Raw genomic sequence first — 143,227 nt, 5'->3', positions numbered from 1 at the left:
GGGCTCCCCGTTCCTGCGGCCGCCCTCAGCCTCAGCCGGCGGCGGCAGCGCGGGCGGGCCCCAGCGCCGCCTCCGAGCGGGCAGCGCCGCCCCCGGCCCCTTCCCGCCGGCGCTGGGCTCCCGGCGGCCGCCTTCCGCCGCCCGCGGGCCAGCGGCAGCAGCGGCAGCAGCGGCGGCAGCGGCGGCGGCTCACCTGGGGCGGGCGGGACGCCCCGCGCAGCGGCTCCATGGCGACCGCGGCGGTGGAGCCGGTCTACGGGCTCTCGGAGGACGAGGTGGGTCGGGGCGGCGGCGTGTGCCGGGGGGGGGCCCGCCCGCCGCGGGGTAACGGGCGCCGTTCGCCGCCCCCCCCCCCCCCCCCCCGTGGGCCGTGAGCGCGGAGGGGAGGCCGGGGAGCCGGCCCCGGCGGGCAGCCCCCGCCGCCGGGCGAAGGTCGAGGGTCGGTCCGGGAGCCCGCCCCGCCCCGCGGGGCTCCGCGCCCCCGCCCGGACGCAGCCGCGGGCGGGGAGACGTGGCGGGCGGCGGGTCGGCGCCCGAGCGGGGCGGCCCGGCAGGTGCGGCCGCTTGTGAGGGGCCGGGGGCGGCCGGAGCCCCCCCGCCCGCTCCGCTCCGCGGCCTGGCTGCCGGGCGGGCCCGGGCGCGTCGCCGCGGGGGCGGGGAGCGGGTCCGGCGGGGTCCCGGGCCGTGCCCCGTCCCCGCCGCCGCCGCCCCTCGCCCCGCCCGCGCCTCGGCGGGGGCCGGTGGCGAACAAAGAGCCGGGGCCGGCGACGGGGATGCCGTCGGTGGGAGGCTCTGCCGGTGTCCCGGGAGCGGGCCGGGCGCCCCGCGTCACCCCCCGGCCGGTGCCCGGTGCGGGCGGGGGTGGGTCGGGCAGGAGGAGGCTCATCGCCGCGCTCCGGCCCCTCTCTCCTGCGGAACCGTGCCCGGCGCTCGCAAACGAAATACGCATAAGCAGGGCCGTCCGCGTTATCTTAGGCGGGCGATAAGAATCGCAGTCGGTGCCGGTTTTATTCCGTAGCCTCGGCGAGGTGCTGCGTCCCAGCAGGCAGAGTCACGCAGCGGCGGCGAAGGGACAGCCTGTGTCACGGCGGCTTGGGTGCATCAGCTGTTAGTGTCGGGCACCTTGCTGGCCTGGCTTGTGTTTTTACAGGAGTGGATAATAATAATAATAATAGTAACAACAATATTACACCCGGGTTCACGGGCTGTCTGTCAGTCTTTTTGTGGTACGGGAGAAACTGGCGTAAAACAACTGTTCCGGCTGTAGATGCTGCCAGACAATTCTATTACCTATTGCATTTGAGCGGCACCAAACGTAGATGACTGCACCATTTCCTTCCAGTTGGAAAGGAGGTTCTTTGGCTGTGGTGGGTGTTTTTATGCGGGGGGAGGGCGAGTCCTGCCATTGTTGGTGCGTGAGGCTATGAAATGCTGTGTGTGTGTGAAGGTAGGGGAGAGGGGAGCACACTGCGAGAGCCTCGGGGCTTCGGGGAGCGAGAACAACAGCCAGGGGAATCTTTTCCCCCCGGGGTGGTTTCCCCAAGCCTTGCCGTGAGGGCAGGGCCGGCTGACGGCCAGCGGGGCTGCGGGAGCCCCCGGGCAGCGGGAACGCTTCTGCCTCGCCGTCCCTTGGGGTGACCCAGGTGACGGTGACCCCCCTGCTCCTGGGGTGCCGGTGTGGGCTGGGGGCGTAGCTGGGCTGGTGGGGCTGGCCATCCCAGTGCTGGCACCCCAAAACGCTGGATTGGGGGCGATTGAGTGCTTTGACGGATTTGGGTGGGTTGGCACGTGTGATCTGTGAGGGAAGGGAAACCTGGGAGCCACCCTGGCGAGTCCCGGGGAGGTGGCTGGGAACACAGTCCGGGAGCCCGGCTGCTGCCTTTTTTGTTGTGTGTGTACTCGGTGGTATCTTTTGTCCCTGCCTCCTTCCTCGACATACGCTGGGACTCGCACGGAATGTTAAAGAGGGGCGAAAGCACGGAGGAACGCTCTGGACGGGGGAGCGGAGCTGCAGGCGGGGCGACTCGGCTGGACCCCCGGCTCCGGGCTGGAGGGGGTCTCGGGGAGCCAGGGCGGGCGCTGCGACGGCGTTCACCTCCCCGGCCTGCTCCAGGGTGGGCACGGCGGTCTGGGTAAGGAGAGGTGTCCATCGCTCGCCTCCCTGGGTAAAGGCAAGCTGTTTGCAAAAGAACCGGTTGGAAGAGCAAGCCTTTGGTCTCTCCATGGTGGTCCCACGTCACGGAGGCGGCGATGACTGCAGTCGCCCCACCTGTGAGGAACAGCAAAACCCGTTCTTTGTTTCCTGTATCACTGTGGATGGTGCTGGACCAGGGTGGCCATTGTCTGAAGACACGACAGGAGACCGCGAGTGGAAATGGGGTGGAAGGAAGAGGAGAAAGGGGCCGGGTGAGGAAGGTCAGGATGGGCACGGAGCAGCCCCCGGGCGGTGTTCCTGTACACCAACAGCCCAAACCGCTGTCGAGCCTGCGGTGAACGTCTGGGCAGAGGAGAACAGAGGAGGAGGAGAGTCTCCCGGGGAAGGCGGCGGTAAGTCAGCTCCGTGGCAGGTCCGTCTCTGGCGGTGGAGGAGGACAGGGATGTTTGCAGCGGGGCTGCACGCTGGTTTGGCAGATAATGGCTTCCCACTGGTGCTGGCTCAGCCTCCGCTCCTCGCTTTGTTTTGAAAAGCAAAATACTCTACTCTGGAGAGGCCGAATCACCTATCTGGGCATATTTAGGCTGTTCGTTTTCCTTTGTCCCTACCTCAGTTTGAAGCAGTTTGCGGTTCTGCGGTGCACTTTGTGTTTTGCGTAGGGCTGTAAGCAGGCCCACCCGTCCGTCGCATGCGCTGGCTGGGAGAAGCAGTTATTTAAACGTAAGCTGGACTTGCTTAATGGCTTCCCAGAAAGACAGCGGTATCTCTTGCAAATAATTAAGCATAGGCTTAACTTCTGCTTGCACGGTAGATGTACGTGTTGGTAGGCCTACTTCTTGTCTTAAATTAAGCGTATGCTTAAGTGTTTGCAGAGTTTGTGCCTCCATTAGTCTCTGTAAATAGCTGTAATTCTCAGTGGGTACCTTCAATCTGGACATCTGTTCCTGTTTCAGTGGAATGCTCTGACAGGCGGGAAGGCACTGGGTAGTTTAGGGACTTACTGAGTCACGATGACAAACCCACCGTCGCGTTTAGCCCCCGACAGACTGCATCTTTCTTCAAGTGGCGTTTTGGTAAATCTGCCTCTTTGTAAATATGAGCTATAAAAAAAAAAAGTTTACATTAATCTATTGGTTAAAATTGGCCGTAGATGGAATTGGTTTCCGGTGAGTTTCTCACTGTGAGGGCGACTGTGGCGCTGGGGCAGGTTGCCCGGGGAGGCGGTGGAGTCTCCGTCCTTGGAGCCGTTCAGGAGCCATCTGGACGTGGTCCTGGGCAACCGGCTCTCGCTGGAGCAGGGGCTGGGCCAGATGACAGTCTGTCAGCCAGTCTGGGATGCTGTGAAATAATATTTACATAGTCTACTGGAAGCTTCGGTGCAATCTTTAAATAGCAGTATAATTAAAAACTTGTAGCTGAAAGCGTGTTGGGACGTGGAGCCCTCCTAAGGAAGCTGCGTGCCCGTTGCACACGTTGGTATTTGACAGCTGTGCATTAGTTGCTCTGCTGTGTAACAGTGACGGGTCTTCAGCGCTGGCCTGGGCAGCAGGACCGGGACCACCAGCCCAAGGGATGGAAGTGATTTCCTCCAGCGTTTGCTTCTTTAGGGCCTTCCTGAACCATTGAATGCATCACGATGCTTGATTTTTAGGAATTACTGGAGTAATCTCATAAACTTAATCCACTTTTTAGTCATTTTTTTTTACCCTGCAAGAAGGCAGGCAGTAACACGTCCCTTGGAGAAGCACATCTCATTCATTTCAGTTTGGGTTTCCAGAGAGCCATGGAATCGAACGCGGCCCAAACTAAAGAGAGGTTTCCATGAGTATTCCCTTCGCCTTACTCAGTGTGCTTGGGTGGAAGAAAAACGTGCAGCTTCTTGTATCTCATTTGCTTGAATAAATAATGTGTCTTTGGAAAAAGATCCTTGAAGAAAGGAGTATCTCTTTATATTTCAAAATACAGGCCAGAAAGAGGTTCGTATGTGGAGCAGCTCTCTCCAATTCCAGCATTCTTCTCTTTCCAAGTTCTGTTCAACTTCCATGACTTGTGATTGAATAAACTGAAATTACAAGCTTCCTCCTGAGATGACATTTTGTCATGCGTTAGAAATTGTCAAGAAGGAGCTTATGTTCATGAAAATGTCTTGATGCATGAGATATAATTGCATGTGCCTTAAAATAAATAGTTCTGGATGTAGTTACTGCAGCTTAACCTTTTTTTCTCATCTCGATTCTTGGGTAGCACGCTGGGCAGAGCGTTGCGTGTGAGAAATGAATCCTGAAGGATTTCAGGACCTGGGATGCCCTGTGTCACGCTGCCTTTAACGAGACACTTCTGGTAAATACAAGCAAAGCCAGCTTTTGGGTGTGCTGGGAATGGTACCTGCGGATGGGATGAATTCCTGCAAAGCCGAGGCTTATCTATAGTTCATCTAACATCAGGGGGAGGAATAAAAATAAGATTTGCCACAACGGTGTCATGGCGAAGTACAGCTTGGGCCGTGAGGTGACAAAGAGCATGGCTGCAACACAGTGGATGAACTGCCTCGGCCTGTGCAGACCCTTTCAAAAGGAGGTGTATGGGAACCTGGCTTTTCTCCCGGGTTTTCGTCTTCCTGCCGGGTTTGGTGCTCTGGAACAGTCCCCCTCCAGTCTCGTTCTCCCTACTTGAATGTGATGTTGATGAAGTTGTTCTGTGTGTGTCGTGGTGTGGTCCATGAGATGGGCTGCCAAGGCCCCAGGAGGAACACGTATCGCCCTGCTCGCCGAGCCGCTTGATTTGTTACTGAGGAAAAAGGCTTCCATTTTTCCTCCCCCAGCTGACTCAGGGGTGTCGTAGTGGAGCTCAGTGTTGGGTTTCTCTACTTTGCATCTTAAGCAAACCGTAAATTAGTGAAATAAGCCCGATGGTGAGTTGTTGGGGGGAAGCATCTGAGTTCTAGGTGGTTGCAGTTAGGTTCAAGGTAACGTTTCCTGGTACGTTGCCTCCATGGTGAAGCTGTCTCTGGCAGCTCACCCTCCTGCGTTGCCGTTGGGCGGCTGGAGGTTTTCAGAGCCCGGCTGTTCCCACAGGGACAGGCTCTACCAAGGGGCTCTTCGGCCACATCCCCTCATCGTACTGGCTTGGGGAACAGCGGCACTGGAAGAGCCTTGGATGGATGGATGATGGACGGCCACCTTTCAGAGGGCACGGGCATCGCCACAGGCGCTGTGCCAAGGAGCGGTTGGTGGACAGTGGGGGTTCCTTGGGGAGGGCTGCAAGGAGGGCAAGGGGCCAAGCGGCGTGGGACCACCCTGCCTCCGTGCACCCTGCTCTGTATCCACTGCTGCCCGTGAGAGGCTTTTCTGTAGGAAAACCAGGAGATCCTGAGAAGAGACACGTTTCATGAACAACGCCGTGAACAGCCTCTATAAGAAGAGGTCTGTTGTTTCTGCGGTGAATCCTCTCCTGCGTTAAAAGCACAGCTCATGGAGCGTGCGCAGGGGCCTCCCTTGGTCACAGCAGTGACACGGTGTCCTGGTAATAAGCAATTCAGAATAGTAACTTTTTTATTGACTTTTTAAATGGAAAAAAAAAAAAAAATCTGGATTGGTTTTATAGATTCTAAGTGCATTGGCTTCCCGGGGATAGCATGTAAAACTTTAAATGGTGATTAAAAAGTCCAGATAAGGAAGCATTTCATAAATGAAAGGGCTTGCATGTCTACTTGTTGAGGCGTAGTTACAAAATTAATAGGCTGTGGTTCTCAGTAGGTCAATACCTTTTTATAAAAGCTTGCATTTTAAACCTGCTTTTAATGTTAGCAACGTATTTTGGCCACTGACACTAAGTAAATTCTAGTTTTAAATTAAAAGTAACGTAATGACATTTACGGTGGTTTATATTAAAATGTGGGTCTTGGGGAGCGATGAAATTCTATTTTTCTACATACGCCCATCCAGGGAGAGCTCTGTCTGTCCTCCCCCCTGCGCTCTGGTAAAGCGAGCGGGGGTTTTATGGTCGGGTATCTTACGGGGATGCTGCTGCAGGTGGTTCGGCCGTCCCTGTCCTTGCTGCCGGACACCGCTCCTGGGGAAGGGACCACAAGCGTCTCCCCGGGTTCAATGTTTTTGAGATCCGTGTTGTGGGCTGGCCATGGGAGGGCACTGTGTAGTGGTAAATGTAAACCCAAGGTTATCCTCTGTTTCTGCACAGATCCCGTTTTCCTGGGAAGCAAACATGGACCGTGAGCCCCTCGCCTGTGGAGCAAAGCCCTCCTGCTGCCGCAGCAGCCTTCCCAGCACGGGGACACGGCTTCTGGGGAGTTACGCTCGATGGAGCTCTGATGGCGTGGCTTGTTTGGGAAATATAACCAGGCATGATAGGAGTGCCAAGTGAGCTTACCTTTCTGCAGGGAATAAACTGAACTGACTAACCTAGTGGCCTTCTATGATGAAGTGACTAGGTCAGTAGACAAGGGGCGACCTATGGATGTGATCTATCTGGACTTCTGTAAGGCCTTTGACACAGTTCCTCACAACATTCTACTTGCCAAATTGGGGGGATACGGATTTGATGGGTGGACGGTTCGGTGGATAAGGAATTGGCTGAATGGTCGCACCCAGAGGGTGGTACTCAATGGCTTTAAGTCCAGATGGAGAGCAGTGACTAGTGGTGTCCCTCAAGGGTCCGTCCTGGGACCAGTACTGTTTAACATTTTTATCAAAGACATAGACAGAGGGATTGAGAGCACCATCAGCAAGTTTGCAGATGACACCAAGCTGTGTGGTGTTGTCGATACACCGGAGGGACAGGATGTCATTCAGAGGGACCTGGACAGGCTGGAGAGGTGGGCCCAGATGAACCTCATGAGGTTCAACAAAAGCAAGTGCAGGATTCTGCACCTGGGAAGAAACAATCCTCAGTATAAATACAGACTGGGGGATGAGGTATTAGAAAGCAGCCCTGAGGAAAGGGACTTGGGGGTGCTGATGGACGAGAAGCTGGACATGAGCTGGCAATGTGCACTCGCAGCCCAGAAGGCCAATCCCATCCTGGGCTGCATCAAAAGAAGTGTTGCCAGCAGATCCAGAGAGGTGATTCTGCCACTTTGCTCTGCTCTGGTGAGACCTCACCTGGAGTACTGTGTGCAGGTCTGGAGCCCTCAATATAGAAAGGACATGGACCTGATGGAGCGGGTCCAGAGGAGGGCCACCAAAATGATCAGGGGGCTGGAGCACCTCTCCTATGAGGACAGACTGAGGGAGCTGGGGTTGTTCAGCCTGGAGAAAAGGAGGCTCCGGGGAGACCTCATAGCGGCCTTCCAGTACCTGAGGGGGCCTACAGGAAGGCTGGGGAGGGTCTGTTTACAAAGGCCTGCAGTGACAGGACGAGGGGCAATGGTTTGAAGTTGGAGAAGGGGAGATTTAGATTGGATATTAGGAAAAAATTCTTTACCATGAGGGTGGTGGAACACTGGAACGGGTTGCCCAGGGAGGTGGTTGAGGCCCCTTCCCTTGAGATATTCAAGGTGAAGCTCGACGAGGCCCTGGGCAACCTGGTCTAGTTGGGGGTGTCCCTGCTGACTGCGGGGAGGTCGGACTAGATGACCTTTGGAGGTCCCTTCCGGCCTGGACCAATCTACGAATCTATGAATCTATGAATGTCTTAGGTGTTACGGGAAGAAAGGGCGCACCTCTGCAGGTTCCAGGCTGGACCTGCATCTTCAGCCAACCGAGAGGTTCAACGGGTTATAATATTTATCCTTTCTAAACCCAGTACAGCTCATGATGCGAGGCGGGCTGTCCCCAGGGGCTCTGTAGGATCCCGAGGCCACATCGGGGGCTGTGGGACTGGGTGCTGTTACCTCTGTCTGTGTCACCCCCGTGGGTGACGCTGCGCGGGCCCAAGGAAGCATCTGCTGGGGGGCTCCGCCGGTGCCGGTGTGGGAAGGGCCGGTTTGGCAGCTGGCGGATTTCAGCTGAATCAGGCCAAACAGACAGCCTGGCGGTCCCCCGGGATTATTTTGGGCCGAGACCTCTTGCTTAATTAAACTCATATAAACTGGGACTTCCCTGGGAGAGCGGGAAGCCTCCGAATAGCAGGGAGGGGTGGGTCGGCTGCCGGCCCGGCTCGGTGGGGAGCCGCAGGCGCGACAGCGACGCGCAGCAGCAGCTCTGTCGGTTTTGGTGTGGGTGAACAGAGAAAGTCTCAGCATCGTAAATTTCTTCCTCTTTCGCTTTCATTCCCGCTTCCTCTGAAATGCCCGTTTCCATTGTGTTGAACGGCGAGCGTTGCTGCAGCAGCGGCAGAAGGGGCTACACTCTGCCCCCGTGTAGCCGGAGCCCGCGCGCGGCCCGGTGAGCGCTGTTGCTCTGGCTGCGCCGGGTAAGAGCGCAGCGGCAGGTTGGGCGACTTCTCGGACTTGAAAGGAACGTGGCTTTACTGCCGGCGCGCTCAGCTCCGCGCTCGAGCTGCTGCCATTGCGTTGTTAAAACCTGCCCGGGTTCTGCCTTCCGCCGGGGCTGGGGCTGGAGCTCGCAGAAGGGCTCGACCCGCTGCCCTGCCGGCGTTTCCCAGCTTCAGCTGCTCCCTGCCCCCTCCCATAAAGAAGGAAGTAAAACAAAACCTCGGGAAAGAGATTGTTTTCTGCAAAGAAGCAGCAATTTACGAGTAATTCATTTTAAAATAAGAGATGCGGTTAAAGGGCACAGGCCCGGCAGCTAACTATAGTTAAAATAGCTTGAAAAAAACCACCAACAACAACCCAACCTAAACCCCAACAAAACAAATCCAGAAACTTGGATTCTTGGATTCTTGAAATGCGTTGTGAAATGTCTGTCCTCCAGATGATGCCTCGGCTGGGCAGCAGACTCAGTGTGTACGTTTCTAATTGTTCGTTCTTTCCTCCCGCCGTTCTTTTAACCTTGATCCCTGTGCTCTGGCAGGATGTGGATATTTGTCAGAATCCCGATTTCTAGGAGTTGGGAACTTTGCCCGTCACAAAGGGAATAGCCACGACTGTGAGAACGCTGGCGGGACGTGAGGAATAGCTCCGCGGATGAGTTGTGCCTTGCAGCTGAGCCGTAGTGCCTTGCTTTTGTGCCCAGCTGCACGGGCTGGGGTTGCGTTAGCGGGGCCGCGCTAACTCAAGGCAGGTTTTCTTTTTTTACCAGGGTTTATCTGCTGGAAAAGGGCAGGATGGTTCAGAACGGTGCACTGTCAGGCTGTCCTCTCCTTTGGCAGTTCCCAGCCTTGAATAGTCCTGCCTGGAGGGTGGAAGTATGGTAATATAATCTGTGCTTTTCTGTGTTTGTTTTCAACTGAAAGCAGTTCAAAGTCTAACTCTCCTTACGCATCTCTATGCTGTGATCACACTGCGCTGATTTTGGAGAGATGGGAGTGATGAGTAACGCTCAGCAGAAGGTGTCCTGGGGTGACGTCCTCGTCAACTGTCCATCTGGTGACTGGTGTGGCGGGGAAAAGCTCTGCTTCTGGCCTCCCCCCGGTGCGAGTGGGCGCGAGGTCCTGAGCCGTGGTGGGTGTCCATACACACGTGAGGGCTCATCACAGCTGGAAGGGTGCTCTGCTCTTCCCTGCCCCTGCCGGGCGGGTACGGGTTGTCTTTCAGGTCTCTGGGGGATGAAGCGGCATCTTATCTTGCAAGAATGAAGTGCTCTGGAAGATAAACTAACAGCAGGGAAGAAGTTTTTTTGGGTTAGGTTGGAGGGAGGAGAGCCAAAGGAATGTGTTTGGGTTTGTGCTCTGCGTGCAGTCCTCCTCCTCCTCTGTTTATCCAGCTCCTCTGATGAGAGAGAATGTCAGGTCTCCTTCATGCCACGGAGTAACTTACGTAGACTGTCATCAACTTCTGAAATAAGTCAACAAAAGTATTTAACTTTTTAATCATTGAGAAATTACAATAGGGACATTGCTTCACAATCTCAGTATTTTATTTTTTTTCTGCTGAACGCCAGCCAGGCTTCTTTTTTTCCTGGCTTTTGGTATTTCCATGTGAAATCTTGCTTCATCTCTGCTGCTAAATGAAAGCAGAGACATTTCACTCAAACTTTTTTGTCTGTTTGAACAAACTTAATAAATGAGCATCTCTTTTTTTCCAAAAAAATCCCTTGGCTGATATTTTCACCAGCCCTCCTTATGGCCGGCAAGTGATAAGGCATTCTGGCCAGTGTGTAATGGAAGCCATAGCCTTGCAGTCATCAGGTCCTGGGTCTGCTGTGTCCCACAAGAAATAATCGTAATAAAAGATCTGAATGAAAATGAATGACTTTCTATTACAAACAGATTGCCTCGCTTTCTTGGCTTTGAATTCAGACATACAGATTCGGTCTCTGGAAGGTCCTTGAGTCTGACGTCCCTGGAAGCTGGGGGTTAATACCATTTTGATGTTGCCAGGTTTTTGTCTGTATCTTACTCTCTTTAGTGTTTGCTTTTGGTTGGTATAGGAAGGCATTTGCTGGCCCAGCTGGACCTTTGGCTGGTGTGTATACGCCTGTGAGTTAAAGGGGCTTGTGGGGTGACCTTGGATGGGCTCCTGGGTCGGTGAAGCAGAGCGGGATTCACTGGGCAGATTTAGGTGGGGATCGCTGGAAAGCTGCTGTTGTTGCCTGAATGTTGGGAACGCCTCAGAGCTTTGGAGTGTGTGTTGCACCTCTTGAAAGGGTTTGGATGTGTGGCCTTTAGGGTCATGGAGATCATCATCTCTGATCTCAGCTGACATGGTGCCTCTAGCAAATCCTGGAGTGTCACTCAGGTATGCTACTAAATATGAAATGATTTTTAAAGCCTTTCAGTCCTCACATGATTGTCAGATGGCAAAGGCTGAAGGTGTTAGAAGAGCTAATTCCCTGCTGTGGGGAGGAATTGGTGGAGGGGAGGTGGCCAGGCGGTCCCAGCACACGAGCTCTGTGCTGAGGGGAGGAGGATAAAGTCTCCCCAGGTTCTTGTGTGGAAGAGAAGTGTCAGGTTTTGTGGTGGGAAGGAGGAGGCCAGGCTGAGGCCATTGGAGATGGAGACAGCCCAGGCACCTGGAAATGAGGCTGAAAAGAGGTCCTTTAGCCCAGATTATTAAAATGAACTGAAATCTGGATTTCTGGGTTGGTGTAATGCTGTGGCTACCTCATTACCCTGGTTCCCTCCTCCTGGGGAGGCTGGGGAAGGCACAGCTGGGTGGGCTGAGGACCTTCAGCTGATGGTCATCTGCTGCCACCTGCGAGTCGTTACCTGTGGGCAGTGCCCCAGTGCCACCTTGTTTAGCAGAGGGAGTGGAGGCTGTGTCTGTTGGGTGATGGCTTCTGGAGCAGCCGCTATGGATCTGGTGGATTTGCACTGCTGAAAGGCAGGTCCTGCTTTCTTGGGTACATCTCGGGACCTTCTGTGAACCAGTACAAATGGCTAGTTTGCAGGCAGCTGCCTGCCCCTTTGCTGGGCTGTTGAATTGCTGGAGAGGCGATGGGAGTCAGAGGTATGTGGCAGGAGGGTGGTGGTGGTGGAGGTGTGTGAAGAAGTGAGGGCAGGACATCTACTGTTTGGTGGCCGTGAGCTATCAAGTTGGGCGTCTGGGTCTCGTGAATCCAAAGCTTTGGCTGGAATCCTGACCCTGGTGAAATCTGTGGTGAGTCTGTCTAAAACCAGCTCATCTGTAGCCTTCTGGGAATGATAAATGGATGAACTCCCCAGCAAACAAGTGGAGAAAATAAAGGTCTCTTGAGTTTGCCTGCGATGATGTTTGTGGTGATGGGAGTTGTGAGAGGGACACATGGTGTGTGGACACAACCATGCATCTGTGCTTTCCGCTTATGCTAATTTAGCCTTATTAACAAAGCAGCAGAAATGGTGCTTTTGAAAGAGCAAGGGGCAGCGTACTCGCTTAACCTCTGCTCTTAGGGAGGTGATGTTGTATGTGTTGTAAAATATTGGCTTATAGCTATATTGCTTATAGCTATTGAGCCAAAAGAACTTGAATATACTCAGCTTTGGACAAGTCTTGCTTTAGTGAACTGAATGATAGCCGCAGATTGAGTGGAATATTTCAGCAATTTCACTTTATAGCTGTGGTAATGTTGTAATTGTTTGAAATCTCAGTATTACCGGGCTCTCCTCCCTGGCTTTGTATGTGCTTTTTTCCCCCTCTCTTTCTTAAAATGCAGTCTCAGTGCTAGTGTTAACACGCGGACGTGTCAGTAGGTAGACACCTGAGGAGATGGTAAACCCTTGTGTGCCCGAGAAGGTGTGTGCTGTGGTGGGGGAGCTGCTTCACCCCTTACGGTACCTGTCCTGGGGAAGGACTCTCTATTGCTGCCTCTGACTCTCAAACATTCAAAGTACTATGTACCTACAGCCTTTGGGGTGGTTTTCCGGTTACTTATAATCTTTCTTATTGGAATGCCAAAAATTAAGTATTGTGTTTGTATTTTTAAGAGGTACATTGGTACTATACATCGGATTGTTCTGAGCAGGGAATTCTACCATTTTTAATGGCTACAAATATATTTAAACTAGGCACAGCCTAGGTGTTGTGGAGGTACAGTTACTTATCTAAACTTGTGGAAACTTCTTGAATCCCATCAAGTTACTGACTGAATGGTATAATCTGCCTTATGGTTAGGAGACGTTCACCAGCTATGACAAAAATGGTTGCTCTTAAGATGCGATTTGGTTTTGGTACATCCAAGGAGCTGAATTAACATCTCATTGCAGCCGGAGCGGGCAGGCTGGATGGCTTTGCCTCCCCCTTCCTTGGCTCCAGCTGTGATTCCCCCCACCCTTTGTGCCGGCACTCTGCCGATAGCCAGGTGTGTTGGTACGGGTTAGCCAGAAGGGGTTAGAAATAAATCACAGTTCAGGACAGGTCTGGTTTCTGCTGTCCTGGTGAGTTCCTTTCGCTTGGATGCAGTTGTGCGGTCCCGCGGCTGTCTCGGGTAAGCGGTGGAGGCCAGTGGTTGGATGGGTGGGAGAAAGACCTTTATTTTCATCCTTGCTCTCTGTTTTGCTTCGGTTCCATCTGGTCAAGTCTTATCACTTAATATTTTATTCCTCATTTCCAGTGTCTGTAGAAGAAACTTAATTCCTGGAGGTCAGGCAGGAGATAACGAGCACAACACTAGAAGTTCACGTGCGAGTTCAGCCCGGGTTTTGGGTGAATAATGCCTACTCCCACAGCCTTGGCCTGAGGAGGCACTTCTCGTTTCCGTTCCTTGCACAAAGGAGCTTTGCGGTTTGGTGATCCTTTGTGGGGAAGGCTGGTCTCAAGGGTGCTGTGACACACCTCTGTCCTGACAGTGTCCCTCACAGTGACTCACCGGTACTCCCCGTTGGAGCAGAGGCCTATTAGACAGCAGAGTGAGTGGGATGAGTCGTGTTTCCTGTCTTCTCCCTTGGTAGTACCTCCCAGGCTTACCCCGCAGGAGGGCTTGCTTCTGCTGTATTGTCATCTCCTGGGCTAGATCTGCTGCTGGTTCTCGCCCACAGTTCTGGTGCTCATCTTCTCTAGCAGTAATGGTTGGTTAGAGGCTTGTAGGAGATGAGTCCAAGAGCATTCTCATTAAAAACTAGATGTCCTGGGGTATCAGCAGCCTGAGACTACCGCAGGTGTTTCTCCTTCCTCTGAAGCTTCTTTGTGGTTGTGCCCATCACCGGCTGTTTAACGAACAGTAGTCTTTGCTGTGCTGTGTCGTTGTGGCTTCACTGAAGTCTTGATGAGTAGGAGGTACAACATACATTGTGCCCCAATTCTTTTCTGACTCTGATATCAAAGAAATGTGCTCTGTTAACTTCATGGGGTGCTAACTTCAGCAAGACCACGTTTTACCTGCCACGTGTCTCTATAGTTGTAGTTTCTCTCTTAGAGCGTGTTTTTTCTACTTTTCAGAGTTTATTGTATTCTAGATTTATTGTGTGCCTGGGTTTATCTTACTGATTAGGAGGTGGCTTTGGGCTGACTAATGACTTGATGATTTTGTGAGTGCTTTCTGAGGGTAGGAGCTGTGACAGCCGTGTTCAGCACAGTGACCGTTTGCTCAAAAGGAACGGGTGGAGGGGTTTGTTTGATGTGTTGGGCTGCCTGGCCTGGCTGGCTGTGTGCCCACACGAGCGAGCCAGCGGGGCACCGGTGGCGTGTCAGGATCCAGGTGGGCGCTCAAATGTGACCTCGGATGCATGGATGCTCGCTAGTGACCTGGGCAGAGACAGAAGTGGGCATAACCTGGCCACCAGGAAGGCTGGGCTAAAGGTCTGAAAACCAGATGTAAAGGTGGGGGCCAGTAGTGTTTCAAAACAGCCTCGAATAGAAATAATGGGCAGTTAACTTGAATGGATCTTCTCTTTCTTTTTAAGGTAACACAATATTATTTTTTTTTCCTTTTTTTTTTTTTTTTTTTTTTTTTTTTACAAAGAGGATTATCCTGATGGTGCTGTCCTGTTGCCTCTTTTATCCAAAAGGCACCTTCTCCTTCTGTGGCCTAACAAGCAGGATAAAGAAGCTCTCTCGTTTTCCTCCCCTGCTTTGAGGATGTGATTTCCTCGGTACCCGATTCAGTGAGAGGCCCGGCTGCACCCCCGAGCGTGGTGGCTCTGCCTTTGTGGAACCCCAAGAAGGGGAAGAGGTGGGAGCAGCGAGGAGGGTCCAGCAGATCTCCTGTCCTGATGGTGCTGGGTTTGCCTGGTCCAGCCAGGGTTAGAGCTGCCACTTCCGGGGACATCCTGCAGTTGAACCAGAGGTTGGGTGACATGAAGCCGCACAGTCAGGTTCTGTTTTTGTCTTACTAGTTTCTATTGTAGTTTAAAAGTCAAATGTTGTAAAACAGACTACTGCTAAGCGGTTACGAGCTGGGTGTGGATGACCTGCAAGGTCATTAGTCACCATATGCCAGCGAGGTCCTGGGAGAGCCACTTCTGGGAGCCCTCAGAGCCATGGGTCCTTCGTAACCCGTAACCAGCAGCCTCCAAGTCCTCCCAGTAAAGTTTGTAGCTAATGCATTTTCAGGTCTTGTGGAGATCTGATACCGTGTGCCTACCTGTGTCACTTGTTCCTTAGGATGTTGTCCAAACTTTGGCTTGGAACTGGTGCATATTTTAAAGCATTTCCGTCATTGTCATTGGAGTGACCGACATTGTTATTACAGAAATGCCTCTGACGCTTGCATGAATTGATTTAGCAAACTTTTTTATTGTTCTCTCATCCTGCTGACACTAGGAAAATTCACCTTTAATCCGTTGTGCTGCTGTCATGGAGTCTGATTTTTTGTTTTAAGCCTGGTCGGTTCAGTTCTGAACGGCTCGTATGCGTTTGTTTCCCTTCATTTCACTCCGGTGAGGGACAATTAGAGGTAACCAGGCACAGGTGACCATAACCTGTTGGGAGTGTGTGCCGTGCCCCACAACCACTGGCGAGCTGTCCTGGCCGCCCTGCCAGGGATGGAGGTTTTGTTTCAGATTCCTAAAACTTGCACCAGAAGCAGAGCCGTCAGCCCATGTGGCCAACCCCAGCGAGAGGGGGCTCAGAGGTGAAGGGGGCGCCCCAGCCTGGGCCTTGTGCGGGGTCTCAGAGCTGGCTGAGACCCCCTGGGGCTGGGGCTGCCCGCGCCAGGGCTACGGCCTCCGGCAAAGGGGACGAAGGGCGCTGCGGCGTGTCCCTGGGCCGGCTGGAGCACACATGCCCATAGTGTTTGATAAGGCAGGAATGCACCGCCGCAGCGCTCTGTGTCATTGCGAGCGTTGCCATGGAAACTGGAATTTTAGCCCCGGCTGGTTTCGGTGTGTTTGCCGCTCGGCATCCCGATGTTTATCGGGGACGCAGGCCCGCGGCCTGGGGTGGCAGGCCGGGCCCGGCGGACATGGGGGCTGCCTCCGCGCCGGTGCTGCAGGGTGCCGGCTGTGCCGTGGCTCCCCTCGGCGGTCAGACCCTCCGCAGGTGTGTCCCAGGGCTGGCCTTGCTGTCCGAGGCACCTTCTCCTGGCTTCTCCCCTGGTGTGGGCTGTCCCGCCATGGGCCGTGCTGGCCCCCAGGCCTGGTCGTGGCCCGTGGCTGGGCCGCAGCGAGGCAGAGCCCACGGGGACCCCCGGCCCGAGCCCCCTCTGTGGCTGAGCAGGAGACGGACCGTGGGGACAAGACCCCGTTATGGGGAACGCGTGCTGTGGTTTGGTTGTGTTCACTGTAAGGGTTACACCTTTGAAAATCCAGCGCCTCTGCCTGGAAGAAGCTGTACGCAGCTCTTATCTGGCTTCCCGAGTTGTTCTGGCCCTGGCACTCACCTGACTCCTGTGTTTGCCTAGCAACAGCTGCTTTTTTTTTTTTTTTTTTTTTTTTTTCATTTTGAGGCTCTTTCGGGTTTTCTTCCTGCTGGGTGTCATGGTCTCCTCTCGCCGCCCGTTAGGCGGTCGGGCTCTCCCGCCCCGCGCCGATGGTGTCGGTGTTCAACACCGAGCTACAACCGGCAGCTGGGCAGGGCGCCTGTCTGGCTGCACTGGTACGGACTGGTGTGTGGCAATGGTGCAGCAATTGACCTTTGGATTTCACCTCTGGTCTCTGGGTGCAGGCTGTGCTCTTTATGCCTCCTCACATCAAGGGGTTGTGCATCGCTCTCTTCTGAAGAGGTTCAGGCCCTTCTCCACTGTTCAACTGTCCATTAGTGTTGTGCAAGTCACTGGTCTGATGTAGCTTAGACTGAAACATACTTCCCCTTTTACTGGCACTAAAGAGGTTTTTCTCTTTGGACAAGAGTCTCCCAGTCAGATGGGAAGATGTGGCTGTTGGCAAGTGGAAGCACTATGAGATCCCCTTAGAAAAGCCTTTTCACAGAGAGAGTCCTCCCCCACCCCAATATTCCATAAAGGCTTGAAATACCTGAAAGGTGCATGAGAGGCAGGAGGTGTGTGAGAGCACAGCACAGGTGGTCTATTGATTTATTGTTATCTTTTACAATTTCTGACCACGCTTGCGGGTTTTAGGGTAGGCCGGATGAAGAAAGAATAGCACGGCCATATCGTATTGGAGACCCAAAAATGTTGAGAGAAGGTAGCACTTCACTGCTGACGGATGCAGAAATGTTTAGATGTTCCCCTCAGAAAAGAGTAGTAAATGAAGTTGTGGGCTTTGCACGCCAGTGAAACAGCCTGCTGGCTTGGCCAGCACTCTTAAAGAATATTAAACAAAAATGACCCTTTTTCATTCAAGCAATGACTCGGGAGGGAATGCTGGTGAGATTCTGCCATTTGTTTCCCCTGACTTACACTCCAGCGGCGGTGCTTCTGGCCGTGCTGCTGCCGGGCTGGGGTATGCTCTGGTTGGAAAATTACTGAGCTAAAAAGCTGCCGTGTTTCTTCCTCTGAGATGATCAGAATGAAACAAGATGAAGTTGTTGCAAAAGGCTGAAGGCTTAGTGATTAATGTTAATTTCTTGCTCCCGTTACTGCCTTGCATCTCTGGCAACCTGCCTATTGTGCTGTGCCTTTTTTCTGTTGTAGTCATCTTCCCATCCCTCGGCGTTACTCCTTACATGGGAGGAACTTGTACTTTTCCTCTCGCACTGTTTTCTCCTGGCTGCTCGTTCTGCCGTTCCCTGCAGCATCGCTCCGAGGGCACCGGCTTGACTAGATAACGAAGGTTTGCCTTTTGCTTTGGGTTAGTTTTTTTCCTCGCTGTGAAAATGCTTAGGGATAAAGAATAAATACCTCTGAGTGATACCTGCTTCACAGAGCTGTTACTTGGCAGTCTCTCTCTCTCTAGGCCAGTGATTTTCAGGTTTCCCCTGGTAGCGAAGCCTCCCTCGGTGAAACAGGCTGTGGCTTGTGCCACACAAGCTGCTGTCTTTTCCCTGCCCAGGGCTGGGACTGCTCCCGTTATCCCCGCAGCCCGTGCTGGGAAGCAAGGCCGGGTTCAGCAGATACTGGGCAGTCCTGGATGCAGGCTGGTTCCTTGGGTCAGGAATCACTGCCAAGGACCTGCAGACCACCACCGGAGAAGATGGCTCCACTGAAGCTGCTACCTTCTTCTTCCGCCTGTTTCCCTGATGATGGGGGTTTAAGCAAATTCCTCACACAGGGGAAAAGCCTGGGACTGGTTGCCAGAATAACCCCCGAGACTGGTTACCAGCATAACCACCGCCTCTTCTGAGCAACCACCTACCCCAGGCCCCACTGTCACCAGGCAGCCGTGACCCCCAGACCAACAGGGGTTAGGCTAAAAACTACACCACCCCACCCTCCTTTTTTTTGATTGCTTGTGAGTAATTGTTGAGGAAGCGATTTGGGAAGGTGTAATTGTAGCAAAACATAGTTGGAACAAAGTTTTCCTCGCCCCAAGGTGTGAGGGCAACCCCTGCGTAATGCCCTCACCCCTGCAGCCCAATAGCTCCCTTTGTTTGCAATCACAGAATTAGCTTGTAGCGTGCTTTAACTGTATGCCCTTAAAAACACTACTGAAAAAAATACTATATTAAAAACATCACACAAAACCCCCTAAATTCGAATACTGGTTTTTTTCTCAGAAACTTAAAACCCCCAACATTGGATTGAGGGTTGCAGGTTTTTGAACAAGCGAGGCTCACCCATTCACAAAGCACTTATTTTGTATTCAGCAAACCTTCCAAACCATTTTCTTCCCCTTCCGTGTAGCACGTGTGTACCGCAGCTTCCTACCCAGCAGCAGGAGGATAAAGTGATGGCAGCGCAGGGTCACGTTGAGTTGATTGATCTGATTTGACCCCTTCCCTTCTGCCTGCTGCAGCGACCAGGAGCAGCAAAGCCGGTCAGTTTGGTGAATTGAACAGGCAGACGAGGAATGTCTTGTGGGGTTGTGTTTCTGTCACATCGACCTGATGGCCACACTTACCCTGTCTGTCTGAGCCGTGGGTCAGGTGCAGGGAAGGCATTGAGAGTGCTGTGGTGGTGGAGGGGACAGGCGCTCTTTGGGGGTGACTGCAGCTGGGCTTCATCCAGTGAAATACAGCGTGGTCATTCCCAGTCCACTGCGTCTGAGATGCCTTTTCTGGTTTTGATGTGTTAAAGCTTCCTTTTTGCTTATAAACTGTTGATACCTGTGCAGGTTAGCTTAGGGGTCTGACAGTCTATTTGATCTCTTGGGAAAGGCATACTGAGCTCAAGTCACTTTCATTTGAGGAGACGTGTCTTCACCAGTCCCTCTGTGTCGCTTCAGCAGATTATCCATGGGACTCTCGTGAATGAACGCGCAGGGGGAAATGCTGCATCTTCTCTTGTTCGCAGAGTTAATTTGTCTTCAGAAATGTTGCCTGCAAAAAACAACTTCTGCTAAGTTTCTTCGTGATGCTTTGTGGGGGTTTTAGGAAAAAGCCAGAAGTTTGACAAAATGTTCAGATACTTTCCCTAACAGAATTTTCTTGGCAATTGCTTGTGGGTTGTACATGTTGTTTATGGGAGATCTTGCGTGCAGAGAGAACGTGGTTGTAAGTTTTAAGTGCTGACTGATGTTCCCTGTGGCACGTGGGAGGAGAGGAGAGCCCAGAAGATGTTAACACACTTGGACATAGTGGTGCCATTTGTGTTCTCCCCACCAAGTCCTCTGAACCAGTGAGACTGCTGCTGCTTTTGAGATGATTTTTGTTGTCTGGGTGATGTTCAGCTGGGAAGGGGAAGTTCCCTGGATTGTGTAGCAGTTCTGAGAAGTTTGGTGGTGGTTTTTTTTTTTTTTTTTTCCTTTTTGCACCAAACTTTCTGCTTGCCAAATAAAATCTCAGCACAGCCACTCTCCTTCTTACTTAGTGTTTGGTGATTTAACACAGTCCATCTAAAGTCTTGACAAACACAGTGCCTTGCCCTGGCATTGCGCACTTGTACTGCCTGAGCGTTGTTTTAGGAAACTTCTTACATTGTGGTCCTTCGCGATGGCATCTCTGACCATACTGCAGCTTTATTCCCTTACTGGTGGCCCTGGTTCTCATCTAAGGCTATGGCAGTGTGGTTTTGCGGGTAACTTCTGTGTTTCCTGAGTTTTGGGGTTCCTTTGGGCAACAACTTAAAGCTGCTTTTAGTTAGGATTGACAAGTGTGGCGGGGGTGAGCGGAGGTACGGGGGGGTGTGTATTATTTTGTTTGTCCCCCAGCGCTGCTGGTGCCTGTCAGCTTCACCTGACTCTTTTTGCCGACCAATTCAGCACTTTTCATAGCATCATAGGTTCCTTACCAGCAGTTGCGTTTTCTGGAGCTGTTACCTGATCCTCTGGGCAGATTTTGCTATATTTGATATAAACAACTGCAATATGAAGTTGTGTATAGGCCAAGTAGTATTACATGAAATGCCTAAGGGTAGGTATTGTTTTTAAACTCCCGACGTATACAGAAGCTATGCCTGTTAAAGGGAGCAGTTCTGTGTGCAGTTGGATTTTGGTATCGCTGCAGCAGCTCCTACCTGCTTTTCTCCCTTTGCTTTGTGTGGCCACAGTAATAGCTTAGCAGCAAAACTGGACTTTCTGTAGATTGTCTTTGTTATTTCTGAAAGGGGCCGTAACTTCATTTCAACCTGCCTGGAGGAAACTGACTTTGTTTTCAGACTCCATCTGTTAATTTGTATTCTCCCAAGAGCTTTTCGCTGCTGTACTTCATTCACCGTAATACTCATTTGTTGTCTTGGGGAAAAAAAATAAATAATCCCGTCCTTGATTCTCGATGTTCCTGACTGAGCTCTCTAGAAGTAAAAGCCTTGATGGTGGTAGAAGGTAGAAATTACCCTTCCCAAACAGCTCTCTGTGTTACTCCCCATCCTGCCGCGCCGGCCAGTTCCTGCTCTACTGGGAGAGGTGTCTTGTGCTTTGGGACTAGGCGCAAGATTAATCTAAAACTCTTATGTCTAAAATGATGAGTGAAGATGTGGTTAAGAAAATGGCTTGTATTTGTTATCACAGGCTGCCCAGTTAGATACAGCTAGAGAAACTGATATGAAACTCCAAATCTTGGAAACTTCATACAGGTTGGGTAATTTTGGGAGTGCAAGCAGCAGTGGGGAAGAAATGATTGCTTCTACCAGCCTGTTCCTGACCCTGGATGGCTTTGCTGACACCGTGGAAGGTGAGGTAGAAGCTGTTTGGTTGCCTTGTAGCTTGGCGAGGAGATTTTGAATTGCTCTGCCCTCTGCTCCCTTCTTTTTCTGTTTCTTCCAAGAACACGCATCTGCGCTTCTCTGGGACCAGGTCCTGCTCCAAGATGATGAATGACTGACCTTATTGCAGATCTTCTGCAATACATTGATTCTGAATGTGGCTTTTGTTCGGCCACATTTGGCATCCAGAATGCCTGGCAGAACACAAAGTCCACCCTTTGTTTTGGATAATGAGCGTTGAATATTTTAATGAGCGTTTCTTAGTCTAGTCAGTGTCAAGTACCATTTTGGGAACAAGCGACTGAGCTAACCTCTCAGCTTCGTCCAGCAGCAAGCCATTTATTTATAGGACTGCACAAATTCTTAAGGAGTTCCCTATGAGCAATTAATGCAATTAAAAAAAACAAACCCAAAACACCAAACCCAAAGCAAACAACACACCAAACCTCCCAAGACCAGAAGAACCCCAAGCCTTCCACCCTCAGTATGTGTGCAGATATTATTTACATAAAACAAAAAAGTTCTTGGTGTCACTGTATGCTTTCTGCTTTTTTTTTTTTTAATATGGGTCTTTTTTACAATGTGAAAAAGAAGAGCATATTTTATTAAAGGAAGAAAAAATATTCCTTAGGTATTCCCAGCATTTCCATGGTACAGATGCAGCTGCCAGTGTGTTCTGGTTGCCCCCGGAGCGAGGGCATTGCTCACCGCTCTGCACGCTGAACATAACACTGTGAACCCACGCTAAAGATCTTACGGACAAGCGAATGCTGACACAGCTCTGCAGTTATGTAACTTCATTTTTAAAAACCACAGTAAGCCATTTTTTAAGTGTTTTAACAAGTATTTTTCGTCCAAGCAGAAGTACTGTGGTTTTTACCCAATCCTGTTGATTTGCTGGTGATGAACTGACTGTGATGGATTCTTTTGACTGTGTACATTAACTCAGGTGTGCCTTCGGCCTGTTTTGAGCAGTGATCATATGTCTTCTAATTAGGAAGAAAGACAGTAACTACTTTTCTGCCTCCTGAAAAGCATCTTAAATGCACGTATGCGTAGGAAATAACTTTTGTAGCTAAATTGCTTTAAATTTAGTCTCCTGCATTGGTCGTGTTCTTGTTAATTATTTCTTTTAAGGTACAGCTATTTTTCACCATAGCTTAACTTTTGTCCATGTCTTTGGCTGTTGATACCATACCCTTGTAGGTCAGGGACACACTGGAGAAGGGAAGGGTTGGACTCCATTGTGGGATTTGCTGCCCTTCCAGCCAGGAGGGTCTGTGTGTGCTCAACACAACTTCCCAAACCTAAGCAGTCTAAGCCCGAGTTGGAAACTGCACGGATTTCTTAGGCTTTTACGAGACACTGTAGTTCTCAACTGTAAGAGCTCACTAGCCTTAGAGTAGACATTTAAATGACAAATACTCTTAGCGAGCAAAAAAAAAATAAATAAAAAATTCAAAGGGCTGCCGCATTGTTAAAGCGAGTAGGAAAGAAAAGGAGGGAAAGGGGTGGAACAGAGTGTGTGGGTGTGTTGGGAACGGCAGGCGCAGGACCAGGACGCGAAGCCTGAGCACTAGACATCGATGGTGAGAGCAGGTCCCTTCTCCATCAGCTTGGCTGGGCACTGGTTTGAGGAGTGGGATTTTCCCCCCCCAATCCAGGCAGAGGCTGGGACAGGAGCGATTCATCCCCAAAATGTAGAAATCCCTGGGGAGCAGGGCTGATGGTTGGGTGTGCCTTATGGGAAAAGAAGTGCAGCTGGAGGGATGACTTGATGTTGTTTTTAAAAAGAAAGAAACTCGCTCAAGATGAAGAAGGGAGGCCGAAGGAGCGAGCTGCTGGGGTGACTGACAGCAGCCCTCATTGAAATGTTAATGTCTTTGACAGGGCTTCTTCACCAGGGAAGACTGGAAACTCGTACAGTAACATTAATTATTAACTCCGGTTGAGAGCTGGAAGATCTAATTTCATTTCTGGTTGGATAATAGGATGATTCATGCAAGAAAACGAATTGTGTCAGAAAACGGAGTCTTTCTCTGAAAATTGACGTTCCTGATTTCTGCTCTGAGCTGAAGTTTACCGCGGTTGAGCTATTACAAGAGTTAAAGACAAAGTGAGCCTTGCCCTCTGCTGAAGTGGTGTTAGGTCTTGGGAGTGACCTGGCAGTGACCAAGACTTACTCTAGTCTGGAAACGCGCTTGATGCTGCAGCACCTCAGCCTTGGAAATGCTGTAAGAAGCTCTGCTTTTAGAGGCATTTAAGGTGCTAAGAGTCTCACTGGCGTTTTCCTGGCAGTTCCTGCGGTTTTCCCTGCTATCAAGGCTTTTTCAGCAAAGCCTGTTAAATGGTTCGTCCTGTTCCTCACCTGCCCCGCGGTCACTCTCCAGCTGTGACAGCCAGTGGTGGCACTTGGTCGCTGGCTCCGTGCTCTCCAACAGCTCCCTGGGGCTGTTGGGTGAGAAGTGAGACTCCAAACCCCACTATTGTTGGGTTACGGCTTTATCAAGTGCCTCTTCTGTCATCAGACAGGGCGGCCGCAATAAGGCTGACTGGTTATAGTCCGAAATCATTAAATATCTACTAGGAACATAGATTGTGGTTACGTAAACGTGCTCCTGTGATCAGCTGGCAACTAGCTGGGCTGCTGGAATGAAGTACAGTTAAACCTCCCACACGTGATACTCGGATCTTCTTTTGCATGTTTCAGAACTGGTGAAAGGTTCAGTAGGTGATTGAAACTTGCATCTCTTGGGGAAACAAAAGAAGAAAAGAAATCTAAGCTGGTGACCAACAGCACCCTGGTGAATGTACATCTTCTGTGCATGAAACTGCAAAATGGCAAGTTTTTTAGTTATCTGCAGGCACTTGCTGGGTTTTTCACTAAGGAGGCGTGACTATCAGTCTATGACATGACAACGATCGACGCTGGCTTTTTTTTGATCACAGCTGTCAATGTCCTCAGGGATTAAATAAAGAAGATAACAGAATTTTCATACAAGTGGCTTTAAACAAAGGATGTCTAGAATATCCTGCGTGCGCAGGAAGCACTTGCTGCGCTGCAACATAAATATCTTGAAGTTTGGTCTATCAGAACACGTGTATGAAACCAGCATCTCTTTGAAAGTGGAAGTATCTCCTCGGAGGGGGGACACCCTGGTGACTCGCCTCTTGCCTGGTTTGCAGCAAACTGGCTGGATCCTGGCTCCGTGTGCAATTAACAGCCTGTCACTTGTGCCACGCTGAGAGAGCTGCTGTCCAGGACCATCGAGCAAGCTATCCTGGGAAGTGATAGAAGCTTTAAAGTCGCATTGTGAAGCGTGTGAAATGGCAGGGACAAAATGCAGGTTGCAAATGAGCATAAGCGAGATAAGAGTGTCATTTTCTTCTGAGGCTTGTTGGTTTTCCTGCTTAGCGATTCAATAGTTCGTTCTTAAGAACATCTAAAATTAACTGCTGCCCATTGCGGAGGCTCTTAAGGAAGATCTTTGAAATGCGTTGGTCGGAGCTTTAGTCCCCCTTCTCTTGACACCTGGTGATCTCCAGCGCTGGTTATTGCTCGCGGCTGAGTTTCTGAGCACCCTGGTGTGAAGGAAAGCCCCGAGTCCCTTCTCTCCAGCCGGACACCGCGGCACTGCCACCTCGGTTCTGCTGCCCCCAGAGGTGCTCGGGACAGCGCTCCTCGTTAGCTCAGCCTTGTTAATTGCCGGTCAGGATGAGAGGCTGAAGTGGGGCCGCAGGTGCCGGTCTGCACTGTCAATCCCACTGAGGCTGCTGCTGAGCTGGGGGGGTGTGCGCGTTGGTTGTGTCGCCTTTACAGAAACGGAGCGGAGCTCGAGTTTTATTCTACTGAGCGTCTTCCTTCTTTTCTAGAAAAGGAACAACTGATCATTAGAAAGTGGATTTATTTCCTCTGTGAGGGAGGAAAATCCATCTCTAAAGGATGCTCTTCTCGTACTGCCTTTCTGCAGTGGAAAACCGCATATAAGCTGTTGAAATACAGGCTCATGATCTTCAGACCCAGTGAATGAAAAACAAACAAACAAAAAACCCGACAACAAACAAAACCCTACAAACCAAACCCAGCCCCGCCTGTGTGTCTAACAAATCTGTAACACAATTCATAAACAAACAAAGCATCTTCTTTGGACTGGTAAAATAACATTCCCGTTTCTGAACTGTTATTTTGTTGCAGTCGGGTTTGTTTTGCAAACAAAATGCTGAAGTCTAGTCAAATACAAAAATAATTCAAGTTTTGGTCACAGAAAACAAGATACCCACGTGTAAACGAAGAAATGTGTGTAATTCCTTGGATTTTTGTCTGTATAATGAAGTCACACTGGTTCTGGTTAATCCTAGGACCCGATGGCTTGTGACTGTGCAGAGCTGGTCAGGGTGTCCCCCCCGGCTCGGCCCTGCCCTGCGAGTGGGGCATCAGGAACACTCCCTCTGTTTGCCCTTGTTTAAATCCCTCCTGAGATGCTCCGGGAGTTTCTGTTGCTGTGGTACATCCCAAGACGGTCATTCCAATGTCTAATAGCTGGTTACAGAAGAATCATGCTGAGGGTTTCGGAGTTTTTTCTGGACGTAAAGGCAGCAATATTTGCGAAGGCTGAAACAGACCTTATTCTTACTGCGTGGTTTTCCTCCAGTGGTTTGCAATAAAGAAATCTTCCCAAATTCACCACTCTGGTGACGGTCAGTGTGGCTGTAATCCTCGGAACAGCGGCAGCAGTAGCGAGGTGCTGATACCGTGAACATTTACATGCAGTTTAACCAGTTAGCAGCAGAGTCGGTAGGAGGTGCTTTGGGCCGGTGCTGCTCCGGGCCGTGCTGAAAGCTCGTGCAGACGCCCAGCATCGCCGAGCGTGGGCCCGGGTGAGCCGGAGCGGTGCCTTCCCCCAGCAGCGTTGGTCTGTGCGCGAGTGCCCTTTGCAGCGCCACGTCTGTCCCCTCGGAGCCTGGCACTTGTCATTGCCTGCAAATACAGCCTCAGCTCCGTGTTTTCCTCCCTGCCTGCTTCCTAACCACGGTGGTTTGAACCTGCTCTCCTGCCTGCCTCATTCCTAACCGCAATGGAAGCTGGTTTTCAGGGAATTCTGTTTTTATCTGTTTCCAAGTCATTTGTAGTAGTACTATTATTTAAATCTGAAAACACTTTGTGTTTGAAGACCTTTGTTGCCCGGGTCTAATTCGCTATTTGTCAGCAAACTTTTGAGATGGAGATGGTAGAAACTGGGAGGGGAGGCTGGTACCCCAGAGGGTTGCTCTGCTGCTGGGAGGGACCCAGACGGGCTGGAGAAAGGGGCTGGCAGGAACCTCCTGAGGTTCAACAAAGGGAAATGTATGTCCTGCACCTGGGCAGGAATAACCCAGGAACAGCCCACGCGCCAGGAGAGGGTGGGCCTGACACAGGAAAAATTAAGTGGGTTGTATTAAGTGGAGTTCAAATCTTTCACTTCGAAAGAGTTTGCATTTTAACGGCCTGGTGGATTTCATCATATCAAAAACACCAAGATGGTTAGTGTTTAAAAAAAATATGAACGTTGAAGTGTATCAGAGGTTGGCGTAGTGAAAAGTAAAAACCGAATTGTCGTGCTAGAAAAGATGCTTTGAAAACAAGTCTATTGCGTCCTTCTGTGACTTCTTCCTGCAGGCTCTTCGTTGGGAATTCAGTCCGTTCTTCATTATTGGCTAAAATTGTTAGACCTTCACTGGGGAATTGGATTTTTTGTGTTTCTCTTTTGACTAATAAGTTTTGAAGTACTGCTCTCTTTTGTGTGCTGGAGAGTAATAGATCTGTCCGGACATTGACCCGAGGATAATGAATATCTGAAATTAAACAGCTGGCCTTGCTTCTCTCTGGTTGGCAAAGCTCTTACCAGTGTCAGGGCCAGTGTAACGCAATCACCCGACACGTAAAAACGTTGTTCCTTTATTTTATGGTAGTTCATGCTCAAAGGGCTGCTTTTGCGTGCCAGAAAGTTACGTATTTGTTTAAATAAAACTTGAGGTTTTAATGAATCAGTTGAGTTTCTGTATCCTCTAAGGGAAGGAAAAGAAGTTACTGTCAGATTTTCCTTTATGGATTTTCCATTTAAACTTGCAGTAGATTTTCAGTTTGGATACAGATGATCTTGGAGCTGGTCTCTGGTGCACCATCAGGGTTGGGTGGGTGGGTTGTTGGGGTTTTTTTTTCCCTTTTAAAACTAAAACTAAGTCAATCAGGAGAGTCACTTTCAGGTCACAGGCTTCTGCGAATGCACCAGTAACTTTTAGTCAAAGCTTTGTTAATATTTTTAATAGCAACATGTACCAAATGCTTTTCCTGTTTCTTTGCTCCTACCAAAGATTATACACCTCTCGTGGCTTGTCCAGGGAAAAGCAGATTGAGGGTTCCTTCAGAAAGAGAATTTCCTACACCATAAATCTGTGACGTGTACAAATGATTCAGCAAATATACCCTCCTTTCTCATGCTACACTGGGTTTTTTCCTTCCTTTGAGATGCTTGCGCAAAACGGTGCTAAATTAAGCAGATGTGAGTGATCATTGTGCTTTTTATGGGAAACGTGTTGGTATTGCAAGCTTCCCAGGGGTAGTCCCTCGTCTCCTACGAATGAGAGGAGGAGGTGTTTAGACCAGTGTCAGCCTGTTGAGATGGAAAAGCCAAGAAGATGGAAATCCGAGTAACCACTGGGTCAGAGCCCAGGACGGGCGCAAGCAAAGGGACACCAGGGGGTGAGTGGTCACAGCCCCTTTGCGGGGTCGTGTCCCCCCGCTCTGTGCTCGGAAGCTCAGAGCCATCCAAAGGGAGTGAGTCCAATGAACTAACCTGACTTACTGTGACTGTCACCGACTGCTGTCAGCTGGAGGGGGAGATGGCAACCTCTGGCAGTGTTAAATACTGGGAAGAAGGCTGTTGGATAAGAATTGTTTTCTTTACTGGCACAGCTGGATCCAGAAAACATCTGTGCACAGCCTGCAGGAGGCTGCTGGGGAGTTCAGTAAATCAGGTTGTGCAGAAAACAACGGGTCGGTTAGATGAGTTCCTTTAGTGAGTGATATAAATAGGGCTAAATGTTAAGTAAGGAGAATAAAGTCTTGTGCAGGATGGCGAGTGCATTAATTTAAAGTTCTTCTGCATTCTCTTAGGTATTTCGACAGAGCCCAGGTGACCTGGTTCAACACGCTTGCTACGGTTGCTCAAGTCTATCTAGCTGCGTGGGCTTCAGCTGATTTTTATAAAAATAGATCACAATTCACCTGGAACACTTACTTTTTTTTTAAAATGTGCAGTAAAAATAACTCATAAGCAATTTTTCATGAGGTCAGTACTGTGATTGGAGCCTGTCTCTTAATCGTGCGCTCTCAGCGTTGGAGTGGGAGTTCTGGGGTTCCCAGCCCCGTCTGATACGTGGGTTCCTGTGCTCTCCATGCACCACTCCTGGTGGATGGGTTTTTAACTTGCTCACTTCAGTGCTGTCTGCCCTGCTCGTCCACAGGCACGAGCACCGCCAGGGTATGTCCCTCTAAGACAACCTCGTGCCTTTCTGAAATTCTACCTGGTGGTTTTTTTCCCCCCAACAAAATTTAAACAAAATAACGTGTTGTTTTTTAAAATACGTTGCATCATGCAAGGAGGGTTGAGAATTCTGCAGGGAAGAAAGGGCACAATTTGTTCTGGTGTCGGACTTCGCAAGGGGAGTGCGGTCAGCTCTTGAAGGGAGGAAGGTCTGAACTGGGCTCCCAGGTTGGTCGTGGTGATTTACCTGCAATGACATTTTAATTTCCGTGCCCAAGCCAGAGAAGTGGGTGGTTGTGACCCAGTCACCTCTACTCTGTGTTTGTTTCCCTGTGCTGAGCGTCGCAGAGCGGAGATGCGGTTCGTACCCTTGGTGCCCGTTCTTGTTTCCATTGCAGAGCTGAGATTTTATCGAAGGCTGTTTGCAAAATTGCCACTGACAAATTTCAAGATTATTAAGATATCGCAGGAATTGTACTGAGGCTTATCACGTTCTGTTGCTGCGGCCGGCAGAAAATCGCCATAGTGTCCCCAGAGGCTGAGTTCTTCACTTTGGGCGCCTCTCTTCTCCCCGTGTCTCCAGAAAGAAAACCAGCTTCTCCCTGCTCCCGCTGCCCGCGCTGTTGGAGATAACAGTTTCTGTTGACTGGCTTCCCTGCTTGGCTCGTGGCCTTTCTTCCAAACCGTGGTCACTTTTGTGTTGTTTTGCTGTTTTTCTTTTGACTGTCTGCAGAGACTTTAACTTGAAAGCAGAGCGTTTCTGGCTCGGGGCGCAGGTGGGGTGTCCCACCCCAGTTCTCCCTCCTGGGCTGCCCTCCCCTTGTTGGTGTTGGCAGGTCCCTGTCTGTCAGAGGAGAGGATTATCTGACTTGGCAACGCTCGGTGTGAGACGTGGATGTGGTTTAGCTTCCTAGAGGGTGGGTTGGTTTAATCCTCTCTGCCTAGTGATAGGGGTTAGTGGTGATTTTTGTCAGTGTTAAGTCAGTGGTTGGACTCGATGAAAGGTCTCTTCCAACCCAGGCAATTCTGTGATTCTATGAATCCACCAACAAATCAAAGTAGGAATTGGCACGACCCTTCTGTGATCTCGCTTTTCTTCTGCCCTCTCAGTTGCTAGGAGGTGTGGGATTGCCTACCATTGTTAGGCTGGCCATAGACAACACTTCTCTTTTTTTTTTAAGGAGGTGTCAAATATTCTGGTTTGTTTTGAAGCTGGAATGCTGGTTGATTTTTCACAATAACGGGGAGAATTAAAGAGCAGTTTGTCTGGGTGACTGTGTTTTTATTACGTCCGGCACAGCAGGGGCTCTGTGCGTGTTGTGTCATTCAGGATAACAGAGGTTCCAGCAGTTAAAACATTGGGTTAAAGTTTTGTTGTCTTTTCCACCCTGATGTGTTTTGCAACCAAAACGTTGAGTTAAAGATCTGTTGTCTTTTCTGTTTTGTTATGTTTTGCAAACTTTCAGGTATAATAAACCAGAGATGAGGTGCTCAGTGGATGAAACCGGGTTCACAGAGTCCCTGCGTGCAGGTAACTTTCCAGTGTGATCTGGTTTCCCTCCTTCCAGTCAGTGGAAATTTACCTTGCCGACGCCTATCTTGGTTTGGAATCAAAAATGTCTCTACACAGGGAGAAGGAAAAAAAACCCCACAAACTCCAAAACAAAAACCAACCCAACACTCCCCCGCCGCGGTTCAGGTTAAGCTTTCTCCAGGTGAAACCCTAGATTGCTGTCCTTTCCCCCGGTTGCCCTGGTGAGGGACGTTGATTGCCTCCCTCAGCCAAGCCTGCGCGGTGGCCGGTGGCGGCAGCGGTGCCTCGCGGCGCTCCCGGGGACGTGCCAGCTCCGGACCGGGGGGCTCAGCCCGGGGTGAGTGAGGCTTCGGTGACTGCGGGCGGTGGGGTGTCTGGGTGCGCTCCCACTGCTCGGGGTCCCCCACGCAGGCACGAGGAAGGCTGGCTGGGGTGTCGCGCGACTCGGGAAACATGAAAGGGAATTTGTCCGTCTTGAGGGACTTGGCTCACGGGTGGGTTTATGCACCTTTTATAGGGTAGTTGCGGAAGAACGTGTTGAATGTTTAATCTTCTCTGGTCTGCACGGCATCCGGCTTGCGTTGATCCAAGCGTTGTGCCTCTCACACCTGTCTGTTGGTTTAAAAAAGCCAGGTTTCTCATTTTATACCCATATCGATAGTTATTTCAGTGCACGCTCTAAACGTACCACGGGATTTTCCATCCTATAGAAGCTGACGCCTACAGCTTTCCTTCTTACACCGGGCAGTGGCTTGCTGTGGGTTTCTTTTTACGTGTTTATTTAGAACATACGGATGTGTATTCCAATAGTTGCTCCTGTCGGCTTTTGTAGCCCGGCTGTTTTGCTTTAGCAGCTGGGGACTGTGCCACCTCTCCTGGACCGTCCCTCGGAGGGGCAAAGCGGAGGGGTGGCCTTTCATCCTCGCCGGTGGGGGACAAGCACCCAGCTCAGGGCACTGAGTTCTGCCCACATTCTTCCCCTGTCGCTGCCATAGCTCTTCCCTGAACTTCCCGGCTCCAGGATATTTTGTTAATCCAAGGGCAGGAGGAATTTTTAATAAATTTTCTTTATGTGAATACTTTATTAAGTTTTAGAAATTACTTTGCTCTTCAGAGCACCTGGAGAAAGTAAACATGTCGCTCATTTAAAAATTAATTAAAAAATGTGAATCATGCATATAAATATACGCACAAAAGTAAACACATCTGTATCCCGTCATCTGTTTTCTGAGGTGAATTGGGGTCTGTTCCTTCTCGGTGAAATCCGGTCCTTGCTGCATGACTGGCTTTGGGTTTCATAGCTGGGTTCCACCTGAATCGGCCATGTCTTCTACAACAGCAATGTGAATTGCAGATGAGAAAACAGAATGTGTGTAAAGGTTATCCTTCAGCAAAGAAGAGAACTATGTGACCTCTGACATTTTTCGGGGAGGCAAGAATACATAAACTGCACGTTAATGATTGGACAAAGCGGGAGCCGGTACGAAGGGGCTGAGCGGTGGAGCTGGCCGTTAATGCCTAACCGAGGGGTTTATGGCCCCCTGCCGCAGTGGGTGAGGTGGGGTAAGGTTAGCGGGGCATAAATGGCTGTGACAAGTGAGGCTTCATAAACGTTAGCGTTTTACTGCTTAACAGCCCGCCAGCAGCCGCCTCCCCAGCGCGCACCCATACCCCCGGCTTTCCAGCAGCAGCGGTGCGACATTTCTGTAATCCAAGTGCTCTGAACAACATAACTTTTTAAAATTCTGAGACTTGTTCTGGTTGTCGCGGCCAAAACCCGGTGGAAGGTGGACTTGCCCTTGGTGAAGCCATGCTGGCTGTCACCAGTCATCTCCTTATTTCCCATATGCCTTAGCAGCGATTCCAGGAGGATCTGCTCCACCATCCTGCTGGGCACAGAGGTGAGACTGACCGGCCTGTAGTTCCCCGGGTCTTCCTTTGTTCCCTTTTTGAAAATGGGGTTACATTTCCCCTTTTCCGGTCAGCGGGAACTTCACCAGACTGCCACAACTTCTCCAGTAGAATAGAAAGCGGGTTAGCAACTTCATCCGCCAGCTCCCTCAGGACCCGTGGATGGATCTCATCAGGTCCATGGACTTGCGTATCTTCAGGTTCCTTAGATGGTCTCGTACTTGATCTTCTCCTACAGTGGGCAGTGTGTCTTGCAGAACATGAATTAGGGATCTTCCTGTAGCTGGACTTCATCCTGCTCTGTAATTTATTTTTTTTAAATTTTTTTTTTTATTCAATTAATACACAGAGGTGATTTTAACGCACAAATAAAATGCCACTCTAGCAAAGTTGATGTTGGACTTCGTGGGAAGAAATCTGAGTAGCTTTGATAATGTAGTGACTGCCAGAAATCCCGCTTCCCGTCCCTCTTTCCTTATTATTACAGCTTCTTGTCCTCCAGTTCTCCTTCAGTAAGGTCAGAATAGTCTGACCCATTTCTGATGGGTTTTTTCTGTGCTGTCTTCTCTTAATGAAGGAATTTTCTTGATCGCCATTTGCAAGTTCATTGCCTTTTGTCTATTCAAACCACTCTGGAAGAGCAAGCACGTTGTATTGACATTAACAGCTTGAAAAAAGTTAACATACCAAAAAATTCAGTATCCACTACCATAGCACCATTGAAATTTCCCATAGTGTTTTGTTCAGCTGTCCTGTAAGCTTCAGGCTCTTCTGGGAAGGAATCCCACTTTCTTAATTAGAAACTCCTTGGGACAGTGCGAAGGGCTGCTGGAAAGAACACCGACAAAGGCATTTTCAGAAAGGATTTAAATCCTCACGCTCTTGTTTGGCAGCAGCTCCCTACGGCAGGACGGGTGTCAGGATGGACCTCGCCCTGCAGACAGGTTCAATGAGACCTTTGTTTTTCTTTCTCTGAAGTCATCTGTTTGTGACTCCTTCCAGAGGAATGGCATTAGACCGGACAGGTACGGCTTTGCTTCTGGGGAGTTTCTGACCTTCCTAATAATCTCAAAAATCTCAGCTGCAGCTAACAAATCTGTGCCTGGCTCCTAGCTATCGAAAGCAAATAGAGTAGGTGTAGTATGGCCATGCCAGGAGAAACCTGGGGGAAAACGCTATTGTTTTCTGAGCAAGCTTCAAGGAACGGAGTCTCAAATTACTGTAACTGAATCTTGTATCTTGCAGGTCTGGGAGGCTTATCAGGGCAGAAACAGGTATCAGTGATACAGGTGACTGCAGAACCTGTTTCTGTAGGATCCTTTCCAGATTTCATTTGGGTGGCCTCTTTGTGCAGCAAAAATTAGCTGGTCAAACAGGGTGAAAAAAAAAATAAAGTGAAAAATACCCTTTCTACTGATGTTCCTCAGGAGCTTAACACAGTGGAGTGATAAACTGAGCGTCGGGTTGATGCCCTAGTGATAGGCAGCCTCGGGAATTGCCGTGTGTCACTGGAAGTTGTTTTTGAGCTCTGTATATACCCAGGTGGTGAGACAGGTTTAGAAAATGTAATTTTAAGGATTTATTTTTAATCTTGCACCCTTTTTTTAAACTGCAGACATTTCTCTGATCAAGAGGCATTAGCATTATTGGACAGAAATGTTGTATTTTCCCTTGTGTTTGAAGAGACAGCTTTAGAGTTGAAGCAGAATGAATTTGGGGGGAGTATGGATCCTTGAGGATTTGAAACGGCCCTGCTCAGCAAATTGTCATCTCCTTTTATTACTATTATTGTTAAATTACTATTACCATTACATTATTGCTATTATCTACCATTATTGTGCTTTTACGTAACTCTTTAGCAGCTCTGACTGGAGTTGGATGCTTTTCACGTTTGGATTCAGGATATTCTTCAGCAGATAAAGCGTATGCCTCCTTCCAAGAGATTTTTCTTTTCAAAATCCCACCCAGGAGAGACTCCCGCTCTCTAAAGGCTGGGAGTTCACCCACAGCTTAACCTCTTGCCAACAGCTGATCTTCAAAATGAATTGCAGAATGAACATTAAACCCGTTTTCTTTTTCTGTTAACAGGAGGAGTCTCGTATCCTCAGGGTAAAGGTGGTTTCTGGCATTGATCTGGCGAAAAAAGACATCTTCGGAGCCAGGTGGGTGTTCTGCATTGACCGTTGTGTGGCTTTAAACAGAACAAACTTCGCAGAGCAGAGATGCTGTATAATTGGTTGTTCATTAACGTGACGAGAGGTCCTGTTACTCAGTTACAGCCAGTGCAAGTTAGGGGCAGTGCTGGCGAGAGCCCCCAACTCGGTAGCTAGGCTCTGAATTGCCATGGTCTCAGACAGATCCAGGTGCCACTGTTGCAGTTCCTAAGGGTGGCACCTTGGAATCTAGAATACCTCAAGTTGGAGGGAACCCATAAGGATCAGCGTGAGAAAGGCAATGAAAGCATTTTCTCCTGTCCGGCCTGTGCCAGGAGAAGGCAGCAGTACGTGCTGGTGTGGAAGAGGTGTTCTGAGAGGACTGCGCTGGCTCGGTGCTCTCCTGTTAGGCCAGGGCAAGCCCGGGTTTTCATCCCGCTTGAGCCTCAAAACACTGTGAGTTTCAAACTGGGGACCTGAGAAGGAAAAGAGAAGGTTTTGGAGGGAATAACACGGTTCTTCCTATGGTTGCTTCCCTGTTCGTCTGTGTATCAAGAGATGGGGCAAACAGAGCATGGTTTGCACTGGTCTTTGGCCAAAATAACAATTGTCAAACGAGAAAACTGGTTCTAAATGGTCTAATGGAAAGATACAGATCCAGTCACTTTGTGTGTTCTCAAGTCTTTTGTTTTGAAAGAGTTAGTCACAGCTGTAGGAATAGCTTTTCTCCAAGTCTGGGCTTGCTGTGCAATGACTTAAAGAATCAAATCCCCTAGTTACTGGGGAGAAGCTGGTTCTGAAGCCACAACGAACCGGAAATCATTACATTTTTTCCCAAAGATTAATTCAGGTTTGACATTCTTGTTACCTCAAGCCTAAGTGTGAGGAAATCCTTTACTGTAAATGCTCTAATCTACTTAGAAATTTTTTTATCAGTTTGAAATTAGTGGTATCCAATTTAGCTTTTATTGAAATGACTAATTTCTTAATGTATAAATGAGCCTCCTTGTGGATTTTCCTGTATTTCATTAAAGATGCTTACAAACTGTTCATTAGCTTGCATATCTAGCTTGAAACTACCTGAAAGCAGCAATTCAAAGTTTAATCAACTTTAATGTGTTTCTTGTGAAATTTGCAACAAACGTTCCTTCGGTAGCTGTGTGCGGAATATGGTAAGACAAAGCTGCTTTTCTTTCCCCAAAATTTGCTGTTTTGAAGAACAGCTTTTGATGCTGCCCGTCAGCAGCAAAAGCAGCAGCTCGTTTGTAGATGTAGTGGGACACCTAACGCTTGCTGAAGAGCTCCAGTACTGTTACTGGTGTCACTGGGCCGCACCGGAGGGGTCCTACCACTTGCTTGAGATGCTGCAGTACCAAAATAGAGCAGGGGCAAATTCTAGAGAAGAGCTGGGGCAAAGGCACATAGAAAACAAGATTCCTATTGTAAATACTAATCCTAGAATTGCCATGTTTATCTGCTAACTTGGCTTTTTCTAGATCTTGTTTAATTTGGCCTTTTCACACAATTATAGATTTCTTTGATTACTTGATATATTTAATTGGCTGGATTTTGTTTCTGCGGTGTTTCCAGAGCTTTAACTTTTACCACTTCTTTGGAAAAAAGCAAAACTAGTGGTTGGAATATTGAATCTGCTCATTTAAGAGGAACTTTATATAACTCTTGAAGTGCGCGGCAACTTTACAGAAGTAATCCGAGAGAAGTGAGAATCTTTTTAGTGTTCATTTGATGTGTTAAAGGATACACCGGAAGCTTTACAGCTGAATCCCCGCATTGGAGTATCTCCTTCGGCCATACTTCTCATAGAACTTTTGTTAATATTTAAGATGTGTTCAAAAGAACGCCTAAAATTTGCTTCGGAATTGATTAATCGTAAAAATAGTTTTAACTTCATGCATTTTGAAAGATAAAAGGTAAGTGACATTTGAACTGAGGCCTATTGATGTGGCCCTTAAATATTTAAGTAAATTGGTCTGGAGTCAGTAGGATTTCCATGAAACCAGAGAGTTCAAGCATATCCCCAACTTAGGCTTTTAACTTTTACTAAAGAGCTGTTTAAAACAAAGTTGAGACTCACAGCATCATATATTATAAACTTAGTGAAATGCTTGAATTGCTGTGTTGGCAAGCTTTCAGAAAGCTTTCTTTTTTGGCTAAAGTTCCAATTTAATTTTTCCGTTTGTTTTGGGGGGCCTTGCCAACCTTGCTGAGGGACTAACATTTCGTGCTGCCTGAACCTCCAGCGTGAGTTCAGTTCCTACAGGTAGTGTCAGTCTGACAAAGCTGTCGAGTGTCAGTCTGACATAGCGTTGGGGAATGGCTGCCCGTGAGCAGCTCTGCTGAGGATCAGCATGGAGTAGGTGACTAAATTCTCATTTGGGACGATGGAGGAGGAACATCTAATGTTTGACCTAAGCAAGAGGATAAGGAAAATTAATCCTTGTCCTTTAAAAAGGCCGGGGCTGCACTGGGTGTTTGCCGCCACCATAGCAAAAAGAAAAGAAGTCGTCAGCACCCAAAACCACAACAGCACGGCCTGAGGATTTTCATACACTTGGAGTATCCTGCACACCATGAAACATGAGGATTTCTGCACGTCGTTCCAAACCGGCACTTCTGGATTATGATCAAATACGTTTGGGGGGGGGGGTGTCTCTTTTCAGAAATTAAATTGAGTGTTGAGGACAAATTCCTGGTCTCTGTAATGTCCTTTTTGGGAGAAAGAAGGTCAAGTGACTGCTAAATGTTTTAGATAGTTACACGCTTTAGAATGAGTTAATCTAAAATCATTTGGAAGCAGGTTAGAATTGCAGAGGTAGGGCCCCGGCAGCTGCCGAGCCTCTGGGTGGTGGAGTCACTGCGGGCTCAGTGCTGGGCTGCACAGCAAGTGACCGTGTAACGGTGGAAGATTAACTACGAGGCACACACTGTGTTTTGCTCCGCAGTGGGTTTTCCCTACCGCTTGTAATCAATTTTACCATTATACAGCACTGCCTGTAGGCTTGCCGAGTCCGAAAGCCGTTTCTTGCCTGGTTAGACCCAGGGAAGGTCTCTTGCCAGCGCAGAGCATGAGAAACCAGCATTTTCCTTCTGAAGACTGCAACTATAAAGAAAACTCAGCACTTCTGATTTTCCTTTTTTGAAGTTCCTTTTGGCCTCTGAAATCGTTTCAATAGTAACTAATGATATATGAGTTCAGAAATGCATAGAATTATGATTACAGGACACAAAGTATATTAGAATATAGAATGAAATACAAGCTCTGAGCAACCGAGGAGATGGTTAAACAGGATGAGGTCCATCTGCGTGGTTTCAGCTGAGGTGGACGTCAGGGGCTGGTGGGTTTGGGTGTAGGTGGGGTTTATAACCTGTTTGACGTTCTGCCCTGTACAGTCACACGCCTTTGATAGGTACTGATGGCTGATAGGTACTGCAGGCTGGAGCTTTGGGAATTTAGTGCTAGCTTTGCATGCGGAACTCTGAAAGGCACGTTACAGTCTCGTTGCTGCCTAGTGCATTGGCACCATCTGACATAAACTGTACTAGAATATATACAGTATTATTTTACATTTATTTCCTTTTCATTGCCTCTCAACTTTTTGAATGTAATGTCTTAATGAATTCAGCTAGTATTTGTGTTCTCGTATGTAATTAGGTAATGCAAATTATAATGTAATTAATCTTAGTTGGGCAACATACTGGAAAAAAGTTATTATTTATTACTGTTTTGCTTTTACTCACATATTTGGAATGATGCTGTGAGTATCACGGTAGCTGAGGCTGCTCAGTGCAAGTCACTCCACGTGAATGCAGTCACTGCCTAGAGAACCTTGGAATATAAAATGGCATTTCCCCTCCTGAATCTCTTTACGTATTACTGAAATCAAAATAGAAGGACTTCTCTAGTGACTTTGCTGAGCAGGCTCTGCCTCAGTGGACAAGTTTGTGTCTTTCCCCAAAGGTACGTCCTGCGTGGGCTTGGGGTTTTGATTGGTTTTGTTTTTCCACTTTTAAAAAATATAAATAAGCAAAATCCAGCACTTGTGAAGGTAGCGGAGGGATGGCCATTGGGGTATTTGGCACAGTGGGGACACACTTCTTAGGAATATAGTTTCTGCATATACACACCAATGCACTCACAAGTAGAAAAGGTGAATGCGTATGTATAAATGAGAAGAAAATGTCTTCTGGTTATTATTGGTTGTGTGAAATAAGACCCTATGGTGGGGATATTCTTATTTAAACTTATGGTTTTGGAAAGACCGAAGGGATTGTGTCTAAGTAAACAGGTATATCTGATGGAATTTCTTCATTGCTGCTTTTGCCTTCTAAATCATGAAGTAAGTGGAAATTGTGGCTGTCAGGAAGTTGAAAAAGGTAAAGTGCTTTCCAGTTAAAATTGCGGGTGTTTCTCGTTAGGGGGAAGCTACACCCCAACTGAGACGATCGCTTACGGGGGTTGCCTCTGGGGTTATTGCTTTTACCTGCTCTCTTCTGAAAACCCGGCAGCCACGACGCGGGCAGCTTTTCCAATCTGCTCTCCTGGGCCCGGGATGGGTGGCTCAGTGGGAGTGCTGGGGTGCTGGGTCACACAGGCTCCTGGTGGCATCTGAAATCACCCTGTGGGCCCCTGTGGAGAGCAAGGCTCTTCCAAATGGGGCTGGATTCCCTAATTCCTGTGTATTCTGTTACTGGACATCGGCAATGGGAGGAGAGCACACGTGACTGTGAATATGCCTTGCGGATGACAAAGACAGCAGATGTTTATCTTCTAGCTATTCCTTTAAGTCCACTATCACTGTTTCTACACCAATTCGAGTTAGGGCATACCCTGTTTGAGCTAACAGAAAAATTCTGGTGACAGCTGTACCCCTGGAACTATGCCCCCTAGCGAGTGCGCTGCCTTGGGACTGGGCTTTAGAAACAGCCTGTTCTCCTCCTACTGCTAGCTCCTTTGTCCAGCGCAGACACGTTAATTGAAGTGAGTGTCACTCAGAAATTCACCAAACATTTTTCTGTTTCCTTTAAAATTATTTACTGCATGTAAAAATAGACAAAACTCAAACTCTTAATGGATTTTTTTTGTGTGGTGGGCCTAACGAAATGGATTTTGACATCAGCCATCAGTCAAAAATCGTAGCCGGTAAAGTGTTACATTAGCTAGATTCATAGAAGCCATTCTTGGGGAAATGTGTCAGTGGTGCAAAGTGGCACATACGCCAGCGTGAAGTCTGCCATTATCCTGGCTCGGGAAGCTGCTGGAGGTGGAGCAAAACGAGAGTTCTGCATCCCAAACCTCTCAAAGGACCGAATTCAACAAAGCCACTTGCCCAGATGGCAGTTGCTCAAGTAGGAGAGAGTTCATACTGTGGCTCTTTTTCCTTTTTCTAGTTGGGGAAAAAAAAAAAACAGTCTAGAAAACCACTTTTCTGCTGGTTTTAAGGCTTTGAGAAATGGAATATTCAAAGCAATACAAACGTTCCACTTTCTGAGATTTGAGCAATGCCATTGAAGAGAGCCTTTGCTCTTACCAGAGTGGTCTGCTTGCTCCCACCCCTGCTTTGTGCCAGCCGTAGCTATGGAATTTTCTCATTTGCCATCACTTGCTGGGTTTCGAGGGACCGTTGGGCAATCCGAGTTGAAATTCACTAGAAAATCTTGATGTGTTACGGTACTTCAACAAAAATCAGGACCAAATAAGACTTTTTGTTCTTGCAGACTTGAATGAGTGCTCTAGTAGGCACTGGGATGAAACCATGATGAGTTCCTATCACTGCTGTCTTTACTGTTCTTTAGATGATGAATGATTCAATGCATGGCAGTTAATTACAGTACTGCATCGGAGGGGGGACGTTTGCTGGCAATATATTCTAAGTGACAACTCGCAATGAAAAAATGAAGGTTTTTCTAGTATAGTAGAAATGAATATATTATTTACAGAGTTAGGGGGAAGGGAAAGAAACCAATTGGGAGCTTCATTAAGTCTAAACCTGGCTGTACTTCAGAAGGCAAAGGAGTAAAAGAAAAAAACACGGTTCAGAAGCTGACAGTAAGATGGTGAGGATGTCCCGGAGAAAGCAGGCTCCCCGTGGAGCACCGTGACTGAGCCGTCAGCTCCGGGTCGCTCTGGGGAGCTGGCACCAGAGGGCACCAGAGAATTTCCTCAGCGAGGTACCACAAGCTGGTACTTTGATGGATTTTGTGGAAATTAGTCTTTCATGTTTTTCACCAAAATCAGCAGGGTTTTATCCATTTATACATACTATGTTCTTCAGGAGGCACTGGGTATGTATTTCAGTAGCCGTAAATGGAGAAATACTGCTTAGCGGAGTATGTGGTCTTGCTAATGGGTAAGAGGACTTAGTAATAATTCCTGAGCTTTATAATGTTACAGTGAAAAATAATTTTAATCAGGTAATTGCTCACTAGAAAGGTTTCTGTGTATGGATGCAAAAATTTAAAATATTTCTTGTTATTTGAAAAAGGAATTGTCTGTATTCGGCCCCTCATTTTTCCCACCAGCCTGCTGTCTGCTGGGACCCACTGTTCACCTCAGTCTGATCTTCATAAAAGGTAAAGAGGCACGTGAACAAAATCTTCTAAGGAGAACCTTTTGCTCTTAAGTATTTGAGGCAGAATGTGTGTCTTTCTTCCTCTTCTACTAATCACTTTAAATCATTAAGCAGAATGGATTGAAATGTTCCGCAGCTTCTACTTTTTATATATTTTAATTTTTCCTCCTAAACTTAGTAATGTTTCGTATCTTAGAGTTGAAAGATTGTCCATGTCTGACAGTTTCCCAGGATGCATGGTATATTTATTTCTACTTCATTAGAACTAATCAACAGCCCCAGCATTATTGTATTGTTTCTCCTCTGACAAATGAATATACATCTTGCTGCTCTGCTCAGCAGTGTGAGCCTGTAACTGCGTTTTCATCTTGCAGTTGTGGAACGCATACAGCAGCTGTAGGCAGTATTTTACTCCAGAAGTACAGCTGCTTACCTATGGTTGCAAGGGCGATGCTAGAACAGCTGTCTGTAGACTTGGAGAAGCTTTCTTCTGTGGAGCTTTTCCTTTGTGTGTGAAGTACTTCTTTCTGCCCGAAAATTTCAGGCCTGGGGTTGTGCATATGCATTTAAGGATGTCCAGCGCTTTAGATTTCAAATGGCTCTTACTCTATTTTCAATCTCTATTTAATGAGAATTAGTAACACTGCTCGTAGGTACTTTTGGGCAGCGGGATGGTTGGGGATTCCCTCCTTCGGTGCTGCTCTCCTTGACCCTGCCAACTGACCTTTCTGGGCCTTTGCTCTGAAGCATGAGCGACCAGCTGAGGGCTCTCTGACTATCTGTTTCCCACCCTGTCCTTCTCCCAGGTAGTCTTCCCTCCACTCCTCTGAGCTGGGGAGGAGGCCCTGAGAATCGGAGAGCTCGATGAAGTTCCATAGGAGGGCAGTGAGCAGGCCACCAGACAAGGGTCATGGCTAGGAAGTGGTATTGCTGCCAAATAACGTATTTTTTTGCATACAGAGCTATGGATTCAGTAAGTTTGGATCTCTGGTGGATGTCCAGCCTTCAGCTCAAACCATTTGATCTCTCCCTGGGACTTGAGCCCTACGCTGCCTCGCGTCTCTGCTCACAGCAGCATCGAGCCTGTTTCGTGCCAGCATCGCTTGTGGCTGCGTCTCCAGGCTGTGAAGTTTGCAGATCTCTTCAGTATAAATCCATGAGTTGGAGCCCTCCTTGCCTCTGGCCATCACGCATCTCCGTTACTTCCACGGCCTGTTTTTCTTGCTTGGGCTGGTGCACATGGGGTCGTTTGTGGCAGAGGGACACATTTCTCTAACTGGCTGCGTTGACCCTGTCACACTACTCTCTTTGAAGCTTCTGCTCTCAGCGGCTGAGGTTGTTTGCTGCTGCCAGCGATTGCTTTGGGAGGTCTGGCTCTCTCAGTAATCCATTAATTTTTTAAAAAAGATTTCGTTTCCTGTACTTTAGCTGTGTGGGTCATCACAGAACCCTGTTTTGGTGGTGAAGCCTGGGAATGCCTCGCTAATAGCCAAAGGGGCCAGTGCTGAGATGTGTCATAGAATCACAGAACACCAGGTTGGAAGGGATCTCAAGGATGGTCTGGCCCAACCTTTCTTGGCAGTATCCCATCACGCTGCCTGGTGCTGTTTGTTGTTTCTTTGTATTCACCCATCTGTTTCTGTTGGATCTCGTCTCATGCTTGGGTTGTCCCCTCTTAGGGTCATGGACCATCTTTCTGTTCTGTATTTGTCCAGTACAAGGAGGTTTTGCACATTTAAAGACACCACAGTGATTATTTTTTTTTTGCTTTTACAGAAGATTGCCCCTCTTAGAGTTGTCCAAATCTTCACCTACCTGGTAAAAATAAATGCATAAATAAAATCATAATTTGTGGTTAAGAATGTGCTCCAAGTTTTATGGAAGTTAAGACTGGTGAAATAGGGAATACAGATGCTGCAAACAGTGCTTTTTGCCCTGAGAGAACTCAGAAAAACATTTTGCATGTCTTGGTAGCACAACAGTTAGTTTTTTATTGATGTAAGATGTGAGGAGATTCTGACACTACACAACCACGTCGAACTAAGGCAGTTCCTAGAAGCCCTTCTGCTAAAACCTCGCCCTTGCCACAGCTGTTGGCTGTTGCTGTTTGGAGTTGCCGTTGGGTTGGAGCAGCCAGGTGTGCCTGTATGGTCAGCACCAGTGATAACGAACTGAAAACAGTAATTTCTGATGAGCAACACATGTTGTTTGTTGCCATGTTGCCAATGTTGGTGCCATTGAACAGGGATTATTGTCACTTAGCTGACTTGAGTAGCGGCTGCTGCAGTTCTGGCCCCTGCTTGCTGTGCCCCAATGGCGTGGATCTGCGTGCTCACAGGAGGGTGAGTAGGACTCCACGTTGGTCCGGGGAGGTGGTTTGGCTGGAAATGAGCACATGATGAAAGCCACTTGGTAACTCGTGGATGTGCGCATCACCTGGCTGCAACAGGAAGGACAGGAGGACCAGGACTGCCAGACGTCGGAGACCTTCTCCATCTGCTGCGGGAGAAAAGATGAGCTGATCCCGTTTCATGGGACTCGGTGTTTCTGGATGCGTTTCCCTCAAATGGTCAGTTCAGGACAGTCTGCGATGTCCCCACATGTGTGGGTGCTGTTCTGTCTCGAAGCACCCTGCCCACGGCGAGGGGATGAGTGCTGGGACAGGGGAGCAGGACTGGGGCAGTGGTGGGGCTGGGAGCTGCTGGGGTGGAGAGCTGTAGAGCCACTGCAGCGTAGGCAAATGTGGAGAGAAGAAAGTGGAGAGGAATGCAGACACTTCCAAAAATAACCGCTTTAGCACTTTTTCCCCTGACTTCTCTGTGAGGAACTGGAGCAGGTATAACTTGGTGGTTGGTTTTTTTTCAATGTTTTTGTCGTTATTTTTCCAATTTTGCTGCCGGCCAATATAGTTTCTGTTGCTGTCACTGCTTCTGATGTGCATTAAAAACCAGCGGATTCTACATGCATTTGTCATTGTCAGTGAGCTAAAGAACTGAGTTGTTTCCCTCCTCGCTTCCCTTGCTGGAAATCCTGATACAGGTTTAGTATTCGCAGAGGGTGGATTTCAGTCAAGATGAGTTTATCTAGGAAGTTTCATGTATCCCAGTCACTCTTTGCAGGATATAAACGCATCTCAGCTTACCCTAACTTGTGAGCTCCATTTTTTAAGTAATTTTAAAAATAATACCTCAGGGAGCTTAAATATAGTGGCGTGCAGTTGTTTCATGCCTGCCAGTGCTGTCTGAGAGAAGGAAAAGCATCTACTTGGCTATCTCTGTGTTTTAGGAGGTAATAAATTGTGGATTAGCCTTCTAAATGGAATTTTTTGATGCAGATTTAACCAGGGTGCTGTAAGTACTCGTTTCTGTCTGAAGACTCCAGGGCTGCAGCTGTGGTGTTGGGGAGCACGAGCAACCCTTATCTTGCCCCCGTTGCGGGGAGGGCTGCGTGCCAGTCTGCAGGAGGGCAGGGATGCTGGAGCTGAGCATGGCTGCCCTCCTCTGCAGAGACAGCTCCTGCTGAGGAACAGGTCACTGCTCTTCACTAGGGACATCACTCATCCTCACTCTGCCCTTCATAGAATCATAGAATGGTTCAGGTTGGAAGGGACCTTAAAGATCATCGAGTTCCAACCCCCCTGCCAGACTTTGCTGTCTTCCCTGGTGCCTTCTTGGTCAGGAGGAGTGTTTTGATACGATGGAGAGCGTGGTGGTGAATCTCACCAAAACCTCATTGTAATAATGAGTAACAGCACAGAGGAGTAAGGCTGGACTCCCCCTCTCAGCGGTTTCTGATTGCTGTTCTTGAAGCTGTTCTCTCCGGTAATTCATGTCTGCAGCCTCCCTTTGCTGTGTTTGAAAGCAGCTGCCTTCTCCTTTGCAGATGGAGCTGCAGAGCTTTGACAGGCAACCACTAACCCCTGTACACGCACGCTTTCCTTACAGCCATTTTAATAAACACATTCTTAAGACAAATAACCATCTTTATAACTAAGAACTTAATCTTAGGCGATGACTCATGGCAGATTTCCTATCATCTCTAAAATAAGGAAAGATTTTCTTGGCTTGATTTTTTTCCTCCTGTTCTGGCATGCAAAATGTTGCGGTTCAGTGTGTTTCTGTTAGTGAAGGCGGCTGGAGGGCAGCTGGGACAGGAGCGGGCACAGGAGACATCTGATGGCAGCTATACCTTTCCTCAACGTCCTAAAGCATGGTCCTGATGGCGCCTCTAATGGCACGAGTTCGCTTCACCCTGTACATTTCGTGTTCTATGGGTGCGATTGCAATAGGGGTGAATACCTAGTACTTACAATCCTGTTGTGAGATGGAGGGGAAAGGGATTTTCACGTCTATGGCCTTGTAAGTGCTCTTTGGGAGGTGACCCTGAAGGGCCAGCCCCAGTCTCCTGTAGCTGCCCCTTCTGGGCAGGATGGTGGTGGGAAGGGAGACGTGGCTCCCCCCTGCAGCTCTCCCTCAGAAAACCCGGGCCTCTGCCCGCTCCCCCCCTGCAATCTGCTGCCTTTTTGGGTGGCAAATGGGGGAGAAGACCATTTTTGGTTGAGTTTAGCTGGCTGAGGCAGCCCTCGATGTTGTCTGACCAGGGTCGGAGCTGATGCAAACTATAGTTCCTATCTGTATGGCCCGGAGTACAGAAACGGCTTGGCGTCTGCCTGCAAAAATGACACTAATGTGTCATGAAATGCTGTGGAATACTAAGTACTCTTCAGAAACTGGCTTTGAAGCGTGTGGGCAGGTTGGGTGCCGGTGTGTGGGTGCTGGGGGAGCCCCGTGGGGGGAGCCGGGGCCGGTTCCGGCCGGTTTGCAGCCGCCCTCAGGCCGGGCCCCGCCGAGGCACCCTGCAACAGCCTGTCTGAGAAAGGGCAAAAACACTGGGCAGGACTGAGGGGAAAAGTGAGAGAAACAGCCCCGCAAACATCAAGGTCAGAGAAGCAGCACAGAAAAGTACCGTGTGAGGTTTGTTTGGGTTTTTTTTTTTCTTCCCAGTGTCTTGGATAGCTGATTGTAAAACGCGGACAAACGCCAGCCCTCGGTTTCCACAGGTGGGAGGTGGGAGGTGGGCAGGAGTAGTGCTTGTGAAATAATCCCTGGAAATTGGAGCCTGAGAAAAGTCTATGAGGAAATTAGTAATTCAGTCTTCAGAACAAGGCTAAACACCGAATAAAATAAAGGGGGACGAATAAAAAACGGTGGGCAGAGGTTGCGTGCAGAGGTGCCGAAGCTGGAGCTGTGGGAGGCGGAGGCCTGTCAGACCCTCCCTGTGCGGGTTCACATGGAGGTGCTGCTGGGCTGGGTTATATTTCTTGTCACCGGCAGGGTGTTCAGTGTTCTACTCTCAGCTCTTTAGTAGGAATTCATTTTTAATTAAGTGGGCTTCCGTTGGCACCCACAAATGTTGGGTTTTGGGAACTTTTGGCAACTTGTGGTTACTGTCCACTCTAGGTGTAGAAGGTAAATTTAATTAAACTGCAATCTCAGAAACTATCCTGTAGATAGCAAATGCATGCTGTCGTGATGCTGTACCAGGAGATTAAAATGAAAAATAAAGAAATCTGTCTTCAGATGGGGGTAAAGTTCTGTTCAGAAGTATACATCTGCTGCATTTCTGGGAGAAAGCCTTTTGGAAGGGGCTGCTCAGACAGAAGTTCAGACTTTCCTCATACAGTCCGGTGAAGAGTAACATAGCATTTCTTAGGAGTAATAAATGACATTTTGTTTCTAAGCAATAAGCCCATGATATGCATCTCTTTTTCTGGTGGGTGGAGACTGTTAGGTGGTTGGGTTGCCACATCCTTCAGTAGCACTAGCTGAAGACTGGCTTTGGCTTGCCACGGGTAGCGGCTAAGGGAGCACACTGGCCCTGGAGATCACAACCTCTTCAGTGTTCAGGTAGGAAAGAAAATAACGAAATCGTATATTTCAAGGAGAAGCAATGGAGTCGAGCACTTATATATCAGGCAGGGCGGGGAAAGGCTGATTGAATAAAGTTGGTGTTGTGTTACAGTTTTGGCCTTCTACCTGCTAATGGCTTTAAAGGTTTGTGGCCTTTAATAGCGCTCGGGCTGTTTGTACGTTTGTGTGCAGATGTGATGGTGGCCGGCACCAGCAAAGGGTGTGGGCGCCTGTCATTGCCCAACCTGTAGGATGGCGGTCACCACCGCTCACTGGAAACAATAGAGCCCAGTTGCCTTCTGTTAGGTGTTTGCATAACTTGCATTTTCATTCAGTCATTGACACAGTAATCACTGGGGAATTTAATTCACTAAACCCAGCCCCTGTTGCCAAGTTCCCAGGTCTCTTAACGGTAGTGATTTTGTACAGAACTTACTATCTTCTGTACTTGGGATAAATAGCATGAAACTTTTCCTTCCACTGCTTTCCTTGAAATTTAAGCATGATAGAAATGTCATTTATTTTGTGAATTTTTAGTTTATGTATCCATTTATGTCCTCTGTGGCTGTTGAAAGTTGAGATTTAAAAGATGTTATGTAAATAATTAATTCTTCATTCTTTGCTGTATTCTTCTGTCATTTGTCCTAGTATTCAGCATGCTACACTTTTCTTTCCTAGTGTGTGTTGCAGAATAAGGATCATTGAATATATTTAGATAAAAGATAGCAAGGTCTTATTTTGTACTGAAAACCTCATACTTAGCAGACTGTCTTGAGTTAAATTTCCTTGTAAATCTGAATTCAGGATTTTTTAATCTGAGGTTGTTGGAAGTCTGGCCTTCACAGTGACTTCTACCGGCTAATTCAACCTGTGTTAGTAAGAAAATAATGTGCTTCTCATAAGTTTGAGTTTTACCTCAGTAACTAAAGATTAACATCAGACTTCAGGCAGGAGTTTTTTAATGTATCCCGAGTTTTTTAATGTATCCCAAGTTTTTGATGAACTTAGCTGGCTGCTCTTGTTGTGAACGTGACCAACTTGGTGCCTTTTGAACCTGGCTAATTCCCTAACCACAGTGAATTCCACTGACTAATTATGTTTCACTGAATTTCACTGAATTTCACTGTTTCCTTTGTTTGTGTTTCCTTTGCTTTCTGCCTTTTACTTTCGTCAGATACCATTCTGCTCCTGTGTCAGGACTCGTGTGTCTGCCGGCAGCAGCTGGGGAACGCAGAGGGCTCCTGTGGCTGATGGATGGGCTAGCAGCCTCAGTGGAAAGCCAGGCTTTCTGAGGATGAGATGGCAGTTTACACCTGCTAAATCAGTAGTCAAAGTCTTGCTCATACTGCTCTTCCCTCTGCTGAGCAGAAAACCTGGCAAAAGTAGCTATCAATCATCCTCAGTTTGGTCCTGTGCGATTGCTCACCTTGTCCTGACTGACACAAAGGAGGTGGCAGCAGTGGGGCTCTGGGGCAGTAGGGCGAGACCCCAGCAGTTCTGTCCAAGAGCCTTGGCGAGACTTGCGCATCGTGTGGCAGGGACAAATCCCATTGTCCTCTGCCTCAGCTGCTCGTTCCACCAACTCTTCCACCCACCAGCGCTTAAGAGGCTTTGCAGTGAACTGGGTGAAGGACCTGGTCTGGGTTTAGGACACCCTGGACTGAAGGAAAGCGTAACCCGAGTTTGACTCAAGTTCATTTCCCCATCGGTTTCATCTCTGGTGTGTGAGGTACGTGTTTGGTGACAGGAGAGGGGATAGCAGAGGACCTGGAGCAAGTGGTGGGGTGAGCCAGCTTCCAGCAGCAGTGCTCAATTAGGTCATTTAAAATGTTGCTGAGATTGTGGCCTCTCTCATCCCTTTGTGTTAAGCTGGATAAGCCTGTTCCTGAACGCACCCAGTGAATGTGGTATTCATTGGTACGGGTGCTGCCTCGAGCTCCCCTGTGGAACTTTTCCAAAAGTCAGGTGTCACGGGATTTTATTCTTTTTTTTTTCCCTGCTGGATTTTAGAACTTGTTAAGATATTTTGGGAGTGTGAACCAGCGTAGGAAGAATTCAGATCTAGGGCTGATGTATGCAGATTTTCTTTTAGAGCATTCATTTACCTTTGCCTTACAATTACAAAAATGGCCTCAAGGAAAATTAAAAAATCCATATGTTTACACTTAAAGTCTCTTACAAAATCAAAAAGATAGTACCTTTTTTTTTTTTGAGACATGCTTAGAAAACTGAGCTTTTCTTTGTGCTCTAGGAGTATTTCAATACAGGAAAAATGCAAAAGGAATCTGGTCTTCTTACTCTAATAGAAGACAGCATTTTAAAGGAACAACCTAGGAAGGTGGAGACACTGTAGGTGGAGTTTGATATATAATTTTTAACTCCCTCTTTCACCCACAGGCACTTCTTTGCAGCTGTCTGTGATGTGAGTCATTATCTCTAGTAGCTCTTTGAATAAAGCCTTGCTAAATTGCTTGTAGAGCCAGATGAGGTGTGAGCCTTTCCTTGGAAAATAAAAAAATAGAAGGAAAATGTGGGGCCTGTAAAACGGCTCTGGGATTTAGTATGGAGAAGTGAGATTTTAGCATGCTGAGACACAGAGGATTGCAAGTTTGGCTTTTCAGTGAAGGATAAGGTAAGAGTTTCTTTTCTTCTTGAAAGCAGATGTTCCTCTGTTCTAGTGCAGTTAGTCACTTCGTGCTTTGCTTTAGTCACAGTGCATGAGGCTTGTACGACAGTGAGAGCAGAATCATTTATCTTTTAAAAAAACTCATGATGGATTTTATGTGGTACAGACAGGAAGATACACCTCAGAAGGCTCATGTTAAAATAAAAACCTGTGAGTAAATGCAGACTATCTGCTCGGAGGCATTCCTTGCAGTTAATTTCGGTATATTTTCGTTGTGCTCTCCCTTCTTACAGTTGCAGGAATGGCAAAATTGACCAGGGAAAATGGTTGTTGCGATAAAAAATGATAGTGACTGTAAAAGATATTTTGCCTTGTAACATTGTTTTTACTACTTTTCATAAAACTTTGTTAGAACTATCCCATTATTATTCTAACCTTATTTAATGATGCGTATTTTGGGCATTGTTTCCACCATCTCTTTCATCTAAAAATCACCAAACAAAACTTTGATTGCTTATTGATCACTTTTTAAGCTCAACTAAGTGCATGAACACACAGAGTTTAAATGATTCTGTAAAACATTTTCAAGTTCAAGGAACTTCCTCTTGCCAAGTATAATCTGCTTCAGCCCTGATGTTAATTGCTGTTCATGGGGCTCCCCTAATTTTATAGAGACTTGTTGAGATGAACATTTTTGAAGGTGGTATATTTTCCTGATCTGAATTTGTAAATTACAGCATACTGGCTGTAAAAGTGCGTCTATAATAGTACATATAGACCACAGTCTGCAGATTAACCCTGGTGTCCTGTTGGAGTAAGTTGGTTGATAGGAAGTGCTGAGCTAATTTGGACACCTTTGCACATCCGTAACAGTAGCATAGCGGTACCTGTAGGTGCCTGTACCAGATGGTGTGCAGGGTTGTTAGCATTAAGAAGTTTTATATGGCAAGGGTTTTGAAATACCCAGTCCTTTCTCCAGAAAGCTGTTTCTCATCATGCCCCATGCCAGTTTAAAAGAGTGGGTCTGGAGAGACACACAGCAACCTTCAGTCCCATCCTGGCTTGGCTCCTCGCCTCCCAGCAGGTGCGTCTTACAGCTGGGAAGATGCTGCTTCTCGGGCACAGATCTCTGCAGGAACTGAAGCCTAGAGTTTGCTTTGTCTTCAGTAACTGGGAGGATTTTTTTGTGCATCCTAATGAATTGTGCTAGTGCTGGCATTTTCTAATCTTTAGAATATTTAGGTGAGAATAAATGTTACCCACTTTAAGACTGGGGTAATGTAAATATGTTATTAAAAAAATTAATCTGACAAGTGAGCTCTGACAGGTTTAGTTGCACTGGTGTTCCTTGCCCTGTACCTGTGCGTTTTACTTCTCTTGTGTTTGATCTGTCGTGCCTGGGAAGTGGCAGGCTGGTGTGCTGCTGCTGTTCCAGTTAGGTAGGGGGTAAGCCCGGTAACTTGTGCAGAGCTTCCTCACACTTCAGTGCAATAGTGTAAGACAGTAGCAATTTCAAGTGCATTCTCCTTATTCTTCTTCCTTCAGATTTCACAGAGGTTAAGTTAAAATACTGGAATTCTGTCTGTCTGTTCCGCTTCACTTTCAGTTAAGCGTGACTGGTGAAAGTCAGGGGTTCAGTGAAAAACTGCCCAATAGCCAAATAGAGCCCTCAAGACCATGGAAAGCAGTGAATTTGGGTGTCGTTTCAAGAAAAAGCCTTTTCTGCCTTCATGTTTGAGGGTGCTAGTATTTCTCTAGACAGAACTACATGAGCTGTTGAGGAGTTCCTTTCATGTATGTGGAACAGAGGCAGGAAAGGGAAAACACAAAGGGAACACACCTGCATTTCTTACAGAAGCAAAATTATCATCTCATCAAGACGTGATTCCTTTGAAATGATAAGGCTATTTTGAAACGTGAAGTTTGCCTTCGTGCAACAAGATTGGCATGCATGCACTTGCATAACAAGTGATACTAAATTTTATACTTGGGGAGGCGGTTTCAGCTTTTAAAATAAAAATAGAGCAGTGTAGGGCTTAGTAGTTTCGTTGTTCTTTCACATATGCCTGTACTCTCCACCCCCTTCTTTTGTGCCTTAAAATAAATAAATAATACATCAGGTCACTGGCAAAAGGTGTTTTGAGACTTGCTTTCAAAACTATTTCAAGAATATACAGCAAACACAATTCCAGACTCAAGTGAAGACATGTGAAACTATTAATGGGCCCCAGTTTCACAGGACTCTGAAATAACATGGTTTTTAAAGGATGCTGGTGTGTTTGGGTTTGTTTGTTGTTTTTTAAATTTTCAGATTTTTTAAGTCATCAGTGCTTTCTGTTGTCCTCCACGTGAAGAAGCACTGGAAGCTGGCCTTTTCAAGCTGAGGTTCAAGTAAAAGATGATAATGATATCTACAATTGCTTGAGTTTAAGAAAATTCTGAGAGTTGGCGAAACCACGGCAAATGGATAATTTTGAATGTCTGAGGGATTTTAGAAGGTCAGGAAAAGGATTTCTTAAGAACTCAGATTGATTTTTTTTTTTTTTTTTTTTTTTTTTTTTTACAGCTGTTGCTCTGCCAAACTCTCTTTTCAGTAACTTGTGATTATGATTAACATAACTTTTCTTATTAACATAATTTTCTTAGGATTCCAGTTTATTCTCCAAAGAACTGTTATCACCTTCAAAGTTGTTCTAATCTGAGCAGGCATTGACATCCTCTTTAGGTTTTGGGCAGATCATGTTGGGACAGATGAGATTATTGTTTTTAATCATTTTGGGATTTTGTAAAGAGGAATATTATAGATAGGTGTTCAAGAAATCAACGCCCGTTCATCCCCAGTCACTAGTATGATAATGAAACGATGGGCTCATGGCTCTTCACAAAAACATGGCTTTAAAACCCGGCTTAGTCCTTTGAATGCCTGGTAATACACACTGAATATATCTGCTGACGTCTGATATTAGAGGGTGATGACATTGTCAAGTATAAGAAATTTAAAGCATTAGAAACTGTAACCTTTCAGACTGTAAGTCTGTGAGTTCAGACTATCAGGCTGTGCCTGTCTCCTTCACTGCACCTGGAGGCTTCCTGCCTCCCGCTGCATTGTGGTGTTCCATTTTATTACGAATGTCCCTGAGGTTGGCTTTTTTGGTGTAATTTCTGCAGCACTATCTGTAAAAAGGAGCCCTCTAGCAGGTAAAAGAAACTTCTACTTACACGCCCCCTCAGTCGTCTTTATACAATAGCCGACATACCTTCATCACAACATACCGTCACGGCTAAAGAGGGTGTTATAACATTACTCTCTGTTCCACTACATGTTCGTTATGTCCTGTTAGAGTTGGGTTGTCTCTCTAGCGGACAACCCCTTGATCCCGGTGGCCGTGCTTGTGTTGTGTGACTCTGTCAGTCTCTCATCTCTCTTTTCTGGTGTCCCCAGTGTTGAAATCCTCCCAGCTGAAAGTTGGCCAGTGTAAAACAGGGTACGGAGCTGGCTATGCGGAACTGCCATCTGTACTGTCCCCAGGCTCCAAGCTTGTGTTTCATTTTCTGTATCCACTTTCTGTTATTACAGTAATTCTACTGGAACACCTGTGTAAACTTTCACTTGGGTATTAACTACATTAGCAGATTTCAGCAGCTTTCTAGAAGTCTGATTTTTGTCAATTTGTTATGTTGTGGGTTTCATTAAGCTTGCATTTTAACACTGATACTGGTATAAAAATTCATACAGATCAAGATTTCTACTTATAGTTTTCTACTTTATTATTTTGCTACATTTTTTCATGTAATATTTTACCCTCTTCCCAAGACAAAAGCAGTTCTTCTTCTCGAAGCTACCTCTACAGTGAGTTTTCCAAGCAAATTGCAAAACTGCTCAAACATAAAACTGTTCAAAAACTGTTCAAACATATGTCAATTATATGATGTCATCTCCATGAGCTGAAGGGCTTAATTCTGCTCATCCGGTGGCATGCTCTTAAACTCACCTGGCATTCAGATTTAAAACCTGATGCAAATCAGCAGTGATTCAAGTCAGAGACTGACGCTCACAAGGAAATGTGGGATGAGTTGCTTTATTTTCAACTTATTTTTAGAGCACAATGGAAGTATTCATACATCACTTGAAATTGTGGTTACCAGGAGTGCCGTATGGGTTTTTTTATAATGCTTTCTTCAAGAATGAATCTGTCTGCCTTATAAGTCAAGAAGACAATACTTCATTTTAATCCCTTGTCTCTCCTCCTTTTCATCCATCAATTTCGGAGTGAAAGTATCTGGCAAGTGCAACTTCAGGCTGATCTGAGTCTGCCTTCGGTGCTCACAAGTCCCCTCTGACCTAGTTGGTTTGTTGTTTTTTCTGAGTACTCTCAGCAGGTGTCTCATTTATCATTGTGTCTTCTGGGATCTGGATCATCAGGATTTCCTTTCTGTAACACTCCTACAAATACTGCCGTTGGACAGGAATCTGGTATTTCCTCTTGTCTTCCTCTATATTGCTTTCCAATTTGCTGGTAATTTTTCCAGTGATTTTTTTAACAGATCAGATTCTATATTTTGTTTTTCTGCAAATTGAGGAAAATTTTACTGATCTTCATGTTGTTGTCTATAAACCTTCCATGTCAGTAACAGTTTTACCTTGCAAAGATGCCATGTTCATCTACAATGCTTGCTTTTAGATAGGACTTCAGGGTGCAATTAGCCATTGCAAAGCTCTTCCAGTGCTTCTACTACTTTGATGTTTAGAGTCTGTTCTCTGGGATACCTTTTACATATGTTGTTTTGCTACTGTAGTTGTATTCTTAATGGTGGATCTGCTTCTTTCATTCTTTTCCCATTCTTTGATTTCTTCACCGGTTTGCTCAATGCTTGTACTATGCTCTCCAAGAAGTCTCAGCTAATCTCTCGTCCTTTACTTTGTAGCTTGTTTAGTTTTCCCAGTAAATGTATTGATCTCAGGATAGTCTGTTGTATCGCTTACAGAGCAGGTGATAGACGTGTATGGGGTGAGATTTGTAAAGCTGGGTGAGTCAGGATGAAAAAGCAGATTATGAATTACTCTTGATAGTCTTCTCTCATTTTCTGCAGCCCTTTTGGGAAGGTTAATGCTGGATGCTGTAAGACTGTCTTAATGTCCTTGCTCTGCTGACAGAGCTCTAATTCTGCAGTCGTCTCAGGCGAGTGAGGCTTTTCTTTCTGTGGACATACAAAACTCCAAAGTTCATCTGGAGCTGCTGAATTAGTGGCACTTAAATGTTTTATTTAGTTGTTGCAATCTGACCCTGCTTCTAAGTAACAAGTTTCTTTAAAGCTTTACTGTGTGTTTTAGTCATAGACTTTCAAACACAAGAAGTTTAATATTAGTCAGATATATTCTAGTCACTAAGAGTTTATGTAAGTGCAATGTAAAGAATTGTCTAATTATATTTATGACTGTTGGAAATTCTGTCTTGTTACTTGAGAAATTTGTTGAAGAATGATCACAATGTTGCAGGGTTGGCTTGCTGAAACATGCAGTGCAGAGGAGCCAAATGCAATCAAAAGTCTTTGGGAACTGGGGAGTGGCACCAAAACTGGAAGAAGTGGTAGGGAGAGGTTAATGTGCTGGATTAAGGAATGAATTGCAGTGTGATTACTCGGACTATTCAATGATACTTTTTTTGTCTGATATTAATGTTTACAAAAACTTAGACAATTCCTTGACCACACTTACACTTATAAATATTCATTTTTTAAAGTGTTTTAACTATCCTTTATAGAAAATAATATAAATTAATGAGCTGCATACAGTGTGATTTGAAACTTTACATTTGGAGCAAGAAAGCTGTTAATTTCAACTTCTGTTGAAATACACTGAGTCATCCCAGTTTTAAATGTTTAAATCAGCAGATCTTTAAAAAAAAAAAATATTTTGCTATATTTCAATTTAATTTAGACATTAACTTCAGTGAAGTGAGATGTGGTGGAACCCTGTCCCCAGTGGAATTGGCTGAAACCTGTAAGCTATAACAGTCTCGTTTTCACTAAGACTTTCCTTTGAATTGACTAATGTAAAAACACAGCTTTCTCCGAACAAAGATGTAGCTTAGGAGGATTGACTGAAATGATTCCTTGAGCATTTGGCCTCTGTAAAATCTCTTAAACTAAGAACTAGTGTGTGTGATGCTTGAAAATAAGTTTCGATCTGTGTTTTATCTGGACGCAGAAGATACCCAGATTCACGATTTTGGCCGTATGTCTGATTTTAGCCCTTGCCATGGCTCAATGTGATTACCACGATCCTGCATCCTAATGAAGAAAAATTAGATGATTTCCTGTAAACTTTCACTGAGTTAGAATTATGCAGTGAGAGAAGCAACCTAATAGACTTCAATGATGTATTTCCTATTTACAGCTAATTCCAAGTGGAGAAGAAGACTGTTACAAATTCAGTGTTCTGTTCTGTGGTATCTGATACTCATGTTCACCTATGTTCTGATGGCATGAACAGAAGTTGTGCATGTGGTAGTTATTCTTCAGATACCTAAATTCTTCTAGGAAACTTTGGCCTGGAAGCTACAATCTGTGAATGAGAAGCTGTCTCTGCCACTCACTAAATGAGTGTGGTGCTCTGATCCTCATCACATGAAGTTTCACAGCACTCTAGGACAGATCATGAGTTCCAAGTACAGAAAAAAATTACCAACTGTCAGATTTGTTTAGGCAGCTGCAGCTTCCAGAGTTGTGAATGAAATGCTGAATTTAGCAGTATGTAAAGCAGATAACATGACTTAACTTTTTCTATAAGCTGTCATCAAATCACATCAGTCACAGCTTCTGGATAAGTAACTGTAGTGGTAAATCTCAGGTCTTGATTCTTTTCCTCTTTATTTGTTTCCTTATGTTCTATTTAACAGTTTTCTTCTTTCTTTTTTTAATGCTCATTGCTATTCAAAAAGCTAAAAACAAAAAACCAAGCCGGCAGTGCATTTCATGTGCCTTAAAGATGTCCTTAACAAGTGCTGTTTTCTGTTTATTTGCAATGTTTGACTTGTTGACAGAGCAAGTCAGATGCTAGACTTTAGAAAACATTAAGATGACATTGTGGCTGTAGAAGAGCTTGCGCGTGACATCCACGAACATGCCTAAATGCCTCTGTGGGTTCAAATGTTAGCAGTTAATCTTAGTTTCTTAATGTTATGCAGTGTTGAGGATAAGACTTTCATTTCACAGCCCTATAAGATCCTTAATTTTGCCTCTTAATCCTCCTTCTTCCATACAAACTTCTTTCTTCTCGTTGGTTTGTGGCAGGAAGGCTCTGTTTGAGCCCTCGCCCACACTGCAAACTGCTGGCTTCAGTGAATATCTGGTTTCTGCTGCTTCTTGTAATAGACTATTTTGCCAGTAAATGGTAGGCAGCACAGTACATTAAGCACTTCAAAGTAGTATCAGCATTTCTTTTTAATCACAGTGGTGCTTTGTTTTATTCTAAATCTTGGTGCTTAATGCTGAATTTAATTGCAGTTCACAAGCAGATGCATTTATGTACATCTACTGATACAAGTAATCAATCCGACATGATGTGCACGCTCACGAGCAGCAGTTGTGTGCAGGCAAGTGGTTCTTGGCCAAAGCATTGGGACAAAGCTGCAAGTTAAATTGTCTTTAATGCTATGGTCAGTATTTAATTGAGCTCATTCAAACACATATTTTAAATGTTTCAGTAGCTTACTACAGTTACTAGGTTTCACTGAAAACACTTTCACTAGAAGTGGTTAGAGCTGTTATTATCCCATTAAATGACATATAGATATATATATATACTGAAATTATATTTGGCTGTAAAACTATATTCCTATTAAATATGACGTCTTCTTTTGCAGTGACCCATACGTGAAACTTTCCTTGTATGTAGCAGATGAGAACAGAGAACTTGCTCTTGTGCAGACAAAAACTATTAAAAAGGTATGTATATACTCTTTTTTATTCCGTTGTTTTGGAAATATTAAAGAATACTGGAAGAGAATTCTATAACCTAATACGACACATTTAAATTACTACATTAATGTATAGCAACTAAATAATGTATTTTTGTTTTCAAACCAAAATAAGTGCATGCATTTTCAGTGTGCATGATCTGTTGACAGAATCTAACATGTTGCATATTATTCTCTAAAGCTTGGCTTATCAAATCTCATTACATCATTCGCTGTTTCTTTTATGAAAGTCATATTTCAATGAAAGGCATAGCTGAAATAAAGATCTAAGGAATTCTGCTTTAATTATCATTGATTTCACTTCTAGCAAAAATGATCATTCTTTAATGTTCCCTTTCAAAATTTCCTTTTTCAAAATGTTTTCCTAATATGGGACTTTAAAATAGACAAATAACAGAAGATACTGTAAGAAAAGCCTGGAAATCCACTAAAAATATTTCTGGTTTCATTATCAATTAGAACCAAAATTAAATTTTATTTGGTTTCTTAATTTCATTCCACCCCAAACCAAAATTCCACTAGGGAATATTTATCATTATCAGAGCCCTAAGATTTTAGAAGGATGATACTTTTTTTTTTTAAAAATTTTTTTTTTTTTTTTAACATTTGCTGGTAGTTGATGGCAGAGAGGAAAAAAATCATAACCCATATGAAAAGCAAGGGAAAAAGAATAAGTTGTCATTTTTATGAAGGTATTTAGAATCAACAATGATTCAATTGAAATAATTGCAAAACAGAGTAGTGAGGAAAATTGTGTTACTGAAAACACAAGATAGCATGGTGCTGTTCTAAAATCAGAACATTAGGTGTCATGAGAAACCCAATGTGAAATCCCGGAAGCATGGAAGATTCAAGCAGAACTTTTCACAGGACCCAGGGCATATTTGATGTAGGCAAGTAAAAGTAATTTTTAAAGGATGTTGATCACATCCAGAGCTTTATTCATTTTCTGATTCCGTTTTTTAAATTCATTTAATATTTTAATTTTTTTTTAATCCTTACTAGAATAACATTGCCCTTATTTGAAAAGCTGTTTCTGCTATAAAAGCATGATTACTAAAGACACGGCATATTCAGCTCCTACACATTTGAGGTGTAATGGCTACAGTGCAAAGCGTGAGGAGAGGTTGAAATGAGAGCATTAGATTGGGAATGAGGTTCTGACATTACTGCAGATCTGAAGCGATACTTACCAGCTTTGGAGAGAAAGGAGAATAAGAAAGCTTCCGAGAAGACTACCATAATTAAGATAAAACGTTATAAGGATGGGAAAAATACTGCATTGATTGTATCAAGGAAGGGATAAATTCAGTGCTGCCCTAGGAAGGAAGAGAAAAAGGACAATGTTGCAACCCAGCTGTAGACAGGGCTGAGGATGAGGTGGTGGTGATGATGATGATGATGTATTCCTGGGGTTGCATCTGCCTTTTTTCACTGTTTTTGTAACTGTCACTTAAAGCCTGGACTTTCTCAGTCATTTCCATAATAGTAATATTAACTCATCTATTGGAAAGTTCTAGTAAGTCATTTCTGTTTTGAATTGTTAAATTTCATCTCAAGACCTCTGCCCTCAAAGCAGTACTTTTCCTATGCAATTTGCAACCTCTGTTTATTTCATAAACAGCAAATATCATCAGTATGTCTTGATTTTTAGTTAAAATCATTAACAAAAAACACGGAGGAAAATCAGTCTCAGGAGTGGTTCTGAAAGACACTGCCAGTTATCTCCTTCAGCTCTGTGATATTTAATATGACGCCATCTAACCCTTCACTACTTTCTTGTTTTTCTACTCCTTTTGTCTTCCTCAGTTTAACGGGTACCTTTCTGTATGGCACTGCCTCGCAGGAGTGCCTGCAAGAGAGCAGAAGTTCCTGCTATTTATTCTCCTTTCCCGTTACCTGGGCAGTTGTCTGACTCGTGTCCTGCTGTCCAGCTGGACCCAGACTTAGGAGGGGCTCATTTACAGCCAAGGGATTCAATGCAATTGTTTCCTTACTCTGAAAAAATGAAGTTATCAGGAAAATTTCAGATTGATCTGGCACGATCTAGCTGTGTTGAGTTTCTGAGGCTTTTTGTTTTGATTTACCTCCCTCCACACATTCGGTTATTCCAACTGTAAGATTTGATTAATGACTCATGTTTGCTTTTGGAGCCATGTTTTGAATAGGCTGTTGGAAATGCTCTTCTTTCTGCAGTAGAAAAAGCTGTATTTGCTCTTTGCCTTCTTATGATCTTGTCAGATGCTCAGTATGTTTTTTAAATTCCTGCTACTAGGCTTGTGATTTCATGTGTCAATTCTTTTAAAAGTCTGGATGAAGATTATCCAGTTTCCTAAATTTGACTGTGCTGAGCTCTGAAGACTTCACTTCTACATCAGTTGTGACAACTTCTATCTTCATCCTGGTCCCTCTTAGTCATTCTGCCTTTCCCATATGTAATGTTAAACGTAATTTCCCATATCTAAATGTTCTTAGTCTCCCCATTGAGCTTCATTGCTTGGTAGCATCATTTCTGTCTGTGTTCTCGTTTCATTTATATAGTTGAAAAACCTTCTTTGTGTTTGTTCTAATATCCTGTGGAAGATCTAACTCAGCTTGACTCTTGGCAGTTCTTTATCTGTACAATACTTGCCCTTTTTAGGATGTAGCTCTTTTTGCTGATGAGTCTTTTTGTTGTTGTTTCCCTGCTAATGTCCTTTATGAAGTAATTCATGCATTTATTTCTGGAGCCTTTCTTTACAAGTGCTTTTCTCCTTTGCTAAGATTCTAGTGTTTGTACTTTCTGACTTGACCGACTAATTGTTTGACTTGTGAAGGTGGAAGAAATTTCTACCACTTATAGGGCATTTACCAAAAATGTGCTGCTTAATACATCAAATATTTCCTGAAATTTGTATTTGTGGTTAAGCAACATTCAAAATTAATGCATTATTGATGGACAGTAGTGCTCTCAAATTTAGTACGAGACCATGCTTCATTTGTTAAATTACATGGAACCACTCTTGCCAATGACAGCCACATTTGATGACTACAACTATTTAAAAAGTAACTTTTTTTCTTATTGCTTCATTATTTTTTTTTACTGAATACATTTGTACTTGTTAAGACAAAAGAGCTGAAAGTTTCTCTCTGCCCCCAACCCCTAGCCCCCCTACCCTTTACCTACACTCATTTTACTCTTTTCATCTACCCTTTACAGCAGTCTCTTCTTTCATGAAATATTTTCCTGCTCTGTCATAAGACTATTCAGGGTAAGCAGGTAGAACTTCTCTGAGAGTACAACTGTTGACCGGCTGCATAGCTGTTCATATAGGTTTAGAGTTTCATCTTTTTTATACTCTTATTTCCTTTTGTCCTCCTTTTCCCCCCTAAACTTTCTGGAACAAAGTTTGCAAATTTCCAACTCCGATTTCATTGCTAACTAGTTCCATGTCTGCTGGGTTGGGATTGAGCCCCAGTTTGAGTGGGAAGGAGCCGCTGTGATGACAGGAGTGTGTGGGGCGCTGCAGTGTGGCCCCTCTGTTTCCCTTTGGTGGGGAGCTGCGGTGCGGGGAGCCCCCGTGCCCTGGCCACCCCACATCTAACGGATCTGTGTCCCGGAGTCAGATAAACAGCCCCCAGACCTCGCTCTGCTCTAACAAAATGTTGGTGTGTGAAGAGCCAGTTTTTACTGTCAGCTCTTCCGGTAAATCTCTGCTGTGTGAGAGAATGAGGGAATGATTTGGCATGAAAACAAAACCATTGGACATATCAGACTTGTTTTTAAATTTATCCAAATTTGAATTGCCCAAATTATTAATGTTTGTAGTTCTAATCTCCTTTTTTGTCAGTTTTTTATTTTATGCTTGAGCTCCCTTCAGATTGCAACCTGTGTGCATATTCATTCTGTACGTTTTATTCAGGTTATTAATACAAAATTCAAATCCTCCATAGGCTTGAGGGAGATTAGGAAGAGTATCATACCTATTCAAAGGAAATAATCTTTCCTTTTGTTCTTTTTTTTTTTTTTCTGTTTAATACACAGTATAAATCTTGTCCTTATTTTTGTAGCCCTAAAGTTGTCCCTGTGTTTAAAAAAATACATATTTTTTTTTTTCATCTGGGTTTAAATGAATCTCAAGGATGAGATGAAATGTCTCCAGGTTTTATTTCTATAGGTTCTCAGTGACTTGCCTTTTACTCATAGAATCCTATTTATACTTAACATCTATTTTAGGATCATCTGACTCAAATATCCTCCCACATTTGTTTTACTCACTAGAGAATTTCTAAATAATTTGGTGGCAACTTTTTTATAACATGCTGTTTTCTCCTTTCTTTTTTTTCCTAGAAAATTGTCACTTGTATGCACATTTAGATGATTACAAAATGGCAAACCTAAAGAAATTTTAGTATGTAAATATGTTTATTTCTTTTACAGACACTGAATCCAAAATGGAATGAAGAATTTTATTTTAGAGTAAGTTTCCCTTTACTTGCAATCATTATTATGACATGTACAATTAATCATGTGGCTTTTTATATGGTTGGGAAGAAGCTTATTTTTTATTTGTTGTTTATATGTTTACATAAAAAAATTCTTGTCCTGGTGTAATTGCTCATCTGCTTCTGTAGTGATGGAATGTTCAACAGAAATTGGCATAAGGTTAATTAGAAATGGACTGTTTCCCAATTTGGGATTTTATTTAGAGTAAGTTTTGAGTTAATTCATCTGGCAAATAAAAAGTTCTTTTTACTTGAAAATGTATTTTTAGCAGAGCATGTTCGCTGTGGTTTTAACATGTTAATGCAGTGGTAAATAATCAAGAGTTATTTCCAAAAGCTGTATGAAATTTAAGTTATCGTAGCAAAAAATAATGAAATACAAATGTAGGGAAGGAAGACAGAAAAAGTCATTTCTCTTGGCCTTTATGTTACTTGCCAAAAAGGTCAAAATATGTTTGGGTTATTTCTGTAGTTCCATTTCAATATTTGTAGATCTTGCTTAAAATGAAAACCAAGTTATAGCTATAATGGAGTGATTTTTATCAGAAAAAATATTTTTAAGTAGTTGAAAGTGCTAAAGAAGGGGTTAAAATAGTGATTATCAAAACCAACATAATATAAATGAGAAGGGTGATAGCAACTGTGTTACTTAATTGCTGAAAATATTTTTCCAAAGAAGAATGACTTAATTTAAGTGCAGCTGTAGCTTTCACAAAAGAAGATGAGGTAGAATTGCAGTGGTTTTTAAAATTTAATCTTAAACAGCTGCTTGAGAAAAGATGTCATTGTAGTTTGTTAAATACGGGTATCATATTGAACATTGTTTATAGAGGCTTAGCAATTGGCTGTCTTGCTAATAGGATCTTTCAGATAGATAGTTCCCACCAATATAACTGTTAATACACAGGGTTTTGAGGCTTAAGGGGAATTTTTATTTTTAAAGGTGTTCCAAATAGCTTTTCTAGGTTTTACAGCTGGGTAATACATATGTAAAACCATCTTTATCTAATGAAATACTTTGATTTTTATCATGTGCTCCAAAGGGAGAATATGGGCTCACACTTTTTAAAGTTCTGCAGCCTCCATAGGAACTGCCTTGACAGTAAATTACAGCCGGGCCTAAGGTTTTCTATTTTCATCCCACTGATGTTTGCCCACCTCTCGTCACAGAGGTGGCTTTGCCCTGGGGCAGCTTAAGCTGCCTGCCTGCAAAAGTGCAGAGCTGTTTCAATACTGTAATTTCCCTAGAAGGTCATTACCCCAGTGAGAGAGCATTTTGTACTCAAGTGTTTAAATGTCTTTGCCTTCAGCATAGAGGACAAATTATATATAGAGAGAGAGAGATTGCCATCCTGCGCATTGCACAGAAGAGGGAAGGGGAAGAAAGTTTTAGGCTGTTTATCTATTTGAAGACATTTCAGGCTCTCCCAGATTCCATCCCGACTGCATATGGGATTCAGAAATGGATGACCTCTCCTCCATAAGCCCATCTCTGTGAATACTGGTCTCATAAACACGCTGACTTGTAAGACAGACTGTAAGGAACAAATTCATGTGTTTTAAAGTGAAATATATTTCCTCGGGATTAAGCAAGCTTGTTATGTGTATTTGTGCTTATAATTTTAACTGATATTATTCAGGGTAGTCTTTCTAATTATATACTTTTCCCAGGAAAAGAGAATACCCAAAACTGCCATAATTAGCGTTGCTTAAACTACAGATCTAGTTCATAAAAGCTCGGTTAAAACATTTTGAAAATCACAGAATCCTAAAATCCTGAACAGTAGTGTGGATATAGAATATAATGCATACCCTTTTTTGTGTGTCACAATTCTCTGATTTTCTCAAAACTGGGAAGTCCATTGTCACCCCCACAGAATTATCAGCCCATTGTGGAATATTGTTTCTAAATTTTCTTAATTAAAGATATTGGACATGGTGAAATCTGGCTTACAAAGGCTCTCTGAAAAAAATATATCAAGTGGATCAAATACTATAGAACTTTTTTCCTGTTTAATAGTGACTGTTTTGTCTTCCTACCAGTTTGTTTGTTTGTTTGTTTTCCTTTTACATGTTGGTAATCTTTCTGCTTAAATTTACTTCAATGTAAATAATTTTCTGGGGGTATATTTGCTGCTTCCAAGTGCTGGAGAGGCTTCTGTTGTGTTTCCCACAGGTTTGTGTGGTACATGAGCTAGAAATGGTGAGTGATGGACAGTGCGAGAGAGAGATGATCGTGGAATTCTGAAAGAAATACAGTAAAACTCTTGCTCCCTACAGTTTAGTTGAGCTTTGCAGCTGTAGAACAAAAAAAATCTGGGCGCTCTGATAGTCTGTCCAGCCTGGGACTTATTCCCAAAACACAGCACTTTTCTGGCAGGCCACCTTTCCTGAGATCACGGTAGCTTGGCTAGTGTCCGGAAGGCCACTGAAGCCGCCCCACTAGCCTTTCTGAGGGTGACATTGGAGAGAAGCAGCCTGCTTTGCCAGGGGTCTGACATTGAACACAGCAAGTGAGAGCTCTTAGCGTTGCCTGCTGGGCTAGGTCTAGTCGCAGCAGGGTTTACAAACAAAGTGGTCTAGTGCTTCAGTTTAAGTAAAACTAAAGCTTTACACAAACCCCACTAGCCCTGTTCTGTTTGCCCTGGTTTAATCACGGTATGAGCGGGTACCCATGTATTGTTACCACCAAGCTCCTGAACCTAACCTGATGTTGTTTGAATTTTCTCATAGGTAAACCCAACCAATCATCGTCTCCTGTTTGAAGTGTTTGATGAAAACAGATTGGTGAGTGCTTGTCTTGATTGTGTTTTACTAAACACAAGGCTCTGTGTAATGCACGGGATGAAAATATAGCACATCTTAAAGGTGGTTTTTTGTCTGTTGTTTAAAAGTGTGCTAAAAAATATAGCTAGAAGCACAAAAAGTATCTGATTTTGGGGACTAATAGAGCATTAAACACAAAAGTAGTAACCTGTTGGATCAGACCAAAATGGTCCTCTGTAACCCACTATTCTGACAGTGAAAACCTCATCTTATTCTTCCTTAGGTGTCTCCACTGCAAACCAATGAAGTCACAACCTTTTTAGTCACTTAGAAGGCAGCTGCTTCATCCCCTGGTCATTTTAGTGTCTCTTTCCTGTACCTTTTAATATTTCTGCATGTGTTTTTGGGACGTGGTTGCCAGAGCTGCACCTTGTACTCAAGATGTGGGTATAAGAAGGTTTAGGGTAATGGCAAAATAATGCTCTCTCTTATGTTTTCAGTTCTCTGCCTCATAATGCCCTGCACATCGCTAGTGTTTTTAGTCTGCAGCTTAATTTGTCTGATGCAGTTGCTCTTCCAGAGAAGTCTTCCAACATCTTAGGCCTTCTTGCTTTTTTGTGATTAAGTAAATAAGTTTTTCACATAGACATCTATGGAATAAGTGACAGTGTCATTCTGAACATCCTGGCTTAATATCCCAGTGCAGTGGTGTACTGGGTGAATGGCTCTGGGGTTTTGTCTGGTGAGAATTGTAACGCCGTCTCTTTGGTTTAGAGATCAGGTGTTAATGCTTTCTTGGTTGGGTGCAGTACAACCTCTACTAAACATGTTTGCTTTGTGAAGATTAGGATCAGTATTGTGGAGATCCTTTTATTGAAAAAACCTCACTATGGAAACATCTGTCTTCAAAAATTATATTCTTTTCCTCTGTCTTCCTATTAAGTATAGAGCAAAGGAAAACGTACAAGCTGTAATCTTGTGGGGGAAAAGAGGACTTCTAGCCAAAGGATTATATCTTCCTTTAGGAGGAAGTAAGTCAGTGAATCTGTGATGATGTGTATTTAGAGTGGGCTGAGTGTGAGCATATTTATTGGCATGTAATGACCACTTGCACTATTAAAACTGTCCTATGCCTTTTGAACTTAAAGGATGTTATCAGTAAGTTGTTCCCAGTGTTGAGGTCCTCTCCCGTTGCCAGCCGATGCAGACAGCATTGCAGCAGAGCTGCTGTACCTGTAACCGTGCGGCAGTGGGTGTGAGCCTGGGCTCGGGGTGTGCTGACGTTACTGGGTGGCGTGTGTGTGGTTGGGGGAGGCTGGAATATGTTTGTGTCGGCAAGGAGGACAGAGCAAGAGGCTTGGCTGTGGCCTGGATAGGGCAATGGCAGGCACGGGGATGTCTGTGGGTGGTGGTGACAGGGTGCCGATTCAGGATAATATTCTATACGCAGGGACAGCTGAGAAACAACAGTTTTGGTAGCCTCGATTCGCATATATTGCTTAAGATTTTCAATTTTCTGTATGCAGGACCAGCCTTATGCTGGTGGGTTTGGTACTTTTTTGTTGTTGAAGCGTTTTCTGTTCATTGTTCCTGTGCCCCCGCTTCTGACAGCCATCTGCCCTTGGGCTCATAACCTCCTTGCAGAGGCAGCAGCCTGGGGTTCAGGAGCCGTTGGTTCCTTTCAGAAGGTGTTCTGAGCTAGCAACAAAGCAAGGACATTGGGATTTTTAGAGCAGTGTATTCCCATCAGATTGTTTACAGAAGGAGGAGACATTGAAACTGGTTATTTTTGCTTTACTCTGAAAAACTTAATGTTTGCATGGGTTTTATTGCAAGAACTTTGTTTCTTCTTCATGCTCCCAAATTATCCCAAAGCACTTTCTGTCTTTATAATGCGTCCTTTCCTTTCTGTCTCCCAAGCAAAGTAGAGAATAGATGATGCAAGCTTCATCTTCGGGAAAAGAGAGATTGTGTACTTGGATAATACATTTTATCTGAAAAATAAGATAAAATAATATCAGCACCTGTGCTTCCACAAGGCAGTGTATAATACTGTTGCACTGTAGAAGCTATTCATGTTTTTCTTCTTGTTGGCTCATAGTCCACTTAAAACAATAGGGGATTGTGCTGTCTGTTGGCAGTTTTATCGTTTTAAGCTTCCATTTCTCTTGTGATTGGTCATTTTCTGTCTTTTGAAAACAAGCTGCTTGCAAACAGAGGTTTAAGTGTCTGTCTAGAGTATTGACCCTCCACCTACAAATTTTCAGAGCTGTTGTCAAAACTTAGGCTTTCAAGTTCTCCCAGGGAGTAAATGTCCGTGTATTGAAATGAAGCTACGCTTCTTGCTAAACAGAGTTTCTTTTCCAGTATGTGCTACAAGTGCTATTGGGAGCACACTTCAAGTGTGAGTATCCTCAGACCGCTGAGTTTCTGCATTGCAATAGAGCTGATTTAGGGTGTTTGGTTTACGTTTTGATGTATCCTGTCTGTCTGTTCGTCTTCTGAGGTCTTTTGGCTCTCGGAGAGCGTAACTGTATTCCGTGCTGGCAGTCACACTCGTGGTAATATTCTAACTTTCTCGCTGGAGGCTGGCCAGCAATGGGCAGAGTTTCTCTACGGTGTTTTAGACAAATCGGTACAAAACGACATGCAGCACCCGTCTCCGGTTTTCCCTCGTCTTTACTGCCTGGTAAAACTGAAAAAGAAACTTTGTCTCCTGCCATCTTGCACATTTCTGCGGCTTTTATTGTGTGAGAAATCTTTGCCATATGTACGATTGCTTGCTTTGTTGTAATTTTTAATTCTTAGAAGGGACTGCACAGGGTAGTGTAGGTTATGTTGTGTTCATAGGGACAATGTAAAAATTGCAGCTTTTTAAAGGCAAGAAGTTTGTTGCTTAATCATGTTATGAGCACAGTTAAAACTGAAAGCGTAACCGTGCTATATTTATTCATATTCTGCCATGATAGCCTAATGCTGTAACACACACCAAAATGTTAAGCATGAAATAATGTTCCTCATTTGCATGTGGAGTTGACTTAAACTTTTAACACTAACTCAAAGTGGTTTTGTTGTAGTTAAGTTTTGGGTTATGTGCTTTATACAAATGTGCCTTGTGAGTACGCTGGGGTTTAGATTTATAGCAGTGCCGAGTGTGTTCGCTGCCTTAGTCAGCTGTGAGAGCTCTCCCGCTGGGGCCGCTCCTCTCTGATGGAAAAGGAGCAGCTGGGAAGGTGCTGTTTCAGGCTCTTGCTGGCATTAAAAAAAAAAAAAAAAAAAAAAAAAAAAGAAAAGAAAAAACAAACCCTCCCCGCAGCTTACACTGGAGAGGGGGGACCAGGCCACGTGACTCCCACCATCCTACCCTATGTCCCAGTGTGTAGGAGCGCTGATTGCTCTTACCCAATCATGCCTGGAATGCCGCTTGCCACTTGGGCTATTTCTGCTATCTGTCGCTATCAGGGCTGCAGTGCTAACAGTTTGGCAGATGGGACACTTTTTCTTGGAGTTTATGTCTTTGGTTTTTAACTTCTGGCAGTGCCTGAATTGTTGCTGTTCTCCCTCTCCTTTTCTTCTCTCTGTAAAACCATGGCCCATCGGCTGCGGTTTCATTTTGGCTCTGGGCGAAGCAACACAGCCCCCGAATCAGAGATCCTCGACCGGGAGAGGGAAGATGACTTTTTCATGGCATTCCACACTTTGCCAAGAAGAAACAGTCCTCACGCCTTCTCCCGACATGGAGCGGATTATGGTGGTGGCAGCGATTTGCAAGAGGTGGGCTCCTTAAAAAGGAGTACATCCATGTTTATTCCCCAGCTGCTGAACAGCATTGATGTGCGGCCAACGAGAAGCTCGTCAATGCAGATCTCTCTTCAGCGCAAAGCTGCGAACGGCTGTGCGGACGAGTGCGCAACCCTGGAATCTCCTGAGGAGACACCTCCTTGTAAATTCTCAGACTTCAGGGAGCGTTACGCATCCCCTGTTGAAAACCGTTCTCCTCCAAACAGTCCAGAGGGAACTCCTGAACATCCTCCGCCCAGGCCCATGGAAGAGTTAGGGCAACAGATGAATGGAACTATTTGCTCTAATCGTAGAATATTTTGTACTATTCCTTCTAATAACCAGAGTGAGGACGCTTCATCAGCTACCCAAGAAGATGAGGCAAATGAAGCCGCTTCAGGTTTAAACATAAGTGGTGTGAGGATTCAGCATCGGGCTTCAAGTGCAGACGTGCCTCAGGTTACTCTGCTACCCTTTGGTACCGAGGCTCAAAATAATGCTCCCAGCCCTGAACCCCGGCGTTGGTCTTTGCAACACATGCCAGATATGTCAGCAAATTCAGGGAAAAAGTTCTTTGTTCTCCAGTTACAGCAACCGCAGACAAGTGGTACAGGTGCAGGAGGCGAATATAACTTTGGTTTTACTGGAACAAAAGGGGACAGATTGGTCAGGTATCCTCGGATACGGCTGGAAAGGAGTACTTCCTACCCTGTCCAGCCACCAATGGAAGAAAGCAGCCCCACAAATGATGGATCAAATTCAGAACTGCGTGGAAACGGCAGGAATGGGTCGGAAATGTCTAGAAGCGGTTCAGTAGAGCGGATTCCTCAAGGGCAGGGGGGATGCTTGTTTAAAATCAGACCAGATCAAAACACCAGGCAGCAGCACTTCAGAATTCTTGTCACCCGTGGTCCTGAAGAACAAAATCAGGTTGTTGGTAAAGAGGGTCGTGGCACCCCTGGGCCTACAACAGCCAGCCCCGCAGTAAGTATGTGCTGTGCTATAAAATACAGAATTGCCGTAGAAAGGCTTCTAGACTTGAGGCAACTGAAGCGCTTCCGTTGTTAGTGCTAGAATGTTCTGCATTTCTCTGGACAAGCCACGAATCATCTCTATTTCTAATCTAACGTAACTTAGCTCTCAGTTATGATTACATCCAGTGTAATATTTTAAGATCCTAATGTCACACATGTTTTCTTAATTCAGTGTTACATCAACTGGAAAGATTTTTAAAAATCAGAACATTCAAATGGCAAATTAAGTGTTCATGTTAATTTAGTTGGCTGAGAACTTGCTGCGTGAAGAATTCTTCATGCACTCTGGTTTTAAAAACAAATTCTTTGACACCTTCTAAGTATAATGTACACATGTGTGTACCTCTACACGCTTTTGAAATTTGTATTGTAGTGCAGTAAGACTATAGAAGGACTGCTAAGACTGTAGAAATCTTACAATAATTCCAATCAAGTTACTGACTTAGCAGATAAGGTATCAAGAAGTTAGGAAAAAAAAATAGCTTTCTTATAGGCTTTTTATTTTTTTTTTTTTGCCTTCTGGAAATTAAAACCACATCCTCTTTTCTGTGTGCCACAAGTCCTGATCAAACAACTGCACAAGCAGCTCGGCACAGCTTAGTAAACTGTCGTCTTGTTTGTATGTGCTGTGATTTTGCTTCAAGATGACAAAATTAATCGTCTGGTTTTTCTTTGTTATAATGGGAGAAGACTGATGGTTTATGTTTTTAAGCCACTTTTGAAAAGACCAAAGTAGGAATGAAACTTAAGGGTTTAGATTAGTCATTTGCTTAAATTGCTTTCCTGTGCAATCTAACACTGCCCACTTGAGTTCCTGAGCGGAGAGATGCTGTATATAGAATAGTGAGCGCTCGGGCTCCAGCTGTGAAAACAGAGGCACTAGAGCAGATTTTGGGTTTCAGTGCTTGTGTGTGCTCCTTCTGCTCTTTCCTCCTGTGAAACGTTGCACGGGGACAACCACTCACCGCAGCAAGGCTCTAGGACGAATCTGCAGCTTTCCTGTGGAAAAGCTGATAGTCTTAAAGGTATTCCAGTATTACCTTCTCTTCAGCTTTTCAGTAGACATTGTGAGTAGAAAATCACAAAGTTGTCCTAAGCTTTTATTTTAAAAAAGTAAAGTTTAAAAAAAACCCTCCCTTGCCAGTTCCAGGCTTCATCTCTCTCTCTCGAAGCTGGCACTTCTGATAAGCAGTGCACCGTATCTCTCCTGCCGGCCTGAGAACATCTCAGCAGGAGAATTTGGATTGCAGAAACTTCTCTGATTTTCTTCTTCATTTGACTTTCATGTATGCAGCACAGTATGTTAAGTCTTCTCATACTGAAATGAATCTAAATCTCAGACTAAAAATGAAATGTGTGGGGAAGTATGTCTGATTTTCCCTTTTCTGTGTACTCTCCCTTGTTCCTTTCCAGTCCTGGCTGTTACGGAACGGCACCATAACCAATTCTGTACGTAGCTATACTGTGTCAAGCCCAGTACAGAAGCATCAGAGTTTTACAGGTCTGTGCAGCTTGCGGAGAGCTGTGCCCCAGTGTCTCTGCAGTAGTTCTCCTACAGGATCTACCCCCCAAAGTCACTTCTTTGATCTTCACTGTCATGATGACTCACATACCAAAGACATACTTCAGTGTTTCCAGAGGAGAATTATGAAATTTGTTCCTGTGTGCTCTTAGTTTTAGTTACCATGGGGAATCAATTTAGTCAGCCATGAAGCGTGGCAGTCACAGAGGCGCTCAGTCCAAATGGTACTTGCATTCTTTAGTGCAAAAAGTTTCAAAAATAAAGAACTAATTGAAACTTAAAACTTTTTTGTGGTGTTTTCTCATATTTGTAGTAAGCCCAGAAATGCTGTGGGCAGAGGTGATTGGCTAGGCAAGGTGCCACAGGAAGTGTGGGCAATGAAAGCATTTTGGTGAAAGTTTTGCTTTATTTTGTCTACGTATAAAACATTCTTTAGTAAGGTGTCATTTTTAATCTATCCCACAGAAGTTTGTTTGGAGGACCTACTGTGCTAAGTAAGGGTGTGCCTGAAATATTTGCTCTATTAAGCTGAGGGGAAAAGTTGTCGTGTTTTATAGTTGTTAGCTTAAAAAAAAGAATCCTGGGCTCTTCCAGTTAACGGCGTTAGTGTGTGTTTGATTGATACCGGGGCTGGGCCCGGGGCTGGAGGCAGCAGCTGCTACAGCCGTATTTATCCGCAGCGCAAACATCCAGGCGGGCGTCTGCAGTCCTACTGCTACCAAGTGTTTATGACCTTTCAAATATCTTCGCTTTTAGACAGAAGCAGTTTGGGGCAAGCAGGATGTATTTCATTACAAGTCATTATAAAATATTGAGTAAAGCATAAGCTTATGCCCAATCGTGAAAAATTTTATTTGGAAGCCTTGTTACAAATTCCTTTGACTGCTATGATATTTTATATGTCATGCAATAGGCTGCTGGGAAGTGTGTGTGTACCGTGGCACATAACAAATACTCACATTGTTTATAATGGAGGTCTGTGAGTGCATAGCTGTATTTGTGGGAAACACTTCAAAAATCTCATGTATTAGACAACTGTTTCAGAGACCTGACAAAGGCATCTTTGTTGTGATAAAAATACAAAGTGCCCTAACAAAATGGTGTAGTACTAGTACTGAATTATATTTAGTTAACAAACAGAAATGGCAACTCTCGACTCTGCAAGGCTTCATTTCTCACAACTCAGCTCTTGTTTTCCTTCCTTAGAAATAACTTTAGAATAAACGTTGTTGTGAAAGTACAGAGAATCTACTTATGCTCCTACAGATCCCAGCTGGGATTGGGGCATGTAAACCCAAAAGAGCAAACTAGGAGAAACACAGTTCAGCAGTCACGAAGGCCAAAATTCTGGGTTACACAGTGCCCAGAAGACTTGAACGTGGGCACCTCCAACGTGTGGCTCCTCCAGGCTGGTGCTGTGGCAAAGGACCGCCTGATTGCTGGAACTCTAGCTGGGACGCTGCCTTGGGCAAAAGTTCACTTATGTGAAAGTGGGAGCAGGGCTGGGGAACACATGCAGTGCACGTGGTGACTTTCACACGGACTCTGTGGGAAGTGGTTAAAAAGTTCTTCCGAAGAATGTGGAACTCGGTGGAACTAAGGAACTAGAAGTGCTGCTCCTCTCTCTGCTGTCCCAAAGGCTGTCACATCCACTCCCCTGCCGTACTCTGCCCTTCGCTGGAGGTCGTGCAAACCTTCATGCTTCTGTTGAAACCCTGAATTTTGGTGGGGAAAGGGATACCAGTGCCATTGTTTTATTGGAAATGCTTTCATGGGAGACCTCTGCCTGTCACTGAGGCAGTGGACTTCAGATGTGTCAGTGCTGAGCTCTGTGTTTATCAGGAATAATTTTTATCACCTAGAGCAGAGGCAGCTCCAGTTAATAAAGCCGGGGGGGGGGAGGGAAAGGCAGAGTTGTTTGCTGGAATCCTTTTACAAAATTAGTAATTAGCAACTGAGAATTACATGACCGCAATGCAGATGAGAAAAATGTAATAAAAATGTATTTTGATGCATTGTTATATTATGACATATGGAATAATGGATTTTGACAGTTTTGTTTTTTCCAAAGGGGATTAATGCTCCTCTTGGTTCCACTTGCCATTTTTCTTAGCTTCAGTGATACCTCTTCAGTGTAAAAAGGTTGCTCGTAACCCCTTTTTACCTTGGTGATTTCCCATCATTTAGAATAAATTTACACCAGGGCAAAACTTTGCAAAGAATAGAGACTAATTGACTCAGAAAATTGTTACTGCTGGGCAAGTTGAAAGCCTTGAACCGTCCTCTTTCATATCCCACTAGGAGAGCTGTGAGTTGAATCTGTTCAATCATATTGGGGATTATTTGTTTGTGGGTTTGACTCAAGAGAAAGCAGGTCAAGGAGATTGCTGATTGATTTAGAGAAACTGCTGGTGAAAACTTTCTAGTGTTCAACAGTGCTAGTAAAATACTGTTGAACACTAAACAATATTTTTACTGTTATCCTATTTTTGGTCAAAAGCTCTTGACACACCATGCTCCAAGATATTCATAGTCTGGGAATAGTTTTTTTTTTACAGATGGGGAAAAAAAAAATCATATGAGGGAAACACATTCAATTTCACATGTTGGAAAAATTGTAATAAATTTAAATAAAAAATACAGACTAGTTAAGGGATGTCCAACATTGTGCTTTTTTTAGCTTGAACACTTATTCTTTAGACAGTCTCACAAATTAGTGTTTTCTATAGCAAGTGTCTGCTTTAGTGCTCCTATGGTGTCTTCTTTATATTCCTATATATTACTGCCTCCCGAGTTACCACTCTGAGCATTGTGGATCTCTGTTCTTTTAACTGGAGATAGTTTTCTGTGCACAGTGGTATTCAAGGAGGAAACATCTGAATCACTGTTAGGTAGCTAAGCCTTTGCTGCAAGAAGCAAAAGAAAGTGAAATAAATTTCATTGTTTGCAGTCCATTGAAGATGGTGAATGCGTAGAGGAGCTTCCGTTGGCCATATCTTCAGGCTGTATCTCTACCGTAGACTTTCCTTATCCATTTGTTTCAAATTTATACTCTGTCTTGGATGCAGTGGGTTGGAGAAGAGTTTCTTACCTGGCAGTTCCATCCTGTGGCCTGAGCTAGATCTAACGAACAAGCAGCAATTGTCTGTGCTCTCCCTGTGCTGAGCCTTCGTTTATAGGGCACATACCACTCTATGACAATTAAAAAGGGGGGCAGTGCAGGGATAATGTTGTTCTGTATTTTTACCAGTGTGATTTGCAAAATATGAGACATAATTTGGTTAGTATGAAATTCAACTCTGGGTTGAATTTTCTGGTTTTTTACTTTCATACATAACTGATCCATTTGGTTAAAAAAAAAAAAAAAGAAAATCCTTCAGTGTTTCAGTGTAAACTATGGCAAAGTCTGAAAGTCTCTTTTCTGAGATAGTCCTGAGACAGCAAATGGTTGAAGTATTGCTGATTAGCATGAGAAAAACTGATGTGTATCTTTAAAGATGAAATGAAATGAGAAGCATCCCCCGCCCCTTCTCCCAACCAAATAACCATTGCAAGAGTTTATTTGTTTTACATTAGTTAATGCATTCAACAGAGAGAGAGACTGATTTTTTCCTTTAGAGCAGCTCTTCTTGCCTGCTTCTGTGGTCCTTCCTTAGCCTGTCCCTGACAGGGTGTTCAGCACTTAATTTAACATCATTCATCATCTTTAACTAGCCCCACGCATATACTTTTCTGGGACTTGAGTTGGTATGGGAAATGGTGGGGCTTTTGAATTGGAAAAGAGGTTTAATTGCTTCTATTACAATTTCTGAACCAAGCCTACGTGTCCGAGAACTCCGAAGAATCAAAAGGCAAAAATGGGACAAACCCTGTTCCTAAGGAACGAATACGTAACTGTATATCTGTCTGTCCTGTTTTCTCGTGCATGGTGAAGTATATTAGAACCAGCAGCCGCCCCAGTAGGATCTACCATGCAGAGTGAGAACACAGTTGGTGTTGGAGACTTTCCTTCTGTCTGTCTGTCCGTCTGTCTGTGCAGGCACAGCGGAAAGTTCAGATGGCTGCAGTTGCGCTTCGGGTGTCCAGTGCTGAGCTGGTTCTGCAGAAGCAGTTTCTGAGTGTGGTATAGCACAGGTCTAAATGGTACAAACCAAGAAAAGTCAAATTGCTAGCAGTTTATTTGCCAGCCTTCGTTATACCAGGAGCATACTCTTGGAAATTTAGAGTTCTTTAAAACAGGCAAAAGCTGTGTCAGAAGCAAGTGTTCCTTCCCAAGTCTCTTCAGGGAGAGCTGAATCGGTGCAGCTCCCCGCCCCGGCTTTGGTGGGCAAACGGTATGGGACATCCTCTGCCCCTTCCAGAGGCTGCTTTCTGGGCAGTGCTACGCAGGAGTAACGCTGCACCACCGCTTTAGCTTCCATACTGCACGTGTCAAAGTTTGCAGACCTACTCCAGGGATTGCTGTCTGGACTCTAATCGGCATTTCTAGAACACAGCTCCTGTTGTCCTTAGCTGGGTGTTAAAAACAACTCAGGTGAACAGTGCTATGAATTTCCTGTCTCCCCACTTGCTCTGCAAGGAGTGCATATGCCTAGCTGGAAAAAGCCTCTTTCTGCGCAGGTGAGGACTTTGTTGACATCTGCAGGTAGAGGTGATGAATTCCATCCCTCAAGTCTTTTCAGGTTTTCTGTGGAGGACAAAACCAATTTTTCTTTCCTCCTCTCTCCTCAGCAAACCTACCTGTATGTTGCACTGAAAGAAAGGTATCTCCTGACCACAGTAGCCTGTGCCTAGAGATTGCCATTTTTCTCATGCTTTTCTATTCAGGGATCTGCCATAGGCTACAGCCCACTTTGGGTGTTTCCCCCATGTGAAAAAAAAAAAACAAAAAACCAAAAAAAACCAAACACACACCTCCTTTTTTTTTCCCTTTTCTTATTCCCCTCCAGAAATGACCTGGCCCCTTTCTTAATTAGCCTCTCCATCAGCCTGCACGGCTGCTCTCAAGAGATCTCCCTGCCCTGGCAGGGAGGGACTCGGGTTCAGACCCGTGCAGAGCAGGAGGTGGTTTGACAAGAAGGAAGGTACCAAGGAGCAGTCTCATTTTTGGTCTTTTCTTTTCCCCATGTGAGTGGAGGACAAACAGCACATTGCAAGTAGTGTAAATTAGCTTGCAGAATCAAGAACTCCACACCTCATTTTTAGTTAAGTTTTCAGAGAGTGAAGAATTGGCAGTGCTGTCTTTGCCCTGTCCCTACACATTCTCAGAGCTCCCTGGGAAACGATTCTGCCTTTCATTGTCAGGCGTTTTCCCCCCTGCAGGCTGCATCTTTTGGTATTTCTCTGTAAAGAAAGAAGAATAAAACTTTGAGCAGAAGAGGTGGAAATAACATCACTCTTTTTAATAGCAGTAATAAACTATTTGCTGCTGCATGGAAAAAGTGTGTGTGTGCTGAGTTTCAGTACACAGTGATCTCTTTAAAGCTGAGTTTATAAGGCCCTCAATTTACAATGGAAATGCTGACACAGTCTTAACAATGAAGGTGCCAGCCAGAGCAGCTCTGGTATAGATCTAGCTGCAGAAAACTGCAGATAATAATCCAGATAGAGTCTTGATTGCTTTTTGTACTGTTTAGCTGTTTTCTTATTTGAGAAAAGCTGTCAAGTAATGAAGAATCGAGGAATGTGCATGTTTCATGACTGTTCTAGTTCAGAAAGCTATTCTAAATCCAAATCTATCCTGTTTACTTAGTTTCCAGCTTAAATCTCATTGTAAAATACATTACTGCATACAGTGATCTAACATCTGATGCTTTTATCTGTTTTTTCATCTAACGGGATGGCATTGGTAGCTTCTGAAAGTCAGAAATTATGTACAGAAAAATACATTATTAAAATCAGCAGTATGACCATGCAGGTTTCTGTCTCCAAAAAGATTGAATAAATAAAAAAGAAAAAACTCATCTTTGCTCTAGTTAAATTGTCTGACATTATAAACCTAGCAAAATGCTGGGCTGGTCTTACATATGTGTGAAAAGCTAATTCTAGAGCTGAAGTCCCAGGCATTGTCACTGCCAAAATACCATCCCGCTCCCCAGGTCTGTGGTGTGCTGACTCCTCGAGCTGCGGGGCCAGAGGGGTACGGGGTGGTGGACGTGAAAGTGAAACTCATCTAATGAGTTGCACAAATAAAACCCATACTGCACTGTGTACTGTGGTGTAAACTGGGAGTTTTTCAGTTGGTTAGTAGAATGCTTCATCTTCCCCTTTCATCCCAAGCTGAAAAGAGTAACCTCCTGGGTGACTGGTGTTTCCAGGCTGTACTTTTTGTGTTCTAGAAAAGAGTAAGAGAATATAAAGTTTGTTATAAGGTGGGATTTTTGTTTCCAGTAAAAGAGAGATTCAGCTCTAGTTTTCTGTGACGTGACTGGCCGCCTTTTCAGTTACTTGGTGAAGTCTTACATTCCTAATCCTATTATGTGAAGAGAGTTTTGTTGTTGTGGATTCTTTTAAAGGCAAAGAATAATATGTAATCATTGTTTATAATAAGACAACAGGAGCCTACTTATTCAGCATTAACTTTAGCATTCAACAGATTGCTGGACACACACAAGCATAAAACTCCAGAATATGGTATTTTAGATGCTTTTATTATCGAAAGCAAGCTACTTCAAAAATGAAAAGGAAGGTATTCATCAAACCATGAAAATCCTTTCAAACAAGACATTAGAGGCTGATACTAATTCTTCTTGAGAAAGTTATAGCCTCAGTTTTACCTCAAGTGAGTGTTTAAAACAGTTCACATAGTTAAAAAGAAGTTTTTCTGCTTTTAAAATTATTTCTACTTTACATCCTTTAAATAAAAAACACAGCGTATCAAGATGTGAGAATAGCAGTATTATTTGAGGGATTCTGTTAAATCACAATTATTTAAAATACTTTCATGTCGCTGAATAAAATTTAAAGCATTATTATTAAAGCTAAGAATTACATCCATTACATTTTGCATGTATCATCCTGGATAGTGAAGAACTCCTCTAATTTAAGTTTTGTGCTTTTTATCAGTAATAAATTTTCCTTTTAGTACTCAGTGTGGTAGAGACTTCAAATTCCAAATAATGCTAACCATTTAGTTATTTGAAATCTGCTTCAAGCATGCCTTTATATTCAGAGAATCATATTGCCACAAGGCGTTTATTTGCTTCAAGTTCTGTGAAAGTGGAACTCGGCTTTATTGTTGGGAAGTTGAGCAGAATCTCCCTCAGCTGGCACACAGGCAGCCCCGTGCCCTCTCTCCGGAGCTTTGGAAGCGGAGGCCGCCGTAGTTGCTGCGTTACTGACACTTCGTTATTTTTAGAAGCTCTATGGGAGAGCGCCTGCCAGCCCCCTGAGTTATTATAAACACAGCGAGCTCTACGTGTGGGGAAAGGATTGCGGTGTGTTTGGTGATGCAGCTTGCAGTTATGGGGCTGTGTGTTTGCTCACAGGCAGCTTTGCAGAGTTCAGCAATCTGGGGTTCTAGCCCTAGGCAGAGTCATGAAGGTTTTTTGTAGTATTTGACATTTTAAGGTGTAGGATTGCAAGAGATACTCTACAAGGCACTCTAATCAAGCTATAGAGTAACTCCGAAAGTTTTTCTTTATTTATATAGTTTACAGTACTTGTGACATTATCAGCTTTCCCGATTCACTTCCAGTCCTGCGAGACGCCCTTTTGGATGCCGAGTGACTGGCTCGTGGCCGGCTGGGGGTGAGTCACAGAACAGGCTGAGATAGAACCGTCCAACAGAAACGGGAAACCAGCTGGGAGAAACAGAGGGGCAGGAACTGTTTCCTGTAAAGAGCTGGTCATAACCACTGTCAACTCAAATCTTTAGTGAAGGTAGCAAAGGTGTCGGTGCCTGATCTTCCAGCAGGTCCAGCTCACTTGTGTTTTGCACACATGCGTTGCATATTCAGGCATCAATAGAAGATTTTTAGCTGGTTTGTATGATTTGAAGGTATGTGGCTAAATACTGACTAATCTGGAGTTGTTAGGAATTCTGCCATTGACTTCGGCATGGTTGAAGCTGCACTTGTGAGCTTCCTTTCACTACTCCGGTCTGACATTTAGCCTCAGTAATTCCAAAGGCTTCAGTGTCACAGCTCTTGTAAGGTGAAGGGAAACTGCTCAGACTGGCTGCTCGTCTCCACCATCAGTATGGTTCCTACTCCAGTGTAGGTATGAACATCTCTCTGCTAGGGTATGGGGCAAAGTCCCAACCGTAATCACAGCAATTCCAGCCAAGGTCCTGCTTGAGGCATAGCAGCAAACAAACAGGACGAAGGGAGATGGACAATTTGGGACAGATACAAGCTTTGCTGAAACAATCCAGCTTCAAAGTACAATCTTGTCTGGTTGCCACAAGGAAAGCTGGCTGGTCAGCACAGCTACGCTGCAGAATTTATTTGCTCAGCGACAAGTCTGCAGGTCTCAATTCACTATATATTTCAGTCTGTTCTCTAGTGACACATGAGCATGCAGAAATTTTCAAAAAAAATCTTCAAAAGTGGTAGCAGGTCCTCCAGTCCTTGGGATTATGCCTCTCAACTTCTGCAGTCATCAGTCTTTCTGAGGCGTTGGAAGAATTTTAAATTCTCACATATTTTAAAGTAAAAAATTATTTTGGTTTGTTCACATACTGCAGATTGTCTGCTTTGTCTCCTACTCTAGATAAAGTGTTGTCATTCAGCTCTGGGGAAAACAGCAAAAAAACCAAACCCACTCGGAACTGTAAATTGAGCTTTCTCTGAACATACTTCTCTGTGGGAAAGATTCAGTAACTGAACGCTACTGAATGAAGGAAATGTGCTGCCGATGGTTGTTCATCTAAAAGGACAAGCTGTACTCTCAATAAAAGGTTGCTTCTATTTGCATAGCAACCATCAGGGAAGAAAAACTGTTTTGAAGGAGACATGCAAATCTGTCTGCGTTTTCCCAGTGCTACTCGGGCTGTTAAACCTTCGAAAAGGCAGACTTTGCTGTTTCTTTGACAGTGAGACATTCATGTACTTAATACTTGCTTGTTTTATTGATTTACATTCAGAAATACATTGAAGCTTTTCTCCCGGTTGCAGGATGAACAGCATTATGGCATCGTGGTTCAGTAAGCACCTCAAAGATAGGCATTTTATTTTAAGACTAATCTTCTGGTTCTGAATTGTAGAGAACAGTTCTGTTGCCAGCTCTGTGACTGCTTTCATCTCTTCATGTATGTCCACTGAATTGTCGGTCTCTCCTCGTTCCTGACGTTGCTGCCCTTTTGCTCCCCAGTCAGTTGTGTGCAGTCACGTGTGGCACCGAGAGAGAACAAGGAAAATGAGGAATATTAGGAATTACAATGGAAGTCGTTTAAAACAATTAATTAGCAGTTTGGATGCAATCCAGGGCCTAAATATACTTTTGTGAGTCAATTCTGTGCATAAAAATTTCATAATGAAATAAATGATATTTCCATTTTCAAACAATTGCCGTTTCTGTGCAGTGAGCTGTATACCAGCAACTGCAGTATGAAATGCAGAAAAAGCAGCTACAATTTGGTGCTTAAAGCCAAAACCGAAGTGGTTTTCAGGTACCAATTAATTTGTGGTGACATTATTCGAGATCTATTACATGTTTAATTTACTGTGTTAAAATACCTGATCTTAACCGAGCGAGTGAAAGGTAACTTGTGTGCAGATGTGGGCTCTGTGGGGAATGATGCACTAGGGAAATGGGAAAGCCTTACGGTAGCGTTTCGATGTGGGAAACTGCTCTTGATAGATTTCTTTTTGTCTGATGTCACCGTTTTTTAATATCTTTTGGGCCTTGTAACATCTGCCCTAATGTAACATCTCAAGTGAAAGCAAACTTTATCTGCTTTAAATTTAATGGGAGAACTGAAAATCAGAAGTGTATCTTACTCTTGCCATCTTGTAAGCCTTGTGGTGGTTTTGTGTTAGGGAATTAGCATTGCATTGTGCTAGTTTTTCCTATTTAGTTTTCTGTTAACTTAGGAGAAATAAAAAAGGGGGTAGAGAAGAGAGTCTGTAGAGAATTTGGTTGCTCTCCCTATATAGACTTGTAAATACTGAGAATTTGATACAATTTAGTAATTGCCCAACTTTGCAGAGTGTAACTGTACATAAAAATGTAAAATATTATAATTTTCCATTAAATAGATGCATCTTTATCCCACAGTAGGACCCGATGTCTGAAATTTACCAATCCTGCCTCCTTTTTCCTGATACTAAAACCTGGATGTTATTACAACATACGTCTAGTTTATTATTTGTTTGGAGTTATGGAGTATAATTTTACCTTAAATAGTTCCTTATCCTAAAGGTAGGAGCAGGTGGAAGCAGAGAAGGCAGTTAAACACTGGACCTGTGTGGTACGGGAGAAGATCCGTCTGTGTTTGAAAGCGTTAGGCGGGAGAACAGCCCCTTCCCTCCCTATGGAAATCCCAAGCCTGTGAGTGCCCTTTGTAAAACACACGCCATCTCCGAGAGCTTGTGTGTGACCCACTCCCTGCATATTACTTCCAAATACTTGATTCTTTTTACATCTGCTACGATCAGTGTTTGGTAGGGATTTATTTGATGTGTGACCTGCCGTGCACTGCCCTGATGCTGTTCCCAAAGAGCAGGAGTGGGGATCTGGGGAGTTCCCGCTGCGCACAGAACCTGCCTCTCCTGGCCCCAAACCGCGGTGCTTTTGGGTCGGGTTTGCCCTGCACAGCCCGTCAGAGCAGCGCTGGCTCGGGCAGGAGCCCTCCACCAGGTTTCTGTGTCAGGTGCCAGCCAGAGCAGATGCGGGAGGAGGAGGGAGGGAAGAATGCGGAGCCGTCGGCCTGCAGCGCCAGCCCCATTCGTCATGGCGCTGGTGTGTGTTTGCCTTGCCTGGTGTTCCCTGCCCCGGCAAAGGCCGTCTCCTCCGAATGAGAGCTTGGGGCTGGAGAGAGGGCTTGCTTGCCTTTGGTTACGTTCCTGGATTTTACGGGGATTAGCCTTCCTGACAAACATTTGCAGCAAAAGTTTCTGGAGTTCTGGCCTTCCTGCTTTTTGGCACAATCAAATTTTAAATATAGATAAAATCTTTTGTATCAGCTTGTGAAGTCTCCCAAAGGTCAATTCTGAGGAATAGTCTAGTAAAAGCATCATTTGTCAAACAATCCAAAGTATAACCTAAGACACCGCATTCTTCCTCTGTGCAAAGTGCAATCCCAATGGAAAAGGGGCTCCTAGCCAAGCTCCTGTAGGGAGGCGTGGGCATGGCTGTGTCAGCACTGCAACTGGGAAGGACTGGTAAGTCACCATCATTTTGGCTATCCTCTCTACTATAAACAAATGTGTTGTTTCTAACCGTTAAAATTTAGCAAGTCTCAAGGTTCTTTGTCTCAGCGAGAAAAAAAGTGGTTGAACGTGTATTAGTGTAAATGATCATTCATTTAAAGAAGTTAAGTTTACCTTAGTTAACTGTCAGCTAGTCAGCATTTCAATGACCTCAGCATAAAGTAGTTTCTGTTTCCCTCTAGTTAGTCCCTAGCCGTTTTTCCCCTCAGTTGTTCTGGTAAATAACAAGTATAATGTGTTCTTGTCTCAGATAAACTTGGCATTTAGAATTCTTACAATGTATTTTGTTTCTTTCCTTAACCCTAGGGAAACCATTAAAGCAAAAACATTCCATTGCCAAGTCTAATGTCTTCTTGAGCATAAGTGCTACTCGGATCTGATGGTTGAAAGAACGTACTTAGTACCTTTGAAAAATTCAGTCTGAATAAATGTCAGCGTGCTTTCTCTGATTCCGTTACTGCTCTCATTTCTCTGCCTCCTGGTACTTTCATGACTTTTTTTTCTCCTTTGTCACTGTTCTCTTTTGTTTAACCTCAGTCTACAATTCTTCCATCGGCCACATACCTAAAGTGCTGCATCACGGTCCAAGATAAACATGTTGATGACTCCCGATGTAGTATAACTGAATATTTGGAGAAAGTGCTTAGTGGGACTCCTGCTCCCTCTCAGCCCTGGCAATTTATAGGGCACTCACACGTTGGTTAGGAGGAACAGAATTTTCTAAGTACCACTGGAGCCCTAGCGTGTAATTTTTAAACAAAAGCCTGATCCTACATTTTTACTGAGGCTCACTTCAAGTGCAGTTTTCTCGAGTGTTGTTAATAAAGATGCCCCTTCAGCTTCTCCAGACGAAGAGAGAGTTGAGGTTTGAGGCGGAGGAGCTGTAATTCTGGTAGCGGAACAGAACCCGTGTGCTCTCGGTGGGAATTGTAGCTTGTATAAATGTTAGTTGTTGTTTGTCTGCCCATAGGGCCAAGTATTTTATTAAGAGTTCACAAGGGGTCAGATAAACATTTAGTGGCTTTCAAAACCTGTCTCTGGTCATTTGAGTAGGTTGTGTTATGTGGTCAAGTTACAGTGAATTTGGAAGCGCTGCGGGGATTACTGCTCTTGGGGCTGCCCTGGGCTGTTGATAGTGGCGTATGCCCAAGTGGAGAGCGTGCTTGAGGGGAGGATGAAATAGCAGAAATTAATGTGTCTACTGAAGGGAAAATCAGGGATTTTTATTTTGCCTTGAGTCACGTTTTGTTATATATTCCTGCTACTTTGAAATTAATACGGGAGTGTACATATGGAGGAAAACAAGCTCAGGAATAGTATTCGGTAATAAAGGAGTATTATATCAGTGTAATGACATGTGATGGATGACTAAAAATACGGTTGTTCTTCAAGAGCATTTTTGCACCGTTGAAATAATTCTTTGCTGCAGAGTTCTTTGCTTGAAAATTCTTCTTATTTATGTGGAGAAAGCCAGGAAATTTGACCAGAAATTGTGGAAGAAGAGCTGCAGAGAGAAGAATCAGTAGTTCGGAAAGTTACAAAGTCTGCTGTTTTATCTGTTCACATGTGGTGGGTTTGGCAGTGTCAGGTTAATGGTTGGACTTGATGATATTAAAGGTCCCTTCCACCCTAGGTGATTCTATGATTCTATGTGTATGCAGAATATGTATACATTATGCCTTATGGAAGTGATGCATCTCTAATCCCTTTACTTTTTGAGCTCTTTATTAAAATAGCAATTCCATTTTTGACTGATTTTAAGAGAAAGAAATTATGACTTCTGGATTTGTTCAGTTTTGTCCATGTTCAATTCCCATACAAGTCACAGTCTTAGCATTTTTCGAAGGCGGCTGCATTCCAACAGGCTCGAAACCTGTCTGTGATTTCCCCCTGCCAAATCTTAGTGTATGGTCAAAACAGGACAGGAGAAGGTTGCCATCATGCTTTTCAGCTCTCTCCTTCAAGAAGCAGCAGGAGGCAAAAGTTAAAAGTTTTAAGAGAAGATTATGTTAATTTTTAACTTTTTTTTTGCTATTGCGTTGCTAACCTTTCAGCGTGGTTGCAGGAGCTGCACACATTCTGCACCTTGAGCTCTTACCTCTTTTTAAGCTCGGTTCCTGCAGTTCTCTGGGATCTATGATAAGCGTTGGAATGGCTTTAGAGGGCATATAAACCCCCCCCCCAGCACTAGGGCATTTAGACTGTTACAGTACTTGCCTTTTCTGAGGGTTATATTTCTTAGTTGCTTTCTGCGAAGAAAGCACATACATAGAAAAATTGGTCATGACAGATGCATAGTGAAATCCAAAATTCTGAAGAAAAAGGCTGAACTGCTGTTGCTGAGGAAAGAAACAGAAAAAGTAGGCCATCTCTTTGAGCAGAGAGAAAGGTAGGATGAACAGATCAGTGAAGAGGAGAAAAGAAGAAATGGTAGTAGAGACAATAAAAGCTCATTGTGATTTGAATGGTTCATAGCATCTGCAACACAAGGCAACATAAATGAACAATTTGCCAGCTAATTATACGCTTTTAAACCTCCTTAATATTGTATGCCACAGCAGAGTTTCCTGAGCCTGCCTCACTTGCTTACCAGTGTTAGCAGCAATAGTTCCCAGCTGCAGTTACACTTCACTTCAGAAATCCGTTCACTATCCGTTCGCTAGTTTTCTTAGATCTTTCCAGTCTGCACCTTTGAAAGAATAAATGTGTTTCTCTGACCCTTAGTAGGACCTCACTGGATCCCGCAATGATGGATCTAATACTTTCCATTTAACTGCATTTCACAAGGTTTTGTGAAATGTCGTAACTGTTTAGTCATTTTCTTCACGTGGTGACAAAAAAGGTTGTTACTGTTTCTGTGTCTCACACTGTGTTGCTTTATCATCATTTTTGTACAGTATAAACATGGGATTTCAAGGTCACACCCCACCGAAACTCCTGGTTACATGATACAGGTATCTGTGGGTAGGTTGTGTGTGAGCTCACAAACACTGTGTGCTGCAGTACGCTCTCTGCATCCCCCCCCGGGTCTGCCCTCTCCCAGGCAAGAAGCAATGCTAAATATGAGTCTCAGCAAATGAAGAATTTTTGAGCCTCTGTGAAAGTTCCAAGTAGTAAAAGTGCAGCTGTTTGTGCTTTGGAGAGCCACCAGCCTCTCCTTGGAACAATTATCCTGTTATAAACCTGCCTTCGTTTTGCTCTCTGACTACCAACTGAGCTTCTCGTCGAGCAGTTTTCAACTTTGAATGTCATTGTTTTCTAAATTCTGTGCCTTATACACAAAAATCCAGAATTTGAATAAAGTTTATGCTATTAGATATGAGGGACAGTGATCCCCTAGGGAATGCTTCTGTGCAGTGTCAAACATACAGTGTGAGAATGCTTTGGCCTCCCTGCCCCGTGCCAGTGGCAGTATGGATTTCAGTTGATAAGACAGCAGGCAGACAACGTTGAGGGCAAAACTTATCGGGGCACTGGGCAAAAATTTTTAGAGCCATTAGAGTATTAATGGAAAGAATAATGGTAGGGGCGTGGTAGATTGCTAAGATACCTTCCTCAGTGTTTGATTCCTCATATCTTGGAACACCCAAGAACGTGAAGCACAGTTTAGTGAGCTGTTCCTGGAGGGGCCTGTAGGTGTGAGCTGTTGTTTTGGGGAATTAGTAATTCCTCAACTAGTGAGAGATGGGTGTGTTTGTGTTCCGTACCCTTTGCTGGGGCACTGCATGTACTCTATGGACTTGACTTCTGAAATTCTGAAGAGCAACATTGTCCAAACCTGACACCAAGAGCAAATGTTACTTTCTTCCATCATTTTTTGACTGTAGCTCGGGTAAGGAAGGCTTGAGGTGTGGGAGCAGAGGGAAGGCTCACCCCTCACTGCCCTCACTGCTGGCTGCCTTTGCCATGGGGACATGCTGCTGGGCCACGCTCAGCCTGGGGTCCACAGGGCATCATGCTTTCATGTCCCAGGGAAATTAAAAAGATTTGACTTGCACAGAGTGGGTTATAGCATCATGTCCTCCTAATGTCACTAAAATTCACAGATACCTTGACTTAAAGTACAGTCACCAGTTAAGTTAGGTATATATGCAAGATTGTCCTTGTCTAACTTCAAGTTACTTCATGTAACTGTCAAGAAAAAAGGGTTTCGGCAACAGTTCTTTGGAAAACTGCTCTCACAGTGCTGCCCTTTCCATAAATGTGACTAAACCAGTGTGAAGTAAACAGGGTAGGATTGGCTTGTTACACAGTTTTGCAAATTAACTATCAAAATGCAATGCCTTTACCTGCACTCTGGTGGTTTTGAATAGATGAACTGGTCTGGACAAGTCAGAGGTTTCCCCAGTTCCGTGCTGCTCTCCCGAGTGCAGCTAACCATTACCCAAATGTTCTTTTAGCATCACGTGCTGAAATGGTTGATAGAGATTGGAGGGGTGGGGGGGGTTCTGGTATGTCCCAGAGCAGGTTATTGTGCAGAATTGCCCCAGCAGCCTACAGTTCTTACTGCTCCTTCTGCACTAGTGGCTGCTGAAGGATGGAGAGACATTTGGAAACTGAGGTTAAAAGACTATGGAAACAGGTTAAAAGAAAAACTACAGCTAAACGTCCCTAACTGGATAAGCGTATTCCATGATACAGCTGTGGTTGTCCAGCTGAACTCCGGTGGTAAATACTTCACCTGTTGCTGTGAGGAGTGTACACAGGCATTTCCTTTGGGAATAGAGAAGAGTATAAACAAATCAAAAGCTGGTAGGAGTGACTTCAGATCAGTACAGAAACAAGGCTGCAGGAACTTACTGGTAAGGGTTTCATTTTTTGCCATATTTTTCTCTTCCATTTTGCAGTTACAGATGAGATTCTGTCATCAAGAACACACAGCTCTCTCAGCGTTGTGGCTCCTGTGTGGGGATTCCCCATCCTCATTTTAATGAGAAGCCATAAGCTTACGGCTTCACTTGTCCATTTTAGTTTGTCACCAGCATGATTTCAGCTCTTGGGATGCAAGTGAAATCAGCTTATGGACAACGTTTTGAATATTTTGGAACTTAGTGCTTACTTGATTATCCCATAGTGAATCTGTACTCCATTCCAGCCTCATCCTCTCACTGTGCCTCACTGTTCTTTCTTGGAGAGTTGTAATGAAATACTGAAAATTCATGAGAAGATTGTTTCATTTTTGTTCTGAGATATTTTTTTAGTCAGTAATTCCTTCATGTCTTGTGGAACAAGGGATAGAAACTGTCGTAACACAATTTGTTCTAGACTTTCTACCTGTCCTTTCACTTACGCACATTGATTCTGTTCCTGTTTTCCACACCCTCTCACAACTCAGGCCTGATTTGAGGATCTCTCAGGCACCACCTCCCTCCTCCTGCCAAGGCTTCTCCTTTCCTTAGTCCCCTTTCCGTCTGGCCCATATCGGAACAAAAGCGGATTCTCATCTTTTCAGAGGCAGCTCCTAATACAGCAGTACTAAGAATAGCAGGTATTCACCCTTGGCGTACGTCACAGATACAGCCTTTTATAACTGCGACCCATGGTAGAGCGAGGAAATAGAAGTCTCTTCCCAGCGCTCCGGTGTGTCACACTTTTAATTATAAGAGGGATCTAAATAGGAAGCCATTTTATTATAATGAATGGAATAAATCTTTAACTTGCTGTCTTCTCCCTGGCATTGTCCAGAGGTTTTTTTGGATGTTAGTCATGTTTCAGGAATGCATCAGATCTTGGCACAGGTGCCCAGTGTTTTTTAGTATGTTTAAATAAGCAGTAGCAACACAAGAGAAATATTTTAGAATTTAAATAATTTCTGCTTGTGTACTGCAGCTTGCTTAGTCCGTTTAAGTAAGGCTCTAGTTGCCTTGGCTGTCCGTGCTTGCTAGGAAATAGACTTTTCACTCAGCTGTGACAATTTTGGAGCGCTACTGCCTCGTCTCTGAAACGGCAACTTAAACATGTTGTCTTTTCTTTCTGGTTGGATTCATGAAGGGCCTCTCTCTGCACGTTGCACGCTTTGATCTTGTCAAAGATCCTTGGTCTAGAGCAGGCATGAACGAGTGTAGGTCATATCCTGGGAACCCATTGGGCAGTGTCTCGTCATTACCTATCCTTCATGGATGGAAAGGACACCAGAGGGTGTACAGTAATTAACTCCTAAAGTAAAAGTCTTAACATGTGAGAGATCTGGCTGAAGGAGAATGAATCCCGTCTGCCATGCAGCAGTATTCTGGGAGGTATCATTAATTCCTACAGGATAAGCCATCCAAATCTAGTGGAGTCTATTCATATACCTGATGTATCCTGTTTTTTCTGCCCTGCTCTGAGTTGTTACAAAGCACTGGAAATGACAAATTTCAAAAGGTAGTGCGCAGTTGGGAGGCACCGTTCACATTAAAGTGTCCCCACAACGGGCTTGGCTGTGCGCTGAGAAAGTAAGTCTTACGGGAACTAAAATACAACCGAGTTCTTGCATGAAGTTTCTGGGAACGCTGTTAAAGGAACAGTAAGTATTTATTTATTTTCGTACATGAATAACAGAAGCTAATTGTTTAGGAAATAAACTAGTCTTTGTATTCTGCTCTGTCTTCACTTAGAGATTTGGAATAGGGAAAGCCCCTACCACCAGAGTTTATTCTGTTTTGTTCTGTGGTTAAATTGTGTGCCTTGCAGTTGAGCACAAACACTGAAACGCTTTAGATTACCGTTAGGTAGTAAATACTGTCCCCAAATCAAAATTTCATGTAAAGCCTCTATCAGCAGAGCTATTTGTAAAAATGAATTAAAAATAGAAAATACCAAGTCCAAAAAAAAATTATGCATTCAACAACAAATTTAAGTTTGCAGTGCAAAATATTTTTTTTCTAAAATATTTTGCTCTCTAGAAAGAATTACTGAAACATGTTTATTTTTTTATAAGAATCTTGAATGTTGCATGTCACAAGAAGAAATAGTGAAAAAAAAAAAAGAGATAAAAAATCCAGCATTCAGATATTGGTTGAAAAAAGGAAGATACATACATAGCTAAAGAATCTGACAGGAGCAACTCAATAAATCATCTGTGCTGTCAAGTCACCCATTATTGGTCAGGAAAGAGACTTAGTAAAAGGCTGTTGTCCTGAATGTCGTGAACGACACGTTGGGTCAGGCATTAAAAAAAGAAATCAGAAATTTAGGATGAAAGTAACTTTACCAAATTTCAGCTGCCTAGAGATTTTGGGACCCTTGTGATGAAGGATCTGGTTTTGGTCAGTAGGTTTGTTTTGGGCACCTGCCTGAGCGTAGGGGTGAGCCCAGGCCTTTGGGACCATGAGCTGCTTCTACAGAGCCACAGAGGTTCAGTAGTTATTTAGGAGTTAAATTTTCCAGTTGCATCCTTACTGCAGTGGGGAGGTTAGGAATTCTCTTTCTTTGTTGGAATAGCCAGTTTGTAGCCTGTGTATGAATGATGGGTATCCCTTAGTTGTGATCACCATAGGTTACAGCGCTAGGAGAACAAGCCAGATGACCTCTACATTTGTGCATCACCGTTTTCAGTCCCTGACGGCAGTTGTGCTGTGGTGCCCTGCGCAGCGGCGAGGCTGCCTCCGCTTTGGGGTTCACTGGGTGTGTTTAAGGGTAACTGGGGAGCAGAACAGTGTGTGAGCCCCAGGGCTGGCTGTCATGCCCAGAGGGTGGGCTCCTGCAGAGCAATGCTTGGCAATGCTCAGCGTTTCCTGCCCAGGGCAGCGAGGGGGGAGGAAACCTTTATTTATGTGTTTAAGGAAGATGCAGGCAAATTGTGCATCCTGAAGGTACTACCTAAGAAGCTTTTAGACGGTTAAAGGTTTGAGTTGCCGCTGCCCGCTTTACACTTCTGCCTTCTCTCCATCTGGCACGAAGCTGAGCGATGGCGGGTGCGACGCTTCCAGGGAAGAGCAGAGCGCGGTATGGAGTTCTGCAAGATACACGGTGCTGATGGTTCCCTTTTTGTGAACTCGTATCTAACGCACATGAGGTGGTCAGGTTTGGGAAATCTAGGGAGGATATCGATAAGGGCTCTCTGTGTTTGGAGAGGCTGGAAGCAGAGAGGGTATCTGCGATTTGCAGTTGAAATAGCTCCCTGGGAAGGCAGCGCTGGTAATGAGAAAAACATTTTACAGCGCAATCCTTTCCAAATACGAAAGCGGTTAGTGAGGGCTGATGGAGCTGCTGCTCCATCTTGGTTGTGCTTTTAAGAACGCTGCGTTTAGAGTTATGAATATTTATCTATTTTGTCAGCATTTGGAATACAACTTAAAATACCACCTTTTAAATAAAAAGTTCTGATAATTAATTCCAGTGTTAATAAGATATAATTAGTTCTAATCTAATGATTTCTAATCTGATAATTTCAATGTTAACTATTCCTTCTCTTGCTTTTAGTTCCTACTTTGTCATGTCTTAAGTGCAGAAATAAAGTTAGAGTTCTGTATGCAAAAAGCTTAGCCTTACTTTTGTAATAATGCAATTTTAATAAAAGCTTGGTAAAGGAATAATTTTGCAAGGAAGAAAATGTTTCATTTGGTCTAAAATGCAGAATGGGTGACAGTTTTTCTTTTCTATTTTAAGCTATTTTTGTTATGCTTGTGGAAGGAAGGAGAGACTGTAAGTAGTTAGACAAATTAGCTAATTAGACTGGTATATGAGGTTTCCTCCATAACTGAAACCAGAGTTTAAGGTTCTGTCGTACAATTATCGTTGTAGCTTTATTGATGCAAGTGAGATCAGGGAGTTGATATGCCTTGGGTGTAGAAAGGCATCTGTCATGGCTAATAAAAAGCATCAAAATCAAAAGCAGTTAAAGATAAATGTGCTTTGTTTCCATTAATAAAATCATGTTTTGCTGCTAGTTTTCAAAAAAAAACCAAACACAAATCCTATTTTGGTTTTGGGGTCCCTTACATTTTTAAAGCCTTCAGTAAAAGTAAAGTTCCACGTTTTCCCCGTTCAGCCACGTTATTATGAAGGTAAGGGCTTTAGGAGTTGACACAGATGGACGAACCTAGTGATCTAATTGTATTTGTGGGGAGAAGGGAATGTATGTGTCTCAGTTTGTTGTTGCTTCTGTTGTTTTCTTTAAAAACATTCCCCTGTTGAGGGGAAAATGATTGATTTTTATTGTGTTATCTTTAAAAATATTTTTAATGCAACAATGGCTTCCTCTGTGTGCGTGTCTACGTTTGCTAATTCAGGGGGGAAAAGAGCTCTCTCTGTCAAGGTAACATGGGTGATTTTATGTGGTTTTATCTAAAGGCAGCAGGTATTTTCTGCTCTGGGGTTGGTGGTTTTCTGTTTGGTATGTGCAACTCCTGTATTTCTGTTGTGGTGATGTAGTGCTGTATAAGTGAGACACTCTTTAGCTCTTGGAACAGCTTCTCTGGCACTTGACAGGGATGGTACATCATATCTCAACTACGGGGCTTAAGTAATATATAGGTAACATTTGCTTAATTCTTGCTTAATTTTACACTTTGTATTCTACCAGTTTGGCTGCTGAGTTTGGTCAGTGGTGGTAATCACCTCTGTGGAGTCTTGTGGTTTTCTTTGCCAGGTTGTGGTTTTTTTGCCAGTTTCTCCCAGCTTAAACTGTGCCATGAAAAAGCTTGGCTGTACGTCCCCAAAGCCTCGTGTCCTTCTGCACCTTGAGGGGCTGATTTACGCTGACATACTGATCGTTCTTTGCAACTAAAATTGTCCCACAATGATAACAGCCCCTCACCGTGTTTGGTTGGGTGACAGGGCACGTGGCTGCAGTCATTCTGGGACTGTCTCTCTCCCCCAGCCAGCAGCTCCTGGCGCTGGGCATGAGAGAAAGATGAGGAGCTAAATAGGCACCCACAGGACATGAGATCTGAGTTTATAATACAAAACATCTTGTATTTTTTATTGTCTAGCTCTGTTTGCAGCTTGAAGGTCCTGCAATCACCTGCCTCCAGTACAACCCAATTAGAGTTGGTAAGGACAATGCAGAAGGGTGCACAGCCATGGTTCTGCAGTCTCTCCATGCATTTGCTTCTCCATCCCATGTTTGTGATGGAGCACTGCTGGGAGAGGGAGATCTCAGAACAGCTTTCTCATCACCTACAAGGATCGTGTCACCCCGTTCTGAAATCAAGCAATATCTGGGTTGGAATGTGGCATCTGTTTAAACAGTGCACAGAAATAGTACACAACAGTTTTTAGGTCAGGAAGCTGGGAACATCCTGACCAACTGAAAATGCCAAGGGAATTGGCAGTAGGTGGAGTGTTATTACCCCATCTGGTATTTGGCCAGGGAACCAAAACATCTCTGCAAACCTCTGTGGGTTTGTTGATAACCACAGTTGATCAGGACTCACCTCCAGGTCAGCAATACAGGTTCTCTTGTCTCTTTTCTTATTTTTCTTTTTGCATCTCCCCTGTCTCTCTGTCCAGTACTTCAGTTTCACCCACAGATGTTGATGCGACATCACTCCGGTGGCTGGCAGGTGTTGCTGGTTCCCAGGCCAAGGCAACCAACAGCACGTTTGCACGCAACTGCCACCCATCCTCCTCAGTTATGCCAGGGAAGTTCTTAATAGAGTCACTTAGCAAACTAGATCAGGCAATTAATGGTCTGTTTTTAAAGCCAGCTTAATTTCTTGATCTAGTTCATGCAAGCACAATGGGAGGTGCAAGATGTTACAGTGCCAGGGAGGAAAGCAGCAGAAGGCATGGGAGCAGGAGTGACTTGGTCTGCTTGTGTCACTAAATGCCGGTTGTAACAATTGTAAACGGGAGTTTCATTGCACGGACTGGAACTCTTGCATCAGTCAGTCCTTTATCTAAGTTGTTTTCTTATGTTTGCTTAGTAAATGCCTGGGTGAGCTGTTGATGTGCTAGCTACAATATCGAGTGAGTCCCTGAGTCCTGCTGTTTCACAATCACATCTCTCTATTGATACTGTAACAACGGGTGGGTGTTTGAGGTACCACATCACAGGTGAGGACTTGGAAACCGCTCAAAGTATCCTGGCTCCTGACTTCTTAGATTCATGTCACTGCCATGAATGCGTATCTTAAGGCTTTATTTCCATGTTAATGAAGTGTGAGATGTGCATTTGGCATAACTAAGTACATATTTATCGAGTTTTGCTGCATAGCCAAAATGCTTTTTTTTTTTTACTGCTGTTTGGACATTGCATAATTTTCAGGCATTTTCAGAAGTTTGTGCTGCGCTATTTGTGATCAGTTTTAACAATGTGGCGTATTGTTCTGGATTTAGAAACAGGAAGGTTTTCAAAAGTATGAGACCTGGGGGTGTTGAGGCAGTTGTCGATGATAGAAGTGGATCGTAGGGGTCAGAAAATATGACACAGGATTTCACCATTTAACCTATTGCTGAAATGCAGCATTAAAGTTAGCCTGGGAGGAGAACTTGTGTTTTAGGAGTGTGTGTTTGTGTACACATATGGGGTTTTTAAATAGTATTTTTCTGTTGATTAGGATTTTTTTGCTTTTCAGTTCCTCTAAGACATATCTGTTGAATGATAATGTGTTAAAGCTGCTCCCAGACCTTACAAGGAAATATATGTATGAATAATCATTATGAAGATGCACAATGAAAATAAAAACATAAACCAGAAAGGTGTGTGTGAAAATCCAGCAGGAAAGTGTATTTAAGACACAGCTAACGGGGAAATTATCTACTAGAGGTTGCCTGACATACCTGAGTTCAGCAGCAAAGTTTAAAGCAGTTCTTGAGTGTCTGGAGCTGGGAGCGTCTGTGTGATCCCAGGTGCCGGGAGAGAACTGGTACTGGGACATCCGCAGCGCCTCTAGGCAGCCTGTTCCCGTGTTGGACCAGTGCTGGACCAGTCTCACAGTAAAGAAGTTTCTCTTCTGTTTAAATACAATTTCCTGTGTTTCGATCCCTGTCTATTGCTGCTTGTCCTGTCGCTGGGCAACAATATATACCTCGTGCTTGGCTCTTGCATGTAAGTCACCTGTCTGCGTGTCTGTTGAGAAGAATGCCCCGAGGGAACTTGGTAGACACGTCTCTTCGTGTCCCCACCCTCTGCACAAGCCCATGGTGGGGTGTCCTCCCCGTCTCAGGTGCGGAGGAAGGACACTTCCCCACATAAACAGTGAAACTGCGTGTGGTCGATTCTGTTTCTAACCAACGTGAAAATTTTCCATGACCATGAGTTGAGATGTTCTTGAACTCAAAGCTGCAGGAACAGATCTAGAAATGGGTGTATATATTTTCTTCCAAGTACTTGGTATCTGAGTAACTGAATTGAAGCAGGAGGTGGAAGGTACTTGATATTTGCCAATGTTAAGGGAGAAATATATTAATTCTCTAAAAGCAGTGCATGCTACCAGGTTTTTCCAGTAATTGTTAGGAAGAGGATTAATAGTCAAAATTTTTTTATGAAAAAACCTGTTATCTATTTTTACTTGAATTTGGAAAAAATGAAGGCTCCTTTTTGCAGATACTCTTTTTGTGTTTTTCCATGGGCTTATAGCACAGCAGTACCTGTCTGTGCTCTGGCCATCACGGGACTTCATGCTATCGTTGTAGTAGAAACAGAATTCTTGTGGTGTTATCATAGAAAATATGAATTTTAATATTAAAGTTAATGCTCTGCTATGAGAAATATGTAAACTTGGCTTTGGAGCGGCAGTATGCACTTCCTGGAATTCTGTGCATAGCGTGGTTATAAATAAGCAGCAGGTTATTTGGGAATCACTAGGGCTGATATCTGGTATCAGAAACAGTATCTGGGAGAAATTGTTTTCCCTGACAGTTGATTTTTGAAGAATGCAATATGCTTTTTTTTTTTAAATTCGTATCTTACTAATGAATAGCAAGCATCCATCGAGCAGTGACCCGCTCACAAAGCCAACACATACGTGCTATTTAACTACTTTATACCTCATCTGTTGCCAAAATTCCCTTCCTTTGACTGTTGAATATAAAATTTCCGATGTAGATCAAAATGCTAGAATGCATTGTGTTTAGGTAAGATTAAAATGATTGATGAGCATAAGATTGTCAATAGATGGTTTAAGTCTGACTTTAAAATAAATTCATTTTAAAGGGAATTATCTTTTACTTGTGGAAACTTTATATATTTGTATTCAATTAAATAGGATTTTAAAAGTCTTTAGGAGAGTATTCCCTTCGTTGTTGTAGCATCATGGTCACAGGGGAATTTGGGAGGGAGTAGCTGCAAGAACAAAACCACCCCATTCAGAGGCATGAATTTTAGATCATGTATTAATAAATCGTGGGTGTCGTGAGCGGGTGGTGGTTTCCCCTCTGAGGTTTGTTTGGCCCCCATGAAACAAGTTTTGGAGTTTACAGGTTGTTGGGGTTTTTGCCGTGTTTTTAATGGCTTTCATCACAGGAAGGAAGGAAGGAGTCTTAATCCGAGCCGCTAGCACCGACAATTGCTGTTATAAATGAGCAAATGATGATCATAATCAGTGGGTAGATGAGATTAGCTGCGGAGCTGCCTTTCAGCGCAGCCACACCACTTCCGGGCAGGAAACCGCATGTGGCTCTGAAGATACTCTCTCCTCGGCGGCACTCTGTGTGTGTGTCCCGTTAGATTTTCAGATTTTGCACTTATCCTATCAGAACTGTTTATAAAGGACAAATGGGAATATTTATCCGGTGTCTGCACATCGCTGGTGCAGTCGCTCCTCCTGCTCTTCCCAGCACATGAGAGCGCCCGGGCCGGGCCCAGCAGGCTGGGACGCTGCTGCTCGTGCTCAGATTCTCATCAGGAATGAGACTTTGATCAGAGTCTGGGATGGTTAATTTTCAGTGAGTACTCTGTCACGTTCCGGGGTACTTTGTCATAGCAGCAAGCTACTCGCACACATGGCATTTTGGGGAAATGTGGTGCTGACAGACAGGAGGGATCTCTCCGTGCAGTGCCTGACTATACCCTTTGCTTTTCATTGATTGGATTTCTAGGTTGCCCTCCGTTACTTACCAGCAGGGAAGACCAACTGATCCACATGTATGCGGTTCAGACAGGGAGATTGCCTGCATTTTGGGTTTGCATGGGGATGCGTTGGCTGCTACTATCCATCCAGCTTCACATTTAAAGGAAAATCACCCCTGAGATTTAGATTAATTGACAATAAAAGGTACCAGTGCAACTCTGCTCTTCAGGTGGCACTGTTAATCATAGATTGTTAAATGCTGAAGTAGTTTTGAGGCATCTCTAAGTGATACAGGTGACACCTGAGCAGTACTTTAAAATGGTAATTTATTTAAAGCGATCACAGTCTATTCAGCATGCAAATATTTTCAGCTAGAAATGTTTTATCTCATGTAATTGAATATATCGAGTGAACAGACTTTATTGTTCAGTGGGAAAACTGATGACAGCTCTTTCTTTCTAGGCTTTATTGAGCTGTTAAGCCAGTGATAACAGTACACATTTTCCCTCTCAGAGTTTATCCTTGGTTTGTCCACCTCTCCTAATATTTCACGTTCCTTTTCATCTGTCTGTCCCTGTAAGTGGATTGCCAGAAGTGTGCTGAGATATCTCACGTGAATATGAATGGGTGATTAGGCCACGGCACACGGGCCAGGCTGAGCATCTTCAGCAGTCACTGAGTATTGCAAAGATCAGACAGATCTTTGAAGGGCTCTCTTTATCCTGTCTTTTTTACAGTTGTAAAAGGGGTATGGAATATAGTTGGTGGAGTTACGAATAATGGTACAAATACCCAGTCACAAAGATACAGTCGGTACAGACCAGGTCCTGTTGTCAGCTTGGTGGTGGTTACCTCCATGGGAGACGGTGTCTTCGGCTCATTTACTCTGAGAGAAGGTGGTGGTCAAACAGATAGTGCAGAACAAGCAGAAAAGCAGTGTTTATCACTTCTGTATGGACGTAACTGTGCATAAGGGAGTTTGTGATGGCGCTGGGTGGCCCAAACATTGGTATAACCACATCCACGTGCTTAACTTGAAGCAGCGTATGAACAGTCAAGTCTTCAAGTGGGAAACAGAGTTGCGGAAAAGGCTGGTTATACGGTGTATAACTGTTCCTCACAAAGGAAGCATCTAGAATTAATGGAACAGCATTCTGTAAAAAAAAAAAAAAACAAAACAAAAGTTCTAATACTTTGATGTCTGTTTGGTAAAGTGATAAAAAAAATTTTTATTTGGGGGAGAAATGTTTACAATTCATGCAGCTCTGTCTTCACTGTTTTGATGTTGATTTCTCCTCCCTTCCCTGTCAGATGGGCGTATAAGGTTTTCCTTAAAAAATTAAAAATAAAAAGAAAAAAGTTTGACATGATTATTTCAATGCGATGGTGAACGGTAATTTCACTCTGCTTTTTAATGCACATAGAGTCTAATTCATGGAAAGAGTAGATTATTACTTTGTGCTTTGCATTATGCATAGATTGTCAGAGGAAACGGAATTTTGTCAGTCCTGAACATATGTTCTGTGGGCTAAGAAGCCCTTTTGCTCTGTCCCAGAAAATGCTCTGCTGAAATAGATAAATTACAACAACAGATAATGTGCAACAATAAAGGGGTAGAAACCAGTAATTGTTAAAATAATAGTACTCAACCATTTTTGGTTTTGCTTCATTGTGTCTTGATTGATGTTTATAATTTTTTGCTTTTCTGATGTAAAATTATTCATTTTTCTGCCTTTTTTTTCTGTTTGACAGACTAGAGACGACTTCCTGGGTCAAGTGGATGTGCCGCTCAGTCACCTTCCGGTAAGCAGCGCTTTTGTCTCAGCGTGCTGGATGTGAAAAACCCTGATGTTATGTAGAATTTATTTCCATAAATAGCCCAGTTCCATTTTCTTAAAGCAAGCATTCCCAGCATTGCCTTAGAGGCAAAAATGTTACAGACAGCAAAACCCCACCACTCACAGGAGCTGGGAGAACTGGTTCCCTTTGCAGGGATAAGGAAGACAGTTGCTCTCTGATCTGTGTTACATTTCTCATAATCCAGGATTCTCTTCTCAGCCTGATTCCGTCTAAAAATCCTTGGCTGGTCTGAGTCAGTTCATGAACGACATGTGGCCAACAGACCGATTGTTTCTCACCTTGCTGTTGATGATTTTTGTCCTATTAATTGTTTTATGCTTGGTAGAAGTGTTTGCTGATATTATATAATGTTTTGGAAGACTAACATGGTCTGGATGCAGTTAATATTTTTAAGATGTTGTACATGTTAATTTTACTTGCATCAACTTGGAGAGTTTTTTTTGTATTTGAATGGGTGAGTGTGGGAATGGGGGAAGTTACTGAAAATGTTTACATCAAATAAGGTTTCGGTTTTAGCATGAGTGCTGCTCTTTGCGCCTGAATTTGACTTCTTGCTATTGATGGATGTTATGGTGGGAGGAAAATGGCTTTATAATGACTTTCACAGTGATGCCTTTTTAGATCTGTCTGTTATGGTTAGTCATGAGCCATAACGCTGTTACTGTTGGCTTAGAAACTATAAAAGTTGAAAAATATGATGGAACAATCATTCCATTCTCATATGACCTCATGTCATATGAGCTGTATTGTGTAGCATTATTTTATCCCTACTTGTGTGTATATTTCCGTTTAAATGTATCCATATGCACAGGCAGTATCTAAATAGCCCACACATAACTATAGAAGCAGCCCTCCAGAGTTAAGCTACGTGTGTCTGCAAACAATGTACTGCAAAGTATAAAATGCTGAGGGACATACTAGTGCACGCCTATTTTAGAGAGTCAGGAAGTATTTTAAAGTTCCTTTTTTGTAAACACTATTTTTAATAATTAAACATCATCAGCAAGATTTGAGATAGAGCTATAGCTATGTCTCACATGTTATGTGAGCTGTTTTGAGGAATTAGCAATTTTCTGTTTTCCTTCCGTATTCTGTAGGAAGAGAACAAATCTCACTGGGGAGTTACGTGGAACATGAGAGTGCTTGTCTCTTTCTAGCTCATATTTGAGTGGAATGCTGAACTTTTTCAAACTGTTTTAAAGTCTTCTACTGTCTATGTAGAAAATCCAAGATTTCCTGGATCAGCTACTTAACTGGCATTGAAGAAAGTAACTTATTTGATAAGAAAGCTGAAATTCTCAAATAGATTACTCAATAGGAAGTTTTCAAGATTTAAGGCTTTATGAAACTTACAGTTAAGTGAAAATCAGGAGATATAATCTGTCAGCCTGATAATATTACTTACGTACATCATAAATGATTTCAAAGTCTTAATTATTTTTTAAAGTCTCAACTGTTTTGAAATAAAAATGAAAGCCAGCTGAGGAGTTTTATTTCATCTAACGTGCAATAAAAATACTGCTTTGAAATGGCTGCAACCTTTTCTGACACTGCTGTTGGGTGACTGGAAAAAGTTGAGATTTGTTTCTTTGGTCTTTTCCACCTTTTTCTGAACTGTGAGTGTCGTGTACAGTCAGAAACAAGACTGGGTTCAGCCGGTCACTGATATTTGCAGTGACATCTCGTGGACTGCTTCTGCAACTGTGTATAGCAGCTGATGGACGCACACTGGTAGAGGTCTGCCTGCTATAACTTCGATATTTAAACATCTTCTCTAGCACTTCTTCCGCATCTGTGATGTGAGTGCTCTTTATGTGTCTGTACTTGTGGGCAAGCCCTTTAATTTGCCATTTTCTTAAATGCTTCTAGACTGAAGACCCAACCATGGAAAGGCCGTACACATTTAAGGATTTCCTTCTCAGACCAAGAAGGTGAGTGGGAGGACTTTGTATTTTAAAACATTCCTTACTTAAAGGTTTGTTATTTTTACCTATTAAAGGGTTGTTGAATGAAATGTACCTCCTTGTCTTGTAGCCACAAATCTCGTGTAAAGGGTTTTTTGAGGCTGAAGATGGCTTATATGCCTAAAAATGGTGGCCAAGAGGAAGAAAACAGCGATCAAAGGGATGATTCTGAGGTAAGGTTTAATGCTTGTGGAAGCATTAAGTTATTAGAGATTCAGGAATATTTTCAGAAAAAGTTGTACCTTTGAAAGACAAACCCCTGGTAGCAGTGCTAGTGGCAGCTTACTCCTCTCCCTCCCCCCCAGCAATTTTTTTTTTAAGTGTAACGTGGTGCTTTCTCAAGCATTTTAAAGTATTTCAGCTGCCACAATGAATTCTAAAGTCTGTCTGACCCAGTTTGTGAGCAGGTATAAGTGGAAGCCATGCCAAGTAGAAGAATTCAGAAAGCCTGTACAAGTAATTTATAAACATAGCGGTCTGTATGAGGTACCTCTTCTTCAGAGGCCATTTCAAAATAGGTGTTAGAACATGGTTCTTTATTTCCTTGGTGGCAGTGACTTTGCAGAGAGTAAAGCTCATGGAAGCACAGCACGTGAAAGACTTCTCAGCGCTGTCAGCCGTTGCCATGTTAAGAGTTAGCTGCGATTAGCCTGTACGCTAGCGTAAGCACAAGAAAACAAGTTCTCTTTGGCTGAACTTTAAAATTATTAACTATTTTTTTCCCTTCATTCCTAAGCATGGATGGGATGTGGTTGATTCCAATGACCCCGCATCTCAGCGTCAGGAGGAGTTACCACCTCCTCCACTGCCTCCTGGATGGGAAGAAAAGGTGGACAACCTGGGGCGGACTTACTATGTCAACCATAACAACAGGACGACTCAGTGGCATCGGCCAAGCTTAATGTAAGTGGCAGCGTGGTGCGGTGTTTTGTGTGTGCAGAGTTACCAATAAAGGTAGTGATTTTTTCCAGCAAACATAACCATTTTGAATTTGCAAGTTCAAGGCTGGAAAAAGTCTTTAGGGAAGACTTTTATGAAGCAGTTTATAAAGGTACATTATTCTTTTCAGTAACAGATTAATTGTGATTTCGGTGCTGTGCTACATATCTGAAACTATGCTTTATTCATGGAAAAATTTTCACAGATGCACTTGTAAATTGAGAACCAAAGTCTGGATATCTTTAGTTTAAAGAAAACATCTTTTTTTTTTTAAGAATGAGAGAGAGTTGCCCACCCCCAGCAAATCACACACACACACAGGTATTCTGGGACATTCTAGGAAACCTGAAGGGGTGGGAGGGAAGTCAGTGCATTAACAGCATACCTTAGAATATTGGGAGACAGATGTGGAATTTTTAACAGGAATAAATTACTTTCTTCTCTAGAGACTGTTGGAAAAGTAGGAGGGGAAAGGCAACTCTATTAATTTTTAATTAAATTAAACTGATTATCTTTGAGGAGGTCCTGATTATTATTCAGTGTATAGACTGCATTACCTGCGTGTGCTGGTTGTGCTAATGTGGAGCTCCTGTTCAAGCCTTCGTTATGTTTCTTATGATTAAGTTTATGAAACTGTGAGAAGCTTACATTTTAAAAAGTACGTGTAATTGACAAAGTTAAGAGTTATACTGAAATCATGGATTAGTTAAACATCTTGCATTATTTTTGTGTAGCCACTATTCTTCTACTATTGCTTATTACAACAGTAATGGTTATTCTTTATTGAATATTCATAGTCATAGCTAAATTATGCAAATGTGTGTTGTCCTTGTTTAAGGCACTATTTGTTCTTCCTGTCTGATGTGTTTATCTTAAAATTTAATTAAATTTTGTTCTGTATGTTTTGAACTATTTACTGTTGAACTATTTGAGCTATTTACTAAGCAATGTGTATTTTGTCAAGTAAATCTCATCAACTACTGTCATTATCCACAGGTAGTTTGGACATAAATGCATAATTATGACTGATAAACTTTACACGTGACACCAGGCTTGGTGAAGAGTGAAGGCTTTAGAATTTTTATCCTTTAAATTCCATGAATTTATGAAACCACGAGGAGTGGAAGATTGAAAGTAGTACATAACCTCTCAATTTTAGGCCAGTGACTCGGATGCTAAGTTGGTCACCAGGGAAAAACACTGAGGACTGTACAGTCCATGGCTGCTGTAGGAACACGAGAGTAGTTCATTTCTCATAGTTCTTTAGAATGTGCAATGGTAAAATGATTGCACAAAGAGGATTTTCCTGAACATAACCATCTTTCACAGCTACAGTCCCTCGTCCTGAAGGAGAGGCTCAAATGCTGTACTGCCTTCTGATGGCGTCTGCCCTCTGAGAGCTGTGACAGAGATGTGCACCTGTCTGTGCGTGCTGGGGATGCCCACGAGCCAGGCAGGGCTCCATCAGGGGAACTGGGGTATTTTCCATTTCCACCACTGGTTACAGCCAGTTCAGAAAGTTATCCATAGTGCAACAGCTTGCGTTTGCGTGGGCTATCGCAAAAAGGAAAACAACAGTTGACATAAAGACAGGGGCAAAGGTAAAATGTCCGTGTCAGGACTGATTCTGGCCATCACAGGAAAGGACGAGTAAGGATGGGTTAGTCCATTTGAGCGTGGACTTCCATTTCCACTCAGCCAACTTCCATGCATAAAGAATGTTAATTTCTGGTGTTACGTGACATTGGTGAAGCACTTCCAGTTTTATTTACTTTGGATTGAGGGATTAAAGAGTCTCCTGTTTATGAACCCTGACATATGCAAGAATAATTATTTTTTTAATCAAAAGCATTAATGAGGTTTTGAAAGCAATGGACAAAGTAGGTGTTTTAGTTTAACATTCTTTTTCTCATTCTTTTCTCCTTCCCATGCTTTCAATTCCCCGCTATCCAGTGATGTGGGCTCCGAGTCAGATAACAATATCAGACAAATAAACCAGGAAGCAGCCCACAGGCGGTTCCGCTCTCGGAGACACATCAGTGAGGATTTGGAACCAGAACCTGTGGAGAGTGGAGACATTCCGGAGGTAAGTAAGGTCTTGGCTTTAAGAAGTTGACTAAACTTCAAGTTGATGTGTTTCTCAGTTGTAAACTAATTACTATACAACATTCATAGCAATGTTTTTACATGGTGTTTATGGAAATTGTCCAAGTAAAATACCAGTAACACAATAAAATCCCTAAACAGAGCTACACTTCCAAGGTCCCATGCATTTGTGGGTGCCTGATAATGAATGCACAATATTAAATACTATTAAATACTGTGCAAATGCTGGGAGAAACATTTATAATCCCAAGCACTGCTTGTTACATATATGTTGATAGAAACATTTTCAATATTCTGCTTTGAGTAACAGTGGCATAAGTTGTAAAAAGAAAGGAAACGTGCTGGCTGGAACTGCCATGTACTTCAGTTTTCTTTAGTGTCTTGATTTAGAGGAGGGAGAAGCTGTTGGCTTTTTTTCACCAAATACTTGGGTTGAGTTAGAATTCTGCGATCTTATTAATCAGGGCAAGTGTTTGTTTAATTTATAGCTAGACTAAATAAATTTGGTAGATATTTGTAGGCTTAAGTGAGAGTCTGTGCAAAGCTCTAATGCCATTCAACTTTAAGAAATATTTTATTGTGTGAATCACAGACAAAATTCTTCGTGAAAGCTAGTTTCATTTCACAAAATGTTCTTCAGAGCAACAAATAGATTGCTGAAACTATTGTTACACTGTTCACCTGTTAATATTTGATTTGCAGATACTAATGAGTACTTTCTATTATGCATTTTATTCTAAATTATAATTAACAGTTTCTTACAAGTTTTTAGTAAGAGTTTGGAATTATATACACTCTTATAATAAAACATGAATAATAAATAAATTAATGAATAATAAATTATTCATATAATTTAATTGAATTAATAATAATGAGTTATTAAATATATAAATATATATGAATATAAAGCATTCTGTCATCATCAACATGAAGACTGTTTTGAAGTCAACGTGAAAACCGTTTTTCCCTGTGACTCCTTCACACCGAGTAGAATGTTTGTTTGTGTGTTCTAGGGGTCGGTTTATTCCGCTAAATATTAAGGCTGATGATCACACTTGTGTTTGTCACAATGAGGTGGCCACATAGAAGGCAAAGGGAAAGAAGACGCCATTTGTCTTTATAAATCCTTACCGTAGTTTTTTCTCTTTTGTTAGCCTTGGGAAACCATTTCAGAGGAGGCAAGTGCCAGTGGAGATTCCTTAAGCTTGTCACTGCCACCGCCTCCTGCATCGCCAGTGTCCCGTACCAGTCCCCAGGAGCTGTCTGAGGAGCTCAGCAGAAGGCTTCAGGTCACTCCTGATTCCAATGGGGAACAGCTCAGTTCTTTGATTGTACGTCCCATGCTGCTCTCTCTATAGAAACCTCTGTTGCTGTCATCTTCTGGTGGTTTGCCCTAATGTCAGTCATTTACACGGGTGGGTGGTAATTGCTGGTCTCAGGAAAACCTGAGTGTACAGTTAAATTATCTTCCAAAACATGCATCATGATTTCACCATAAAGCAGCCTGCCTTGAACAGTTTAGATTTAGTGTTTTCTTCTGTGTGAGTTTGACTTCAGACCCTGCTACTATTTTACTTGTAGTGAAACAAAATAAGTAATACTGGAGAGTATCAAGTTAAGAATTTCCAAAGAAGGAGGAGAAACTGCTAATGCTGTTTCAATCATCATCCATTTTACAACATACTGAACTTTAGAAAAAATATTATTTTAACTGTACATGTTTATATTAAAGCGTGTGTTTTCTCGTATTAGGATTTTATAAACGCCTTGTAGTTTACTGGATCAACTGTTGTGAGAGTAACAAAGGATTGGAACTGGCAGTAGGTAGTTCTGGTGCAAACCACCCCAGGTTTGTAAATGCCTAGTCTGGAAAAAATTGTCTCTCACAAGAAGAGTTTACTTGAGGTGAACAAAAAAATTGTTCTCTACATTTGTGTTACCCATTAGTTTGTCAGACTGACGGTACCACAAAAAATGAGGATAATACACTTGCAAGAAGGGGAATGCCTTATGTCTCTTTGATTGAGAAAATAATTGTAAGTATTGGACAGAACATCATGCTGAGAGTTATTCATTGTTTTATTCTTGGTATATGCCATCAAGGTCCCTTTCCCATTCAGGAGAGAAGAAATTGTATTTACTCTTGCTCTGATTAAGTAGAATCGTGACTAGATGCAAGTCTTTCCCAAAGACCCTATGCAATAAGTGTCTTATAGCTGAGTGTTATCTAGAGGTTGTTAGCAAAGTCTAGCTCTGGCTGACCATCTGCATAGGGAGTCGCTTGTGCTGTTGTAGATAACTGCAGGTTGTAGTAGACTTCACTTGGAGGGCAGGAGGGTAATCAGATAGTTTCAGTGGCAAGATCAGGGCCTGTGGTTTTTTACACTAAATAAATAAATGGTATAGCTGCAAAGTTATCTAATAATTCAGTAATTCTATTCCTATACAAACTAGCTCTTTTATGAGCCATTAAGTGATAGCATCTTTCTTCTCAGTGCAATAAAAATTATGCTCAGACCACACTTGCAAAGTAGGAAATTGTCAAAGCATTAAAAATCTCTGTTACTGCACATCATGCAGCGGGAGGGTGTAGGGACACTGGAAGTGCCATAAAAGCCAGGCAGTGGAGTTGCTGTCGGAGACTTGCTGAGGCCGGCAGCCGTCTGCCTGCAGGGACTGGTGGGGAACCAGTGCTCAGGACATCTGCCAGGCAAATCCTTTCACGTTAATCTTTAGCATAACAGAGAAGCAAAGTGGAATTACATCTTTTTTCTCTATATATTTTTTAAACAGTGATCTTTCAACAGAAAGTGCTCTTAGGACTGATGTTTTCAAGTAAGAGCTGGATTTGTGATACACCTCTCAAACAGTTGCTTTGTTATCGTTCAGTGGTAGACAGGGGTGCCCATGTGAGTGGTTATAAATAGGCTGGGTCATTTACTTGCCTATTAGTGCGTTCATAATCACACCCTTAATAGCCGGAAAAGGGTAACATTAGTTACTCTTTCAATAAAGATGGGGTATCAGCTATGCAAAATAATAAGTTTAAGAATTACCCAAGGTTTGTTTCTGTACATGGAGCTTAGAGCCTCAATCAAACCACACACAAAAGCTGTGTGAGAGAATGCATTTGAAGTAAAATGCTCTTTAGAGGTATATTGATTTTATTGAAAACTGTATGAATACTGTATTTCATTGAACACTGCTCAGCCCTGAAGTGGTCAGGCTCTTGGACTGGATGATCCCGTAGGTCCCTTCCAACAGAAGTATTCTGTTGATGGCTTGCTTTGTTGCCAGTCCTCATGACTACAGTATTTGTACTTTTTTTTATTATATGAGATTTCTCATGAGAGTAATAATAAATGATTGCTGATGCCATGCCTGATGCCTTTGAGATGTCTTGGTATGAGCTGTGAGCATAGCTCAAAATTGCTGTAACACTCACCTAGTTCTTATGTTGGACTACACCTTGTAGACCAGGTATTAGTTCTATGGGGCAGTGGTTGCTCACTGATGTAGGCAGGACATTAGTTCCTTTTTAAATATAAAGAATATAAACCAAGGTGGAGCATTCACTCCCCAAAGGGCTGATAAACAGCTACAGTTTTCTTTGCAATGTCTGATTTTAAGGGAAGTGTCATCTGCTTAATTTTTTAAGTCTAAGAAACAATATTCTTAGCTTAATTGCTCAGATTTTTGCTATCCCTCTTAAAATTTTTTCTTGCCAGGCAAATTGGCCTGCTTTTATGCTAAGATTTCTCATCACTTACACTTAGAAAATCATGGGGGACAGAGGATTTTTACCGTGGGAGTTGCCCTTTCTATTTGAGCTTTCCAGAGAAATCCGTAGCAATTCACCTGGTCCTCACCAAGTTCAAACCAGAATTGCTGGAGTTGATGTTTTGGCCTGGGGTAATACTGCTGCAGTCTGCCGGTGTTCTTATGACAGTAGGGAAAAAAAAGAAATCACATCTTCCTATCAGAATTTGTTCGTGTTGACAATTCTCCTTTAGGAAAATGAATGAGCCCTTTTTCATTACTATATAGGAAGAGTCATTGTCAACAGCGAAACTGTATATCCAGTGCCTAGATAGAATAGATACTAAGTGTTTGCTGGAGATTTTGTTACAAAGAGGGTTGTACCTGTAAAACATAAGTAATCTGTCTAGTAACTATGTATATTCTAGTGTCCTTTCGTTTGGCATTATTTATATTATACTTACAGGTGCCCTAATGATCATTACAATACAGAGTCCTATCTCTAGGAGTTAGTTTGGTTTCGTATGAAATGTTTCCAGCCACAAAGTTCTGAGCACTTCTTTGCTGTTTGCTAATCAGTAAACTGTAAAGCTGTTCATAATGCTACAGCTGATGTTTTCCTTTTCTCAGTTAATCTGAAACAGTCTAGGACGGAATGATGAAAATACAGATTTCTCATTGCTTGCCGTGTTCCTGTAGAAACACTAAAACTAAAGACATTGCAACATAAATATTAGTTTTTAGGGGTTTGGATTAAGTGGTAGAAAAGTAAAATTACTGAATAAACCCCCGTGTTTTAAGACACCTTAACTTAAAGACATCTTCTTTTTTCTTTTTTTTTTTTTCCCCAGCAAAGAGATCCTTCCTCAAGACTAAGATCTTGCAGTGTAACAGACGCAGTTGCTGAACAGTCTCAATTATCCTTGGTAAATCAAAGCTATTTCTTTTTGTTTGAACGTGCTCTGCTTTTGAATAATGTCTGTCCTTAGGTCAGTGTCAGCTGCTATAGATCAGTAACCAGTATGGGCCTGTGACTGTCCCAAACAGTAACCGATACCAAATTAATATCATCATGGTCAGCAAGTAAAATGAGGACATTCAGGAGAGAGAAGAACACTTTGGGACTGACCACAGTCACGCTAACTTTGGTTATCTACCGTAGAAATTCAGTTTACTAAACTCCAGATACATAGTCAGTGGAGAGAGAAAATCTGAGGGTTTCTCAGCTGGGATGGGGGGGGCAGTAGCACCATCTATACTGGGAGCTGTAGCAGCCACCGGACTCTCCTAATAACTATATTTTTGTGTCCCGGAAGTTGATTTTACTTGGAATGTATAAATCTGTATAACGTGAAAAAGGATTGGTGTTTTACCTGGGTGTAGGGGAAAGGAGCCTTTTTGTGATAGTCCTTATACAATAGAACTGAACAGAATTGCATCTGTTGTAGTTTTTTAATCTGAGTAATTTAGGTAGGCAGCAGCTTCTGCAATTTTTTTAAAGTAGATTCTTCAAACAAGAAAAAATACAAAGATTTTTTTTTTAAAAAAAAGATTCTCACAATGTAAGCGCACACACCTTTGTTCTAATTGATAGAGAGCTATACATATTTTGTCCTACAGCCCCACTATGAAGACTGCAAAGGTGGCAGGCTGTAGAGAGACTAGTTAAAATAGCATTGTGCAAGATATGCTTCTGAATAAAACTGTTCAGATTTTCAAAACATTTTATTTTTTTAAAAAATTATACTTCCAGGATTTTTCCCCCAGTTTATTAATTAGAAATGTATTACACATGAATTTACAGATAGCAAATTTGTGTGTCTTTTTTATGGAAATACTGAGTAAATAGAGTATATCAGTAAGTTTGTTATTAAAGGTGATGTCTTTCCTTGTTCTTTCCGTTGCTGTTGGGCAGATGTTTACAACAACAGTAGTGTTTTTGTTTAATTTTTTCACATATTCTCGAATTTGTTGAGTGTATCTACATTTGCTGCTTACAGATGCATGTAATAGCTGCTGTTCAAAACTGCTTCTCAGTATTATCCCTCTCTACTTTCTCTTCCGGGTACACAGTGGTGTGGTTTCCAGTGCAATTACACCTTCACTGTCTGCTCTCTCCACTAGACAGAGTCAACTCCTAATGCAGGCTGTTCCAGAGCTGTTCAGCTTCCCTATTTAATATCACTTCGTGGAGCCTGGGATTCTTATCTCTTTACAGAGCCTGGGGTTCTTTAACTGGTGCAATCAGATTGGGATTGGGGATGTGCCTTTCACATTATTACTGTAGAACTCTCATTTCATTAACAGATGCTCAAAACAGCAGAATTGAAAGCATTGCTCTAAAACAAGGACATTACTGGATCTTAACTATATTTAATCCTTACTGAGCTAATGATAATTTGTTTTCTAGCAACTAAATACATACCTTCTTTCTAAATGCAGTGCTGCTCTTGACTGTATTAATACTTACTGAAAATTCATAGTCTCAGTTTCATCTTTTCCATCTGACTTCTGTGCACTCACTGATGACCAGAAGGGATCCATTTTGGTTTTGAATTTGGTTTATGGTTTGTGGGCAGAACATGCAAAATTTGTTTGGGGTGGGGGAAATCATGTTACATTTAGAATAAGTGTTCTTACTATTATCATCATTAGCAATACTGAACTTAGAGAATTGGATGTAAGAACTTTTGAGATTAGTTCCCTTCGTGGATTTTGTATGAGATTCTAACTTGGTTATCAGTGACTGATGACTCACTTCTTTTGCTGTTATCTTAAACATTATTTCCATCTAATTGCTCTCTTTCAATAAATTTGAGTGTCTGTGATTCCTTACTCCTAAAAATGTGACAGTAATCCGTGATCTTCATCACTAAGTATACTTATCTGTAACATTAATTATCATTTAACAGCAGAGTGGTCCATCTAGGAGAGCTCGTTCTTCAACTGTCACAGGTGGTGAGGAACCAACGGTAATAATACTCTTTATCAAGCACTATCTCTAAATAAAATATGGGTAGATTTAGATCTTGCACAATAAGGAACTTTTTTTTCACAAAGCAGCAGTGTTGAATGAAATGCAGCCACTGAATGGTTATAATTTTGTTGTTTCAACTTTTCTCAAAATTTCTCAAAACACTGCAATGTCACTCAAATACTAGCGTGTTTTAATGATGTGAATATGCCACTGAGTTTGAACAAAGCCTATGCACTATGGAAATACTGTAGGCTTCTAAAAAATGAAAGATATAGCACCTAGTTCTTTAAAAACTGATATTGAGAGAATCTGGGATTAGAAACATCAAATTAGTGTACATGTAACTGTGTTTTTAGCTGGCATCTACCTTCCCTTACTCTCCATTGGACTAATTCCGTTTAATTCTTAAGTTCATCTTCATTTGAGAACCGTGGAGCTACAGTGATATATCATATAGCTCTTAATGGTCTTAATGGCCACTTTCTATTTTCCAGTAGTAGTTCAGCAGTGCAAGGCTGAATTTTTGCTTTGTTCATCCATTAAAATTCTGGAAGTGCTTTTCTGAAAGTGTAATACAAAGAAAGTGGTTCTAATTTATATTGGACTTTGTCAAAAACATCCCATTCTCTTTTAACCTGGTTAAATGTCAGTCTGGAACAAGTTATTTCATGGAAACCATTTTACCGTAACTATCATAAATAGCTTTTATGAATATTTTTTATTAAATTCTTTCCTTTTTACAAGTTTGATGTTCTTCAGCCTCAGTCCCTAACGAAGCTTAATTAAGTGATGACGGCCCTTTTCATCACTGGCTGAGCTGCAGGACATCCCGAGCAGGACGCACCCCATCCGGTGCCCTGCTGCGCTGGAGCTGGTGCAACTCCTCATGTCTCCTCAGGAGCAGCCCCAGCGCAGGGCTCTCTCTGCTGGGAGCTGGTTCTCAGCGAGAATAAGAGAGGCGTTGCTCTGGAGAGGGAGCCATCACCCTGCCTGGCTCTGCCCAAGAGTGGCATACCCTGATTGATTGCTCTAATTACTGATGGTCTATGTGAGAGCTGGTGTGCCCGCCATGGACCCCTCTGTCGAGTGTGAATGAGGCAGGGACCAGTCAGCCTTGGTTTGTGGTTTCTCTTGGCCAGCCTTGGCGCCTGAGGAAGTACCCAAACCAACGGTACTGGATTTTTTTCTCCCTGTGTGTCCAAGCCTAAGCATTTAAAGAGCTCATAAGAAACTGATACACTGAATATTATGTGTAATGTAAAAATGTTCCATCTGCCCTAGGTTTGTCATGGCTGACTTTTTATATTGGTCAGTGAAAGAAGATAAGTGAAGGTGTTACTTGAGTGTGTGTGATGAAGTAGGTGTTGATGGTTGTAGATAAAGTGCATGTTTGGGTAAACACATCTGTGGTTATTAACCACTTTGCTTTGCAGGAATTTTAAATTTTTTTTTAAGTCCCCAAGGAGCTTGACCGTTCCTCTGTGAAAGCTGCACTGTGAAACGAGTCTGAGCAAAACAGAAGTTAATGCATCATGTGTCCCAGCATCTCCATTCTCGTGACATGTTGTCCTTAACCATACTTTTTTCCCCCCACTATTTACTGAAGACAGTTGTTAAAAAGCGTTCAGTTTTTGGGTAGAAGGCTCTTGATAAACCTCCCAAGTTTCTAGTCTGTGTGGTAGAATATCTTTTACCCTGGTATCTGACATATAAAAAGGAGACGCAAGAGCAAACTCTGATTTGCCGGTTGTATTATGGGTTGCATTAAACCACATGAGTAGTAAGGAGAAAGGCTGCTGGTAGCTGGATTTATTTTGGCAGAGAGTTAGAGAGAAAGGAGAGATCAGGTGGCGTAACTAGAGCATCTTTCTGGTCTTTCTGTAGCCTCAGAGTTGAGGTTGATAATGTGCAGCGTGCCATCTTACAGTGAGTGAATAGAATGTGTATTATTACAACTAAATAATTCAAGATTTGAATTTAAAACCTCTGAATTATGCACACCACCTGTTTACTCTGCACTGTAGATAATATTAATAGCCTGAAATGAGCAAACATGGAAGAATGTGTGGCAGCCATCCATTGGTCCAGAAAATCTGCTAATCACTGCCAGCCCTCTCAATTTCTCCCACAATATCAGATACTGTAATTATCTAATTTTTAACTAAAACATTGTCTGTGGACTGTTTTCAGACACTTACTGTGGCCCTGTTGACCACGGATTAACAGTTTGGAAACCATCAAACAGTCTTGGAAAGGGTTGTTGTCTTCTCATTGCCTGCCAGCCCTGTGAACTAAGCCAGTGGGAAAATATGATGGGCTTTCCAGCACCTGACTGGTTCAGAGAGAAAGAAATCAGAGTCTCATAGTTTGTTTCAGTGGGTATTACTTAGTGTCCTCAGCTGTTTTTCCCCTGTTCTCGTTTGCCTCGCTGGCAGCCAGGAGACCTGTCCTTAATCATAGAGGCAAGGGGTGCCTTAAGAGAAGGGGAGTCCCCAGCTAGGAAGTGACTGAGCTTAATGAACAGATGGATTTATGCAGAGTGTACACTCTGAAAACTCCCTGGGCAGCCTCCCCTTCCAAAATACAGGCTCAGGTGCAGGCAGGGTCAATGGTAACAGTGCTCTCTAGGCTCTATTTCTTCAAGGAGCTCTGCCGTTTGTGCTACAGTGCAATTTTTTTTCTGCTGTATTTTCCAGAGAACAGCATCCAGTTGGTTTAAGCATTGACTGTTTTCCTCACAGGAAGTCCACCAGACAACATCAGCAACACACGATAGTATCATTAGTGCGTTGAATAGTGGCATAACTTGTTTAATGACAGTTAGTGCCTTTGGCACCCTTGTCGTTATCTGTCTATTTTCATTAGAACAGTGTCTTTCTCGTGGAACTTTTAGTCAAAAAATCTTTTCATACTAAATTTGGGGCTCCGATTTGGGGTGTATCTTGTGTCTTCAGGACACCTGACCCTGAGTGCAACATTTGTAACTATAACAAAATGGTTAAACTTCAGGTTTTAAGCCTTTTCTTGCAACTGATTCAAGGCACCCTGTGGTAAAGAAAGGAACGGAACTTGACTGCACAGTTACTTCAATTCTTATTTATCTGTACTAATGAAAGGGAAAAAATCCACCTTTTTAAGGAAAAAAAGTTAACCCACAAAGTTCCTTTTTGTCTTTATGTGTAATCTACAAATTAAAAAGTTTGAGGGCATATAGTCTTAGCTGTTTTCTGAACAAGGTACTTCAGTCTGTGCAAAAGTGAATCGAAAGATCTATTGTGAGAAAAAATTCTTTGACTCAAAGGTGCATGAAGAAGAGCTTATATTAAATGAAATCAGAAACCATATTATTCTGTATGTTTTTGTAAGAATAAAAAGTTTTTTAAAACACTAGACTTATGAAATACTATTTTTTAGCAATTATAAAATAATGATACAGTAATTTCTTGCTTGAACAGCCTTCAGTGGCCTATGTGCATACCACCCCGGGCTTACCTTCAGGCTGGGAGGAAAGAAAGGATGCCAAGGGCCGGACTTACTATGTCAATCACAACAACCGAACCACGACATGGACAAGGCCCATTATGCAGGTAGGAACATCTATTATAATGCCTCATTTAGACAGCAAACACTTAGCATCTATTGAGTATAATTTCAGTTGAAGCAGTTCTTCCAAACTCTGAAATTAAAAAAAAAAAAATCCTAAGCATTGTCCTGATAACTCAGAATAATGATAAAAAATGGCAACGATTGGGATTTTTTTGTTACCACTTTTAACTGTGTTAAGGTGGAGATGGAGTTGATTGCTAGAGGGGAAGGAATTTACAGTGAGGTACATATGAACTCATAAAAGGAGGCAAATGCATTCTTAGGATTGAATTTGAAACTTGTGTTGATCTGTTAATAGTACCATACATTATTTGCCCTTCCAATGGACCTAAATATTTGATCTTTAAGAAAGTATATTTGGTATTTCCTAATAGTAGTAAATAATTACATCATTTTTTAAGTGTGCTAAGTCTGGATGAGTTGTGTTTCTGCCACCTTGCTCACTTGGTTTTGCCTCTGACCTAGCTTGCGGAAGATGGGATGATCGGGTCAGCAGCGAACAGCAGCAACCATCTGAGCGAGCCCCAGATCAGACGGCCCCGAAGCCTCAGTTCTCCTACCGTCACTTTGTCTGCTCCACTAGAGGTGAGAAACTGTTAGCAAGAAAGATCACTCATGTCTGACTTCTCTTTCTTTGGTGTCCTTACAACTTTTAATTTCCTTTTTAGTTATGCGACAAAGCCATTTTTCCCTATTATTGATTTTGCCCTAATACAGTGATGTTTTCTTTAGCAGTTTTCCGCCTGGATCTTTGTGTTGTACAATAGTATTGCTTAACTTTTATGGTGATTGAATGATGTATTTTATATATGATTATTTGGTTTGGTCAGCTAAAACTTAACCTGTTGATGTCTGAAACATACGTCATTGTTTCCTTTCAAGTGTTATGAGTGTACAGGAATATTTTTTTAAGTTGAAACATTTATTTTGATGATGATAAATGAAAATAATACACGCAATTGAGTTTGGAAAATCTGTGGCCATTATCATTGCAGAGGGAAGTGATAGAACACTGTGTCCTTCAAAGCAAAAAGCTCAGTATGTTATAAGGAGCAGACTTCAGTTAAGTTCTAGGAAATCAGTCCCAGCACTTAATTCTAGTATTAATTGGAATTTGGAATGAAAAACTGTTTGCTATGACAGCAAGTTTATTCATTTTACATTATTGAGTGTTATTTGATAAATCCTTATGAGATGATAAATCTCTCATTTCCCTCAGGGTATGAAGGACTCCCCGGTGCGCAGGGCGGTAAAGGACACCCTTTCCAACCCCCAGTCCCCACAGCCCTCCCCGTACAACTCTCCCAAACCCCAGCACAAAGTTGCACAGAGCTTCCTTCCTCCGGGCTGGGAGATGCGAATCGCACCCAACGGCAGGCCCTTCTTCATCGATCACAATACGAAAACTACCACCTGGGTAAGAGAAGTTCTAGAGAATGAGTTTTAAATCAGATGCCATTTTTAAATAGCATATGTTTATGTCTTTGTTTTTCTGTCTATATACCCCCCATGTCATCGTGGCATTTGTCTTGTCTTTAAGAGAGCGGATGTGCCTGACTTTTCATAAAACAGATGCAGGGTGTTTCTGAACCCTCCCTGCAATCATGTACTGTAGCAATAGACCCAAGTAACTACTTTCCTGAAATGACTGCAGTGCTGCCATTGCTGCTCTCAGAGAAAGGAGACTCATTTGTTGGTACCCTCTTAGGTTTTGGTGCATCTATGCCTCCTATACCATGCAATAGTGGTTTGCATTTTGTATCTGACCTTTTTATACTTGACAAATGATTGCATACAAGTGCTGTTCTTGAGATTCCCCAGATTCGGGGTTTAGAGGCGCACAGCGCGATGGAGACTTGGATCATTTAGTGTGAGACTGTCCAGAATTGTATTGTATTTGGCTGTGACTACGGCTGCTTTTTTATTAATATAATGTATTATATTTTTGTATTTCTGTTACAGGAGGATCCACGACTGAAATTTCCAGTGCATTTGAGATCAAAAGCGTCTTTGAACCCTAATGATTTGGGCCCTCTTCCTGTAAGTGATAATGCCTCTGTATTTTAATATATACCTGTTCTCTTATGTGATCTGATCTATTATTGCAGTCACATAGTGTATGTGGACACAAACATTGCTGTCATTGCTTTTGTGAAGATATAAAAGCTATGTTTATATATAGCACCAAAAAGCTTTATTGTGATCTGTCAATCAGTCAGGCTCTTTGAAGCCAGTCTGTAGTATTTCTGAAATGATTACATGTTTCTTTGCTTATCTGAAGCTTTTGAGCTTTAAAGAAACTTACCTTCGTTTTATCTCTGACTATGTGCTGTGAGATAATTACCTGTTGCTGGGGCAGGTTGTTCAAAGGGTGCTCTAGTACTGTACCAGCATATATTGGCATTCAGAAATCGAAATACATTCTGATTTTTTCAATGAAACTTCCATATTCTGCAGAGAAAATTATCATTTTATCATCAGAAGTTTTGTGATGCTTGTAACCGAAGTATAATATTGATGATACAGCCATGTCAAATACAGAGCTTTGCTTTGTTTTTAAAAACCTGCATCCGTAAAGGCAGAGACAAGGCTAGGAAAGCTGACGCTTTTCCCAAGATGCTGATTTTTACAGCGTAGTGTTGATTCAGCTCGTTATCTCATATATACTAAGCGTACCTTTGCGAAATCACCATTGACATTGTGCTTGGGACACCAGAAACCTTAGTGACAAGGAGCCACTAATTGTCACCAGCACTCTCAGTGTGTTATGGAGAGGCTGTCTGCAAATGGCTGTGCCAGCAGAGGTTGCTCTCCCTCCCTACAGAACGTGGCAGTTGACAGTATTTGAATTTTAAACAGTTGGAATAACAAGTTCTTTAATCCTGCTTATTTTCACTGAGCTGGGTCACAGTCCTTCAGATACAGGAGGCACCGCACGGGAGTAACTGAGGGACCAATTTACGATTTAGTGTGTTAATTGCAAGAGGTAAAACATGCAGTGAAATCAGGTAGCCTGAATATCACTGGAAATACGTAATTAGTAACAGATTTCCACTGAGTTAATCCATTTTTGAGTGAGGTAACAAAATTTAATAAGAATTTCCCAAAAAAGATTGAAATTAAATCATTTCTCACTGGTATTTTCTAGAAGTCTGGAGCTGGTGAGGAGCATACGGGTACACGAGTGCTAGACTGGGCAGCATCACATGTTCTAACAGTGTGCCAGTTACTGCCCTTTCTGTACATGAGTAACTGGGAAGATGAGAAAAGGGCGTGGAAAAAAGGGAGGAATTGGGGACTAGGTTAGACATTCTCATCCCGCTGCAGTGGGATCCTGGCTTACATCTGTACAGTAAAGAACCCACACACGTCAGGAGTGGAAGCAGAAACTCTCAAACCCAACCAGTGATGGACAATCTATTCTTTGTGATCATTTTCTCATAGCAGGAAGTGGATATAAACCCTGATGCAAGAAGTTTCCACTTCCAAGCTTTAAAAAAATATTCACTTATTGGATACAGCTACTTGTACAAATAGCCAGTTCTTTGAATCTTCCTAGATTTTTGGCCTTGACATAATGCATCTGTGAGCATGTTGTGTTTTCTACCTCACAAGCATCTCTCAGACAACTTAAGTCGGTGTGGTTAATGTATTGTTTCATGCTGTGGGAGAATGGTAGTATTTCACTTATTTTCTCTCTTTTTTTTTTATTTCCCGATTCCAGCCCGGTTGGGAGGAGAGAATACATTTGGATGGAAGGACGTTTTATATAGACCATAGTAAGTAACCGCTCAGGTACTACAGCAAATAGACAAAGGGAGGTAATAAATATTGAAGTGAAAGCTTTATAATTTTACTCTTCATTTAGGAAGCCAGGTGTTGATATGTGGAGACATTGATACCAGAGACTTAGTGCCCTCATACGGTACTGTATATTCACTGAAAGCTTGCTTTTAATTGGCTCATCAAGCTTTGTCCCTCTCTGACTTGTGAAGCATTAACATTTCTTCTTTGTGGTTTCTTTTGTTCTTGTTGATATTTTGGATTCGTCGTCGTTGTTGTTGATGATCCCATGGCTTATTTGCACTTAATAAATTAAACTATACACTAGGAATAGAAAATAAGATGAGAAGAGATCATATAGCCACAACTCCACATAGAGGCAGTGGAGAGATTAGCACTGATGAGTCTCTTTCCTCTCTGTTAAGAAGGTCTTGTGGCAGTGCGGATTCTGATCTTATTTCCTATTTGTGGCATGTTAAACTGCACCCAGCCCATTAATATTATTCAGTTCTGTTAGTGAAGTTCTAGTGTAAGTGATGTCTCAATGTAGACCTGTCTTATTACGGCATCTCAGAACTACTGTGTGAGTTTCTGTTGTTGTTTGAAAATAAAACAGCCCAGAAAGGGGGGGTTGTTTCCTCCTCTTCTTTTTTTTTCATTTATTTTGTTTAAGACTTCAGCTGGACTTTTTAATGAGGTATTTCTACAGGTGGCATAATCTTCACTGAAATAGATAACTCACAAAACCACTAGAAGAGGGTATATATGCTATGCAAAACTTAAAGAATTAAAATCTTAAACTATTATACATATTTGATAGTATTACATTTTTTCTTCAGTATCAGTAACGTTGACTCCGATGCTTATCTCTAGTTGCATATATGGTATTACTAAATCATTATTAAAAGACTCTCTCTGAACTAATATGAATTTTGAAATTGTATAAATAGTTTTAAATAAAATTTAGAAATAATGTACTTGTCAAGCACAAGATTAACCTTGGAAGCGCGGTGACGTTTGACCATGACAATAGGTTTGTGGCAGAGCCTGCGGACTCTGGCTTGTTCTGTGGCAAACGGGGGAGCGTGCGCTGAAATCAGTTGTGGGTGCCATCGGCTGCGCCTGCCCTGAACACACAGGTCCCAGTGCCCCTTACCGTGATTAACTGCCATCGGGTCAGTCCCCCTCTGCTGAGGAGATGAGTTAAAATGCAACAAACGTAGTTAGTTTTGTGATTAGAATTCCATTTAAATGTTGAAAGTATTAACAGATTCAGCTGCTATTAATGTCCTGGTTCCCCAGATACATTTTGTATTTCTTCTGCATAATTATCCTATATTGTTGTCCTATTTTGAAATGTTTTTCTCATCCCTGAGAGAAACTGTAAAAAAGTAATGCAGCCAGCAGGGAAACCTCCTCTTGCGGAGTGATGCAAACTGCTATTAAGCGTGCCATGTAAACTAGTAAAGCAGAGTGCTGTTAAGATAACTTAGGTATTACTTGTAGCATAGTAGCCTGAAAATACGGTATTTTTAGATTTTAATTGTAAACAGTTCTAATTTCTGCAGTGGTCAATCTTTTAACAAAAAAAACACAGTCTCTAGTTCTCCGTGAGTGGTCCTTAGCTAGCTAAGGCAACAGTATTTACCATCCATGAATGAAACAGTGTTCTCCATTCATTGTAGCACACAAATAGATTTGCATTTCCTAGGAGCATTACAGGAAAAGATGATCTGTCTGTTGGGAGGTGTCACAAAGGAACACACAGAGGTTTTCCAGCCATAAGCAGAAGAGTTATCAGTGGTTCACTGACAGAGGGATGGATCTATCAAATGGGTTCCCCTCAAAGTCTGTCTTGGACCCAGCATTTTCAATATATTAATTAATTAATGATTTGAACAATGAATGAGGGGGAATGTACTCGTTAGTTCAGCAAAAAGCAACAGTGTAGGGGAGGTGAGGGGTGCTCACCGGAACAGGGTGAGAAATCAGAATGAGTCTGGCAAATTGCCTCTGTAGTGTGAAGTGAGATGCAAAGTATTACTCAGAATAGGAATAATTAGCGGAATTTTGGTTGAAAAGGGCATGAAAAAATATATCATCAATTGAACAGGAGTTAACTCATCCTGTGATGTATCAACGGGAGTGTCTTAAATAAGACCTGAAGTAATCCTTCTAGTCTCCTGAGCCCTGCTGACGTCTCGGCTGTGATAATGTTGTGTCTGGCATTGGGGCCCGAACTTCAGGAAAATAGTGGACCTCTTGGAAAGGGACCAGAGGAAAAGAGGGAACCCTCAAAGGCCTAGAGTCCAATTTAAGAGGAAAGACAGAGTATTGTATTTGTGTGAAGACTTGAGAGAGATGGTAGATTTTTGAAAATGTCCTGCAAAAGGAATGAATTTGTTACCCATATCCACTCTGGATAAACCAGAGAATCTTGAGCTACAACTTCAGGTGGGGTGGTTCAGGTTGGACCCTTCTAATGGTTGGGACATTTAAGCCCTGGAATAGTGTTTATAATATGAAGTCCCCGTCACTGTAATACTATGAAAAAAATTTATACAGAGATTTGTCGGTAACATCATACACTCTTAAGTGTGTAGGGCAATAAGAAAGGATTGATGAACTTGCAGTCATTTCCAGTTCTATCTTTGATTCCATAGAAGATTGCCACTGTGACTTGTGACTGCCCATTTCAAGTAGGTGTAAGAAATGGATTGGTATAAAACCAGTAAACTTTGTAGAAGGAAATTTGACTGAAGAGGTTGAAGCAGGATGGAAAGGGCCAGATCAGGCATCGCGCCTTTACGGCAGGCTCTGGTCTGTGGAGCTCCTCTGGTTTCGGGAGCTGTCAGTCTAACAGCCTTCCTCCAGAGTTTCCATAAGCACTAAATAGACTTAATGCATCAAGGGAAATAAAATAGTACTTTAATATTAAATTAACTGATAGATCAAATTTCTTGAAATGTGCTTGTGATCTTTTTAAATTTTCTTCAGTTAACATTTAATGAGTGTCACCTTTCAAATCCCAGTCCATTTTCAAACGAGCTTGGGATGCTCAAAACCTAGGGGTCTTTTCCAGCTGTAGAAACATGGAAAATACTTGTGGTTTAATATCAGTGGGTTTGGGTCTTTGCTTTTACCTATAGTAGCCATAAAAACAATTTTCTTGAAACTTAAATGTGTTTATTCCCAAACTTAACAGTAACAAAACTTAAAATCTGGACGAGTATCCTAATATGCAGTTCACAAATCAACAGAGAGATGTATTACTATCACCCTTTTGGTGCAGGAAATGAATGACTTGAGCCTTGCCGTTGCAGGTGGCATCTAGTTTGGTTTTCGGAGCATTGTCTTATTGTTGCAACATCATCATTTTGTTGTGATTCTGTTGTGTTCAGAATCTTGTGAGGAGCAGTTGTCTGGAGGCAGAGAGTTTCACCATGGTCCTCTCTAACCTTCCATATCACCCTCCTGTAGATGGAAAGAACTGGATTCTGTCATGTCACTGCCAAAATTTCCTGTGGTCAAAACGGAATGAGCTCTTATATCATAATAGTATAATTTTGCCTCCCTTAATGGTCCTATAACCTTTTCATTAAATTAGTGTCTAAGACATTTTTTTAAAGGGATGTTATTCCCTCCAAATTTAAATACAGACTGTCTTCTAGAAGTATGATGTTTTGGCTACCTTTATGCAAATTCTCAAAAGTAAACTTAGTCCATTATTCGACAAAGTTTTTGGGTTCCTTTACATTTCAGGCATGAAGTCTGTGTATTTCTAATATGAGTTGAATCCAAGACCATGTTCAAACAGAACATGTTTACTACTACAGACATTGAAATAAAAGCAGTGTAAATACACTGGATTCTGTTGTAGTTTTGCATTTTTGAATGAGTGTTTTCAACTAAACAGTGTGATGGGGTTTTGGTGTAGATGGGTGAATGCAGCCTTTTCTAACCCTGAAATACTAAGTTGTGGGAACAATAGGGAAAACAGGTGTAGGGAGAAAAAAAACCAACATAAATTCACAGTGTGGTAACAGAGAAGTAATGATATAATTTCTTTTGTTATTTACAGATAATAAAATTACCCAGTGGGAAGACCCCAGACTGCAGAACCCGGCAATTACTGGTCCAGTAAGTACCATTATGGTTCTTCCCATTGAATGCTGTGACTCGGTACACTTGGTACAGACGGGAAGCCTTACCGAGCAGCAGGTCCTGCCTCACCAGGCAGAGTTTGATCTGCAGAAGAACTGACAGGAGGCAGGACCTCTGCCTGAGGGACACGGGAGGCTCAGGGCCAGCTTCAGCGAGTCTGTGAGGGCAGGAGGAGCTGCCACCGTGCTACAGCCTGCCAAGGTGCCCCCCGGCATTCTAATGCTTGTACCGCACTGCGGGTGCTGTTTTGTTACGCACAGGCTGGGGTGTGCTGGGGACTCCTGCTGCCGGTGGCCCAGAGGAGCACTGGGCTCGTTAGCCATCAATGGAACAGTTGGAACCCCAGCGCTGTGCACACTATGCCCAGGTCAGGCAGTAGGTTTGGATTTGATGGCTTTGGAAGCTTATACATCCAATTTATGCCATTTTATGGTATTGTGAGTGATCAGACTTCCCAACCCGAAGATGTTTCCAGCCCCCAGAATACCTTTGCATTTTGGATTTTTAAGGATCTCAGGACACAGCAGATTAACTACTGCATGGTGTAATTCCAGTTCCTCTTGTTTATTATAAGATTAATAATAATCATTTGTTTGAACATAATTGCTTTTGGAGTGATTTACCCATTTATCATGGACTTAATGCTTGAGATACTAATATACAGAATGCTATACCAATTCTTAATGTTTTTTCCCAGAAATGGGAAGCATAATGAGAAAGACTTATCTGGGTAATTTTCTTTCAAGATAATAAGGGACAATCGTGATCCCATTGAGTAAATAGCAGTTATTTGTGTGTTTGGGGTTTCTTTAAAGAGAAAGGAAACTCATTATACAGCCATGTAAGCATTAAGGATTCGTCTTAGTGCTTTTAATAGTATTTTTGATGCTGTGACAAAAACAAACAACTACTTGAATTGCACTTCACGTTGCATTTAAACAATGGAAACACGTTGAAAGATTATTTAATGGCCGTAGTAAAGTCATATTATCATCAGAGTAAAATTATTTAGTTTGACTTTGTTTTTAATTTTCATGTCTCATTGTCCACACGAGAAAACTCCTATAGGACTATTTCCGCCTCCCGCTCTCCCCTACATCCAGTCAGGAATCGACTTCAGGCCCAGCCCGTACCTACCCTCCCCCAGATTCCCAGTCCTCACCCAGAAACTGAACTTGAACCAGAGCTTTGGAATTAGGGATTCAGCCTTCAGAGAACAGAGAGTGTAACTTCTGCAGTCCTGTGGAATTCAAAATCCTTCTTTTGCTCCCCAAAAAAATCACACTTCACTTGTTTAGCTCGTTGTTTTACTAGGTCTGCCCTTTCATCTTGCAGGAACAGTGGAGCAAAGGAAGGTAGGGATGGAGTTGGAAAATACTGTGATCAATGCCAGCAAGCCTTTTTTGTTTCCCAAACAAAAGAGTTTTTCCAAACTCTAAATTGATGTTGTATAAAAACCAGATAATTAAGGATTCTTAATTCTCAGAAAATTAATTATCAAGAACCCAAAGAGAATTAAGGAATCTGTAGCAGTTCTTTGTTAGAGCACAGTGTTGAAATAGAAATGTCTTTCTGAACTGAACAAGAGTGCTTGGAAGAGCCTTTGTTGAACCTTGATTTGTGCATGCCTGGAATCATCCTGCCATGCCTTTCAGGTACCTGGAAATCCAGGGAGGTACTTCAGAGACCCGTGGCATTTGTTACGGGCTGCTTATATCTGCCAGAAACCAATTTCCAGCTCTGCTGATTCATGTACTTCTACATTAAAATTTGTTAATTGTTTTTAACTGTGTTAAAAATTGTTTTCCTCTTTCCTGTTCATAAAAGAAGAAAAAAAATGAGCGTAAGTAGTTGATAAACAGAAGAACTGGGTTGAAAGTTTTTATACCTTTTAAGTCAAATTACACCCTGAGAAATGGGAGCATTTTGGCCGTTGACTTCATGCACGGGGGGTTTCATTGGATGGGCTCTGGCACACGTGTATAGAGAGCATGTCTTTAAATTTCTTTTTTGTTTCAATAGTGCTGGAATATCAGACTGCCAAATAGCTGCAATAATGTGTATTTGTGATTCTCTGACAGGCAGTTCCATACTCCAGGGAGTTCAAACAGAAATACGACTATTTCCGGAAGAAGTTAAAGAAACCAGTGAGTAGAGACACGCTGCTGTGTGTTGGAGTCAATTAACACTCTGTCCAGGAGAAACAATGGGCTCTCCCGAGTGGGGGTCTGGCACGAGCTTCTGGTGGTCTCCTTCTGTGAGAAACAGTATTTTCAGTAACACCTTTAGCGTAGGAGAGCACCAGTGTTAGCTGGCACGTGATGCTGCCTCACAGTTACCAGTAAGCATCTGGCACAAAACTCAGTGCCAGCTGGAGTTTGAAGAGGGACTTGCCAGTGTCTTTACCCGTTTATTGGTAGCTCCTCGAATTCTCACCATGAGTTTGACCAATGACTGCACACAATAAGCACTTGAGTTGTCAGAAAAAAGCAAACCTTCTGAAACGGTTGTTTCAAGTCAGTTTTATCAGGAAATCTATATATGTCTGCGCTGGTCATGTTTATCTGTTCTTCCAGTCATCTTTCTAGAAATGGTTCCCTCGGGTCTCTCCTGCCCTTTCTGTTTTACCCCCCTGGGCTCATCCCCCTGGCCGTTGGCTCTCTCCCGTTCAGACAGAACTCCTAAGGCGTTCTGGCAGCCCCACGCCCTTTTGTTTGCACCTTTGCAGTTCAGTTGTGTTGTGTGTCTGGTCCTGTACGAGTTCTTGTTGTGAAACTGCTCTGGCCTTTACAGGTATGAGAGAAAAGCGGTTGCATAAATTACCATTTTAAGCTAAAATGCCCTTAAAATAGAGCATAGTAATATCGCTCATTTTCTCACTTTGTTTGTTACTTTTCTTGTTTTCACTGTTGTGTCAAATATCATAGAAATCTCTGAACCGCTGTACTGGAACTTACCCAGTTCACCATATGCTATTGGCCTGTAGGCTTAGAGCGCGCTGGAAACAAAAAATAAAGGGAAACCGGCCACTTCATTTGTCTAATCTGTCATTTAGTTGTTACCGCTGGTCAGTAATTTGCCTGAAGACTTATTTGTTGAGACTTAACAAGTGTAATACAATCTCCTTTCCCGTAGGCTGACATACCAAACAGGTTTGAGATGAAGCTACACAGAAATAATATTTTTGAGGAGTCCTACAGAAGAATCATGTCTGTGAAGAGACCTGATGTACTGAAAGCCAGGCTCTGGATTGAATTTGAGTCAGAAAAAGGACTTGACTATGGAGGTGTGGCCAGAGAATGGTTTTTTCTCTTGTCCAAGGAGATGTTTAACCCTTACTATGGTCTCTTTGAATATTCAGCAACGTAAGTGTCTGTTAAAATATTTCCATTCGTAAGGGATACACGTTAGATTTTGTGTAAGAGGCACAAAATCGGGGAAGGAGTTAGAGCACCCTTCGTGGTGCATCTGAATGGACTCTTAGAGCCAGATCCCTCTGTTCTCTACTATCATTGCTTGCTTGCTTTTCAGACAAACTTTTAAATTGTTGAAATCTCACAAAAAATGTCATTATTAAGACAGTATTCTGTGTTGCCTTGCTTGCGGCAAAACTGCAATTTTTGAGGTCAGTAACAATGACTTACACTGTAAAACACCCCCGGCCAGAATCGCGGTGCTCCTTTACAGTGAGCTCATGAGGCAGCTCCTCGGTGACAGTTCAGTAGTGACACAGCAGTGGCCTTACGGAAGTTAAAGTCTGGGTTTGTCCAACTTTAAAACCTTTGAGCAATCCGTTAGTGTAACTTAGAGAGCAAGTCACTGCCTTAAAGTCCGCTTGGGTTAATGCGCTGTGTGTAATTCCACATTGTGAGGAGGGGGTTCTCAGTCGCAGGCAGTAGTTTCGGTGATTTTCCATCAGGATCGAGCTCAGTCCTTTCTCTGTTAAATGCTGACTGGGTTGTAAAGCGGCTGAACAAGGACTGCACGATGAGTTTTCTCCCATTTGTGTCAGAAAAGACACGTTCTGCTGTAGAAGGGAAACACAAACAGCGTTGGGGAGCGCAGAATGGCCGTGTGTTAACAGAGTTCACGGGATACGCGTTTGGTTTGAAATATTTCCACTTACGGGACATAGGTCACTGCAGATACTCTAAATACAATGTTATGTCATTTTAGGTTCAGAAATCTAACTAGTTATTTTAAGAAATAAGAAAAAAAAGGTACTTAAAAACCGCGTATCTTGCTTCACAGATTAAGAACATACTGCAAATTAAAAATACCGCTTTTATACTAATGTCTTATTGTGACACACGTTTTCACTCGAGTCTTAATGCTTTTTTACCCAGCTGAAAGATCTTAGTCCTTTGAGGGCTCTTCCCAGTGTCCTGGGGGTTAAGCGAATGTCAGCGAGGCGCTCTAGTGTGCAGTGTGAGATGCTAGGAAGAAAACATGCCTTATCCCAGGAGGGTTGGACCATGGGCCTGTACTTCATTCCTCTTCAGTTCCTTCAGATATTTCAGGAACTAAAAGCAATTACTGCAAAAGAGAATCCTAAAGTTTTAAGCCCTGCAATTTGGCTGGCAAGAGCGAATAATGGAGCCCGGCAGAAGAGATAATTTAGCTGAAATTCTCATTCCACGGAAGCTGGTGGCAAAACGTTCCTGTTTTCAGTGACACCAGGCTTTTATCCTTTGTGGGGGTGAACACAGCTCTCACACTTGCCACAGGTGGAATGCCGTGAGCCACAAGCAGCAGTTTTATTTACCTTTGTCAAATAATCGCTGTGGTGGTGGCCAGCGAGAGGTGATGAGGTCGGCCCATAGACTGTCGGGTACTGCTTGTGAGGAACACACGGATAAATGACACTATTACACTCTTGCAAAGGTGGCAAAGCTCAAATTATTTATTAACATATCTGAATACCTGGCTATTTAAAGACTTGGTTATTTAGATATTTTTTTTCTTTCCCCAAAAAAGGGACAACTATACACTTCAGATTAATCCTAATTCAGGTCTTTGTAATGAAGATCACCTGTCGTATTTCACATTCATTGGCCGGGTGGCTGGTCTGGCAGTGTATCACGGGAAGCTACTGGATGGTGAGTTATTACACTGTGTGGCTGTGCTACTCTTACTGCATTTTTATTAAATGAAATAAGTCACTTCAGTAATTCGTATGCTTTAGAGCCTAGTATTTCTGGAGACAAAGTATGAGAGAAAAGTAACGGAACTGGAACTGTTGGAAATTGCATTCCTGATGTGAATGGGCATTCAAAAATTAGAGTGTCTTACTCAATAAATACATTTGATAGAAAGTTTTGCTACTTTCTCCACTTGCGTTAGAACTACAGACTCAGCATTGCCAAATAATCAGTCCCTAAAGGAAAATGGCTACATTTATGTCAGCCATTGCCTCGCAAACCTGCAGCCAAAGCAGGCGTGCGGGTGTCAGTTGCAGCGTATTTTGATCTGTAAATTATTACTGAATGATTTAATGAGAAAATATGATTTCTGCTGAACTTTGGAATCCCACAAGAAGCAAGCAAACCTTATAAAGTGACTATTTTAGTGAGCAGCAATGAGGCACATGAGGAGAGGAAGGTTTATCCTGTTTTTCTAGCGTCCCATGTGAGAGAACGGCAATTGTAAATGATTACAGTGCCTTGAGCTCAATTCCCCATCCTTAGTGTCTCCCAGCCGTTAATGTTGTAGTGTTATGGTAATATGGTAATTAACAACATAATTCTTGTAATTGAAAAATGGGACTTTCCGTGCCTAAATCAGAAATGAGCCTCCCGTGTGAACGTGGGCTGTTACAGGGCTGTTCTTTCAGGAGGTCTCTTTCTTGCTGGCACAGGAGGAGAATATCCCACTGTGTTCTCCTTGAGGCGCCACATCTTTATCCGAGATGGAAATGCAGAGCAGCGCAGGTAACACTCTGCCCTCTCTTCCAGGCTTCTTCATCAGACCTTTTTACAAGATGATGCTGGGGAAACCAATAACTCTGAAAGACATGGAGTCCGTGGTGAGATAACGGTTCAGCCCTCTCAGTGTTAGCAATTAATGCCTTTTTCCTCTGGGGAAATCTGTAAGAGCCAACAGTTCCAGGAAACTGTGTGGTGGGAAACACCAGGTCATGGTTGCAACTTTAGAGAGAAATGTACGTAGCTTTTAAATGAAACAAATTTTCCCTGCCAGGAGAGCTGTTTGAGCAGCGGTGCAGTAGCTGCGGTGAGAGGGGCAGGAGCCATGAATAGCCCAGTAGGAAACGCTCCATAAGCCCATGAGTTTTGGAGTTTTACAGACTTTGAGCTCCTGACATAAGCGCTGGCTGAGCTGCTGAATCTCTGCTCCAGCTTCCCCTGGCTCACAGTCACCGCGTTTGGGCAGGTTGTTCTTCTCTTGAAGGACACAGGAGTAAATAATGGTTTAACTTTATTTTGAAATTAATTTTTTTGGCTCTCTTGCTTGGAAATGATAGCTACACCGGAGGCTTTTTTTCTTTTTTTTTTCCCCTTGGGTCAATATTTAATTATGAACCTAATACATGATGAATATACAACCCTTTTAGGAAATCAGAGCGGTCTTTCACTCAATAAACTTCAAGGCTTCTCATAACAGCGCTGCAGTCAGTTACTGTGTAATACACTGTCGATGTAATGAAGTGGTATCCACATTGTGTTGGAAAGAACGTACAGTTTTATCAAGAAGAGATTTTTTTAACCAGTTATTTCACACCGCTATAGACGTATTTACCAAATAGATCTGTAGAGACAATTTATTGTGTTGTATAACGGTAAAGTTACATACATCTAAAAATACAGCATCTAAGAGAATACATATGAATAAAGTAATCCATCTTACCCAGCTTTACAGTAACTGCACAGATGAATGAATTCTGGTCTTTCCAGTCCCGTTGGAGTTCTAGTTTTAGGTGGTTTTATTTGTTGAATTTAAAGTTAAACCATACATTTAATGTTCACATTTTCAAACCTTGTTTAATTATAATTCCTGTAGGACAGTGAATACTACAACTCTTTGAAGTGGATCCTGGAAAATGACCCTACAGAGCTGGATCTCATGTTCTGCATCGATGAGGAAAACTTTGGGCAGGTACGTAAAGGTTATCCCAAAAGTCCGTATTTCCATCTTATTATTGGTTATTGCCAAAAAGTAAATAAATACCGAGCAGTGTCTCAGGGCTGGGAACTTGATGAGGACTGTGGACAGTCAGTGGTGGGTACAGGCAGACCGTGAGGATTTCAAAACCTACGCACACAACGTGCCGTCAAGGGGCCTTCTGATCCTCTTCTCAGCGCTTAGTACTTACCTCCTGAGGCAACGTAAGTTTATCAGTTACATGGAAAATTGGGGAGAACGTTAAATCCACAGGTTGGAAAGTTTTTGTAGTACACCGAGTTGTTTGTGGTAATTTTCACTGTCTTCTGTTCTGAAACGATTTAACTTCAAATTATTGATAGCCTTTCCCTGCCAGTTTTCACTTCTGCTGTGAAGTTTGTTCTCTGACTCAAAGCACAAATCAACTGACTTGGAGATAGTTCCTCCTCCTCTGCTAACTCTTTAGTACCTCAAATAGCTAATTCTGGCATTATCAGCAGATTGATTTTTGTTTAATTTACAAGAGATGCGTGTGATTGCAGGGGAGGTTAATCCCTAAGCTGCTGCGGCTCAGCAGCTCAGCGCTGTGCGGGCACGGGGCAGAGATCACTGCTGAGGTGTGTGTGACAGGGAGTGGAAAGGAGCTGCAGTGTCCAGGGGCGTTCAATGTTCTCGAGGAAACTACAAACCCATGTTAAAAATAGCTCCAGCTCGAGGTTCACGGGTTGGTTTCTTAGTTTACTTTTTTATTAAATCCCTCCTGTGTTGTTTCTGTGTCTCATGGGTGCAGAGCAACTAATGGCATTTATGATTTCTTTTGTCTGAACACAACATTTTAGCGTGTTCTTACAGGGTGTGGGGCTCGGGGGAAGCTCCCATGATATAACTGTATGAGTACCTGATGCAGGCGGTGGCCTCTTCAGAGAAATTTATTGGGGGGTGGCGGGAGGTGGAATAAAGGCATCACAAATATCTGTCTGATTGTTCTTGGTGTTTCTATTCACCTTTTTACCCCCGGGTAATGAATGGGGTAATGTGGCGGGTGTTTCTGGGTTTTGGAGAGTCACCGTTGTTGATGTGGGGACCCAGAGGCGGCTGCTGCGGGTGTCAGGGGTCTGTGCTCCCCTGATGCCGTAGCTCCAGATGAAGGGACCCATAAGGAGTAACTGGCTTCGTGTGCTCATTTAGCGCCCAGTTTATTAGCAGAAGTAACAGTTCTTGTTCTAATTACCGTAACGTGCATTCCACTCCGAGCAAGAAAATCCCCAGCTCCCCTCCCTGCTCCCCAGAGGAGGGGCGCTCCCAGAAAGGGGTGCCAGCAGGTGCCCGGGTGTTCGGAAACACCGGGATCTGCACCCAGAACCGTGTCCCCCGAGCTGCGCTGCTTCCATACCAACACTGTGTGGCACTAACTGGGAAAAGCCACCACCTCCTCGCTTTCATGGTACCTGCCCAGCGTTAATTCTGTGAATTCCTGCGGATAAATCACTTTGTGCGAAATAAATGCATTATTTGGAGTTGGTGTAGTTTGTTGTGAACTGTAATGAGTTTGGTTTTTTCAGTCTTACGCTCCACGGGGACACCGTCCTTCGCAAACTTACACTGAAGCATTTCTGGACGTTTTGCTACTTTACTTTTCTGGCCTTTTTAGGAAACAGTTTCTCTACGGATTTTAAGTAATCATTTTCATTCAGGCACTTTGAAAAATGAGAGGCCTTGCTCTGCCCTTATTACGATGCAATATGTGTTCACCCAAATGAACCTGCTGTTCAGGACTGAAAGTTTGCTTGGAATTGTTTGCTCATTTGCTAATGAAGATGAACAGGAATTCGTTCTTATGAGTGATTGGATAATGCTTTGTTCTTAACGATGCCGCCTTTAAATGTGGAGTGTTCTGATGTCTCAGTAGCTGCTACACTGTGATATTTTTACTACTTGTAAATTGCTGCTCAAGGAGAGTGGATTTTGTGAGAAATGTGTCTCGAAATAATGTCGTGTTGTGTTTTGTTCTGTGCTTTTCTTTGGCAACACAGACGTATCAAGTCGACCTGAAGCCCAATGGCTCGGAAATCATGGTCACGAACGAGAACAAACGGGAGTACATCGAGTACGTAAACGCTTCTCCTCCTGACAAAGTCTGAGTTTCAGCCCGTGCTGTTCCCTGAGTTACACTGACCGGGGGAGCTGAGCCAACAGGAGACCGGTTTCTGGGTGGGGAGCCACGAGGAGCACTGGGAGGGCCAATAAGAAATTTCTGCTTTGATGATTATTATTCTTTCCCCGTTTCTTTGTGTGTAATACATTTGCACTGTCAGCTCTTTCTTTTTTTTCAGGTATATATATATTTTTTTTTTTTTTTCAGTTTTCAGAGGCAAAATATTAGACATCATAAACTTATTTTACCTCCCATCATCTCATACAGTGCAGAAACCAAAAGCTCTTTGAAAACGCATAGGCCAGAATCTGGAGCTGGGTTAGTTTGCAGCTGGAGAATGCTTTCCTGGGCTTTTATAGCTTTAGAGTCAATACTTGTGTGCTCTCATTTGGAGAGAATTCATGCAACTTACATTTTTCAGATATTTTTCCCCAGAATTCCATTATGGTAGAGAAATATTCTAGTTGTTAGGCTTAAAAAAAAACAAATTAACAACAAAAAACCAAACAAAAACACCTCCATCAAACTTCAGGTGTGGTCACAAATGTCATTTTATTTTTGCCTCTCTCTTAACACCCCGGTGATGGACTGTCATGCACACGTAGCGCTGTCAGAGTATCGCGTGTGTAATGAACAGTCAGCGTCTGATGGAAGATCTGCTGGTTTATGTGCGTTGGTTTATTGTGTGATGTTTATTGCAGAGAGGAAGGGAAAGAGCTAAACTGCGTCAATAGCTGCTAATTACACGAGTGTTATTTCTGTAAGCAGTACGAGAGGATGACAGGAGGAATGTTCTAGTAACTGCCAAGTGAACACTATCCCCCAGTAACTTCGATTTGAAACGCAGCTCAGGGAACATTGGCCAATATCAGAACAAAACCAGAGTAAATTGAATTACCTGCTTGGTTTTCCGGAAATGCCCCCCCAGGACCGGGCTGCCCAAAGCCCAAGCTCAGATCAGAAACTGAACTGGGGGGGCTGCTGAAATCTCTCAAACTCGTCGTTTGCCGTCGTCTAATGCGTGCGTGTCCGTGTCTCTTACAGCCTGGTCATCCAGTGGAGGTTTGTAAACAGAGTTCAGAAACAGATGAACGCCTTTTTGGAGGTGAGGGTCGGGCCTTTGGCCGCTTTTGGTTTTTTCCCCCAGCTATTTTTTTTTTTAACGCACCTCGGTGTCTGCGCCGAGGGAGTGGGAAGCTTCGTGTAACCGCACGGGCTCCGGATTGCTTCGAGTTCGTGATTTTACAGTTTCAGCGTGTATAAGCATGTGTATGATACTGTGTGACCTTGCCCTTAGGGGAAGTAGGTCATTTTCATTCAAGCTTAAATTATTTGAGCTTGAAATAATTTAGTGATTAATTTTTTTAATTCGGGACTCTTATTTCAGCGACTGTGTATGTCCTTTTCAAAACCCTACTTTGTGCTCTGTCATGTACTGAGGTTCCCCGAAGCCAAAGATCCTGTGAGACAAAACCTCAATTTTAGATGGTACGAGAATTTTAACTTTGCTTTGCTTCCTTTTCAGGGCTTCACGGAGCTTCTTCCCATTGATCTGATCAAAATTTTTGATGAAAATGAACTAGAGGTGAGTTTGTTTCGTTGACACCCAGAGACACCAGATCACAAAAAGATGCTCTAGGCTCATCATCCGCCACTTACTCATCATGTTTTGCTTATAGTGGGAAATGAGATTTGTCTCACAAATTAACAAATCACATAAAAGCACAAAAAACGGTAATTATTCAGTGAGGTGGTTGAGTAAGTGCCTATAAAAGCCTGTCAGGAGCTGACTGAATTGGTGCCGCTGTGCCTGTACCAGCCCCTTTGAGCAAATCACCGTAAAGCTGCTGGCAGCAGAGCACAGGTCCCTCACACCGTACAGGAAGATGAGGTGTTCTTGGGAATTCTCCTGGAGAGAATCAGTCCCTGCTCTAGGTTTGTGTTCCTGTTTGCGCTGCCTGGCCCTGGGAAGGGCGGGAGGGCCGAGGGGGGTGACCTCCACTGTGTGATAAGGGCACGGGTAACACAATCCTGTCTCCAATGTCTCTCCCTGGGCAGTTACTGATGTGTGGCCTTGGCGATGTCGATGTCAACGACTGGAGACAACACACCATCTACAAAAACGGCTACTGCCCAAATCACCCTGTTATCCAGTGGTTCTGGAAGGTAGGATCACCGCCTGCGCTGGGCTTCTCGGGCTGTTCCTAAAGGCGAGAGAGTTACCTCTCTATTACAGCCCAATAGAGATTGTTACTCAGGTTTTGGGTTGTTTTAACAATGTGGTGTACAGCTGTGGCAGTGTAAAGCGAGTGACTCTGTGTGTGTGTGTGTGTGTGTGTGTGTGTGTGTGTGTGTGTGTGTTGCAGGCCGTGTTACTGATGGATGCGGAGAAGCGGATCCGGTTGCTGCAGTTCGTCACCGGGACGTCACGCGTGCCTATGAACGGATTTGCTGAACTCTACGGTGAGCTCCCTCTCGGCTCCCTGCGGGGGGGACGCTCCCCGCACCAGCGGAACAGGGACAGGAAATCAGGGGCACAGCTCAAACCCAGAGACAGGCAGCCCCGACCCCCAGGGACAGTTCTGCTGGATGCCGAGAGCTCGGGAGAGATTGCGGGGAGGGGGGAGGGCACTGAGGAGAACGGGTTTGTACACCAGGGGTGTTACGTACACCAGGGGTGTTACGTACACCCTCTCCTGCCTCCTGTGGAAAAAATTCGGCTGTCAACAGGAATAACATTAATGTCATATGAACAATATTTTGGAACAACATTCATGTAATGCTAACGCTCCCGTCACATGAAGGGGAGGGGAAGGCGTGTGTAACCAGCACTTCGATTGTTCAGTGTTGGTGTCTGAGCTCACTCTGGCGTTACACACTCTCTGCACAGAGGCAGGTGGATAAACTGAACAGGCTGACAGGGCTCGGAAATAAATAACCCCCTTCCTCTTTGCTTTAACGTAGTGTTAATTCATTAAGAGAGGTTGTACCAGGTATTTTGTACCGGTTGAAAAATCCAGCCCAGGATTTATGCAAACATTTACTGTTAAAAATAACACTGAGGCAGTCTCTGTGGTGTCCAGCAGTTTATATTTCATATGATTTTCATTTTCAACCAGGTTCAAATGGTCCTCAGCTGTTTACAATAGAGCAATGGGGGAGTCCTGATAAACTGCCCAGAGCTCACACCTGGTAAGTCAGGAAAGATGTGATAATATGGCTGCTTCTGCCAGGAACAGGGGAAACGGGTGTGTGCTTCTCTCAGACAGGCTTCTGCTCTGCATCCTACAGCGTTTATAAAATGTGTGTGTCTGTGTGTAGAGGGGATATGTAGGGGGGTGTGGGTGCGTAGGTGCGTGTGTAGGTAGGTGCGTGTAGGTGCGCAGGTAAGTAGGTGCGTGTAGGGGTGCGTGTGTAGGTAGGGGCACGTAGGGGTGTAGGTGCACAGGTAGGTAGTGGCGTGTGTAGGTAGGTGCATGTAGGTGCATAAGTACATAGGTGCGTGTAGGTGTGTAGCTGTGTGTGTGTAGGTAGGGGCGCCTGTAGGTAGGTGCATGTGTAGGGGTGTGTGTGTAAGTAGGGGCGCCTGTAGGTAATGGCGCATAGGTGTGTAGGTATGTAGATGCGTAGGTAGATGTGTAGGTAAGTGCATGTGTAGATGGGTCCGTGTGTGTGTGTAGGTGTGCTGGTAGGTAGGTGCGCATGTAAGTGTGTGCGGGTAGGTAGGTGCGTGTGTAGTTAGGTAGGTGCATATGTAGGTAGGGGTGCCTGTAGGTGTGTAGGTGCACGGATAGGTAGTGGCGTGTGTAGGTAGGTGCGTGTGTAGGTCAGTGCGTAGGTAGGTGTAGGTAGGGGTGCCTGTAGATGTATGTGTATGTGCAGGTAGGTGTGTAGATGAGCATAGGTGCATGTGTAGGTAGGTCCGTGTAGGTATATGTGTGGATAGGTGCATGGGTAGGTGTGTAGGTTCGCAGGCAGGTTTGTGTGTAGGTAGTGGCATGTGTAGCTTCGTGTGTAGGTAGGTAGATGCGTAGGTAGCTGCATGTAGGTGCACGGGTGCATGTAGGTAGGAGTGCGTCGGTGCATGTGTACAGAGGTAGGTGTGTGTAGATGGGAGTGCAGGTAGGTGGATGTGTGAGTAGCTAAGTGATTGTCTAAGCGTGACTGTGTAGGTGTGTAGGTGCATGTGTAGGTAGGTGCGTGTATGCGTGTAGGTAGGGGCACCTGTAGGGTGTGTAGGGGCATCTGTAGTTGTGTAGGTGCACGGGTAGGTAGGTAGTGCTGTGTGTAGGTAGGGGTGCATCGGTGTGTGTGTAGGTAGGCGCGTATAGGTGTGTAGGTAAGTGCATGTGTAGCTGGGTCCACGTGTGTAGGTGTGCTGGTAGGTAGGTGTGTGTGTAGGTAGGGGTGCCTGTAGGTGTGTAGGTGCGCAGGTAGGTAGTGGCGTATAGGTGCATAGGTACATAGGTGCGTGTGTAGGTAGGTGTGTGTAGGTGTGTGCCTGTAGGTAGGGGCGTAGATGCACATAGATGCGTGTGTAGGTAGGGGCACCTGTAGGTGTGTAGGTGCACGGGTAGGTAGATAGTGTTGTGTGTAGGTAGGTGCATGTAGGTGTGTAGGTGTGTGTGTACAGGTAGGTGCATGGAGGTAGGGGTGCCAGTAGGTGCGTGTAGGTGCATAGGTAAATAGGTGCGTGTAGGTAGGGACGCCTGTAGGTAGGTGAGTGTGTAGATAGGGGCACATAGGGGTGTGTGTGCGCGTGTAGGTAGGGGCGCCTGTAGGTAGGTGAGTGTGTAGGTAGGGGCACATAGGTGTGTATGTGTGCGTGTAGGGGGGTGTGTGTAGGTATGGGCATGTAGGCAGCAGCGCGTGTAGGTGCATGTGTAGGCAGGGGTGCCTGTAGGTATGTGCGTGTGTAGGTAGTTGCATGTAGGTTTGGGCACCTGTAGGTAGGTGTGTATGTAGGTAGCTGTGTAGGTAGGGGCGCGTGTAGGTGCGTGGGTAGATAGTGGCGTGTGTCGGTAGGTGCATAGGTAAATAGGTGTGTGTAGGTAGGGGCGCATAGCTACGTAGGTAAGTGTGTGTAGGTGTATGTGTGTAGATTGGGGCGCCTGTAGGTGTGTAGGTTCGTGTGTAGGTAGGTGCATAGGTGCGCATGTAGGTGTGTGCGTGTGTACACACGAACCTACCTACCTACACACGCACCTACCTGCCCTTGCCTCTGGGTAGTTGGGTAGGTAGGTGTGTAAAGGCAGAGCACAGTGTTACCTGCTGACAGCCGGCCGCGGGGTGGAACAGGCAGAGCTCCAGGCGGTGGTTCCTGCCAGAACTGGGTTAGCGAAGAACGAGCAACAGCAATTACATTTTAGGCTTTAGTAACTTTAATAGGAATGTTACAACAGCGTAACTATGAATGTGTGTATGTAACAATGTAACTACAATGTTTCTATGAATGTTTCCGTCCTGTCCGGGGCCGTTCCCAGGGTGAGGGGGGTTGATCAGGCCCTGCTGAAGGAGAAATCCTGCCTCCCCCTGCGGGGCCGACAATTCGCTGCTTCTTGTGTACCTCCCAGAAACGTGTCGCCTCTTCCTCCTCCCTTTGGGGACACTCGGAAACCCCAGCCAACCCCTAACCGCCTTCCACAGTCAACCCGTCCTCCGCCTTTCACTTACCTGTTAGATTTTAAGGAGCTTTCCCGAACCCTCGGGATGTATAAACGCAGAACCTCCTGCTGAGCCGTTTGGCAAAGGTGAAATGTTTGCCATCAACTCAATAGGGTGGGCGTTCTCTTGTGGGGTTTTTTTTCCTTTCCTAAGTGTTTTTTAAACAAATTCCCGCTTCCAGCTCTGCCAGGAAAGGAGCCACGGAGCTGTTTGCGGCGAGTCCCGTTGAGCAGGGGCCTGGCTGTGGGGAGCAGGAGGCTCCCGCTGGGTTTGCGGGGGACACGGGGGAGACGGGCCCATTCGGGCGATAAGGGGGATCCAAGCTCTTTAACGTTTGCAATATATTTGAAATACTGTGTGTTTTGCAATGGATTCTTAAATGGTTCTTTTCCTTCTGCATTTCAGCTTTAATCGCCTAGACTTACCTCTGTACGAATCTTTTGAAGATTTGCGAGAGAAGCTCCTGATGGCAGTTGAAAACGCCCAAGGGTTCGAAGGAGTGGATTAAAACGCCCAGGGTTTTTCCCCCTTGGAGCCAGTTCTGCTGCACTTTGCCCGGCGGCCCCGGGTGGCTCCGGCAGAACCCTCGCCCGGCGCTGGGCCCCGGAGCGGAGCCTCGGGCAGCGCGGCCGCCCGCACCCCCTCCCTGGAAGGGCAGAGCTGCGGGGGCTCCCACGGCCCAGCGCTTACCCTGAACTCTGACCACATTTCAGCAGGACTTACTCTATTTATGTTGTGCCTCTGTAGGCAAAGCCCTTAATAAATATTTTACATAATTTCTAATGACGATGAATGGAATTAATCATTTTACAGGTATAGTATTACAACTCATGTTTACTTTTTAATTGATTTAGACATTTTCAGATTTTATTTCATTACAATTAAATATCATATACTTGGAAAAATGAGCATTTTTTCTTAATTTCACACCAGACTTGATGCCAGTGTCATTTTTTCAAAGCACGTTTTGAGCCTCGTGTTCCCAAACCATTAGGGAAGCGGGAGAAAGCTGCGCTGGAAATTTTCTCCGCCCGGGCTGTATCTCGAGAGCACGTAACTGTTTCTCTCTCTCCAGCAGTACGGACTGGATGTTGCATTTTTGTATAGATACTAGACTGGTCCCGGGTGACGGGAGAGCCCCCCACAGCATGCCAGAGCTCCTCTGCGGTAGCGGAGCTGCCTCAGTATCGGCGATACTCGCGTGTGCTCTACAGCATTTTGGGGTAGGGTTGGCATTAACGGTTTTAGGAAAACGTGCTTAACCCTGTCGTTATCTTTGTACAGTGATTCTTTTATTATCCTTTAACTGTTTGCAACGGAGGCATTTGGAATGACACCTGGCACCATGTGATTTGGCACTCTGGGAACAGGTCTGTTCCGTCTCCTCTTTGTACGCGTTTGCTAATGGTATCTAAACAACGAGGGGGGTTGTTTGTTTCTAACTGCACCAACTCTAAAGGCACTTTATGTAACACATGGAACTCATATCTGGTTTTTATCATAAACGTTAATGTGATTATATTCCTTCTCACTGCACATGTCTCTCTGGTGCAATATCTATCCATTGTGAACTTGGCTGCTGCTGATGTATAAAAGAAAAACCACGACCAGATGTAGAGCTGAGCCTGCAGACATGTTCCTCAGCAATCGGTTTTGTGATTTATTTTTTACTTAATCACAAAGATTTATTTAATATACACTGCTATCTAATCGATTTTGTTACCTATGACATGTTGCATGCTTAAACTATAATGTCTGAGTTGCATCTCTTTTGTGATGGATTAAAAGTGAAAGATTTGTATTCGATCCACTAAAGTTAAATGGTTCCAGTACTCCCAGAGCAGGTTTGAGGGGACGGCTTCAGCAACTTAACTTAACACTCCCTTTGGGAAGTTTTGCCCACGTACTCGCCTATGGAGAGGCTTTTCCCCCAGTGCCCATGAAGCAGGATGACACCGTGTGCCAAAACAAACTGTCACCTCGCTGCCAGCGGCTCCTCTAGCCCTGTCCTTACCCCAGCAAGGGCCAGCTCCGTCTGCGGGAGCAGCCACGCTGCAGCCTCCGGTGTAGTAACGCTGCAGCTGGGAAGCAACAGCCAGCAGGAGGGCTGAAGCCCTCGGAGATGCCTGAGGAAGGTTATTCCATTATCTGAACACAGGTCTGTTCAGTGAGTTTCCTGATGTTCCTTCCTGTCCTTTACCTGTGACGTGTGAGCTGGAACAGGAGGCCGTGGGCTGTATCTGAGCAGACAGACACGGTCCTGGGCGCTTAGCGGGGTAAGGAGAGAACGAGGTAAATTCCACTGACCTTGGGTACGTCAGGCACAGCCGGTTCTGTCAGGGTCTCCCTCCAGGGAAGTGTCGAACTCCAGAACATATTTCCTTGCTGTTGGAAGCTGGAGGATTGTTGGTGTGGTTGGAGGCTCTGTTTGTGTGCAGTACCGTAAGAGCTCCTGAGGCTTCTTTGGTCAGCGCAGCTGACGTGTGCTCTCCAGTGCGGATGGAGGCTGTGACCTCGCAGCAGCGCAGTGGAGGTTGAACCACAACTCGGGTTGTGTTTAAGGATCTGCCGTTTCTCATTGTGATCCTGCTTTGGTCCCACCCCTCTCCCTTGTTCTCAAACAGGTTTACCAATACTTACCAGCACCAAGGCCTTTCAGCTATCTAGAGTGACGCAGTAACATCTCACCGGAAAGGACATTTTTGTTGTTTGGATTCTTATTCTTTCTTTAAAGAACATTTAGAATGAAGATCCACTCCTGCTCAGACCCACTCACCCCACACCCTGACAGACACCCAAAAGCATTCACAAGGTATTAAAATAGTGAGGCGAGTTCCACTGCATGAATTGCAGTTAACGTGCGTCTGGAGTGTTGTGGTGCTGCTTGTGTCTGTGCTGGACACGGCAGCCTCAGCTCTGGGCTGCACTGCGAACCCACCACCACTGCAGCCCCGGCGCAGCCCCACACACAGCTCTCCCAGCGGGCTTGTGTTTGGTCACCCCTCGGCGAAGGTGTCACTCCCAACAGCCCAGGCGCTTTGCGCCTAAAGCTCTCGCTGTGGGAATCAGAACCTCCCCGTTTGCTGGAGCTGTGGGGCTGTTACCGACGGGCTCGGCGTCAGGAGTTGGAGGGCCACGAGCCCCTGCTGAAGGGCACCGTACCCATGCAACTCACATTTTATTGCTGGCGGCTAAACCCTTGGGCAGCTGTGCCCTCCAGCCACAAAGTCAGAATAGTCCGTGCTGTGACAAAGCCCAGGACATTACCTGCAGTTTGGCAATAACCTGTGGCTGAGTACGGGGTGTCAGCTCTGCAGAGGAAATGGATTCTCCGCTGTGAGGCTCTTCACCCTGGTGCTGTTCTCAACAGCCTACGCTGGATCCAGCCTTGCCATCTAGGAGTCCTTCTGGAGCTCCTGAAGCTACATTCGATGAATCTTTCTAGGAAAAAAGGTAGCTAAATGTCATTTATCTAAAACATCTAAACCATAAAGCAACTCACATTCCAGTGGGACTCGTCCCACAGCATTGTGCCTTTCCCAGCACAGTACATACACTCTGGAACACCGACGGCCCAGCCCACTCCCCACAAAGCAAGTGGCCCAACAGTATTTTAAAAGATTCTATTCAGCTACTTTTTTTTGGTTAATAAATGGCAGTCAAAAAGGTGGTACCTAAACTATTATTTGTTTGCTCTTAAGAAGCCTTCAGGCAAAAATTAATAAACACTTTAGTGAGAAGGCAGGGTCTGCAGCTGTCACCTCCTGTTCACGTTGACTTAACAGCTCTGTGCCTTGTAAGGGTGTAGCTGGGGTACACCATGCCCAGCCCATTAACCCCCTGGCAAGTTTCCTCGCTGCTGGAAATGGCTGCTTTTTATTTTGCTCCCCAAAAGGAACAGCAAACCCACAGCCCTCCCTTAGCACAAGATTTTATTTCTGTCTCTCTCCTGCTGCCCTCTCCCTGTGCGAGTTCTGAGGGGAAGGCAGGAGTGCCACGCTGGTGTGACGGGTGGGTGATGACCGCTGCAGGTGCCCAGGCAGCTAGCGCCTGTCCCCCACCCCGAGGGACACGGTGCCCTCTCAAACCGGGAATGGGGACTGCAATGGTGGGCACTCCCACATATCCTCCACATGGTCCTCCGCTCCCTCACGTTGGGGTTTTTTTCTTTTTTCTATATCATTTTCACATAAACCTTGCGCTTTTTTCCCCCTCTTAATTTTGTAATACACAGCTGTACAAAGCATCTGGTTCTGATGCTTTGGGGGGGACAGGGAGGGGGAGTTGGAGCCTTATACTGCACGTTTAAGAGTTAAAAATAAGCGCTCATACACATGTAATTGCAAGGGCTAGTTATCAGTATATATAAAAAAAGGCAAATTACAAGATTGGACATCTTAAAATGTACATTAATCTTCTTTTTAATAAAACATTTTCCTTTTGTAGGTAAAATTACAGCATCAAAGAAAAAGCCCTTCAGTCTCCGCCCCTGTTGCGATGTTGCACTAAGCAGCGATGCATATTTGAAACGCACGGGAAGGCTCTAGGCTGGAATCTATCCCTGTTCACGTTCCACACCCTGCACGTACAGCCCCCTTGGACACCATCACCACAAACCCTAGGTCCTGTGTCTGTCCGTGCACGCTTCTAACCTGCTCTTTCTCCACATTTCTCCTCCACTCCCTCACATGTTGGGTTTTTTCTTTTTTCTATATCATTTTCACATAAATCTTGCGCTTTTTTGCCACTCTTCGTTTTGTAATACACCGCTGTGCAAACACACACTGTATGCACCTGCAAAGCACAGCACGTGTTGCTTTTTTACACCTGGATTTGAAGAGGCTGGTGGGCCGTCTGTCCCCCGTGCAGGCTTGTCACCACCCTGCCCTGTCACGACCCTGAACAGGTCGTGATTCTCCAAACCCAAACGGAAAATGCCAAAAAACAATGTTGCTGTGTCTATGTGAACACAAATTTTAAATCAAATTTAAGACTAAGGTTATTAATGTTTCCAAACATGCAAAAGTGTCAAACATTCCAGCTTAAATTCACACTGGTTTAATAATTTATTTTTTTGTAAAAATCACCTCATACTAGAAGGCTATTCAAAATTATGCTAAACTACCTTAAGCTTGATTTTAAAAGTACTACTTACAAGTAATGCTCATTTTCACAATTAATACAGCTTTAAACTGTGGTTGGATTTGATACACTGTGGGGAAAGGATTTGTTTATGAACAAGAGTCATTTTTTCCCCATTTATTTTCTGAGGAGCAGTGAAAGAAATTGTAGTTTGTTTTCCTGACAGCAAAAGCTCAATGTGACAAAATGAAGTTGTTGTAATGAAATGATGCAACTTAATTAAATATTAAATAAAGAATTATGGAAGCTACAACATTTTATAATTCAAATATATTTTTTGTCTAACTGAAGCTTTGTTTTGTTTTGTTAAAAAACCCAAATTGCCTTAAAGTGACAATTTGCAGGAAGGCTGTCCCAGCCCAGGATGTGGTGGGGGAGCCCACGTGCAGTCACGTCAGTACCCGAATTATTTTTAAGTGATTAAACACACCATCCACTTATTCCAGCTGCCGTAAAAGTGGTTCCCAGGTTTTCCCCGATGCCCCGCACCGTGTCCACAAACCAGCAGCATCTCTGATGTTTCCAGCTGAATCAGAACGTGTCCCTGAGCAAAGCTTACAGTGGCTGCTGGTCACTGGTGCCACCCTCAGAAGGCACGAGTCAAGGGAACTTCATAAGGACTTGAACAATTAATATAAGGCGTGAGCATGCCGTGTTCTCTAAAGAAGTGTCCTTAGATTAAATACAAAAATTGTACCTCTCCAACTTTATTGGTATCTATCTCCTCTGTTCCATCATCACTTATAACACAAGCCCTGTAATACCAGACTTCCATGAGAAGTTCTGTTCCTGAATTACCCGATTGTGCAGTCACCCTCCAAAGCAGCATACTTACAAACTTCTCCTGTTTAAGCCATACCTGAAATAAGTGCGAGTTTTCTATCATTTCATTCCATATTTTCCTTGTTTACAGCAGTTTTCTGCAGCCCACAATAATGTGTGTACTACAGACAAAATACCCTGCTTGCAACAAACTCACAGTTCAGTTTAACAGTGCAGGTCTATGCGATGGGAAATTGGTTTTGATTTTCAGTGTTAGAGTTCTGACGCTGTAGTATTAATAACAACTTCTTATGAACAGCAATGGAACTGATGGTACCTTTTCTGTTAATTGGTGTGACTGCCTAACTTACAAAAAAAAAAAACCACCACAAAACAAAAAACCAACCACACACAAAACCAAAGCCAACAGCAACAAAAGCAAACCCACATAAAACCCCCAAACCTAACCAAAGAAAACCACCGCAAAGTATGCTTTGAGGTCACAGCTCGCTGTAGCTGGGGAGGGAAGCGCTGTATTCCTAACGTCAGGGCTCAGGAGAGCTGCAGCAGGACTGTCTGTTAGTCTGCAATACAGAACCAGTGTGCACGCAACAAGCTGCCTCCTCGCTTGAGCTCCAGGTGAAGCACAGCCTTCACACGACACTGATCTGCCTTGCACTAATACACCGCAAGGGTCCTGTAGCAGACTCTTACTGGTACCTTCAGCTGCAATTTGCTGAAGAAAAAGAAAAAAGGAAAGGGAAAAAAAGGCCCAACGCCCCCAACCCCCATCTACTGCAGCAAGAGCCCAGTAGTGCAGGAACTGGAAGAGGAAAAAGGTTGGCCAAGGCGACCGGCCAAAAGAGACACCTCTTCCTACA

General features: G+C 43.9%; 1 protein-coding gene across 4 annotated transcripts; it reads left to right on the top strand.

Annotated features, from left to right (window-relative positions):
* Positions 1-34,287: 34,287 nt before the first annotated feature.
* On the top strand, positions 34,288-138,143 carry LOC141477272 (E3 ubiquitin-protein ligase NEDD4-like). 4 transcript variants are annotated; one of them, XM_074166368.1, is made up of 30 exons: positions 34,288-34,355; positions 57,337-57,418; positions 61,871-61,909; positions 64,669-64,722; positions 98,099-98,149; positions 100,076-100,137; positions 100,241-100,343; positions 100,907-101,073; positions 103,063-103,195; positions 104,370-104,546; positions 107,826-107,900; positions 109,887-109,946; positions 113,407-113,538; positions 114,023-114,142; positions 114,777-114,974; positions 115,520-115,597; positions 117,282-117,336; positions 121,422-121,480; positions 123,586-123,651; positions 124,640-124,869; positions 126,482-126,603; positions 127,459-127,529; positions 128,522-128,617; positions 130,657-130,730; positions 131,823-131,883; positions 132,304-132,363; positions 132,837-132,944; positions 133,145-133,241; positions 133,898-133,970; positions 136,848-138,143. In XM_074166368.1, the coding sequence occupies exons 6-30, from the start codon at positions 100,091-100,093 to the stop codon at positions 136,948-136,950; spliced, it is 2,565 nt and encodes an 854-aa protein (XP_074022469.1). In that variant the 5' UTR covers positions 34,288-34,355; positions 57,337-57,418; positions 61,871-61,909; positions 64,669-64,722; positions 98,099-98,149; positions 100,076-100,090; the 3' UTR covers positions 136,951-138,143. The 4 variants fall into 4 exon arrangements, with proteins under 4 accessions (XP_074022469.1, XP_074022470.1, XP_074022471.1 ...); XM_074166369.1 differs by lacking the exon at positions 109,887-109,946 and having other exon boundaries at positions 34,291-34,355; XM_074166370.1 differs by lacking the exons at positions 109,887-109,946; positions 113,407-113,538 and having other exon boundaries at positions 34,291-34,355.
* Positions 138,144-143,227: the final 5,084 nt, after the last annotated feature.

Source organism: Numenius arquata, chromosome Z (genome assembly GCF_964106895.1).
Source record: "Numenius arquata chromosome Z, bNumArq3.hap1.1, whole genome shotgun sequence".
Taxonomy (NCBI): Eukaryota; Metazoa; Chordata; class Aves; order Charadriiformes; family Scolopacidae; genus Numenius; species Numenius arquata.
The sequence above is the reverse complement of the archived record's forward strand: the minus strand, read 5'-3'. Positions and strand labels throughout refer to the sequence as shown.

Excerpts from the sequence above, each read along its gene's own strand:
- LOC141477272 (XM_074166367.1), top strand. The coding sequence starts at position 68,290 with ATGGCCCATCGGCTGCGGTTTCATTTTGGCTCTGGGCGAAGCAACACA. Across the intron at positions 103,196-104,369 it reads AGAGTGGAGACATTCCGGAG|CCTTGGGAAACCATTTCAGA; the intron begins GTAAGTAAGGTC and ends CTCTTTTGTTAG. Across the intron at positions 128,618-130,656 it reads ATGAGGAAAACTTTGGGCAG|ACGTATCAAGTCGACCTGAA; the intron begins GTACGTAAAGGT and ends TTGGCAACACAG.